Genomic DNA, 144,179 nt, shown 5'->3' with positions numbered 1-144,179 from the left:
TAAAGATGAAATGAATAATTTAGAGGATATAGTGAAACACTGGGTTAATAGTTTACTATTTAAAAATGATAATTTCTCAGATAGAAGAATGGAAAAATCTCAAAATGCTAATATTTTTTTGAGGCAAATATTAACATTGATATCAAATTATGACGAGCTAAATGATACTCTGAAGACAAAAATATATAGTTTACTTAATGAAACAGCCTTAGAGATCACGTGTTATGACAAAAGTTTTTATTTACATAAGCAAGTAGATATACTAATAAATAGAATTAAAGATGTTTTACCAAATAAAGACAAAACATGCAAAAATTTTGAAGTAGCAAACAAATTATTCAATGGAGAATGTAAAAATAATAAAGATTCCAATACTTTACGTTTAAAACTAAATCACGATATAATTAAACGAGTAGTAGCGAATGAACTTTATGATTTCATGCAGAAATTTAATACTGAAATAAGTACAAAACTTATTAAAGAAATAGAATCTGAACTTGTCGGTATTTTAGTAAAATCAATTAATAATAACAGTTACATGAGAAAAGAACTTGCGTCATATTTAAACAGTGTGCAAGAAGTTTTTTTAGACAAATCAAACGATTTTATTAATTCTTTAGTTACACATCTAAAACGAGTAAATATTGTCAAGGAAATATGGAGAAATAATAATAGCATAATGCATAATTTTATCATTTTTCAAAATGAAATTAGTAAAAGTAAAATAGAAAATACGTGTGCTTCTATTCAACATCAGAGTGGAAGTTTAAATGACTACTCAGGCAGTAATATTAAAACCACGCCAGAAAATGATAAGTACATGAAAGAATTGTGTTTTCAAATTAATGAATGGCTAACAAATTTAAAGACGCACATTCCATTAGTCAATGAGAGTATATTTAAACAAGTTGCTGTTAATGATCTCGCAAGCGACATTGTTGATCGTCACAAATATTTAAAATTAAATCCATCCAGTCGTAGATCTGATGAGGATGAGCTTGAGCAATTGAGATACCAAATATTCAAATGGATTAACGGGCTAGTGGGAGAAAACAATACGGACACTATTATAGAACATGCACCGGAGTTGATGCAGAGAATACAAAATATATCTGCTCCTAAATTGGCAATACTGCATCATAATATTAATAAAAATCTTCCTTCTTGCTGCAGAAATGATATTGCGAATACAAATGATAAAACAATTAAAGAATCTGATGACAAAAGATCAATTTCAAATATACTTAGGAATTCGGTCAGTGAGAATGAGGAGTCAAATTATCAATCTATGAAAGAAACAGGGTATAATCAACAAACATCTCATTTTGATAAAAATCAAGTATCAGCTTTACAAGAACCCTGTTGTCCTGGATCTAGCAAAATAATATCCCCATTCCCATCAATAAAACAAATTAATGATGATTATGATGCTTTTCTTAAAAATTGGATAAATAAAATACCTATAACAGATTTAACCCCCGAGGATATTGAAAAAGTAAGAAAAGGTATGTACAATGGAATTTGGACAGCTATTACTAAGCTTAAATGTGACCCAGAAGCTTTAAATAATCTATTTTATTATGAAGACAAATTAGATGATGAACTAGAAGAATTATTGAGTTGCTTACCACAAAATCCTGAACTTTTATCAAAAAAGGATTCATTAAAAACACAGCTAATAGAAAAGACTACAAATACTAATAATTTAATTATATCTATAGCAACACCAGTTAATTTTAGACAGCAACTTGTAGAAAATGTTACGAATAATGTTCGACGCACTATATCCAATAAGCATGATGATAGCAAACAACTTTTTGAAGATCTTCAAATATTAAATCTTGTTGAAAACTATATACTTTGTACAAGATATAAAGAAGAGGATAAAGTAAAGACGAGAGCTTACCGAAATAAATTGTTAAAAGAAGTCGAAGCTTTAGTTGACAATTTGAAGAAAACACACGGAAAACACCTTAAAGAAATGAACACAGACTCGTATGTCAATGATATTTTAAATGCATTACATAAAGTTCCATTACCTAGTGATGAAACGGTAAAAGAAGAAGCTGACGAAATATTATTAGGTCTTGAAATTGAACAATGGTTTTCTAACCTGCCTCTGACGACAAATGACGATTATTTCGAGCAATTAAAAAGAAGAAGATTGAGAGAAGTTCTGGCAAAAAAAATTCGTGAAATGCTAAAGAATTCACCTTTAGATTGCTCGGCGGAACGGGCTCTTAAACATGAGATATCTAGAGTTCTAGAAAAAGTACCTTTACAACAAGGTGAAAGTTTGAATATAAATTTTATGGTAGATGATCTTACAAACAGGATTAAGAATAATAACAATAAGGCAAGAGAACTAAAGGTAAAAAAAGTAGTGGCTTTTCGGGAACAGCCAAACTACTATGAATCAAGTAATAATGACCAGTTTCCTAGAATTCAGTCAAGGTTAGCAAATAATATTTCTGTAACGTCAGGACATCAAAATATGTCCCAAAATATATTTAGTCCACATCTCAATACTAATAATATAATTCATGATGTCCCAACATATCATGAATTCGATAACGAGAGACCAAGCAGTTCTTCCTTTAATATTGAGGAAGATGAAGAACAGTGGTTAACATTACAAGACATCCAAGCGCCTTGTAATCCATGTCCTCGAATAGAGAAATCCATTGTGCTTAATCCTCAGCCTTCACACTTAGAGAATTTGCCACAGAACAGTCAAATTTTTAACTTAAATAAAAGGTCCATTAATGAAGCAGCAATGCCGCATATAGGTTCACCTCATCATACGAGACAAAACGAGCAAAACCAAAGTTTAAGAATAGTTGAAAATATTCCAGCGGAAAATGTTAGAGATGATCAAATTTATCAAGAAGTCGCCGCAAATGTTAATCCTAGTCAACATTTAGTACCATGCATACAAATTAATCAAATTCCGTCAATAATGAATGAAAGTATTGATTCAATCCAACAAGCAGGAATGAATTTACGTAGACTTAACTCTAATGGCAATATTTCTCGAAATGGACAAATAAAACATATTAACCCTACTGGATCACAATATGTAGCACAATCACATGTATCTGTACAAGTGCCATTAAATGATGGTATTGGCTATTTATCTCCAAACCAAGGAGCAAATTGTCAGAACAGGGGGCCTTCTGAGGGTGGTTCCAGTTATGGACAACCACGAGGATATTCCACACCTCAACAAGGTATTCCACATGGATCTCTACCTAGGATTGCGAGGGGGAAAAGGCAAAAACATAGATCCAGAGAAGAATTACGTGAAAGAAAATTAGTACTTGAAGATACAGAAGCGGATACTGATGAAGAACCACTTTGCCCGTGCATAGAATTCTTATGGCCGCACAGAGAAAGACCAATTTGTTCGTGCAAAGAATACGAATTTGATTATCCTTGTTATTATCCAATGCACTACCCTTATCCATTCTTCTACTGATAGGTTATTTTTCTTCTAAATAAAATATATTATTTGGTTCTTTTATTATTTTATTTATATGTACTAAATTTGTTCGATAAAGTAAACAATTTTTTTATTTAAAATTACTTGTTTTAAAATTATTGGAATATACTGCTTGCATATTCAGAAGTATTGTTAATTAACTATGTTAAAACTATATTTTACTTTACAGCAACGTCGTTGTTAGCTAAGGATGCAAATAAATCTCACAGTGATGTGAGTATATTAGCTACTTTTATACGTAATCTGAAAGCATAAAATATCTTAAAGAATTTATCACGAAAAATAACAGTAGTCTCTTCTGTTACAGAAACCTGTGATGGCGACTTCTGAATATCAATTGGAAATGTATAATGATAATCCGGTAGAAATTCCTGCAAAAAATTTACCAATTAATTTCAAATCAGTTCAAACAGCATTCAGTTCCGTAGATTTAGTACCAGAGAATTGTTTTCGTTGCAATAGAACAAGAAAAAGTAAGTCACAAGAGCAACTAAATAAACACGAAATAGATACTATGTTACAAGAAGAGATTTTAGATTGGTTTCAAGACTTTTTTAGCAGTAAAACTAAAGTAGACGCTTGGAGTGTAAAGATAAAAAGATTAGCAGAGAAGTTGACTCTACCTGGAGCTGAAGAAAGATTGAGAAAGAAAATTAGAAAATATTTAAATAAGGTATATAACCAAGTACCTGAATGTAACGATGAGAGAATAGAATTTGGAGAAAAATTGTCCGATGACATAATAAGAAAATTAAAAAATCTACATGTTAAAAGAGGAAAAATGAGACATTCATCCTCTGTAAGAATACTTCGAATTGAAGTTCCAAAGTATTGTGAGCATGTATATATAAAAAACGGTCGATTAAGAGCAATTGTAGATAGTTGGTTGGAGAGTATATCTTTAAGAAAAAGAGATATCTTGGGAAAAGTGGTTAGAAGAGAAGATATGAGAGATACAATAGTTTCAAAACTAAATGTAATAATGCAAAATAAACCTGAATCCGAGAAATTATACAAACATACACTTAAATGGCATGTAATGGAATTTTTGAATAAATTACCAGTTATATTGGCTAATAAAGATAAAGGAGTACATTTAAATCGAATAGCCGAGTCATTGGTACAAAATATAATGAATATAGATAATGAAGAAGTCTTGAATAAAATAAATAATGAAAATAATGAGGAATCGTTTAATTTTATCAGTAATCTGATAAAAGTTGGAGACAAAAATAAAGTTATCAAAGCAGATTTCAGTATTTTCGTAAGAAAAGAAATTAAGAAATTATTGAATAAATATAATTTAAATATTAATGATGAACAAATAGAACACTTCGTTTCAAATTTATTTGTACTTTTAAGGAATGCAGAAGAACTAAGATTACCCAGTGTTGACACTCAAGAGAAAGTTCAAGATTTATTACAAGATGTATTTAGTTTGCCACATTATCAGGCAAAGCAAGGTGCTGATATACTAAAAAGGAAGTTACATACTTTTCTTATAAAGAATAATAAAGATATATCTACTCTTGCTTGTACATCGGCTGGACATACAAATAACCAAAATACATCTCAGAATATCTTGAAAGACGAGGATAATATTAAAGTTAGTGCTAATAAAGAAAGGCTAGATACGGAAACGAATACAAATATCTATAAATACAGAATTATTCAAGAAATAAACGAGTGGCTGACAAAAAACATTGATGTATCAATACAATATGACTCCGATATTCGTGATCAAGTTATTGACCATTTCGCAGACGATATTATTGATAGACATAAATACTTAGAATTAAATCAAATAAATAATAGTATGGAGGATGAATTACAAGAGCTCAAATATCAAATATTTAAGTGGATCAATAAATTTGTTGGTGAAGATAATACTCAAACTATAGAACATGCCTCTGAACTTATGGAAAAGATTAATAATAAATCCATAACTAAATTACTTACACATTCAGTGCATATGGTACCACATACATCAATATGTTATCAAGTGACGTCACATAGTAAACAAAAGATAGAAAAATCTTTACCATACATTGAAAAACTTATTGAAATAATATCTGATTGGTTTTATAATTTACCTAATGATCTCCATTCATCTGAAGATATGAGTATGAGAAATAGTTTTATTAATGATTTGGCGAAAGCGATTGTTGAAGGACTAAAAGGTAAAAGAATATTCGAGGAAGTAATTGATACTGAAGTCAATTCTTGGATAGGTAAAGCTTTGAGAGGAACACCAACAAATACTATAATAGAAACATTGAAAGATCAAATAAAAATTTTACCTTTTATGGAAGAATTAACTGTTCCAGACCACAAAAAAGATAAACAGTGTATAAGAATATACGAAGATATAATCGATGCATGGATGGATTCTTTGTCTATAGAGCCGCGAAAAGAAACATCATTTATTGAAACAAGAAATGAGTCAGTGCATGACTTAGCTGTTAAACTTTGTAAAAAGAAACAAACGCTTGCGCAATTGCCTGTAAATCTTATAACTAATAAATTAGAAGATATGGTTTCAAGTTGGTTAAAAAAAATACCAATAACTTCACGTTTAAATAGAAAAGTATACAGAGACCAATATGCTGCGAATTTAATTAAGCGTATACAAGATTGTAATTTTGGCGAATCTATACAAATTACAGAAACACGAGATAATACAGTTCTTATGAATGAACAATTAGAAACAGCTGTTATAGACTGGCTAAAATCATTATCACTATATCGTGATAGCGACAGTAATGAAAACAATAAACAAGAAAAGATCATGATAGACTTAGCTAAAGAAATAAATACAGTAGTACAAAGAAACATACCTACAGATATTGATCAAATAATAATGCGTTATACAAATGCTCTTTTGATGAATTATCCTCAGAAAAGTAAAGAATATAGCCAATATTGTGCTAATCAACTTCGATTAAAACTAGATAAACTTAACGTGTTCGGTAATTCATCACAGCGGAATAATTTTAATAACGATCTATTAGAAAATAATATCAGAAATTGGATTAACAATTTACCGATTGACCAGGCCAATAAAGATATTATGGGTAGACAAAGAACGATTATTTTAAATTTAAAAAAACTTCACCAAATGGGTGAAGATGAGAAATTGAAAAATGAAATAACCAAGTTTCTAAGCAACTTCGCAAAAAATATGAATAGTGACAATTTTGTGAGTCAACAAGATATACTTTTGCAAATTCTCAGAACTGTACCGGCAGAGAACGTCCAAAGAAAATCTCCACAAAACGTTAATGTTATTCGTAATGCAATTGAAGACTGGAGTAAAAAGTTACCTTTGCAGGCTGAATATTGTCCCACACAGTTGAAAACATTAATAACTCAAATGGCTATAGAAATTAGTCCATTAATAGTACATTCCAATATTGATATATACAATGAAAAGCAAAACCAAATTAAATGCATAATTACAGAATATTTACAAAAGTTTCCGTTAAAACCTGATGTTAAAAACAAACATTTCTTTAAATTTGTGTCTGATCTATGGGAAATTTTAAAAGATTCGACCCTTTGTACGGGAACAAATGCTGGAAATAGTGGGGAGAGTAGAGCAAAAAGTTTACATGAAACAGAACACGTAGTAAATTTTGATAATGACCCAGTAATATACCCTAATTCTAGTAACATAAATCAACAACCAAAAGATGAAAATAAACCAATTGTAAAATTTAAGGGGGATGACATTCTTGAATTTATGGGTACGTCTAAACCAAATGTCAATCAAAAGCCTATAATTGGTACTCCTGGGTCCGAAGGTAGTATAAGAGAATTACTTAAAAGAAGATTAAGTGGTCCAGCTGTATTGGGCATTCCTGATAGGCCACAAAGTCTACGAAATTTTCGTCCAGATATGGCAGGTATTGAGCATATGCCCAAGCGTATGACTTTAAAAGAGGTATATGAATATTTCGATAATATATTTAATGAAAAATGTCAAGAATTACCTATCAAAGCTACGACATCCGATCAAAAAACGTTAGCCGAACTAGGCAAGAGAGGTATGTATAATGGAATTTGGAAAACATTTTTCAAATTAAAATCTGATTCAGAAATTGAGAATGATTATGAGTATTTCGAATTTTTATTTGAAGAACATATTGACAAGATGTTGGATTGTTTGCCGCAAACGTTGGAAATGCAAAGGATTCGAAAACCTTGGAAAAGCAAAGTTTTACTTGAAATTATTAATATGTTAAAATATATACATAGTATTACAGATAAACCATCCTTTAGAACGCAACTTATTAAACATTTTACTAGACGATTTGTAAGGGAACATTTTTTGAAGGAAAGCGATAGACTACATTATTTTGTTGGAAAAATTGTAGACGATTATATTCTTTATATAAAATATACAGAAGAAAACCCAATCAAATCAAATATATACAAGCAACGATTGATGAATAAATTAGAAGAGTTAGTAAAAGAGATTAAAAGAGAACATAATGAACAATTTAGATTTATTAATCAAGCACAATTATGTCGAATTGCTTTTGATACCTTAAAAAGTGTACCTATACCTGACAATGAAACATTGACTGAAGAAGCGAATGAGATACTGCTAAATGAAGAAATCGAAGAATGGTACAGTGCATTACCAGTCAAGCCGCTAGAAAATGAACCGCAGAGAATATTTAGGCGTAAAATGAAAGAACTATTAAGTAAAAAGTTATATGAATTGGAAAAACAAGTAGATCCAGAGGATTTATCTTACGAAAGAAATATGAAACATGAAATATCATACTTTCTGGAGAAGTATGCAGTATTGGAGAGTAATGAAGACTTAAATATAAATGTAATGGTCGAAGAACTTGCCAATAGGCTAAAAAACAAAAGACAACAAAATCATTTAAGTTATGAATCGTTTGATAAAGATAAGCCGGTGAGCTCTACGTTTATTCAAACCGATACTGTCGAACCTTTGGCTGTACTAGTTGACATTCAGCCTGATAATCACAGCGAAATCATTGAGAACAACAATACGCAAATAAAAAATGAAAGTGCAAGAGCAGATAACATTATTTCAAATACTATACAAGAAATTCCCTCAAAAAATCGTCGGCCAGGAGTTTTAGGGACTAGTCAAATAGCTGGGCCCAGTAGACAAGTTTCATTTTTAAATGAACGAAAAGCAAATCGACAAACTTGGTGGGAGTCAGTAGATACTAGTCAGTACACTGATAATCAACGACCATATTCACAACATATTAACGATATTAATCATATTTCAAAAGGACAAGAAATAAACCAGATACAACCATATTCAAGAAACGTCAATTATGCCACACATGTTTCTGATTTAGGTCAAGAGATCAACGATACACAACAATATTCAGGACCTATAAATGACATATCTAATTTTGGACAAGGAATCAACCAATCACAAACTTGTTCAGGACATGTAAATAATGTTAATCACATTTCTAAATTAGGACAAGGACTCATCCAAACACAACCTTGTTTTAGACCTATAAATGAAGTCAAACACATTTCTAATTTAGGACAAGGTATCAACCGGTCACAAACATATTCAGAACATGTAAATAATGTTAGTCGTACTTCAAATTTGAGACAAAATATCAATCGGTATCATTCGCTGAACACTAATAACTTATCAAACTTAAACCAGGGACTTACAAATGCGGGAGCTGCAATAACACACTCTAACGCTCCAAGACTCGGTTTATATGGTATTCAGGTATCAGACACTTCAGGACAAACTATTAGTCAAGGTACTAGTACAGGATTTGCTGGTTCTCAACCTTCAAGAAATGGTAGGACAGTGTCTACTGTGACAGTTGCTAATCAGGCAACACCAGGGAAAGATTTAAATAACGTAGTGGTTGACCAAGAGCAAGGGTATGATGAAGAGGAATTGAGACTTAGGTGCAGATATATGGAGCGTGTTTGGAGATGTGGCCGAAGAGTACCTTGTAGACCTTACGGGAGAAGACGACCTTGTTATCCTATGCCATTTCCTTATGGCTACTTTTATTAATTATTCCATTTTTGTTTCATGTTCAATGCATTGCATGAAATCCCATGTTGCTTGTTATTTTACGTGGTTTACAAAATATGTATTTATTGTATTTTATATGTTTATTAAAGCTACAATTTATATAATTTTTATTGCCTACTTATTTTTGTTCGCAACTTCACAGTTATGGAATTTGGAAATTCGTGTTTATAAATTAGAATATATATCAGATTTTAAGTTATATCTTAAAAAATACAATTGTTAAAACCGCAACCACATCCAGTAGCAATTTTAATATAATGCCGGAACAAAAAATATTGTTTTGTTTTCCATTGGTCTTGGCCCTTCATATATTCTTAAATACCTTTTGTATGTACAGACATACAAGATAGACATAGCGTATATTTAGTACATTATAACAAGTTTAGTTCTGAAGATTACAACGCCATCTAGTGAATGATACTAATATAAGCAGCATAAACGGTTACATTTTGTTAACTTTTTTTTCACTCGAATACAGATGTTTGTGCGTGTGAATTGAACTCACCAAAACTATCTGTAAGTGCTTTAAAAGTACTTAACTATAATAATGACTGAACACCAATAAAAGATTTATTGTATCGTTAAACATAATCTAATAACAATTCCATTTTATTAACGTACACATGTGAACAACAAACAATATTATTTGAAATAAAATCTACTTGGATTTGGACAGTGAATGCCACGACATTTGGAGCAGCGCCACAAATTTTCATAGGACTGGCAAGGCTCCCGTTTAGATTTTCTACTCACAGGTTTTGTTAAAATACGCTCTTGACAACGACACCTGACCTTTTCCTCTTTTCTTATGGTCTTTCTTATAAAAGGTTCGACTATATCTTCAGAAGGTATTTGATAAATCTTACGTCTAGACGAACTATCCCAGAACTCCACAATGTCAGCAAAACGCATAGAGCAATCGAAGTCTTCATCATCAGGAACATTTTTAGATCTTTTCGCTTTACTAGCTTGACTTCTACATTCTTTTGAATGCTGGGCGTTTTCAAATGAGCCATGATGAGCCATATTTTTTTTCTGAAAAGATCTGCTAGTCCCAACTTCAGGACGTTCGGTTGATGATAAATTACGTGAAGCATCAGTTGATTTTAAATTCGGTTGACGAAAGGGCTCACTTAGATCTTTCCTCATACAAACTCGTTTGGGTGTAGGGTCGATAGACACATCAGTTAGGTGAGGTGGTGTTTCTTGAAATGATAAGGGCACCTGTTGGGACTGGTATGAACAAGTTTGCTGCTGTGTGGACACGCAAGGTGCTTTTGGTGAAGGTTGTTGTGTTATGCAAGATGGCGGTAATAAAATACAAGGTCCTGGGGATAGGGATTGGTTTTGGCCCGCAGACCATGACATTTCATGAGGCCTCTGTGAAGCAGATGTACATGATAAACCACTGTTTTGGGTAAAACTACAAGGCAGTTCTGAAAATGACATTTGCGGAAATTTGTACCCCGATCCTTGTGTTGTCGATGTGGTATCCCAAAAATATTCTTTCACAATTATTTGGGGCGAAATTTCAACTTGACTGCCAACCGATTTCATACTGGGTACTTTAGATGAGGTAGTCATTGTTTGCGGTGAGCCATTAGAGATTTTAGGACTACTGTACTGGATTTTCTTGGAATTGTATAATTCAGTACCATTAGGTCTTAGTTCTGTTTGACTCGCAACATCTACAGACAAAGGACTACCAGCTCTATTTGCATCTCTATTACTATTGTTTGCTGAAGGTCCAAACCTTGAAGGTATATGTCTGCCTGATGAAGGTAGATTTCTTTCTCTTATTATATGCATATGGGCTTTGTCTTCTGTACTTAGAGTGGTAGATGGAAAATCATGAGCATAACGAGACAAGTAACTGCCATTGTTAGTTGTTTCTGGGGATTTATCTGATGTTTTGTCATATGAATCTATTGTAGGCTCTTTAAGGTCGTCATCTATTGACTGCTCGGTTAAAGATACACTAAGTTTTCTCGAATGTTTTGTATTTTTTAATCTTGTCATGAATTTCTTGATCATATCTTCAATTTCGTCTTCTTTATCGGAACTTAAAGGTAATTTAATTAACCATTTTTTTATTTCTTTCTGCATTTTATCATCATAGTCTATATCTGGATGTATCTCTTTCTCTTTTTCGATATCATGTAGACATTTTGTTAAAAAATTAACAATTTTACTTTTAAGTAATAGTTTTGGTCCGGAAACTTCTAATAAAGGTAAGTTTTTAACCCAATTATTAACTTCATCCTTGATTTTAACTTGCTCTACTTCAGATTTCATAATTTCATCTTTAGGGATTGGCACTTTATGCAAGGCTTCAAACAGTTCTTGGTTCAATTTTTTTGAGTCAATCGGAGTTGCCGGGTGTCGTTTCAAGTAATCATCACAAAATCTATGTATCTCATTAGCTATTTTATTTTTAAACAGATTTTTTAGTTTCTCGTTATTTGTAGCATAACGTAAGTTGATGTAAGCATCTGCAAGACTCTCTTTTAATGTTTCGAAAGAGGCCTGCTCCTCCGACGAAAGATTTTCTGTAGATGGTAACGTCCTCAATATAGTATCATGAAGTTGTCGTTTATAAGCTTGTCCTGCTAACTTATCTCGAATTATCTTCTGAATTTCTTTTATTTTTACCAATAAACTTCTTTTAATTTCTGGTTTGTTATTCTCTAACTCGTGACTTGGTGGTAAAGTACAAAGTAGATTATCTATTTCATCCTGAAGCATATCTTCATAAAGCACATCGTCATTAAATATTTCAGGATTTAAATTCAATTCACCTATTTTATTAATTAATTTACTAGCAATATATGGCTTTAATGTTTTAATCCTTTCTATATTTTCCGGTGTATTGCCATTAATTTGTAGCTTTTCACACCAGTTTTCTATACTGTCATATAAATAATCAGCTGATTTTTTATGAGAAACTTTATTACTTGCACTACTATCAACTTTACTTATTGAAGATAATTCAGTACTACTTGATGGTGCGGTTTCCAATTGCTTCAGAAGCTGTCCTCCTTTATCAGATATAAATTTTGGATTTTTTTCTACTGTTGTATCTATTGGAAACTTAGCTACATTCTTTTTAATTTCTTCCTTAATAATGGCATCATTTTTACTATATTGTTGCCATAACGGTTTTAAACGTGTCATTAATTCTTTTTTCCACCTATCAAACTCTGACTTATTTGTGGATGTGTCTAGATTATTCAATGGAAGAGAACCAATCAAGTTTTCGTCACTGCTCAATAATGTATTATCAGGGGATCGTACATCCTTATCTGAAATATTACGAAATAACTTGAGATCTTTCAAATAGCGTAAAAGTTGTTCCGCTGTGTTACGAATATAATTTTTATTTGTTTTATGCTCCGGCTCCATAGGAAATGTCTGTAAATGTTTCATTATTACTTTAGTAAGTACTTCATCTGTATTAATATCTGCTTTTAGTACATAAACACATTCAAGAGCATTTTTTAATTCCTTAGCAAGTGTAGAAGCTAAATTTTCTTGAATGCGTTTTTCTTGCGAGTTCCTATTCTGATACAGTGATTGACCCTTTAACCAGTCGAAGATACCACTGAGTAAATTTTCTTCAACAAATTGGCTACTATCTTGTTTCATTATCCAACTAGATTCATCTGTAAATCCTTTGTTTTTCAATTTATTTTTTAATAATTGCGCAACTTTACTCAAGTTTTCTTTATCGACTCTATTTCGTGTTACTTTGCTTAGCCATTTAGAAATTTCATTATCCATGTAACTTTCATTATATCCTTGGCTAAAAACTTGTTTTAATTTTTCAGCTAATTCTTTTATCAATTCCTGGTGTTGTCTACTATCAGTAAGCGTATATAAATTAGACGACATATCTCCAAACCACAAGGAAATCTCATCTTGAAGAGCATCCAAATAATTTGGCATTAATCCCTGTGTTAATTTTGTTTCTTGCCGTTTTCCGATTGGTTTAGCTAGTTGAGGTACAGGAATATTATTTATAAGGCTCATAAGACTGCCAGTTTTCCTTATAATATCTGATAAGTTATTAACATCTAGTATTTTATTTAACCATCTAAATACTTGATACTTAAGGTGTTCCAGTTCTACATCATCAGAAATTTTTGCTTCTGGATTAAGTTGTAAATATTTTTGTTTATCAATTATATCGCCAGCTAAATCTTTCATCATTGTTTCCCAAAATACCTTGTTATTATTTAAACTGATTGGAAGTTTACGGATCCATTTGTTTATAACATTGACGAGGTCAGACATATACTGCTTTTCCACTTGTGATTTTGTTAGTAAAAACTTATTTTCCTGATCATCGTTGTTAATGGAAGAAAAACTAAGTTTAAAAATGTCTTGTTTTGGATTTAATGATCTTTCTATGCTCATAGATTGCTGCGGTGTAGATGTTTTAATACTCTGTAAGCGATTTGTAAGTTGAGTAACTTGTTCTGCTTGGTGCGCTCTCGATATTTCCGGTACACTTTCTAGACATTCAGACCCATCATTCTTTAATGTATTATCTGTTTTTTCTGGTGTTCTTTCTGGATCGGATATGTCACTGATATTTTTAATAACTGGTTCTGTTGTAGTATTGTTTGTGTTTCTGGCTTGTTGACTATTATTATTGATACCGGCTGTCTCTTCGACAAAATCAAAAATATGTCTCTTAGTATTATTTGGATATATTTCTTTTTGCATACGACTAATTTCTGTTGGCGTCAACGATTCTTGACCAACTCTCGATAAAGGCAGAGTAAAATCATAACTTTTAGAACTTAATGTTAGTTCGTTAGCAAGATTAATCAGTCTGTCAGAAATATTATCAATGTCTTTTCTCGATAAATTATCATCTGGTAATATTTGATATAATTGTTCTCTAATACTATTAACATCTCCTCCTCGCATAATTTGATTTTCTAGAATGTTTGATAGATTTGATTCTAATTCACGCTTACTTAGGATATAATTATTATACTCATCGAGTATGTCATTTATTTCTTCTTTTATTGATTGTTTTAGACCATTTTCTGACGATTTTGTATTCGAGAATATGGGACTTTTTTTAAAATACTCAAAGTGTCTAGGAGATTTATTATTAACTTTTTCTATAAAACTATTAGCTAATTTCTTATGTCTTTTTCTAAAGCACCTATTTCAAATCTAGTTGCTTCACTTTCACTGGATTTCACCGAATTTATATTTTTTGTTATTATGTTAGATATTTCATTTTCCATATTCTTCTTTTTACCATTACTAATTTTTGTATTACGTTCATTAACATCTTCAGAAATGTCATTTAAAATTAATTGCTGAATATTATCATCTTGTGTATTAGAATGTTTATGTTGTTTGGGAATAGCTTTGTTTTTATTTTCTAATGTATTTACATTATTGTTACCAGAGACGTTTTCTAAAAAAAGTTGGATTTCATTTAGAATCTTATCTTCAACATTGTCCCCTTCTGTCTGTAATTTAGAAATATTTATAGCCAGCTTTTCGGCCGCTTTTTTATTTTTATCTGTTTTTTCTATTTCTGGAATATTCTTGAGCCAATTCCAAATATCTTCAGTAATTTTTTTCTTATCATTTGGGTTACTTTCAGGCTGTTTTGCTGATGAAGATACTACTGAGGTAACTGATGTTCCAATAATATTTTCTGATAATGTGTCTATAGAATCTTGTTTTTTATTAATATTTAAATCTAACCAATCTTTAATTTCTTCGTGAAATTTTTGTTGAAATATTTCATTATCGATGCCTTGTGATTGTAATTCATGAAGTTTTTTAACACGTTTTTTTGCCAATTTTTTCTTTCTTCGAGATCTGATAATTCTGGAATATTTTTGAGAAAGTCAAAAACTTTATTTTTAAATTCGTTTTCCAAAGAATCAATGCTTTTTTATCTATCGTTTTCTTAACATCATTAACTAGAATATATTTTAGTTTATTCGTAAGCTTATTGGCTAATTCATCAATATACTTATTTTTATTTCCTTCTATTTCAATGGGCAATTGATTAAGAATATCCACAATTTCGCTTTTTAATACATCATCTGAAGGTTTATCCATAGCTACAAATTGTAATCTTTTTGAAAATATGACCCCTAAATTTCTTTTGTCAATAACTTGTCCTTTACTATTTCTTTTAAATTCAATGTTATCAAGCCACTTGAATATTTCATTGTTAAATTTATAATTTTCTTCATTTGATGTACTTTTTGCTATATTATTAGGTGCAGTTTTTATTCGATTATCAGATCTAGTAAGATGAGGTTTTAGATCTAAACTTTGTAATTTGTTGACAAGATCTCTAGCAAACTTCTCTTTAAATTTATTTCGTTCATTCCTGTCCTCAGGGCACCACATTGGAAGACTATCCATACATTTTCCAATCTTACACTTAGCTATATCTTTAAAATCCTCAGTCGATAATTCATCCTTTACCTGGTTCAACGTGCTTATCAATTTGTTTAATACTTCTTCTCTTTTGGCTTTATCTTCTACACTAATATTGGGATAAATTGGTACAGTTTGTGACCATTGATTGATAATTTGCTGTAATTTTTCAAAATCGTCGTCGTGTGATTTATTTAACGTTCGTGTTTCAGGTTGTATATCGGAATATGTTGTTATTGTCGTTTCGCAAGGGCAAGTTTTTGGTTTTTTGCAGTAACACGTTTTCTGAGACGATGAACATATTGGGAGTGTTGTCTGAAATAAAAGAAACGACATTATAAGAACTATAATATCATATTTATTTATTTTACATTTAATTGCACCAAGTAAAAAATTAACAGTAAACCAGAGGGAGACTTCGTACAAAAGTCGATTGCTTGGGTACCTCTGTACCATTCGTGTTTTTACCGTGAAGCAGTTGTGTTTGCATGGCTGTGTTTCGGTTTAAAGAGTGGAATATGGCGTGAATTTACTGGGTACAGAGGAATAACACCTGGCTCCTCAGGAATGGCAACGCATGGGGGGTATCATGGGCGAAACAGTATACTTTGTTATGTCCATGGTACTGCTCATGTCTATAGGCGACGGTTACCACTTTCCATCAGGTGGGCCGTCAGCTTGTTTGCCATTCTACGTTGTATAAAAAAAAATCCTAATCTTTTGGAGGAAACAATAAAGAGTATCTATCTATCTGTCTATATATTATAAATGATGGAGTTCTGAGATAAAATACAATAATACAACTGTCCTTTTAACGAAGCGGTCAAAAGGAGACGGAGCCGTTTCAAAATAATTAAAGATTGTGTCCCACAAGAAAAAACCGACTTCAAATGTGACAGAACCAGTTATTCAGGTCTAAAAACTAACCCTAAATTGAACCCAATTTGATAAATTTTATACGAGACCAATCTGTAAATATATATTTTTTAAATAAAAAAACAATTTTCCAAATCGATGTAAAACTGACGGAGTTATGAAGGTGACAAACATGAGAGAAAAAATAGAACCGACTTGACAACTTCCTTCTGTTTGAAGTCGATTGAAAAGCAACCAATCAATCAATCATTTATTGGCATACACATAGGTACAGTTATAAATTTGACATTGTATGATGTTGTAGAGCGATGTTTCATCATTATTGAGCACGCAAATACTGTTACTACATAATGCCTCTTAAATTATATTTTTTAATACAGTAAAAGCTTATTCACGCTTCCTATATTCGCGACTTAAAAAATTGCGACCCAATTCCAATTCCTATATTCGCGGCTAAAGATTTCTATATTCGCGGATCTAATCGGTACATACTAATAAAAAGGGTTCGATGTCTATTGTAAACGCGTCGGCAGAAGGAGTAATGAAAAAGAAAAACAGACCTTATTACAACTACGTCTAAAATATGTTGTCAAATGTTATTGCCGCTGTATAAGCGGTTCGGCTTTCTATATTCACGGTTTCTGTATTCGCGACATGTTCTCGGAACGTATATACCGTGAATAAAGAACTTTTACTGTGATAACAAATACAATGAGTGTAAATAATACATTATAAAATGAGCAGTTTGAGATGTTAGTGTGGTTGGTAGTTAAAGAATGTAAACTGTAAGGTTTTTAAACCAAAATTTAACCTCGGCAACTTACAGCGTGTTGCGCCTCGCGTTTATTATGGTGCTCCCTCTGGTGGCGACTGTACCGAGTCTGGATTTGAGGGCACACCTGTAATACGGTTTGAAATTTATACTAAGCTTATCTTCATTATCATCAGCTGGTGTCTGCCCACTGCTGGACAAAGCCCCCCCTCATCCTCCTCCTCCTCCCTATAGACTGTCATAAGGAACAGTCCAGATCTACCTGCAGGTTTTCCCTAAAGATTACAGTTAGGGGTTTTTCAAAAAGGGTATATTAAGTTTTCTTCAGGGTTGGCAACGCGCACGTGACATCCCCAGTGTTGCAGGCGTCCATAGGCTACAGTGACCGTTTACCATCAGACTGGCATGCATACAGCTTGTTTGCCTCCTTGGATTCCATCTGAGGGTTATTTAACTTCTGCAATAGATAGAAAAAAAACGTAGACTTCATGTAAAGTCACCTACTTTTATTATTTATATTATTATTTTTATTTTAAATTTACGATATTTCTGCTTAAAACCGGTTTTACAGGTGTACACGGGCCTAAGCCAAATGCATAACTGTGTGCTATGTTTTTTTTGTATAAATGTAATTTGTCTGGTAATCTGTTTGTAATATTATGTTAACCTGTAGATGTACCAGGAACTTCTAGTCCAATTTGCGGAAACTTCCTGACAATTATTGTTATTACTTTTTTCAACTGATTTCGAAAACAAGAAGATTCTTAATTCAATTGTATTTTTTTTTAAGTTTATGACTTCAAACCTCCGTCAGTTGTAAACAGATTTGGAATTTTTTTTTTCTGAAATAATATACTTACAGATTGGTCGCATAGAAATTTTGTTAAAATCAATTCAACAGTTTAGTTTTTGGATTAAAATAACTGGTTTTATCACAAATGATGTCGATTTGTTTGTGGAGCAAATTCACTAACACTTATAATAAATCTGTAGAGAGGTCAATTCTGTACATGAAATATATTTTTAAAATAACTATCAGGCGGTGATCAGTGATCAATACTGATGCCAAAAATGCAATCAGAAAAGTTTTCGTCTGTCTGTATGTTCGTTATAGAAACAAAAACTACTCGACGGATTTTAACGAAACTTGGTACAATTATTCTTCATACTCCCGGGCAGGTTATAGTGTACTTTTCATCACGCCACGATCAATAGGAGCAGAACAGTGAAGGGAAATGTGTCTGTTGCTTCAAAACCACTGAACAGTGAGGAAGGACATAGGCTATTTATTTTACGAAAAACGACGGAAACGCGGACGAAGTCGCGGGCAACAGCTAGTCATTAATAACAGTCTTAAATTTATCAAAAGATAGACCCAAAATATCTTTCGGTATCTTGTTACCTATAACATTCAATGCCCATTCCCATAAAAAAAAAACTTATTAAAACGCTTACTGATCTATCGTTACAGATTTGGCGTATGGTGTCCTTCAAGCACCTGGTCACCTCGTTGAGGTACCTGACTTCAGCGAACTTCGCGTGACGGCGGGGGGAAGCCAACTTCAAATAGTCGTATTTATTGTTTAGCTGGTTGTCTCTATACCTTGAATGAAAATGAAAAAGATAGATCTTTTATTTATGCAACTTAGAATGGCAAACAATCTAATGGCTCACCTGATGGAAAGTGGTAACCGCCGCCTATAGACATGAGCAGTACCGTTACCAAAACAGAGTATACTGTTTCGCCCATGATACTCCTCGTGCGTTGCCATTCCCGAGGACTCAGGTGTTATTCCTCTGTACCCTGTAAATTCACGCCATATCCCACCCTTCAAACTGAAACACAGCCATGCAAACACAACTGCTTCACGGTAGAAACACGAATCGGACAGACTTTCAGAGATATAACTGTGAAAATCTCGATCAATTTGGTGCAGTATTTTTAGTGTGATACCGAAACAAGCACACAGACAGTCAGTCTTATTAAGTCCTCTCATAATACTCGTTATGTTTCTTAAACGTCTTGCCGTGTGGTCCCGGCGTAGAATAGGCCATACCTTTTTTTCCTTTTGGAAAAATCATTCTGTCATTTAGTTTTTAAATTAAAGTATTTGCCACATTTCAAGTTGGTTTTAATGTGGTACACTTACATCTTAATTATTTTGAAGTCTTTGAAAATCATTGTGTCGGCTGAACTTTGCCCTCCCTAATAAAGGGGGGTTTTGGCAGTAATTGCCACGCTTGGCAGGCGGATTAGCAACTGCAGCTAGTCTTTGATAATGTTTTAAGAGGAACGCTGCTACCCATCCCTCGAGGATTAAGCTCCTTTAATCGCCTGCTGCTGCCCATCCCTCGGCCTCGCTTAGTCTCCTCTTACGACACCCACTAGAAAGGAAGGCGTGGCCTCTTCTATGCCGGGAGCACACTGCGACTACATACTATGAACTAACCTTACGTTTTCTTCGTTCAACGGAGATAATATATTTGTCTTCTTAGTTCTGGTCTTCGGCAGACTACTCCTGTCTTCGTTGGTAACAGCATAAACATTCTCTCTGACCTTTATCCGCGTGTAAGTCTGCATGTTCTTGGAGACTTTATCTTTCACATCTGAATGTTGAGGGTTGATTTTGTCGCGGAGTTTATGCATGCTTCGTGTGCGACGGGAAGCTTTTGTGGCTGTGATGAAGAAAGTAGTTTAAAAATAAAGGTTTTTTTATACCACTGAGGTGGCAAACAAGCATACCACCCACGTGTTGGTAAGCGGTTACCGTAGCCTATGAACGCTTGCAATACCAGGGGTATTACGCGCGCGTTCCCGACTCTGAAGAAACCTCTTTATCCCCCTTTTGAAGAACCCTACGCTGTAGTTTCTTAGGAAAACCGCGGCAGGGAGCTCATTCTGTGTTCGAGGGAGAAAACATCTTCTTTTTGATCAACAAAAAAAAATAGCAACTTCAAAGGTGATGAAATTAGTAGAGACGATAGTAAATCTTGTGATCATCATATTAGACGTTAATTGTCCACTGCTGGACATAGAGAATTTCAAAGGTCTTATATACATCTCTTGTTTCAATCTGGTTTTCGCTCTAAGCTGTATAAAAAAAAACTTGAGTACTCCGGGAGTACCGACAGAAGTAAAAAAATTGAATAATTACGTGTTTTTTTTTAATGATCAGAGGTGTCGGTTACGGAACGGTAACAGTGTCGGGAGTTCAACACTTTTTTCCATGCCAAAAAATGCCTAACGCGCCTAAAGAAGTTTTCTCTTTCAAAAATATTAACCATTCTTAGCTTGTGTGTAGGCTAGTAGCTTGCAAACCAGGTCAGACGAGGTGGCCCGGTCGGGAGACAGGCTCGGGTACTTCCGAAGGGAGTGGATAAACGCGTCTGTGTCACGGGAACAGCTGTGCAGTCCTGGACAATTTGTTTTATACAACTTAGAATGGCAAACAAGCTGACGGCCCACCTGATGGAAAGTGGTAACCGTCGCCTATAGACATGAACAGTACCATGCACATAACAGAGTGCGTCATCCATGATATCCCTCACTGAACATACCTCGTTTAGAGGTGAAACACGTGTGTCAAAACATATGCAAACAAAATGGCAGTCGGAGATTGATAGGTAATATGGAAGGTTGTTGAACTTCTGGTAGTAATAGTGGTGGTCCATCTTCGAGTGTTGCCAGTCACACACATACTATACATACATCTATATATGTTTGTATATGATAATATTTATATAATAGTGCGCCACCTACCCTTTGTCTTTTTCTCAATGTCCTCTACCCAAAGGTTGTCTGGAAGAGATTGTTAAGGCCGCCTTTTGTATCACACACATTAATATTTACTGTATTTGTTATTTCTCTTGTTACTTGGTGCAATAAAGTGTATATAAATAAATAAAAATAAAATACTAATGGTAGTGGAATTAAACAAAATAATTCTAAACAAATAACCAGTGATATGGACTTCCGCAAGATAACGCCTAGTTCAGTAAAGTATTTAATAGGTATATACCATGTGCACCACTTAACACACAAATAACAAAAAAAAAAAAAAGAAAGTAAAAATTTACAAAATAAGAAAAATACATAAAAAAACGTAACATATTTTTCCTTTTCGTGTGTTCTTTTATAAGATGTCCAGCATCATTCCCTAAGCTACATAATGCAACTAAAATATACTCAGCTATTTATACTCATCATGTCATGGTCAGTATAGGTAAAACTATTTCTTTGCAACTGTGTTGTTCCCAGCCTGTAGGAGTACTCTCCAGTGTTTTGCCAGCCGACTTCAAAGTTACCTTTATCTGAAAACATTTGAGCAGATTTGAAAAGAAAATGTAATCCATTCAACTCACCAGAGGGAGACTTTGTACAAAAGTCGATTGCTTGGGTACCTCTGTCTCATTCGTGTTTCTACCATGAAGCAGTTGTGTTTGCATGGCTGTGTTTCGGTTTGAAGGGTGGGACATGGCGTGAATTTACAGGGTACAGAGGAATAACATCTGAGTCCTTAGGAATGGCAACGCATGGGGGTACCATGGGCGAAACAGTATACTCTGTTATGTTCATGGTACTGCTCATGTCTATAGACGACGGTTACCATTTTCCATCAGGTGGATCGTCAGCTTGTTTGCCATTCGAAGTTGCATAAAAAAAAAAACTCATGTTTTTTGGAAGCGCATTAGAAAGTATAAAGAATTATAATTCGCCGTGTAGGTATAGTATAGGCTACATCTTCCTTTTCCGTGGGTGTCGTGAAAGACGACTAAAAGACGGCGAAAGATGGGCAGCAGTGTCTCTCTTAAAACTTCTCCAAAAGCCAAACTGCGATTGCCAACGCGCCTGTCAAGCGTGGCAACTATTGGCAAGACCCCCTCCCCCTTTTGGGGGAGACCTATGTTCAGAAGTGGACAATAAATTGAGAAGAGCTTGTACTTTGGGTGTTAGGTAACTGATACTCAACATCCAGAGTATTGTATTGTGCGGGGATCAAATCTACGATCATGGGCAGGTGAAGCAGTAAGTTGAGCCAAATATACAATAATATATCCAAGAACTATTGCAATTAAAACAGCTTTTTTCCAATTAATCGGGTAATAAGTAGGTAAGTATTAAGCTTGCAGGCGGTATCGAGCCCTTAAGTCTAAGGCGAGACTTTGCCTCCGTTTGTGTGTTCTACCGCTTGCATATAGGATCGTGTTCTGAGGAACTGTTTGCAATGATGCCCACAGCCACTTATTTATCATCGCACCGCTCGCTACCAACAAGGAATTCATCCTCACACGTTTAAAAATGGTCACATGTCATGTGTGGTTTCAAAGTAAATTTCTCCCGGGCTGTGAAGTAAACTTCCTGCCGAGTTTTCCCTAGAGACAGTGTGAGATTCTTCAAAACCTTAATAGTTTAACATCAAACGAGCTGTATGCTTGTCTGTCAACTCCTAGCCATAAAAAATAGACTTATAAATGCATACTGACTTCTGAAAGGTGTAGTTTTCTGGAGAGGAAACTCTGGAAGGTGAACGGACGGAGAGGTTGGCTTCAAGCTGCAGTGTGCTAGCTGAAAACAAATGATGTATGATGGTATTTATTGTTGAGTGGCTTTTGTCACAGAGGCCTTAAGTGCCTTTTTGCCGCAGTTCATTTTCAAGACCACAATTGATTTCAGGATTTTGCGGTACTTGACACAATATTCGGTAACATTTTAATCGTCATCATCGTTAACAGTCCACTGCTGAACATAATGTCTATGGGACATCTATGGAACTGATAAGTATATCCTACATATCAGATACAGAAAGAATTTGCCAAATCGGTCTATAAACGATGATGAAGGTAGGAAACATAAAAAAATACAATCTAATTCAGAAGCTCCTACATTTTTGAAGTTGGTTGAAAATGCTGAGTATTAATGGACCATACAGATCCCGACATAGACTAGGTCACCCTTTCCTATACCGTCAGTGTCGTAAGGGGCGAATAAGCGAGCTTATGGTAGAGGGAATGACAGCAGCATTTCTTTTAAAACAACACCAAAAGCCAAACTGCGGTCGCCAATCGTAGCAATTACTATCAAAATTTATGGGTATGTTCAGCAGTGGACAGTTAGCGGCTGAGACAACATACCTGATAACGGGGGGAAAGGGATTGTTAGTAATGGAGACTGAGAATCCTATTGCTAGCAATATACCCAACTAGGTCCACCTAATGGCAGTTCTCCCTGAAAACCATCATGGTTAATCCCTGATGAATTCATCACGATGGGCTAACTGGCCTCTTTTCATTCTCATCTATCACCCTTCACTGGTGCTCCGCCAGCGTCTTCCGTTAGCGCAAGCTGGGATACCATTCCATTTTCACCCATCAAAAAAAAAACATACCTGATAACTGCTAGCATACCGGCCATCGCAGATCTGAGTGCCGGCATGACTCTTGACAGCATCAGTGTTGGTTTCCACTGAAGATCTCGCTTGCGGTAGCCAACAACCTTTGTAAATTATATAGAAAGTTATTTAATTAAACAATTAAAACCAGCTGCTTCAGCAGTTAAATTAGGTCAATATGTTTAAGGATAAGCAAGCTCAAGTGGCAATGGGCTGGTCACATAGCTCGAAGAACCGACAACCGAAGGGGAAGAAACGTTCTTGAGTGGATGGAGTGACGACCTTAAATGCATTGCAGGGAGTCAGTGGATGCAGGTGGCTCAGGACCGTTCCTTATGGCAGTCTATGGGGAGGCTTATGTCCAGCAGTGGACGGATAATGGCTGAAATGATGATGATGATGATGATGAATATGCTTAGCTTTAATTTAATTCTATGTTCGCAACCGCCGGAATGGTTTTTTATTTAATTCATAATCACAACACTAAAGGCATTGCAGGTGTGCTGCCGGCCTTTTAAAAAGGAATATGCTCTTTTCTTGAAGGTTATGTTGTCGTATCGGTTCGAAAATACTGCTGCTGCTAAAAACGCACGGTAGATGGTTGCTAAAGAAAATCAGCAGTTTGCTAAATAGTTTGCTAAAGATGAATAATAGTAACTAAGGAGGAAGGAATTGTTAGTAATATACCCTAACAGGTTGATCTGCATGCCGTTCCTCCTGGAAACCATACTGATTAATTCTTGTTGAATTCTCATAACCGGCCAATGGAAGTGCTTTTATCCTCACCTAGATTTTCTGACTGGTGCTCTGCCAGCGTAAGCCGATAGCGCAGACGCAGGATTACCATTTCATTTTCACCCATCAAAAAACTGGGGGAGGGAAAGGAATTGTTGGTAATAGGATTTAACAGTCCTACTGCTAGCAATATACGGCCCAACAGGCCGATCTTCACGTAGGAACCATGAAATGTGCATATGAAAATCATCGTAGTCAATTCCTGGCAAATTCATCTCCATTGGTGAATTGGCATGACTTCATGACTGGCGGGGCTCCAGTGAGGGATGATAAATGAGGTATCATCCCTCACTGGTGCTTCGCCAGTGTGTACCAATAGTGCAGGCGGGGTTACCAATACATTATCATCTCTTAAAAAGCCCTGATCTTCTTGCCGTATTCTTACTTCATTAGTTAAAAATTGAATAAACAATGTTACGTCTAGCAGTCGCGCGTCTATCAGGTTCGTCGTATCGGCTGTCTACAAGCGTCACAGCCAGGCCAGCATCCTTGAAGCTTGAGACTATGGCCACCATGCCCTCACCACCGCCCTCCATGTTGTCTTAGTTGCGTGGGAGAGGTATATGCTACGGAAGAGATATAGAAAACTAAAAGAAAATTTAAGTTGTATAAAAAAAGTGTTTCAACCGTAAAGTAGTTGTGTTTCCATGGCTGTGTTTCGGTTTGAAGCGTGGGATATGACGTGAATTTACAGGGTACAGAGCAATAACACCTGAGTCCTCAGGAATGGCAACGCATGGGGGGGTATCATGGGCGAAACAATATACTCTGTTATGTCCATGTCCATTGCTCATGTCTATAGGCGAACGAAGAACGCTGGTCCTCATCCTTCGATTATTAAGTTGCCTTAGTCGCCCTCTTACGACAGCCACGGGAAAGAAAGCGGTGGTCCATTCTATGCGGGGACCACGCAGCATTGTTTTAGCCATACTAACGCTCATTTTCAGTAGTCGTAGCACGCAATAACAGATGTCAGGTCGGTAGCAGCCCTGCCAGTCCTCGTGAGGTATGGGCCTAAAACAACGGAGACATAACCACAGTATGAGTGTAGTATGCACTGCTATAAGAATAGGGCATTTTTATGGTGATTCTCTATACACTGTAATCTATAACACTCTTTCATGGTAGTATGGTATTGCGGGTTGGATTATTTTTAATGGGTGATAATGGAATGGTAACCCCACCCGCGCTATCGGTATACACCGGCGGGGCACCAGTGAAGGATGATAGGTGAGAATGAAGTAGATCAGTTAGCCCATCGTGACGAATTCAACAAGAATTGTTCACGATGGTTTCCAGGGTGAACCATGTGGAGTTTGACCTAATAGGGCATTTGCTAGCAATGGGGCTGTCAAACTCCATTGCCAACAATTTCTTTACCCCCTGCGGGTTGGATTGAGACGTCTAACTTTAGGCTGCAGCTGAAAATCAGTGCTTTGCTTTTGAGCAAAACTATCACTGAGCTGTAGCCTATTTGGGGTCACTGCGACACACATGGCGGAAACATATTTTCGTATTTTATCTTTTGTTTTATATTTAAAAAAGTGTAATTAATTTGATTCTATGAACTCATTTGTTAATTTACATGCATCATAAATGGATCAAATAAAGTGTTTAGCTATCTATCTATCTAATTCTCAACTGAGTAATGACTGACAAAATTTAAAAATATAAAAATGATCTTTTATACTACAAAATAAATACAAATACAGGGGGGGGGGGAAGGGATTGTTAGTAATGGGGACTGAGAATCCCATTGGTAGCAATACACCCAACCAGGTCGACCACCTCTCGGTTCCACCTGGAAACTATCATGGTTAATTCCTGATGAATTCATCATGATGGGCTAACTGGCCTGTTTTCATTCTCATCGAACACCTTTCACTGCACTAGCCAGCGTATTCCGTTAGCGCAGGCGGGGCTACCATACCATTTTCATCTAATAAAAAAAAAAAAATACAAATACAGGAAATTAAGACAAAAATGGCGACGCGACACATTAACCTGGTACGTGCAGTGAGTGCTGAATTAACAATTATTAAACATCTTAGTAAACAAACATTTTCCTTACTTAACTGCACGTGTTAGATATTTATTATAATTATATTAATTTTCTTAAACATCTTGTGTCAAAATGTGTACCTACATCTATTAATAAAAATCAGACTAACTACTTTAAATATAATAAAATATTAAAATTGTTATTATACCAAATTTTGTAATGAATTATTCTTGTATTGTATATAAAACACTAATTTATATTTTAATTGATTTTATAATTATTTATTATCATGATACTTAAATAAAAAGTAATGAAATTGTAAGAACACGTGGTCTCACTGGCTCGTTCACTCGAATTCCGCCCTGTAGATATAAAAGATTGTTATTTGGGTGGGGAGACATTTCTTGTCCAACCGTTGAACAGAAGCAGCTGTGTTTGCATGGCTGTGTTTCGGTTTGAAGGGTGGGATATGGCGTTAATTTACTGGGTACAGAGGAATAACACCTGAGTCCTCAGGAACTATGTATTCTGTTATGTCCATGGTACTGCTCATGTCTATAGGCGACGGTTACCACTTTCCATTAGGTGGGCAGCCAGCTTGTTTGCCATTCTAAGTAGTATAAAAAATATATAAAGTTAATATTACGTAGTACCCCACATATCATATTATATATATATATATATATATATATATATATATATATATATATATATATATATATATATATATGATATGTGGGGTACTAAAGATTACTTGAATGACAAGCGTGTTCGACCTTAGTCGATCACGGACGGACTTCATAATGATCGTGTAATTTTAGACATAGTACATTCAAATGTGTGTTTCAACCGTGAAGCAGTTGTTTGCATGGCTGTGTTTCGAAGGGTGAGATATGGCAGGGTACAGAGGAATACTCTTCAGTGGCAACGCATATCATGTCCATGGTACTGCTCATGTCTATAGGCGACGCTTACCACTTTCCATCAGGTGGGCCGTCAGCTTGTTTGCCATTTTAAGTTGTATAAAAAAAAATTAAAATAAATACACATAATGTTAACAGAGATTTAAAAGAGTAACTGTTATTCAACTGTCCGCAAGATGTCTTGTTAAAATGTCTTGCGGATAGTTGTTTGATTAGATCATTATCATCATACCAGCCTTTAACTGTCTACTGCTGATCATAAGCCTCCTTCTTGGAAGGATTTGTCAGTAGTTGCCACGCTTGGCAGGCGAATTGGCAACCGCAGTTAGGCTTTGGAGATGTTTTAAGAGGGACGCTGCTGCCCATCCCTCGCACTCCCTTAGTCGCCTCTTTTGACATGCACGGGAAAGGAAGGGGTGGCCTATTGTATGCCGGGAGCTACACGGCGAGAGGCGTGATGTATGGCAATGAAATTACAGGATACAGGCATAACACCTTAGTCGGAAATGGCAACGCATGAAGGGTATCGTGGGCGACACAATGTGCCCTGTTATGTCCATGGTGCTGCTCATGTTTATAGGCGACGGTTACCATTTTCCATCAGGTGAACTGTCTATTTGTTTGACATTTTAAGTTGCATAAAAAAAATAAAGAAATGTACTAAATAATTTGAAAAGAGTAACTATTGAGTTTCTTGCGGATCCTTCTAAACAAATAACAATATTTCGTAACCAGCAGTAGAATTATAAATAATTTATGATTTAAAAATGCTTGTAAACAAGTCTATTTAATTTAAGCGATTTAATAGCGATTAGTTTAACAACTTGTCAGCAAGGGAGGGCTTTTCTCTGAAAGAGATCTCTTCCAGCCAACCGAGTGCAGTTAGAGAGAAAATAATTTATTTATTTAACTCTTTATTGCACCATAAATAAAAGTATACAGTGACAAGTGAATAATTCAAGTGAAATACAGTAACATAAATACAGATTGAAATATACACATAAAGGTACAAAAGGCAGTCTTATCGCTAGGGCAATCTCTTACAGACAACGTTTGGTTAATGGAGAACATATAGAAGTGGGCAGGTGGCGCAAGAGTGAATTAATAATTTATTTATTTATATACTTTTGTACATTCACTTTTAATATAGATATCAGGTTATGACAAAAATGTAACGAACGCGAATTTATCCCTTAAAAGGATTTCCTCCAATCAACCTTAAGGAACGCGAAAGGACATAGTATCTATAGGATACTAGATCTAGCAGCAGTATTTCCGAGCCGATACGACAACATAACCTCCAAGAAAAGAGCATATTCCTTTATAAAAGGCCGGCAGCACTGCGATGCTGTTGGTGTTGTGGATGATCATGGGCGGCGGTAGTCACTTACTATATTATATATATATATATATATATATATATATAAAAGAAATAATGAAACATATATAACTGTACTTACATTATATACAAATAATTAATACGTAACGAAATTATAAATTAAAAGTAAATAAAAAAAAATTTGCTAATTTTGAATTTTGACATCACCATAATATTTGATGACAACGATGTCAGCGTTATACTTTTTAATTTTTCTAATCTGCTATCAGAGAATAAATTAAAATAGTTTGTTTCAGGCAGTGTCGTCGTGTTGTTTAATTCGCTTCTCGCCCGTAATGCATTTATGGTTTATAAAAGACGGCAATTAATGCAAGCATTACTATTTATACTGCATGGTAATGGAATGGTAACCCCGCCTGCGCTATCGGTATACGCCGGTGAAGCACCAGTGAAGGATGATAGGTGAGGATAAAAAGGCAAGTCAGCTAGCCCACGTGTGATGAATACACCAGGAATTTAGCACGATGGTTTCCAGGGGGGAACACGGGGAAGTCAATCTGATAGGGTATATTGCTAGCAATAGGCCTGGTAGTCCGCATTAGTAACAATCCCTTCCCCCCCTCCTTCTACTTGTAATTAGGAATTTATAATTATTTTTCTTAATGTTTTACTTTCTTAATTATGCAAGATTTGTAATTTCCGCCATCAACTCAAGTGGCTTTAAATTCGCCTTCGCTGGAACTGTCTTATCCTATCTCTTCTTTACACTATTCCTTTCCATCTTTCAACTCCCGAGTACTTCAAAATGTGCTTTGAGTTTCATGTCGATTCTCAGGGTCGTACATTGCGCAGCGCGAGATCCCCTCTTTTAGTAACGCCTATTCATTCTTTTTAACTCTATTCCAATTTTTTCTCAATCCAAGCTATCCGTCTCTGGAACTCCTTACCTCTTTCCATTAGATCAGCTTCTTCTTCTCTTGTCTCGTTCAAGAGGCAGGTAAAATCTCATTACCTATCTCTCTAATTTGCTTTGACGTTCACCACGTGTGATTTACCTTGATCTATTTAATTTATTTATATATTTATGTTTATGTACTATTATTTATATTATATATGTATTTATGTAATTTTGTCTTATTTTTATATAAATGATATTTAGAATAACATGCATTTTATTTGGTTACTTTTTTTGTATTTACCGTGTCTGACTAACGCCATCTACCTTTCTCTCTATACTTATCGACTATTTACGTCAGGTTGTCTATAATTGCTTCTAGCGATAAGGTCGCCTTTTGTATATGAACATTCTGTATAAATACTTATCGTATACATCTCTTTTGTGCATAATTATTATTGTAAAAAAAAAAAAAACTATTAAAATATTACAAATAAAAAAGTAAAAAAAAGATGGCTCCGTAAGGAAGAACCAAGATTAATACGTAGTTTCATTTTATAAAGTTTCCCGGAATAATATTATCCACCTGCGGAGACAAATTAACTTTCTTCTCGGATTATCCAGAAGATTTTGGTCCTCCGAGCCGGATATGTACAAGTAATTAAAAGATGGCTCCGCTCTTCATTCGAAACAAATAAAAAAGTGTTTATTGTTGTTATTTATTAATATTACTATTCCTACTTGTACAACAATTAGTTCATTACCCTAAGGTTGCCTTGAAAAGATTGCTCTCAGCAATAAGACCGCCTCACTGTACTTATACAATTGTATCGTTGTGTTTGTAAATTGTCTTGCTTATTTCCTATATTGTATAATGCAAATAAAGTATACACATTCGTTCGTTCATTCATAAAACATGCAACGCGAAAGTGAATACTGCAATGTTGGTACTTTTTAACCGAGTGTTTTTATTTGCACGGAAGTGTAAGAAATGTTATAGATGCGCTAATTTAGCTTCAAGTCCGGATTTTATCTTACATGTTAAATAAAACTAGAGAGAGTCGTTTGCTTTGGTACCTCTGTCCCATTCGTGTTTTAGCCGTGTAGCAGTGAGGTAAATACAATTGTTGAAAATTTTTAACAAAGTATACATAACTCTGTAATAATTTAATACATAACAAAATACAATAAATGTAATCCTGTTTTTTTCTTTTTATTTATCAATTATTATGGAGACCAGAGGGAGACTTTGTACAAAAGTCGTTTGCTTGGCCACCTCTCAACATTTTGTGTTTCTACCGTGAAGCAGTTGTGTTTGTATGGCTGTGTTTCGGTTTGAAGGGTGGCATTGGCATTGGCATATGGCAGTGAAATTACAGGGTATAAAGGAATAATATCTAAGTCCTCAGGAATGGCTATGCATAAATGGTATCATGGGTGAAACAGTATACTCTTATGTCCACGGTGCTGTTCATGTCTATAAGCGACGGTTATCACTTTTCATAAGGTTGGCCGTCGGCTTGTTTACCATTCTAAGTGGTATGAAAAAAGCATGTAAGAAGGTTCATATGCTTGTAACGTTTTTGTTTAACTTTCTTTAGAAAGTCTGTCCGTTCAAAATTTGCAACTTTATTTTCACTTAGACTTAAAAAAGCAGGAGCTTTTCAATTCGGTTGTATTTAAAAAAAAAAAAAAACATATTGTTACCTTATAACACCATCATTTATAAACCAATTTGGAAATTTTTTTTTTATCTAAAATTATATACGTTCAGATTGGTCTTATAGGAACTGTCAAAATCAGTTTAGTGGTATAGTTTTTAAATCGAAATTACTGGTTTGATCACAAATGTAGTTTATTTTTTAATTTGTGGCACAAAATCTTAAAGTATTAACCACTTGTTTATTAAGCATTCACTTCTACATAACTTGATAATATAATTACTTCGCTCGATTACGCGTGACAAATGTGTTGCGTCGCATTTCAAAATGGCCGGCGATGTGACGGCGCGAGATGGCGCGAAATAAAATCGTGACGTTCTTGACAGGTGACGGTCAATCTTACTTGTTTTACTAATTAATCTATGGTCATCAACATTATCGTAAATTTTGACAGGATATAATTATAAGTTGAGTGTTTAGTGTGAGTTATATTTTTTTTTTATTTTACAGCACAGGGGGCAAACGAGCATGCGGTTCACCTGATGGTAAGTGACTACCGCCGCCCATGATCACCCACAACACTAATGGCATTGCAGGTGTGCTGCCGGCCTTTTAAAAAGGAATATGCTCTTTTCTTGAAGGTTATGTTGTCGTATCGGTTCGGAAATACTGCTGCTGGAAGTTGATTCCAAAGAGTGGTTATATATACAAAGTTTAGTGTCCGGTGAACAGTGGACCCATTTTTTATGCAACTTAGAATGGCAAACAAATGCTTGTGTTATAAAAAAAAAAAGACGAGTGGCACTGACGGAAAGACTGACGGCTTTCCTATATAGTCTGCCTCTAATTGAAATTGATTGATCAATATTTAATAAATTAAATTGACATTGAAACAGATTGACATTGTGTTCTCTTTGAATTTTTATTATTTAATTATAATTCAATTTAAACATTAGAATCAGAACGTCATAAGAAGGTCATTATCAATAAATGCCAATTTTGATCAAGTTATGTTTTTTTTCATCGGCAAGCGGTCTCATGGTCGAGTCTGGTGGTACAGTAAATATTTACCATCATAAAAAAGAAGTATGCTGTTTTCCTGAAGGTTCAATGTCGTATCAATTAAAAATTTGTTAGCATGCCACATGGTACAAATTAGTTATTTTTTTATGTGTGAAAATGATATTATAACGGTAACTCCGCCCGCGCTAATGGGATACGCTGGCACCAGTGAAGGTTGATAGATGAGAATGAAAACAGGCCAGTTAGCCCATCATGATGAATTCATCAGGAATTAACCATGATAGTTTCCAAGGGGAACCGCGAGGAGGTCGACCTGGTTGGGTATATTGCTAGCAATGGGATTCTCAGTCTCCATTACTAACAATCCTTTTCTCCTTAACAAATTAGTTATTATAATATAATAAGTTAGCACATAAGACATGTGACAGCCCTATTGTTACTGTTGTGAGTTAGGTCCAAACGTTTTTTTTTTTTATAGGTGACAATGAAATAAAGACCCCGCCCGCACTATCGGTATATACCGGCGGGTCACCAGTGAAGGATGATAGGTGAGGATGAAGCAGGCCAGTTAGCCCATCGTGACGAATTCAACAAGAATTGTTCACGATGGTTTCCAGTGGGAACCACGTGGAGGTTAACCTGATAGGGTGTATTGCTAGCAATAGGGCTGTCAAACTCCATTGCTAACAAAATTAATTTCGCGAACAGATTTTTTTAATCGAAAATTGCGAAGGAATTCAATATGGCAACACTGGAGGCGATAGATGCGGTAATTGAGAAAAAACGTGAGAACACTGCGGCCTTGTGGTGCAATGGTGTTTATTACCTTGGACGCTGTAGATAACATATTGTAAGTTATTGTTTTAAATCTAATACAATAAATCTAACTGCCGGCTCCGACTTCGCACGGACGTAATAACGAAAACGGAGGGTCTACCATGAAATGTTTTCCGAAATTTCGGAGCCGAACGAAACAGAAATTTAGTGTTAAAATTACATAATACTTACCGTTTGAAAACATTAAAAATATGAAAATATTATTCCTTGGGATTTTTATGGTAGGATTTATGACGAACAATATTTAATTATTGGTCCGATTTTGGTAAAAACAAAAACACGAAATTGAGTCCGAAACTTCGGATTTTCATTTCATGGTAGACCCGCGGAATCGTAACAATGTAAGAAACTGAATAACCGAATGACATACTGTCAATATTTTTACTCTGTCGCTCACTTTCTTCGGCCGTATGGTCCCGGCATAGAATAAACTAAATATAAAATAGACATCCCTTCTTTTTCCGTGGGTGTTGTAAGAGGCGACTAAGGGTACTTAACGATCGAGGGATGGGCAGCAGCATCCCTTTTAAATCATCAGCCTATCAGCCAACTTGTAGTTGCCAACCTACCAGCTAGGAATGGTAACAACTGACAAGGGGCAGGGCTCCATAAGGGGCGTTTTGCTAGTAGTTGCCACGATCGGCAAGCGAATTGGTAACTGTAATTTTTTTATACAACTTTGTATGGCAAACAAGCTGACGGTCCACCTGATGGAAAGTGGTAACCGTCGCCTATAGACATGAGCGGTACCATAGACATAACAGAGTATACTGTTTCGCCCATGATACCCCCCAAGCGTTGCCATTCCTGAGGACTCAGATGTTATTCCTCTGTACCGTGTAAATTCACGCCATATCCCACCCTTCAAACCGAAACAGCCATGCAAACACTTTACGGTTGAAACACGAATGGGACAGAGGTACCTAAGCAAACGACTTTTGTACAAAGTCTCCCTCTGGTTAGGGTTTTGGTAATATTTTAAAATCTGCTGCCCATCCTTGACTTATATATATATATATATATATATACAATTGCAAAGGTTGTCTGAAAGAGATTACTTAGCGATAAAGCCACCTTTTGTATCACTTCTTATTAAAATTCAATGTATTTATTATTAATTATTATTATAAATGGTACAATAAAGAATAAATAAATATTATTCAACCCTAATTTTCTACTTTCAAAACAGCATTATTTATAAAAGTTGACCGTTTAGAATTGGCGGTTAAAATTTAAAAACAAAATGGCGACCGTTAAGCGGATTCAAGCGATCAACTATCAATTTACAGCTCCGCGACCTGTGACCCGTGGTCAGTTGACACGAATAGTTAAATTAACATAAAACAGTTTTGTTAACGGACAACATACAAATTGCGATTAGGCATGGATTTTGTATGATTAATGGACAAAAATTATGGCCTGTAGTAAGGTTTTTTATTCGCTACCGACCTCTTTATCAAACAATTGTGATTTTAAAACCAAACTGTTGAACGAATTTGATAAAATTTACAGGGTAGACTTGAGTCCTCGGGAATGGCAACGTATGGGAAGTATCATGGGCGAAACAGTATACTCTGTTATGTCCACGGTACTGCTCATGTCTATAGGCGACGCTTACCACTTTCCATTAGGTGGGCACACCTGATGGAAAGTGGTAACCGTCGCCTTGTTTGCCATTCTGAGTTGCACAAAAAAATCTATGGAGCTAATCTGTAATATCTTTTCAGATAAAAAAAGGAATTATCTAAATCGGCAAACATATAAAAAAATACAACCGAGTTGAGAGTCTTCTTTTTAAAGTCAAACCAAATAATAAGTACGTAACTAATTATAAATTAATGATAATGGAACGGTAACCCCGCTAGCGCTAGCGAGGCAACATTGAGAGATGACAGGTAAGAATGAAAAGGCAGGTCAGTTAGCCCATCGTGACAAATTCCATAGGAATTAACCACGATTCCAGTGGAAATCTCGTGGAGCTAGCTATAGGGCTATTAGGTCCCTATTACTCCCTCATCTGAGAATCACGTTCAGGGTACGATATGATCGATATAACTGAAAAAGGTAGAACCCATTATAGCCCTGCCGAGGTTTTCCCAAGAGACTACAGCGTTGGGTTCTTCAAAAGGGGAGTAAAGAGGTTTCTTCAAGATCGGCAACGCGCGCGTAATACCTCTGGTATTGCAGGCGTTCATAGGCTACGGTAACCAATTACCATCAGGTGGGCCGTATGCTTGTTTGTTTTGCCACCTCAGTGGTGGCAAAAAAAATCCCATCCAGTCCAGTAGTTATCTTATCTATTATATTCTTACCTTGCTAAAGATTTCAAATAACGAAGTGATTTCATTATAATACCGTTACACGATTATATCTGTCTAGGTATTATTATAATGCTTAGGTTTGCACGAATTGCAATATGCACAAATAATATAGAAACATTCTAACCCGTACGCCGTTGAGATAGCGTTCAAAACACCAACGTTTTTATTCACCACGAAGATAGCCGCATACCAAAGTAGTTTTACGAGCAACAGCTAACTTCACAGCCTTAGTCGACTCCCAAAACTCGCGTACGTAGGTTGTGTCGCGCGCTCGTCGGTTATAAAATAAATTCTATCGTAAAAAAATACACTTCGAAAATCAAACCAGTGTGTTTACAAGTATGGATGTGCATTTAAATTGTGATTTCTATATTCAATACTTAACGAGTTTTAATGACTGAATAAGTGACAAGGCCGTTTATTGTTTAATTTGGACCGTTAAATGTTAACCTATAAAATAAACAAAGCGCACTGCAATGGAGGACGTGTATACAATTAAAGTAAAAAGTAAACCAGATACAAGGAATTTGTATCCATCGGAAAGGAGGTATTCGGCATCAACTGTGTCTGGATTAGCGTGGGTTCACATTGCATTGGCGGCTACGTCACTTCTGCTGGCCTGTTTGGCCATTATAAATCCAAATTCACAACTTAAACTTTCAAACAACATTACTGATGCTAACAAAACGGAATTGTTATTAAATACGACGGAATCGAACGAGAATGCGACGGGAAATATCACGGATGAGTGTAATAATGGTAATAGATATGTTCTCGTGTTAGCACCCACTCTGATTGCGGTGTTCGCTTTGGCGGCCGGTATCACGTCTATACTAGCTTCCGTGAGGTGGTATATAGATCATAATATAACATGGTTGTTTGTTATGTCAGTCATATCGACGGTGGCGTCGTTCACCTCCTTCATAATGATAGTAGCCTGGTTCATAGCGACCGCTGAAGGTGATATGTCCGAGTTTTATAAAGAGAGAATACCGTTTAAAGACTACATTGTTGTTAAACATACGGATGTTATAAACAGAAATGGCTCGCACATGATAGTGTCTTTAAACTCCAATACGGAAGAAACAAATTCCTATTTGTTTACAAAACGTGTGTTATCAATAAATATATTGATTGCAGCCTTTTTAGAGCTACTATGGTCGTTGTTGAGCGTCAAGATATCGTATAAAGGCATGAGAAATAATTATAAAGACGACAGCAACGAGAGACGCGGAAACTGCATATCTGTTGTGACTACGATAAAGGGGAACGACCCTAAGAATATGCCGAGAAACGGCAAACTGATGCCCCCAAAACCTGACTTGATAGAACACTATCCGAGCAAAAAGATCAAAAGGATATTTTTAGCGCAGAGCGACAACGGGTTTTACTTGAAAAATCAGAATAATAAAGCGAAACAAAACACAGAAACTAGTTCGGAATTTTACAAGGAGCGTATGATGAACTTTTTAAACAGATGCGCCTCTCTGGAAATGTCCAATACCGAAATGAGGACTCCCAGCATTCAGTCGGAGGCTGTACTTAATCCTATACCTGAAATAGCTAGTGTCGATATTAATATACAAGAGAATAACACAGAAAACGAAGTGAAAGACTGTATAACACCGGTCAGTTGGGGCGATACTCCCGACCATACTGTTTACAACCAGAACACAATAAATTTCGACAAAATATTCAAGTTCGGTAAGAAAAAGGAGGGGGACAGTGAAAAGCCTAATGAGATAAGTGAAAATACAGAATAGCAATAGCGTGACTGCAGTTTCTTGCTCAATGAATGGACTGGAAAGCGTGTTTTTACACGCAGAACTGCATAAAACTGTTGTTTTATGAAACGACCTTTGAATTATTTGGGTCGATTAATTGGCCGTGCGCTGACTGGCCCTAAATGTGTACAGTCGAACGATTGTGTAAGATCTAACTATTGAATTATATCAATTATAAACTGTGTCTATTGTTTAGAATATTATTTTAATAATAAACGATTTTTTTTACGTGTCATAACTTTATAATTATTTAAAAATATTTATAGCTCTTGGCTAATTTAATTTGTTAATATTAATTTGAGTCAATGAACTGCATTTTAAATTTATGTATTTAAACTTTATTGACCAATAAAATGTGGTACAAAAGGCGGACTTACTGTTTTAGGCATTCTCTACCAGTCAACCTTTAGGATGTGCAGAGATACTCAACGGTGATTTAAAAAAATTAAATTATATTTGAGTATAAGATGGTAAATTAATTATATATATATATATATATATATATATATATACAAATATTAATACAGTATTTATATATTAATACCTTAAATAATATAGATAGTCTCCATACAAATGCTTCGAAAAAGCGGCTCAACATTTTCATACAATTTTGCGTGATAAATAGTTACGAGTGATTCCTTTATAACTTCTATATGTATTTTGTCTTATAAATTTTGCACCTTTTTAATGCGAAAAAAACTCATTTTATTTATTAAATAATTAAATATAGATACATCAAGATATATTGTATGCGTAAGTATATAGAACACTGATAAAACAAACGAGTCAGACAATTTGACAAAAAGTTGACCCGTTTTTGAGGCTCGGGGCTCTATCTATATTATCTAATGTTTTTTTTATAGGTGATAATGGTATGGTAACCCCACCCGCGCTATCGGTATACACCGGCGGGGCACCAGTGAAGGATGATAGGTGAGAATGAAGCAGCAATGCTATTCACTAAAAATCTACCGCAACGCTGCGCCCGCCGACGAGCTCTAGGCTGATCAGCCTTGCGAACGACCGTGGCTACAGCGCTGCGGTAATTGGTATTCACTAACGTGTCAAACCTCATCGACGAACTGTAGGCTGTGATAACTCGAGGCTGTGCGCACGGACGAGATAGGGCTTGCAACAAAAACCGTAAAATGAAACCGATAACTGTAGAAATATAATATTTTATTGACAAATGGAATGTTTTATTCAGTTTAGAATGTTATTTAAATAAATATTATATAAAATATATTTATACATCAAACATTTGATATAATACCCTATTGCCGTATAAACAAATAACACTATACGTAGGTACGTATATTATATTCCTTGTACTTAACATTCCAGAGGCGCACTTTTTGTATTTGTTTATTCTCTTTTAAAAATAATTAATAAAATTAACGTATATAAGTTTGGATGTATCTATCAAATACGTAAGTAAAATGTGCTTTTTATTTACTTGTATTGTTTTTAAGGTTATATTTTTATATAAATGCATATATATGAAACGAGGTATATATATATATATAAAGAATATATATATATATATATATATATATATATATATATATATTTTTATATATATATATATGACACTTATCTCCTTCACAATAGCAGCCTCAACTAGAAAGAGAGTAGTCTCACAAAGATTTGTTGCCACTGAAGAGCACCGAGTAGAGACAGAACAAATTTTGATAGAGAATCAGACAACACTAGTTCATATCTTATAGCTAATGAGTGAGATATGACTAAATTAAAGTCAGCCATTGTACAATTTAATTAAAAAAAAAATTAAAAAAATGTCAAATAATTTTTATTCAATTAAATTTAAAATATTATAAATGGTAATTCTTTATGATTCTACCATCCATTGTGAAGAAGGGGAGAAACATCAATTTTGGTTTTTAAAATACTAATAGATTTTACAATAATACATTTCTAAAAATATACACTGTCAAACATAACAAGAGTTATTGGAATTATTAGTTAAATCAAGTTCATTATTGAAAATATAAGATTAAATTATGTCATTTAATAGTCATTAGTAATTTTGAAATATAAGTTTCCACTTATATAATTTTCAAATAAAAACACAATTACAATAAAATTTTATAATTATAAACTTGTTTCAATTTCAAATAAATAATTTTTAATGAATATTTTTTTAATTTCTTACTCCATACTAGTTATAATATGAATTAATTATAATAATTTTAAATTAAAATATACATTTACAACATAATATAATATTAATTTTAATTCACAGGTAGACAAAAATGTAACAATAAAAAAGTATTTGAAAATAGTTTTAAGATATAAGTATAAAAAGTATAGCTAGCTTATTTTCAGACTACAAAATTTTCTTTTGTGCTTCTTCATTTTGTATAGATGATGTAACTGCATCATATTATCAGCATATCACAAACAATACAGCAATACACTACTATTATTGTGGCTGTCCAAGGGTTTGTCATGCTACTAAATGAGTTTCAAAATCACCTGAAAATAAACAAGTAATGTTAATTATTTTTAATCAGCCACATAGCCAATCCTGAATTTATGTGTGTCATGGTTTTTAAAACTATGATTTTGAAACAGTTTTTTATAATAGTTTCAACTTGAATGCTAAATTTAGTGGTCTAACTTAACAAAAATTAATTGACATGAATTAATAATTTACTACATGTTTAACTAAGTTGGTTTCTTTCTAACATATTAGACATAGTTATTTTTATACAAAACCAGAGGCCACTAAGCTTATGGATCACCTAATGGGAAACGGTTACCATGATCCATGGATATTTGTAACACCAGAAGTATTATTATGCATACTAGAATACTTGTTACACACTATTATTAACTAGCTAGTTGTTCCCTACACAAACATCTGCTGACACAATTAAGCTTGTCTCAATAAAATAAACAAGTGCACACAATCACTGCAAAGTATTCTTTTTCCTGCTTTAAATTTATTTATGTACCTAATACCATCAATTAATAAAATTTAAGTTACAAACCTTCAGCTTTAACAAATCTCTGGAACAGACATACATGGTGACAATTCTTTTTCTAACATATTGATTAATTCTTCAGAAAGTCGGTAATGATGAATATAATCCACATCACATAAAGTTGTTGATTGTCGGCATTTCTTACAATCATTTTCTATTTTTGCTTCTTTCAACAAACGGGTCATTACACATAAACGAGCAGCAATCGTTTTTAAACACAAATTGATAATTTCAATACAATTAATAATCACAGAATTCAAGAAACAAATAAATATATTAGATGAATACTATGCAAACAGCGTAGAAAACAAAGCTTTTGAGTTTGACATAAGAAATCGAGGCTGTCGGCGAAGGCGAGGCTGATTTTTGTTAGTGAATACCAAATACTATGGCAAAATGTCAAATCGCACAGCCTTGAGTAGTTCCCGTTTATGCCGCTCGTCTTTGAGCTCGTCTTTGGGCGCTAGTGTCGCGTCTTAAGAATTAGTGAATACCATTTCAATATTTCATCGCTGCGTCAAGGCTGATGTCTAGGCTGTTTGCTTAGAGAATAGCACTACAGGTCAGTTAGCCCATCGTGACGGATTCAACAAGAATTGTTCACGATGGTTTCTAGGGGGAACTACGTGGAGGGCGACCTAATAAGGTATATTGCTAGCAATGGGGCTGCCGAACTCCATTACTAACAATCCCTTTCCCCCCCTATTATCTAAGGTTACCTACATATAAAAATATACATATACAATATAATGAACTAATGCTTACTTGATTGAGAGAATTAAAAATTAAAAGAATTTAGATCAGTTGTGATGGAAATGTCGTCATACATTAGTAGGTATCAAATTTGAATACTTTCTCTCAATAATGTGGAGCGTTATTTATATATTTTAATATTATTTTCTTAATTATATTCATGGCTACAATAAACTAGATTTCTTTTTCAACCTATTTTAAAAAGAAAGAGATAGATAGATACTCTTTACTGTTTCCTCCAAAAGATTACAATAGTAAACTTATTATAAATATAAACAATTACAAGAAATAATCGCAGTAAGAAAACAATGGGCGACCTTATCGCTAAGAAAAGAGCATATTCCTTTTTAAAAGGCCGGGAGCACACCTGCAATGCCGGTGGTGTTGCGGGTGATCATGGGCGGCGGTAGTCACTTACCACCAGGTGAGCCGCATGCTCGTTTGCCCCCTGTGTTGTAAAAAAAAGAGCGATCTCTTGCAAACAACCTTTGGATGGAGAGGAGTAATTATAAATTCGGTTTTAATTTATTTTATAATTGTAACCTCTAAGCTCCGTCAGTTGTAAACCGATTTGGAAAAATGGTTTTTTTTTTATTTTAAAGGATATATTTACAGATTGGTCCTATAGAAAGTTAATCAAAATCGATCCAGTGGTTTAGTTTTGGAACAAAATAACTAGTTTTGTTTAATTGGTTTAATCGGGTTTTTTTTATGGAACACAATCTTTAATTATTGGCAGCACACCTGCAATGCCGCTGGTGTTGTGGGTGATCATGGGCGGCGGTAGTCACTTACCATCAGGTGAGCCGCATGCTCGTTTGCCTCTTGTGTTGTAAAAAAAAAGTTTTAACACAATAATGGCGTGTTTCTAAATGAACTGACTCGCCCATAAATTTCTATTTCCGTTGACACCCTACAATTTAATTTTATAGGAATCCCAGCCCCACCTACCTGCCGCACCCAGGTAGGGTCGCTATTAGGCGCGGCAAGGGGTGGCTTATGGACATTGCAAAGTCATGGGGTTATGGCATGAAACAATTTAACTAAATGCAAGGTTATCATTTGCCAAATTGATGACAAATGTTTCGGTTTTTTTATACCACTAAGGTGGCAAACAAGCATACGGCCACCTGATGGTAAGCGGTTACCGTAGCCTATGAACGCCTGCAATAGCAGAGGTATTACGCGCGCAATGCCGACCCTGAAGAAACCTCTTTACCCCTTTACCCTTTAAAGAACGCCATGCTGTAGTCTCTTGGGGAAACCTCGGCAGGGAGCTCATTCCATAACCTGAGTGTTCGTGGGAGGAAACATCTCTGAAACCGCGTTGTACGCGACCACTTAGGCTGTAGGGTATGAGGTATTGTATCAGTCATTAATTGTTGTTAAAAAAAAGCTTCCCCCGTAAGGAGGGGTTTTGTCAGTGGTTGCCACGCCTGATAGGTGGGTTGGCATCGAGAAGGAACTGTTAGTAATGGGGATTAGTAGCCCCATTGCTAGCAAATTACCCTGTCAGGTCGACCTCCTCATGGTTCCCTCTGGAAACCATCGTGATTGATTTATTGTTAAATTCGTCACAATGAGCTAACTGACCTGCTTCATCGTCACCTATCATCCTTCACTGGTGCCTCGCCGGTGTATACCAATAGCGCAGACGGGGTTACCATTCTATTATCATTCATTAAAAAAAATGCACGCGTGCGAAGCCGGGACCGGTCGCTAGTATACGTATAAGAGCCACACCCGTCTATGCGTCATTTTGCCGCCATATTTGGTCCTATACCTGCCATAGAATTGAACTACCAGCCGAATAGATAGCTAGCTATCTAGATTTCTTACGCAATGAATCGTGTCTTTAAAATAAGGTCTTCATATTGGCTCCGCTCGCGTGGTAATCGAAATTAGGTACCTATTTCGTAAAATCAATATGATTACCCTGCATCTACACTAATATTATAAAGAGGAAAGATTTGTATTTTTGTGTGTATGTATATAAATAAAATATTGTATAAAAAAAAAGGTCGTCCTGACAAGGTATATTGTTAACAATGGGGTTGGTAGTCCGCGTTACTAACAATCCCTTGCTCCCAGGGCAAAACAATTAAATACATACTAAGACTATTTCGTATATTTGTCGCTGCCGTAGTCAGAAACAGCAATTTTTTTTTATAAACCAGAGGTAAACGAGCTTTTTTTTATACAACTTAGAATGGTAAACAAGCTGACGGCCCACCTGATAGAAAGTGGTAACCGTCGCCTATAGACATGAGCAGTACCGTGGACATAACAGAGTATACTGTTTCGCTCATGATACCCCCCATGCGTTGCCATTCCTGAGGACTCAGGTGTTATTCCTCTGTACCCTGTGAATTCACTGTCATATCCCACCCTTCAAACCGAAACACAGTCATGCAAACACAACTGCTTCACGGTAGAAACACGAATGGGACAGAGGTAACCAAGCAATCGACTTTTGTACAAAGTCTCCCTCTGGTAAGAATCTTCGTGAGGGGGTGTTATAGTGTAAATACTTCTTGGTAGTTAGTTTTTTGTTGTACCTGTGTGTTACTGACTTGTCATTTTTAGTAAAATTGTCTTGCTACTAAAATATCACTCGATTCCTATTATTTGTTGTTCTCTGATATTTAGCGCAAACTCTATATAAGTATAAAAATATCACTACAACGAATTACATAGAAGGAATGATAAAATAAAAACTGTAAGTCATATTGTTGCCAACTTTCTTCTTATGCAAATATAATTAGTAAAAAGAGGACGAAAGATACACCATCAGTTGCTATTTTTCTCAATTCATAGCAGGCTAGTGTATAGAAAATGTTTGATATGTCAATTATTTGTCAATGACAATTTTTACATTACTAGATTATATATTGGACACAGTTTATGTAGAAAGTATGCGAGCAGGTTGTATCTGAACTTGGTAGGGTTATACGGCCGTACAACATTTTCTACACACTAGCCTGCTATGAATTGACAAAAATGTATGTATTTAATTCCTTGTTCTTAGAGTTACGCTAAGTCTATGGTTATTAAATGATAGTAGCGACATCTAGTTGTTCCCATACAAATTAACATGATCGTACTAATGAATGAAAAAAAAACTGTATTTACTGGAAATTTTAACAGAAAATTAAATTAATAATTATTACTGTGTAAATTGATTAGGTAATTATATTGTATTATCAATGAACAGTTGACTTAGAATGTATATTTAATATAATATTAATTAATAATTAAATTAGTCATTTCCCTCGTATATAAAGTTTTATATTTACTTAATCGTAGGCACTCGTTTTATAACGCATTTAGGTATTTATACAATAAGTCCATGCAACGCGAAAGTGTTAAAGTTAATATAAGATTTATTATATATATATATTTATATATATATATATATATATATATATATATATATATATATATATATATATATATATATATATATATATATATATAAAAAATAAAAGGTATTCATGAAACTGAAGTTCTTTCAAGGATTGCCAACTTTAAATAAATAAATATTAATTTTTAAAAGTATTTGGTTTATGTTCTGTGAAATTGAAATAAAAAATTGCTAGCCTATAAAAGTTACTGGGAGGTTGCAGATGGTTTTTTTTAATGGATGATAATGAAATGGTAACCCCGGCTGCGCTATCGGTATACACCGGCGGGGCACCAGTGAAGGATGATAGGTGAGGATGAAGCAGGTCAGTTAGCCCATCGTGACGAATTCAACAAGAAGTGTTCACGATGGTTTCCAGGGGGAACTACGTGGAGGTCGACTTAATAGGGCATATTGCTAGCAATAGAGCTGTCAAACTCCATTGCTAACAATCCCTTTCTCCCCGGGAGGGGATAGTTATGGACTACCAGTCACATTGCTAGTAAATGGGAAGTAGATCTGACAGAGTATCAGGCCCAACTTCCAGGTGTAAACCCTGTCAAGTCCACTTCGACGTGGTCGCCCTTGAAACCATCGTGTTTTCTTTTTTTTTTTACAACGCAGGGGCACACGAGCATGCGGCTCACCTGATGGTAAGTGACTACCGTCGCCCATGATCACCCACAACACCAGCGGCATTGCAGGTGTGCTGCCGGCCATTAATGTCTATCTTTTCTGTCTATCTTTGTAGTTTTGACACAATCGAAGTCAGTTTTTGTGGAATACGATCTTTAATTATTCCCCCCCCCCCCCCCTCGCCATCTTGTTTTTTGAAGAGAATCGGTTACATGATAATTTGAGTTTTCGACGCCGAAGAAACGGCTGCTCACGTAATCCTGGAATGTGAGGCTGTGGCCCGTCAACGTTTAAAAATCCTCGGAACGGTGTGGTCGCTCCGTGAGGCCTGTGAAGAACCCAGGAGGCTTCTGCGCTTCTGGGCGGAGCTAGGTTGGCTGTACTAGCCACGACTCATACGCACAACGGCCCAAATGAGAGGCTAAGCGCGGAAAACAGAGTCTTTCTCACATTCACATACACATTCACACACAATTTGAATTTAAAACATTATTATCAATGTCTTTGCCGACTCTTTGTATATTTGTATGTAGTTATGTAGCTACACAGTTTTAGTCTATTATAAAACCGGTTGTGTGAATTCTAGGAAAAATTGTGATGTTTATTTTGTACACCTAAATGTCAAGGTTATTTTTATTATATTTGACCGACTCCAAAACAAAAGAGGTTTTTACTTCGAATGTATTTTATTTTTTTTATGTTTATTACCTCTTAACAAGGGGTAGGTAATATACAGTAATAGGGGGGAAAGGGATTGTTAGTAATGTAGACTGAGAATTCATTGCTAGCAATATATCTAACCAGCTCGACCTACTAGCGGTTCCACCTGGAAACTATCATGGTTAATTCCTGATGAATTCATCATGATGTGCTAACTGGCCTGTTTTCATTCTCATCTATCACCCTTCACTGGTGCTCCGCCAGCGTATCCCGTTAGCGCAGGCGGGGCTATCATACCATTTTTACCCATCAAAAAAAAAACCTTTTATTTTATAGAATCCCATAGCACACGATTACAAATCAAAAACACTATAAGTTTATTTGTTATTTTGTATTGATGAAAATTTTTCCTTTTTCTACGGAATCTGTTATTTTGGGGTTTTGTAAAATGAATATTTTGTACTATTTACCTACTTGCGTTAGTCCATTTGCAATTCTGTATTGCATTACCGTCCAGCCACTAACCGCACTGCTGCGGTTTTAGAAGCCATTGAACCTGTCGACAATATAACCTTCAAGAAAAGAGCATATTCCTTTTTAAAAGGCCGGCAGCACACCTGCAATGCCGTTAGTGTTTCGGGTGATCATGGGCTGCGGTAGTCATTTACCATCAGGTGAGCCGCATGCTCGTTTGCCCCCTGTGTTGTAAAAAAAACCTCTCGACAAAATATGTAAAAACACGGTCTGATAAACACGTCACCAGTACGTCCAACTTAATTAGATCGTCTGGGGGGAAAGGGATTGTTAGCAATGGAGTTTGATAGCATCATTGCTAACAATGTGCTCTATTAGGTCGACCTCCACGTGGAAACTATCCCCTTGGAAACCATCGTGAACAATTCTTGTTGCATTCGTCACAATGGACTAACGGACCTGCTTCTTCCTCACCTATTATAAAAAAAATTTGGTCGTCTTTACCCTCGTAGGAGTGTTGTTTTTTAATGGATGATAATGGAATGGTAACCCCGCCTGCGCTAACGGTATACGCTGGTGGGGCACCAGTGAGGGGTGATAAGTGAGGATGAAAAGGCAGGTCAGTTAGCCCATCGTGACAGAATGAATAACAACAAGAATTAACCACGATGGTTTCCAGGGGGACCCGCGTGGAGATCGGCAATCCCTTTCCCCCCAATAAAAGGTATTTGGTGGGCATTCTGTTATCTTAAAAAGTTTGGAAACTCTTGATCTAAATGTTCTATGTTTCTTTCTTATGCAACTTAGAATGGCAAACAAGCTGACGGCCCACCTGATGGAAAGTGGTAAGCGTCGGCTATAGACATGAGCAGTACCGTGGACATAACAGAGTATACTGTTTCGCCCATGATACACCCCATGCGTTGCCATTCCTGAGGACTCGGATGTTATTCCTCTGTACCCTGTAAATTCACGCCATATCCCACCCTTCAAACCGAAACACAGCCATGAAAACATAACTGCTTCACGATAGAAACACGAATGGGACAAAGGTACCCAAGCAAACGACTTATAGTCTCCCTCTGGTACGTGTCGCAGTACGATCCCTAAGGTCGCAAATGCACTTAATACTACACAATTGGATAATATTATCACGAATTACAATAATACTTACTGTCCGATGGTGGAGAACACCGGTAACAAATCTGTGTGACGGCGATAAACTCGCCTCCTGTCACGTCGGTTATTTTAAAAATGGGTTCAAATTGGACTCAAGTTCAAAGCGTTACATAACAATGGTGATAACTCGCGCTTGAGAACACAAGAACAATCGTGAGAACTGCTTTGTTTTTTTTTTCTCTACTCAACCGGCAAAGAATGGGTATTTTTAATAGACTTTAAAATAGGAGGGTCTAAATTCGGTTGTGTTTGTTTTTATGTTTGTCACCTCATAACTCTTGTCAGTTGTAAACCGATTTGGAAAAATATTTTTTTATCTGAAAGGACATACTTACAGATTGTTCTCATAGATATTTTATTAAAATCGGTTTAGCAGTTTAGTTTTTAAATCAAAACTAATTTTGTTTAGATAAAAAAAAAATACAAGCGAATTGAGAAGCTTCTTTTTTAAGTCGGTTGATAATAAATGTTACAAACAGGTAAGCACAGTGGGGAAAGGGATTGTTAGCAATGGAGACTGAGAATCCTATTGCTAGCAATATACCCAACCAGGTCGACCTCCTCGCGGTTCCATCTGGAAACTATCATGGTTAATTCCCGATGAATTCATCATGATGTGCTAACTGGCCTGTTTTCATTCTCATCTATCACCCTTCACTGGTGCTCCGCCAGCGTATCCCGTTAGCGCAGACGGGGTTACCATACCATTTTCACGCATCAAAAAAAAATTACAAGCACATCAATTAAGGCTGGACTTCGTTACGCAAAGTCGGAGGTAAAAGACAGTAATAAAAACGGAATAATTATAAAAATATATTTATTATAATATTAATAATTACAAACAAATCCACAGCGAACTTATCGATTAGTAAAAAAATTGTATAAATGTATCTCGGTATATTTTTTTTATACCACTGAGGTGGCAAACAAGCATACGGCCCACCTAATGGTAAGCGGTTACCGTAGCCTATGAACGCCTGCAATACCAGAGGTATTACGCATTGCCGACCCTAAAGAAACCTCTTTACCCCCCTTTTAAAGAACCCCACGCTGTAGTCTCTTGGGAAAACCTCGGCAGGGAGCTCATTCCATAACCTGAATGTTTGTGTGAGAAAACATCTCTGAAACCGCGTTGTACGCGACCATCTAGGCTGTAAGGTATGAGGGTGAACTCCCTGTCGATGGCGAGCCGTACGATGATAGAAAGTGGCCGTGGGCATCATATTGAATAAATCCTCTGAGCACAATCCGTTGTATAAGCGTTGTAAATTATTTATTAATAATGGAACATAAGTCTTACTTCTATTAAAGTTATCATTTACTAGCGCCGCGTCCCGGCTTCGCACGGGTGGACATTTTTACGACATTTTAAAAAGTGGCTATTGTGACATAACGATAATAGTTGGACATATCGTCAGCTTTATGGTAAACTTACGAAACTGTAAAAGATACATTTTACAGGGGAACGTTTCGAAACATTAGAATGCAAATAACTATTGACAGAAGACTACTGTAAACGATCATGCTAACATTTTAGTTTTAAACTCTTGTTTTTTATTGAATGCGCTTAATTAATTATTATTATATTACAAGTATCAGAAATAAATGCATATTCGTTACTTTGCACCGTCATACATGAGAGTTCCCAGGTATTGAGTTATACAGCAGCAAATCTACGAAAGTGGCAGTTTCGTAAGGTGCCAAAGAAAATCATTTATTTTACTATCTGGCAAACTAACGAAAGTGCCACTTTCGTAAATATACCAAGGTATAAATCACGTGTTTTGGAGAAAACTTCAGTTTAAATAACAACGTTAAAGCAATCATTCATGTAAAATAACTAAATTAGGATTGAAAAATTGATAAAATAATTATTGAAATTTTCAAATTAAAGTGTTTATTATAGAAAATACTATAAAAATATGCCAAGTAAGTATACTTTGGGTATATCACAAAAATATGGAGATTCGTGCTACTCGATTTCTTTAACCGTTAGAGATAGACATTTGAAAATAAGCCACAATAAGTAGTATGGCGCAAAATGTAGATTTTTAAAGAAATGTCAAATTTGAAAAAACTGCAGATTCGTAAATTTGCCATAGAGGTGACGATATAGTATCGCCAAGTTTTTTGTAGTCATTGATATTTTCTTCAATATTGTACAACATACTTTTGTTTTATCACCAATAGTTTTTTTCACACCTTGAGTTACGTTACTAAAGTTTTAGTAAGGACCCCTAATGTTTTCTAGCAATAAATATAGCCTATGTTACTCAGGGTGAATGTAGCTTTCTAATGGTGAAAGAATTTTTGAAATCGGCAAAGTAGTTTTTGAGTTTATTAATTACAAACATACATACACACGAAAATACAAATCTTTCCTCTTTATAATATTAGTGTAGATTTTTTACACTTATAGTAAGTTCAGCCGTTAACTGTCCACTGCTGGACTTAAGTTTTCCCCATAAGGGGGTTTGCTAGTAGTCGCCACGCTTGGCTGGCGCGTTGACAACCGCAGTTGGGCTTTTAAACATGTTTTAAGAGAGACGATGCTGCCCATCCCTCGCCCTTTATTTTTTACAGTGCTAAGCAGTATTTTAGTTTATTTATAAATTTTATAATATTATAGACACATTATGTTTTAATGCGATATCTAGCGAATTAATTTACACGTAACTAGATCGAGACAACTCGACTAGTTTTGGGATCAATTCGTGACCCTTATTAATGAGCGGCTGACGCGAGTGCGAGTTTGACTGCGCGTTTCGGCTCTATAATAAAGTTAACGTTAAAAAAAATTTGAAAAATACATTTAGTTCAATAACATTGTACTTTTTTCTTGGAACACACTGTCAAATATACACTAGCTAGCTGTATCCCGTGGCTCCAGCTGTGTATCAATTTACCAGAGGAGGACTTTGTACAATAGTCGTCTTCTTGGGCACCACTGTCCCATTCGTGTTTCTACATTAAAGCAGTTGTATTTGCATGGCTGTTTCGGTTTGAAGGGCGAGATATGGAAGTGAATTTACATAAAACAGAGGAATAACGTGCGTTGCCATTCCTGAGCCCTCAGGAATGGCAACGCATGGGGGGTATCGTGGGCAAAACAGTATACTCTGTTTTGTCCATGGCACTGCTCATATCTATAGGCGACGGCTACCACTTTCCATCAGGTGGACCGTCAGCTTGTTCGCCATTCACGCGTTGCCAGTCCTGAGGACTCAGGTGTTATTCCTCTGTACCCTGTAAATTCATTTATTAATGTAATATATAATCCATACAACCCATGCCTGAATCATCGCCTCATCACTGTACTACCAAAATCATCATTCAATCATCATATTTAATTGTACCTTAAATTGTCCCTTTTCACTACCTTTTGTGAAGAGAAAAAACAAATGATTTATTCATCAGGGAGCTAGCTATACACACACACACACACACACACATATATATATATATATATATATATATATATATATATATATATATATATATATATATATATATATATATATATATATATATATATATATATATATATATATATATATATATATATATATATATATATATAACGATGTGTGATATTAGCTTTATAAATAGCTTAGTAAACTAAAACACTAGGCGAGAGGCTCGTCGGTGAAGTACGGGTGCTCTAGACAGTCGAGCGCGGTGAGTCGTTTCGCTGGGTCGAACATAAGCATACCCTGGAAACAAGAATTATAGTATTTTTTTTTTTATATACAACTTAGAATGGCAAACAAGCTGACGGCCCACCCGATGGTAAGTGGCAACCGTCGCCTATAGACATGAGCAGTACCGTGGACATAACAGAGTATACTGTTTCGCCCATGATGCCCCCCATGCGTTACCATTCCTGAGGACTCAGATGTTATTCCTCTGTACCCTGTAAATTCACGCCATATCCCACCTTTCAAACCGAAACACAGCCATGCAAGCACAGCTGCTTCACGGTAGGAACACGACAAGAGAAATCAATAAAAATGTAAACAAACAAAAACAGGACAGTCTGCTGATGCCCAGTAGAATGTACAAATCAAATATTAATCAATTTTGGGGGATAATGGATGACAATGGAGTGGTAATCCCGTCCCCTCTAACGGTATACGCTGGGGGGAAAGGGATTGTTAGTGATGGAGACTGAGAATCCTATTGCTTGCAATATACCCAACCAGGTCGACCTCCTCGCGGTTCCTCTTAGAAACTATCATGGTTAATTCCTGATGAATTCATCATGACGGGCTAACTGGCCTGTTTTCATTCTCATCTATCACTCTTCACTGGTGCTCCGCCAGCGTATCCCGTTAGCGCAGGCGGGGTTACCATTCCATTTTCACCCATAAAAAAAACGGTATACGCTGGCGGGGCACAAGTGAGGGATGATAGGTGAGGATGAAAAGGCAGGTCAGTTAGCCTATTGTGATGAATAAACCTGGAATTTAGCATGGCGATTTCCAAAGGGGAGCACGTGAAGGTAGACCTAACAGGGTATATAGGGGGGGGGGGGGGAAGGGATTGTTAGTTATGGAGACTGAGAATCCCATTGCTAGCAATATACCCAACCAGGTCGACCTCCTCGCGGTTCGCCCTGGAAACTATCATGGTTAATTCCTGATGAATTCATCATGATAGGCCAACTGGCCTGTTTTCATTCTCATCTATCACCCTTCACTGGTGCTCCGCCAGCGTATCCCGTTAGCGCAGGCAGGGTTACCATACCATTTTCACGCATCAAAAAAAAAAGCAGGGTATATAGCTAGCAATGGGACTACCAGTCCACATTACTAACAATCTCTTCCCCCTCATCAGTGGGCTTGTTATACGACATGATGGTAGTACCTTGAGGAGATCGAGCGCGAGTGGTGGAGCGTGCGGCAGTTGGTCGGCGAGACTGCGAGGCGGGTAGTCCGGGAAGCTGTCCCTCATCACCGCTGCGGTGGCCGGCCACTCCTCGCGCGACGGCCGCCCGAACAGCCTGGGCAATGATGATGATAAAATAACCCTTGACACTTCACAACATCGCCATCTAGTCACCAACTAACAAAAACTTTTAAATGGCTACATGACAATTGACAGAAATAGTAAAATATTTTTCTTTTTGTAAATTCTTGTTTAATATTATAATAATATAGCTGTGTAGGTCCCGGCATAGAATGGGCCACCCCTTCCTGTTCCGTGGGTGTCGTAAGAGGTGATCAAGGGAAGGGCGAGGGATGGACAGCAGCGTCCCTCTTTAAAACATCACTAAAGCCTAACTGCGGTTGCCAAACCGTCTGTCACGAGTGGCAACTACTGGCAAAACCCCCAAGGGGGAGGCTTATGTTCAGCAATGGGATCTCAATTTTTTTTAAAATATTGTAATGTCCATATTACAAGCTGATATTTATTTATTTATTAATTAGTACAAATATGTGTACATGGCGGACTTAATGCTTAAAGCATTCTCTCCCAGTCAATCATAGGGAAGTGGCAGAATACTCGAATGCGGTACTAGTAATTATTGATATACATACATACTAAAATTACATATATAAACGAATAAATATATACGAATAACAAATATACTTACACATATATGACATATACTATATTATACACGAAATTGAGAATAATATAAAGTACTTACTGCTGGGATAAAGTGAAAAAGTGAGCGTGAACGCTTTTTTTGAAAGACGGTTAATGATAATGTAGTTTTCTCTACTAGGAGTAGAGCAGCAAGGGACAGAAATTATTGGAAGGAGTTGGAGGAGGCTTTTGCCACAAGACACTCCGTGCTACGAGATATAATTTGAGGGAAATAATAATACATATAACTTATAATTTTACGATTTTATTAATTAATTCTAGTAAAAAATTAATGTAGTTCTAATATATAATATAATTTAGTGAAAAAAAAAATTATAATGTATACATGCAATATTAATTAAAATCACAAAGCAGAATAAAGGCTGCTTTATCTTTAATGTAATTTTCTATAAATAACATATTTTTTCAAACCGGTCAAGTAGTTTTTGAGTATATCCAAACACACAAAAAAAAATCTTTCCTCTTAAAAGTATAAAGATGAAGTCCAATAAACCAGTACCTGAAGATGCAGTGAAGCTGATCAGAGTCCGAGGCGCCAGGCAGCAAGGCGGTCCTGGTCCTCAGCTGCGCCAGCACCAGCCCGGCTGACCAGACGTCCACCGCTGTGTTGTATGCGGCACCGAGCAGCACCTCGGGCGGCCGGTACCATAGGGTCACCACCTGCGGGGTGAGGGGGAGGGGTAAAATAACATAGTGACGGGAACTAGTGGCCTATAGCTAGCGATTTGAACTCAGGTCCATCTTCACGCCTGAAAACCATAGTGATTAATACCTGATGATGAATTCGCGCTGACCTCATCCTCACCTATCATCCCTCACTTGTGCTTTACAAGTGTATACCGATAGCGCAGGCAGGGCTACCATTCCATTATCATTTCTAAAAAAAAATTAAAAAGTAAACTCGAATTAGTTGATTAGAATTATTTTCTTCAATTCCGCTAACATTAATATGGTTACGACTGGCAACACTTGAAGGGTGACTAATATTTTTATTAAACGAGGCATCTACAGGCAATACAGAGGTGAAACGAGTGTCGCAAAACGTGCGTGGACTGAACAGCGATCGGAGATTGATCACTAATATTGTTAATAAGCTAAAGTTGTGGAAGTTCTGGTAGTAATAGTGACGGTCATACTTCGAGTGTTGCCAGTTACACACATACTAATGGTGGCGGAATGAAACAAAATAAGTCGGTGGATGTCGTAAGAGGCGACTAAGGAGGGCATGAGCAGCAGCGTCCCTCTTAAAACATCTCCAAAGCCTAACTGCGGTTGCTAATTCGTCTGCCAAACGTGGCAACTACTGGCAAAACCCGAAGAGGACGCTTATGTTCAGCAGTGGACAGTTAAAAACTGATATGATGATGATGGACTTCCGCAAATCAGGATGTAGTTCAGTAAAAGAAACTAGATTAAAAACTTAAATTAAATTACTTACAACACTTGTTAACTTCATCTCTGTATCGTATGTCTTGGCCAGCCCGAAGTCAGCTAACTTCACTCTGCCACTGGACGTGACGAGCAGGTTATGGGGCTTCAGGTCTCTGTGGACGATCCGGTGCGAGTGCAGGAAGTCTATGCCTGATAGGATGTCATGGGACATGCTCTGGAAGACATAAATAAAGAGACCGTCAAAATAAGAAGACTTTGTAAGTATATATATTTTTTTATTGAATGATTATCGAATGGTAACCCCGCCTGCGCTATTGTTATACCCTGGTTGGACACCAGTGAGGGATGATAGGTGAGGATAAAGCAGTCCAGTTAGCCCACCATGACAAATTTTATAATAAATAAATCATAATGGTTTCCAAGGGGAACCACGAGGTCAACCTGACAGGGTATATTGCTAGCAATGGAGCTACAAATCTTTGACAGACTGATGGAAAGTGGTAACCGTCGCCTATAGACATGAACAGTACCGTGGACATAACAGAGTATACTGTGTCACCCATGATACCATTCGAAGTATCCGTAAAAAGAAATACTTTTTTTTTTTTTTTTTACAACACAGGGGGCAAACGAGCATGCGGCCCACCTGATGGCAAGTGACTACCGCCGCCCATGATCACCCACAACACCAGCGGCATTGCAGGTGTGCTGCCGGCCTTTTAAAAAGGAATATACTCTTTTCTTGAAGGTTATGTTGTCGTATCGGTTCGGAAATACTGCTGCTGGAAGTTGATTCCAAAGAATGGTTGTGCGTGGAAGAAAGTGCCTTGAAAAACGCACGGTGGAAGACCGCCACTCGTCCAGATGATTGGGATGAAACTTTAGTTTGTGGCGGGTTGTACGGTGGTGAAAATCAGCAGCAGGTATCAATCCGAACAATTCCTCAGAACACTCCCCATGATAAATTCGGTAGAAGATGCACAGAGACGCAACATCTCTGCGCAGTTTCAATGGGTCAAGTCGGACAGTAAGGCGTTGACTATCGATAATTCGAGCCGCCCGACTTTGAATGCGGTCTAACGGAAGGAGTTGGTACTGTGGCGCTCCTGCCCACAGGTGAGAACAGTATTCCATATGCGGCCTGACTTGGGCTTTATATAATTTCAGGCGGTGTTCTGGCATGAAATATCGTCTCACCCTATTGAGCACTCCTAACTTTTTGGAAGCTATCTTAGCCTTCTCCTCCAGATGACCGCAAAACTGGACGTCGCAAGATATATCAACGCCCAGAATTCCTAGACTTGACTTTTTATCAAGGGAAGTGCCCTGAAAGTGAGGAGATACGACAAACGGCGTCTTTTTTGCGGTAAACGCGCAGACTTGTGTCTTTTTGGGGTTAAATTGGACAAGATTTTGTTCACCCCAGATCGAAACTTGATGGAGTGAAGTTTCGATTTCAGACACAAGTCTATTCCGGTACTCATCGGTATGTGCCCGCGAGATCTTTGCATGACCGGTATATAATGTATCTCCTGTACTGTCGTCCGCATAGCAATGAATATTACTTATCTGTAACATATCATTGATATGCAGAAGAAACAGAGACAATACTGACCTGTATCCTATTTTCAGACAACGGGCCTGGTGCTCTCTTGAGGAACGACTCCAAATCCTGTTCCACGTGTTCAAACACGAGGAACAGTACTAACTGCTGGTCGCGGTCCACTGACGGACCACCGTGACACACGTCCAGCAACCTGGAAGAGGGGGGGGAGGGACTGTTAGTAATAAGGATTTGTTCTTTATGATCCAAGATTAATTATTTGTGAAACATGCATAAAATAAGTACATGTACATGTTAACAAAACATGTTTAGCCTACATGTTATACAATTTTTTTTATGCAACTTAGTACAGCAAACAAGCTGACGGCCCACCTGATGGAAAGTGGTACCATCGCCTATACACATGAGCAGTACCATGGACAACAAAGTATATTGTTTGGCCCATGATACCCCACATGCATTGCTATTCCTGAGGACTCAGGTGTTATTCCTCTGTACCATGTAAATTCACACCATATCTCACCCTTCAAACCGAAACACAGCTATGCAAACACAACTGCTTCACAGTAGAAACACGAATGGGACAGAGGTGTCCAAGCAATCGACTTTTGTACAAAGTCTCCCTCTGGTTGCATTTGTCTCTTTTAAATTTGTATGTGGGTATATAAGAATAAAAATCTATAGCATAGAAAAAAAAAACTATCTCACCGCACTATATTGGGATGCCTGTAGGCCTCCAGCTGCCTGAGAAGAGCTATTTCACGGAGTGTGGACAGTGGTATACCATCCTCGGTGATTGGTACCTTTACTTTTTTCATAGCCACCACTTGACCACCGTTGTGGAGGTCTCTGGCTTTGTACACTGTACCGTAGGCACCTAGCAACATATTTTTTTTTATTTTTATTTTTTCCACAAATTTTATGTATATGTATGTATAATTAAAATGGTCTGTAAAACTTGTGGGAGACTGGACCCTAAACTAGATCAGAGATCTGTATCTCAGGAATACAGGAAATGGAAATTTTTTAATTAAAATAGTTAAAGTAGGTAATTTTGAAAATGTTTTTTTTTCTGTAAAATCATACATAATTTCAGACATAATGTACATCTTTTGTTATTTTAATTAATTAATATTGCTAAATTAATCAAAATAATTCTATATACTTTTACAGTTATATAGTGACTACTCACAGCCATCTGAAGTTTATATAAATTTATTGTAAATACTTTATCATTATTTTAAAATTATATTCCGTTGCCATCTACCAAAATTATTGCAAATTACTATAAATAATTAAATAAGATTTGGTTATAGGTAAATATAGTCTTATTGGGCACAATGCCTTTGCCTATGTTTAGGATAAACAAAAAAAAAATATTTGTACACGCATGAGGTTATTAAACCGGCACATGCTAATTATTGCGAATAATTTACACAAATTACCTGTTCCAATCACATTTAACTCTTCATACTTCTTGGGAGTTTGAAATAAACTGCTAACATCGCTCAAAGAAGACACTGCTGATGTATTTTGGCAAGAATCATTAGAGCCAGACATTTTAAAAAAAACAATAATTAAAGTTCACTTTTTACAAGTAATGTATAAGCCTAAGCTAATGAAAATAAAAGTTAAAGAATGTTTGTATGCAAACGTTTTAAATTATAAACTAATAAAAGTAGTTCTAAAATAATAATAAAAAGTGAAACGAAAGAAACAAAACAAAACATAAACAAAACTTTGTTATTTTTTTTTCGCTCACGCATACAAGGTTGCCAGCCGCCAAATCTTATTAATATTGACCCTTAATATTTCGAAAGAAAATTAAGGGTTATGTATTTGTTTTATTTATTTTATTATTTTTCATATTCTTTTGTACTGTAGAATTATAGAATATAAAATATAAATATGATGATTTTTTGATAAAAGACATTACAGCGCCATCTCGAAGAATAGTGGTAAACTAAATTAATTATTTTATACTAGATGGCAGCTTTGATCATATGCATTAACTTTCTATTTGAAAGTAACCATAAATTACAAAAAAAAATCATTTGCGTTATAAATTGTGAAAATAAGAAATGTCTTACAGAGTTGCAAAAGTGAGGAATAATCATACGGGCTCATCCGGGAATTGAACCCGGGACCTCTCGCACCCTAAGCGAGAATCATACGACTAGACCAATGAGCCACGTTCGATTAAATTGAATTTATCGAAAAGATAGCGTTTGCGTTGACGTCATATTAAACTAGAAACTTCATCGGATTTACTTGTATAATTTTGTTGCGTTTCTGAATAAAATGTATTAGTTTATTATAAATATTTCGTTAATTGTGCCTAAATAACTATAAAGTATATAACTTATAGATTTTTCTTTGGTATACCAAATTCATTATTTTTAATAAAAAGAAATCTTAATTCTCTAGTCTCATTCCTTATTTCAGTGTAACCTTTAGAAAAATCAGACAATAGATGTTATATTTTGGAATAAGTACTTACATGAATACGGATGGCATCAAAACAAGAAAATATACCAAAATCACCTTAGGCGTTTAGAAAGTTGACGATGACGCGCGAAAGGAGAAAAAATTACCGCTACATGACACCCTATATCCGTCTCATTCTTCATCATCAAAATTGTATCTCTTGTCTTTATCATACACATTACTTCGGTTGAATTCATTTTGTAACGCCAGTCTTCTACGCCTAGCGTTGCGCGCGCATGTTCGAAACGTAAGATATCCGGAAATAAAGCTTACTTTTTTTCAAATTTCGTATTATTAAATAATAACTTTTTAAAAATAACTCATTTGTCTATGTCAAAATAAATATTTTTTTTAAGTGCGTTTGGTTGACACGTGCGTAATAAAATCTTGTGTGGTGCATGTTGAAATGTGAAAGTTTTACCGTGTAAGATACAGTGTTGGTTTTTTTACAACTTTTATCCTACTTATTTTGTTCTCAACAGCTGTTTTGGCTTTCATTGGACGTGTAAGTATTTAATATTATGCGTTTCGTTTTACCTTTTTGTTTAACTTTTTTTTTTAAAACCTAATTAGTGTTTGTGAACATTGGAAATAATATTTCTACTTAAAAACCTGGTGAAACCAATCACTATGTATCTTGGTATACACATATTGTATGGGATGGATAAAGATATATGCTATTTTTTATCTCACTCGCTAAACATATCCCGATTTCGCGGGTAAAACTTAGTAAGTAATTAGTGCCGCACCTATTCATAGACAAGAATTTTTGAATTGTATTTATTAATTTGTATTTATCTCTTTAAGACTGTTCTGTCGGCGGGCCCCATGCCCGGTAGTACACCTTTAAAAATAGTCAAATAGTTTTAGATTAATAAAACAGTATTATTTACCTGTGAACCAATAAAAGCATTTTTTCTCATCTCAGGTGTATTTGTTTAATGTCAATTAATCAATGAGGTCAAGTAACGCTACGTATGCCCATCATTAGGATGCCTTTATATGTAGTTACATACTACTTTATAGTGGATTCGTGACTCGTCCCGATTTTAAACGGTTTTTGGCAAATAATATATAGCCTCACTAACTCTTAACTCACTGATAATGTAGCTTCAAATACGTAAATTAATTTTAAAATCAGTTTAGTAGTTTTTGGGTTTATCCATTATAAACAAACATGCATAAATTAAAATCTTTCCTTTTTATAATATTAGTCAACTAACTTGATCTAAGCCTTCGGCTGTGCTTGTATCAAACATGCTAACTTGATGTGAAATCAACTTGGAAATATTTTAGACCATTTCGTCGCTTTCCATCAGGTGAGATCGTGATCAATCGCGGGACCCTGCAATAAAAAAAAATATACTGCGTCGATAGTATAAAGAATCATTGGAATCGAATTAGAATCATGTTAGAAATTATTTCCAGGCAAAACTTATTTATTTTTGTGGTCGTTTAAAAGTGGATTTCAGCTCATATTTCATTGGTTTACTAGTTGTTTCCCGTTACTTTGCCTGTTTTTTTTATACAACTTAGAATGGCAAACAAGCTGACGGCCCACCTGATGGAAAGTGGTAACCGTCGCCTATAGACATGAGCAGTACCATGGACATAACAGAGTATACTGTTTCGCCATGCGTTGCCATTCCTGAGGACTCATGTGTTATTCCTCTGTACCCAGTAAATTCACGCCATATCCCACCCTTCAAACCGAAACACAGCCATGTAAACACAACTACTTCACGGTTGAAACATGAATGGGACAGAGGTACCCAAGCAATCGACTTTTGTACAAAGTCTCCCTCTGGTTTGCCTGCTTAAATCAGTATATTGACAGATGCAAAGTAAAAATATCATATTTTCAGAAGAGTGAAATAGAATTTAATAAAAATACAAACAAACCGTTGTTGTCCAGATTATAGGACAATATGTTAACAGTAGATAGTATAAAACAAAAATTGATTGATTAAATACTTTAATTTGTTTATAATTTAATTCAGTCTTCTGTAAAGAATAATAAATACTTACTGTACGCATTTTCGTTTTTTTTTAATACGTTTGTTCCATTGTGGAACAGGCTAAGGTCGGAGACCATGTTGCCTAGTCTTCAATATGATAATTTGTCTGGAATACGCATTCCCGTTACTTCTTGACCATAGACAAATAATTTTAAACTTTTTAAATATAATAAAAGTAAAATACTACTAGGGATAAATATCTACTAAGCTGTACAAGGGCAGGGACTAGTAACCCAAATGGCGGGAAACCGGTCCTTCGTCCCTCGGTCAGTTGGACGCATGCGCATTCCGCGTATTAAGGAGAAGCGCCCGCCATATTATTTTTATTGCCTACTACCTGACCCTGCAAATGTTTTGCCATATAAGTAAATTAATATAATAAATAATAATAAAAAATATGTACATTAAAGATTTTTACAGTACAATAAGTAGATTTTTCCGGATAGGGGCACCCTAATCACCTAGTTTGGTGCGTAGCCTAAGATACTATAAAATAATGCTAAATACGCCAATGCTTTTACTCAGTACCTTATAATAATTTTTTACCAGTATTGTCTGCCAATGTGACAATAGTCACAGATAAACACAAATATGGGCTTTTTCTTCAAGTTTGTATACTTTCGCTTTGTATCAACAGCGTGAAATGCAAAGATCACGGATTGGGTAACGTCTGTAAAAGTGAAACCGATCTGTGAATCGCATATTTATCGAAGAATTATGACAACATCGTTATAACGCCGACGTGACGGGTTAGAATACAATATATTAAAATATACAAAGTTAGAATATTCGTCTTTATCACAAGAAGGTAGTAAAGGCAATTAAAATTATAAATTGCCTGGGTCAAATACAAAATCATCTTTGTTCCAATAAACTTGTTATTGGTTAAAATTATTTTGTTTAATTCCGCTACCATTAGTATACGTAAAGATTGTTCACCACTATTATATATATAAATATATCCATAAACATACACATACTGGGGGGAAAGGGATTGTTAGTAATGGAGAGTGAGAATCCCATTGCTAGCAATATACCCAACCAGGTCGACCTCCTCGCGGTTCTCCCTGCAAACTATCATGGTTAATTCCTGATGAATTTATCATGATGGGCTAACTGGCCTGTTTTCATTCTCACCTATCACCCTTCACTGGTGCTCCGCCAGCGTATCCCGTTAGCGCAGGAGGGGTTACCATATCATTTTCACACATAAAAAAAAACATAATAAATAGCACACACACAACAAAAGAGAATGAAGGAAGAAGATGACGAGAATACACAGGAAAATAGTACTTAAAGGAAGAGATAGTAGGACTTAACAAAAGATTTGAGTCGGCATAATTATGAATGGGCAGGAGTAAGATGTATGCAAGCGTAGTTTTGATGTTGATAAGGAGAAAATTACGAAATTTGTTGTTTTTAAAGTCATCTATTATCAAGTAGAAAGTTGATTCTATTAGACACTAGATGGCGTAATACATAAAAGTGGGAACAAAATTACGCTGTATAAAATTGTGGTGATGTAAAACTTTTTTCTTATGGTAATATGAACAAAGTTGCGGGCTCACCTAGTTGTAAATGTTTATATAATATGCATGTTTTTTTTTAAATATATTGCATACCTATGTAAACATATTAAGTTCATATAATGAAGTACCTTTTTAAAAATACAATTCATTCATGTTGTACTTCCGCTTAAGAAATTGCGTTGTAGTTGAATCCCACAGACAAACCGACCGAACCACTGTAATTATAGTTATTTTAACCGAGATTATATTCGGCTATCTGCCATCACTGTTTATTAACTACCCATGTACAGTTAACGAAGATGTATGTTGTTAGGCCCTTGGCTATTAGTTATTAAAAAAAAAAGTATGAAATTGTTTTGGCGCGTTTATCAATAAGGCCATGCATGATATTTTTAATAGGTATAATGTAGGCATGGGAAATACCCCGTACGGTTATGTTTAATAGACTTTTAAAAGACTTGTAAAAAAAAGGTTTTCATTTCGTCTGTTTTTTCAACCGATTAAAAAAAACGGACGTAACTTAATTCGGTTGTATTTTTTTATATATTTTTAGTTAGTAGTTACCTCATAATTTTCTCAATTGTAAATCGATTTAGAATTTATTTTTTTTTATTTAAAAAGTTATACGTACAGATTGATTCATATAAATTCTTCTCCGTCTAATGTTCTTCCCTCCTTAATATGCCGTTATTGAAGAACCCCATGCTGTAGTCTGTAGGGAAAGCCTTGATCATTCCACAACCCGAGTGTTCGCGGGAGGAAGCGTCTCTGTAACCGCACTGTGCATGACCATTCTAATCCTAAGGTGTGAGGATGGATTCCCCGTCGATTTCGAAGCATTTTTGACAAAGCTTTATATTTGGAGACACTCTATGTATGTAATTTAAGACGGAAATATACCATATTTTATAATGATTGGTTAAACCGTAAGTAGAGAGTAGAGTAAACTTTTTTTTTTAATTGATGATAATGAAATGGTAACCCCGCCTACACTGGCGAGGTACCAGTGAGGGATGATAGGTGAGAATGAAAAGGCAAGTCAGTTAGCCCACCGTGACGAATATACCAGGAATTCAGCACCATGGTTTCCAGGGGGGTCGACTTTATAAGGCATATTGCTAACAACGGGACTGATAATCCGCATTACTAACAATCCCTTCCCCGCCAAGTAGCTAAATGGCAACAAACAAACTCACTTTCACATTTACAATATTAAGTTAGGATTATAAACATCTTTCTTTTGAAAGTCGTTCATAAATAAAGTTACATAATTAGATTTCATAGACTTAACTTTTTTTTTCGCTATCTTAAAAAATTCATTATCATTCAGTTAAGCTCAAGAGAGTTCATAGCTTAGATTATGAATTAGATTATATAGATAGAGTATATCCATACAAATGCTTTTAGAAAATCGGCTTAACTTTTTTATACAATTTTACGTGATAAATAGTTATGAGTGATTCCTTTATAACTTCTATATTTATTTTGTCTTATAAATTCTTAATTTTAATACATAAAAACTCATTTTATTTATTAAATAATTAAATATATGTAGTTACATCAAGATACATTGTGTGCGTAAGTATATAGAACACTGATAAAAAAAATGAGTCGGCTAATTTGACAATTAGCTGACAAAAAATTGACCCGTTTTTGAGGTTCGATGCTCTATCTATGTAATCTTAGATTATGAACTATTTAGTACGTAAGATAGTACGTTATACCAAGTCTATGGTTCAAGGCTACTGTTTACTGAAGTGTGGTACCATTGCATTTATCAGTCAATATTCTCTTCAATATTTAAATCTTGAATCTTTGAATTTTGTTTTCTTTTTTTTTTATATTATTTTATTTTTTTAACACTTTATTGCACCAACTGTTGTATTATCGTATATTAAAACACAGATTGATTCATAGCAAAAGTTTATAAAGTAATCCATTTGTCATAAATGTCACAATAGTTTTTATATATAATTCTTTTAACAACCTCATAAGGAGGTTTGTACTCCTACATTTACTCCCCCTCCATCATTGGAAATGGCTCTAGTACCCGAAACGTACAGGTGGTTTCCTCTTTCGCTCAGAACGCCGCTGCGGTGGTGACTGTATCGATACACCAAGCTCAGGCTCTGCTCGGGAGGTTGATGCGGTGGCCGTTTCTGTAGGCTGTTGTCGCGAACCATCAGGGTGTTGTCTACTGGTGGAAGCTGCAGGCGTAGGTTGTTGCCCCCAATCACCGCTCCAATTGCTCTCGTTAACGTTGCGTTTGTAATAGGTAAAGGGTTTTACTTCCACGTTATCATTTGAACCGTTATTCCTCGGACGCAACTGATCAGAATGTTTGCGTCTATGTATTCCATCCGCCATCTCTACTATATAAGAGTAAGGTCCGTTGCATTTTGTAATTATACCAGGATCAGAGCCTTTGCCGGTTGTTTTATTTACCCATACTTTATCTCCAGGGCTATATGTTGGAGGTACTACCACTTTAGTAGGTCTAAATTGTTGATACAACCTAGCTTTTTCCAGGTTTTCTTTTACGTTTGGTTTTAAAAGATGGAGGGTTGTACGCATGGGTCTTCCGAACATCATTTCATATGGTGAACGGTTAGTCGACCGACGAGGGGTGTTTCTATATCCTCGAAGAAAGCTATATAAACGTTGATACAAGTCAATGCTTCTGTCGCTGGCTAACATTCTTTCTTTAAAAGTGCGCACAGCGCGTTCGGCTAGTCCGTTTGTTTTGGGGTGGTATGGTGTCGTTTTAATATGTGTAATGCCGATCTTCTTACAATAATCGTGGAATTCATCTGACGTGAACTGAGGACCATTATCGGTAACAATATATCGTGGTACGCCGAATGTAGCAAATATGTTATCTAATTTTACTATAGTTGCTTTGGATGTTGATGACTTCATAGGCATGACTTCTAACCACTTTGAATAAGCATCTATGACTATTAGCCACATGTGTCCGTAAATAGGGCCTGCATAATCTATATGCAGTCTGTGCCAAGGCTCTTCTGGTATACCCCACGGATATGCCGGAGGTTTACTGGTGTTATTCCTAGATTGTTGGCAAAGATTACATCTTTTTGAGAAAGCTAGAATATCTCTATCAATATTTTGCCAGTAGACGTGGAGGCGAGCTAATGATTGCATGGCAGTTGTACCATTATGCCCATCATGCAACATTTCTAGGATGGATTGTTTGAGTGTGTTCGGTATACATAACCTCCCATTCCACAAAACGATACCGTCTTCGAAAGACATTTCATTTCTTTTTTCGAAATAAGTATGAAACTCGTTGTTTAGGTCTTTCTTTTCTGGCCAGTGTGATGTTAAATACTGTTTAATTTTATTAAGGGTTCTGTCTTTAGTAGTTTGATTTCTTAACTCTTTTTTCGTTACAGGAATGTTACTGAGTCTCAGATGTAGTAAATGTGCAAAATTGGGTAGTCCAGTTCTCTTTTCTAAAGATGTATCGCTATTGGTCAATGGTAACCTTGATAATGCATCTGCTGGAGTGTTTTCTTTCGCTGATTGGTATTGTATTATATACTCATAACTGTTGAGTATCATCGCCCATCTAAGTAAGCGGTTGCTCGCTATTTTGGGTGTTTCTCTGTTTTGACTGAAGATTCTTTCAAGAGGTTTATGATCAGTAAGTAAGGTGAACTTTCTACCATACAAGTATTGATGGAATTTTGTTACAGCGTATACTATTCCAAGCGCTTCTCTATCTATGGTAGAATATCGTTTCTCGATATCCGATAGTGTTCTCGATGCATATGCTACTGGCTTCATTACGTTATTTATCTTGTGGAATAGCACTGCGCCCACACCTTTGTCTGAAGCATCACTACTCACATAGATGGGTTCATTGCCGTTATAATGAGTGAGAGTGTCACTGGATGTTAGAATGTTTTTTAATTCATTTACTATGTTTGTATCATCTTCAGTCCACACCCATCTTTCATTCTTTTTTAAGTGTCTGTAAAGTGGGGCGCATCGCATGTGTAAATTATCTATAAAACGCCCATAATAGGTTATCGAACCTAAGAAGGCACGAAGTTCGGTTGTATTAGTCGGAAGGGGCATTTTCTTTATGGCTTCGATTCTTTCTGTTGTTGGATGTAAACCATGTCTGTCAATTTTATGACCCAAAAATGTTACGCTGTCCTGTAACCAAGCACATTTACTTATTTGGCTCTTTAGGCCTAAATCCTGTAATCTTTGTAATACTGCTCTCACCCGAGTTAAATGCTCTTGTAGGTCACCTGCTGTTATTAATATATCATCCAAATAACAAACTACTCCATCTAGGCCGCTGAGTATATGATGCATTGTTCGTTGAAAAACAGCTGGTGCAAATGAGATTCCAAAGGGTAAACGTTTATAACGGAAATATCCTTTATGAGTTACGATGGTTAAATACTTTCTCGAGTTCGGATGTATTAACAGTTGTAAATAGGCATCTTTTAAATCAATTTTTGTAAAAAGTTGTCCTCCTGACAATTTAGAAGTTATTTCCTCAAATCTTGGTAAAGGATAATCATCTATTTGTACATGCTGGTTAATTGTTACTTTGAAATCGGCACATATACGAACGTTTCCGTTTGCCTTTATAGCAATGACGATGGGTGATGCCCATTCTATGGGGGTTGCCATTGTATCAACAGGTTCCAAAACCCCCTCATCTACTAATCTCTTGAGTTCAGTGTTCACCTGTTCGCGTAATGCAAGAGGCACAGGACGTGGTCGGAATGCTTTTGGTTGAACACCGTCTGGAATATGGATTTTGGCATAATGATCTTTTATTGTTCCGAGTTTGCCATCGAAAACTATTTTAAAATCACTGAAAATAGCTGCTATTTCAGTGTTATATTTTGTATACTCTGTATCGTTCGTTACTGCTGTAGGTTCTTTTATATTACAAAGTCTGGCACCCGGTGGCATTGGCAATTTAAATTTAATACACCAGTTTAATCCAAAAAGCGGAATGTCATTTTGTTGAGTAACATAAGCTGTCAATATTTTCTCCGCATTAAAGGCTTTGACTTTTATAGGACACATTCCTAATGTTTCAATTTGTACATCTGTGTAAGCAATCAGATTTTTACATTTTTGCAATTTGGGACACCTATGGCCTTCCATAGTTTTACACCAATTACAGAATGTACTGCTCCTGGATCATACAGCATTTCCACATTTTTATTGTTAAGTAGAGTTGGAATCATGATTTTACTGACTTTGTTATAAAGGCTAATGGCATATGTCTGAACACTTTCATTATCAGAATTTTCGTTTTCATTGTTGTTTTGTTGTTCTATATGACTATTTGTGGCTATAAGTCTAGTATTTCTAAATTTTTTTATTTTGAGCCGTCCACTAGTTATACAAACTGAAGAGAAATGATTTTGTTTCCCGCAGGCGCTACATCGTTTGCCTCTTGCGGGACAGTCGTTCATATTTCTGTGAAAGTCTCTGCCACAGAATATACATTTTGTGTTATTATTGGTTTCATTTGTTTTTTGATAATTTCTTGTTTTCAATTTATTGATGTTTTATGGGTCCGTATTTGTTTGAAAACTATTCGATAGACGTTGCGTTTGGATCTCTGCTTGTTCTAATTTATTAGCCGTAGCTATAATGTCAGTAAGCTTTGCACTATTTGTTGGATGTTGTTTGATAAGTTCTTGTTGCCACATTGTGTTGTTAATTCCTATTGCCAGTTGATCTCTAATGCGTTCCTCTAAGGTATTTCCGAATTCACAGTATCCAGCTAGTGAACGAAGTTCTAAGATAAACTGTGAAATAGTTTCATTAGTTTGCCGGTATCTGGTAGCGAAGGTTACTCTTTCTGAAAGAACATATGTTTTCTTTCCGTAATATTCGTTTAATACATCTTTGAGTTCTGTATATGTTTTTGTTGTTACTGGTATAGGCCGAAAATAGTCCACTAATACCTTGAAGGCGGCTGGTCCGATCCGTGAGAGAAATATTTTTTTACGTTTGTTTTCTGTTTCTTCGCCATCAAGTCCATGAAGTTGTAATTCGATCTCAAATCGTTGGATGTAATAATCCCAATCTTCATTTTTATTGTTAAATATATCGAATTGAAATTTTTCGAACGACATCTCGTCGCCAGAAATGTTGTATTATCGTATATTAAAACACAGATTGATTCATAGCAAAAGTTTATAAAGTAATCCATTTGTCATAAATGTCACAATAGTTTTTATATATAATTCTTTTAACAACCTCATAAGGTAACAGTATTTGTTGAACAATTTTCAATACGTATAGTGTAGTACAAAAGGTGGTTTTATTGCTAAGCAATCTCTTCCAGACAACCTTATTTTATTATTTTACTTGTAATCGATAATTTAAAAAATAATTTGAATAACCGATTATAACGATTCTTTTCTATTGAAAAGATTTGATTTTTTTGTATGTTTGATAAACTTAAAAACCAATTTTAAAAATTCTCTCACCTATCTTCAAATTATCTTTATTCAAATAAACACAAGAATATAAAATAATACCAGAGGGAGACTTTGTACAAAAGACGATTGCTTGGGTACCTCTGTCCCATTCGTGTTTCAACCGTGAAGCAGTTGTAGGATATGGCGTGAATTTACTGGGTAGGGCGGAATAACACCTGAGTCTTCAGGAATGGCAACGCATGCGGGGTATCATGGACGAAACAGTATACTCTGTTATGTCTATGGTACTGCTTATGTTTATAGGCGACGGTTACCACTTTCCATCAGGTGGGTCGTCAGCTTGTTTGCCATTCTAAGTTGTATAAAAAAAAACTTGTCTACAAGCACTTTTAAATCGTTATTTGTTTTAAATTTATCGCAGCGTTCGGAAAATTGTTATCTGTTGAGAAGAGTCCGCTAGAAACTCAACAGTTACTCTTTTAAATCTCTGTTAACATTATGTGTATTTATTTAAATGTACTATGTCTAAAATTACATGGTCGTTGGCAGCCCGTGCATGATCGACTAACACCATGCACGCTTGTCATTCGAGTAACCTTTCAGAGTGTAATAGGCTTTGTTCAATAAGTGTTTTTTAATAACAGTTTTAAAGTTATTAAAATGTAAATCTAAAGTTTTCTTTGGTACCTTTATATTAAGCTACAGCTACATTATCAATAAGTGACATGGGCTATATCAGGGGGTACGGTTGTGTCCCGGCCAAGCCAGCACTGGCGCTTCGTGAAAAGATTGATATCATTTTTCGAAGCGATTCAAGGCAGTTTGGACTCCCCTGTAACTTCGTTTTTTTAATGGATGATAATGGAATGGTAACCCCACCTGCGCTATCGGTATACACTAGCGGAGCACCAGTGAAGGATGATAGGTGAGGATGAAAAAACAGGTCAATTAGCCCGTCGTGATGAATTCACTTAGAATTCAGCACGATGGTTTCCAGGGGGGGACCACGTGGAGGTCGACCTTTTTGGGCACATTGCTAACAATAAGACTGGTAGTCCGTATTATTAATAACCCCCGTCCCCTGTAACATCGTTGGTCTTACAAATTTTCAATTAACTACAAAAAGAAGGAGATTCTGAATTCGGTTGAATTTTTTATGTTTATAACCTCATAACTCCGTCAGTTGTAAACCGATTTGGAAAAATATTTTCTCATATGAAAGGATATACTTATATAAAGACTGGTCTCATAGAAATATTATTAATATCGATTCAGTAATTTAGTATCTAAAAAGATCAAAATAACTGGTTTACTTACGATTGAAGTCGGTTCTTTTAGGACACAACCTATTATGTAGCAAAACAACTGTGTTACGAGACTTGGCATTCTTTTTACATTTTATGTTTTTGATATGTTTTTATTTACATAGAACCGTCTGAAGTCAGAGCGAATCCACAAAAATCAAATGGCTGTACAAGCCCGCATCTTAGCCTGACGTTTAAAAAGTGAAATCGCCACAGATAAGTAATTTCAAAATACTAAACTCGGCCGCGTGACTGTTAGTACAGACTATAAATACAGTGCATCCGCAATGTTAGAATTTACTTCCACTTTAAGTCACTTTCATGTTTTTATTAAAGATAGCAATGTTTTTAAGGAAATCGTTAAAGTGGAAAGTTTTTAATTCTATTCATTCTGTATTTGTCTTGTCTCTTTTATTACATAATATTTGTACAAAAGTCGATTGCTTGGGTACCTCTGTCCCATTCGTGTTTCAACCGTGAAGCAGTTGTGTTTGCATGGCTGTGTTTCGGTTTGAAGGGTGGGATATGGCGTGAATTTACTGGGTACAGAGCAATAACACCTGAGTCCTCAGGAATGGCTACGCATGGGGAGTATCATGGGCGAAACAGTATACTCTGTTATGTCCATGGTACTGCTCATGTGTATAGGCGACGGTTACCACTTTCCATCAGGTGGACCGTCAGCTTGTTTGCTATTCTAAGTTGTATAAAAAATATTGTTCTATCGGTTTTAACAATATGGTAGTGCTCAATTCTTTTTTTTTATGTTTATTACCTCATAACTCCGTCAGTTGTAAACCGATTTGCAAAATACTTTTTTTTTTTATCTAAAAGGATATATTTACAAATTAGTATCATAGAAGTTTTATCAAGTTCTGTTGAAGGGTTTAGTTTTTATTTAAATGAAAAAGTCTTTTTTTCTGAAATACAATCTTAATTTGTTTTGTTATTTGTTTAGAATTATTTTGTTTAATTCCGCTACCATTAGTATGTTTGTTTGCGTCTGGCAACACTAAAGATTGGCCGTCACTATTACCATCATAGTTACTACTGTTTTGTTTTTTTTTTTTATTTATAGTTTTTTGGTAGTAATAGTGGCTTGAACCCTTCGACTCAGTGCAACGACGAGCTATGAGAATTGTCGATGATCCCATGCTTGCAAGCGGTATCGAACCCTTATGTCTTAGGAGAGATTTTGCCTCACTCTGCGTGTTCTACTGCCTGTACAACGGATTGTGTTCAGAGGAATTATTCAATATAATGCCTACGGCCACTTTCTATCGTACGGCTCGCCATCGACAGGGAGTTCACCCTCATACCTTACAGCCCAAGTGGTCGCGTACAACGCGGTTTCAGAGATGTTTTCTCCCACGAACACTTAGGTTATGTAATGAGCTCCCTGCCGAGGTTTTCCCAAGAGACTACAGCATGGGGTTTTTCAAAAGGGGGGTAAAGAGGTTTCTTCAGGGTAGGCAACGCGCGCGTAATACCTCTGGTATTGCAGGCGTTCATAGGCTATGGTAATCGTTTACCATCAGATGGGCCGTATGCTTGTTTGCCATCTCAGTGGTATAAAAAAAAATAGTGACGGTCAATTTTAGGGTGTTGGCAGTCGCGGAGATGTTTTAAGAAGGACGCTGCTGCCTATCCCTCGCTCGCCCTTAATCGGCTCTTACGACACCCACGGGAAAGGAAAAAGTGGCTTATTCTATGCCGGGACCACATTCTACGCCGGGACCACAATCTATGCCGGGACCGTACGGCGAACGGCAATAAATATACTTTAGAGAAAACTTTCTACGCCAAATAATTGACGAGTATGTTCTATAAATCGCTAAGAAATAAAACGACCATTACCGCTACTAGGTTATTCGCATTCCCCAGCGGGACAGGTTACCAATAAACAAATTGAATCGTGGCGCCGAGGATGCTTTATGAATATTAACACGGCGGCGGGCGATAAGAAACCGTTGGCGGCAACGAACCTATAAAAAACGACAGAATCTAGGTGAGGCACTTGTAGTTTTGGTCGAAACCAGTCTATACAACATGGAAAACACGCAATAATTGATTTTTCTTTATACAACTTACAACGGAAAACAAGCTGACGGCTCACCTGATGAAAAGTGATAACCGTCGTATATAGACATGAGCAGTACCATGGACATAACAGAGTATACTGTTTCGCCCATGATACCACCCATGCGTTGCCATTCCTATGGATTCAGGTGTTATTCCTCTGTACCCAGTAAATTCACGCCATATCCCACCCTTCAAACCGAAACACAGCCATGCAAACACAACTGCTTCACGGTAGAAACACGAATGGGACAGAGGTACCCAAGCAATCGACATGTTCACAAAGTCGATAAATTATCTACTATTCTCATTTTTATATATGTATAATATAAGGGGAAAAATGTAAGGACACTTGATACGACACGACGAACTTATGAACATTATAATAGAAGGTAAGATAGAAGGAAGGAGGGGGAGAGGGAGACCGAGACATAGTTACATCAGGCAGATGCAAGGAAGGAGTCGGTGTCGTGTCGTATCAAGAGGTGGAGAGACTCGCTGCAAATCGTAGTGAGTGGCAAGAGCTCCACCGACAAGAGTGCACCTCTTAAATAGGATAGATAGATAGACAATATAATATAATTATATATTGCAAAAAATTTGTATATATTAGTGTTTGTTTAATTGCATTTAAATGAGATGGAAAAAGTCCATGACCCATACAAATTCTATTATTGTATTGTATTGTAAAATCTTTATTGTACATAATTCATACGGAATACATCAAAAGATTTAATATACAATGGCGGACTTATCCCGTAAAGGGATCTCTTACAGTCAACCTTTGAGACGCTGAAACAAAACTGTAGAATGTACAATGGTAATAACCGTACAGCTAAAGATAAACTAAATAATACCCAGTAAGAAATTGAATATATAATACTATAAAAACAGCTCTTTATACCTACGTATGTAAATAATAAAAGTAAATGAATAATAAATATAACATTAATACATAAGTAATTAAAAACATACACACAAATACATACATATATATATATATATATATATATATATATATATATATATATATATATATATATATATATATATATATATATATATATTATTATACATCTGTTAATTGTTGTGAGAAACGTAGCTACTTTGAAACGGGTCATACGAGTAAACGAAAAAAAAATGCAACCGAATCGAAAGCCTTTCTTTTTGAAGTCGGTTGATAAGAAAACATATAACAGTGGACATAGTGAATGATTTAAATGGTGATGAAATAAGTATGTTAACCAGCGGGAGACTTTGTACAAAAGTCATTTACTTGGCCACATCTGTCCTATTCGTGTTTCTACCGTAAAACAGTTGTGTTTGCATGGCTGTGTTTCGGTTTGAAGGGTGGGATATGGCGTGAATTTACAGGGTACAGAGGAATAACACCTGAGTCCTCAGGAATGACAACGCATGGGGGTAACATGGACGAAACAGTATACTCGTACTCTGTTATGTCCACGGTACTGCTCATGTTTATAGGCGACGGTTACCACTTTCCATCAGGTGGGCCGTCAGCTTGTTTGCCATTCTAAGTTGTATAAAAAAAAAAAACATATAACAGTGGACAGCGAACGATTGAAATGGTGATGAAATAAATATGTTGTTTACGATGGAACCGGCTCCGGTTTGAATCGGCAGCGCTATGTGGGATGTGGGTCGCGCGAGGCCACCTGCCGGCGGACGGGCGGACCGTTACACGCGGATCTTATTGCTATTAGCTAATTTCTTATTCATCAACAGTTGGTTGGAGTTGCGTGCTTGGTTCTTTTCAACCGACTTCAAAAATGGAGACTCAATTTGGTCGTGTTTTTTTTTTTGTTACCTCATATACATATTTACATAGTGCAGTGACCGTTTACCATCAGACGGGCTTGTTTGCTTTATGTTTATACCTTCGTGGTATAAAAAAATCGTAGTTGTAAATTAAATCCTATGGGAAACAAGTACCATAACACCATTTCACCAGGGAAAAAGTGGTTGTGAAAAATCGGGTATTAACAGCTTCAATGTTTTTTTAGACTACTGAGGTGGCAAAAAAACCATACGGCCCACCTGATGGTAAGCGGTTACCGTAGCCTATGAACGCCTGCAATACCAGAGGTATTACGCGCGCGTTGCCGACCCTGAAGAAACCTCTATCCCCCCTTTTGAAGAACCTCATGCTGTAGTCTCTTGGGGAAACCTCGGCAGGGAGCAACTTCCATAATCTGAGTGTTCATGAGAAAAAACATCTGTGAAACCGCGTTGTACGCGACCATCTAGGCTGTAAGGTATGAGGGTGAACTCCCTGTTGATGGCGAGCCGTACGATGATAGAAAGTGGCCGTGGGCATCATATTGAACAATGCCTCTGACCACAAACTGACTGAAAAGTCGATCTGATAAGGCAAATTGTGGAAATATGCGCCATCAGTACGATCTTCACGCGGTTCCCCTTAGAAACCATACCACCATTGTACGACTTGTCACCATGGGCAAACTGACTCGCCTTTGTCCCTCACTGGTGCCCCGCCAGTGTATACTGATATGGGTGATTGTTAGTAATGGGATCTAACTGCCCCATTACTACTAAAGCATTACTAGCAATACATAGCAATATCGGGTCGACCTCCACGCGGTTCCCCCTGGAAACCATCGTAGTAAACTCTAGTGCAATTTGTCATGATGGGCTAACTGACCTGCTTTCATCGTCACCTATCATCCCTCACTGGTGCCCCGCCAGCGTATACCGTTAGCGCAGGTGGAGTGACCATATCATTATAACCCATTTAAAAAAAAAGTGTATACCGATAGCACAGACGGGGTTATTACTACATTATCACCCATAAAAAACCCATTTCGCCACGCGACAATCGGATCTTTCAAATGTCACTTACGCGATGGTATGACGCACGCAACAGTTGCGCAACTGTCTTGCGACTGCCTGCATCCTGTTGTGAATCATTGTGAATCTGTCGATGGTACGTTACTATGTGACATAGATTGTGGATAAAGAGGTCAGTTATAGATCATTTTAATAGAATTTAATGAAAAAAATAAAGTTTTGTTGAAATTATAACAGGAACACACTCTGTTGAGGTTTTATTTAAATTACTTTTTTAAAATAGAATTTTTTACTGTTGATTTATGTATTTATTTAAACTTTAATGCACAGTAAAATTCTATGTACATTTGGCGGACTTAACACAGGACGGTGTTTTCTACCAGTCAACCATTGGGCGAACAGAGAAATAAGTAGGCGGCGCATTATTGAATAGAGGAAATATAAAGCAATACTTGATATATTCATATAATATAAACATACACGTAGTACATTAAATAAATAAATAAATACATACAATAAATACATAAAACATTACTATATAAAACAATTAACTGTAAAAGAAGAGCAAATAGTAATCTATGACTCAAACAGAGTAACCAGTAATATTAAGTTTAAAGGGAAAGTGACCTTTCTAAGAAATAGCAAAAAAAAAACACTTTTCTGTCAATTTATATTTTTTTTTAGTTTCGTTTAACCCTTAGAACAAGTAATTACAAATCTTTGCTTCATGCCAATAGGGAAAGCAAAGGACTCTGTCCATACAGCCCGTGTCTATTGCCAATATTTTTTTTATATTAATAGGGAATGTCATTAGAATATTACATATACTTACTAGAAAAGTATAATACATCTATTTATCAGTGTTTTCTATTTTTATTTCTGTTATCCAACGCATCTTTCACACTCTCTAAATGTAATCAGTGACAAATCAAAACGTGCAATCGATTGGTCGATGCTTGATCCGAGGGCCCGCCATGAAATATTTTCCGAAATTTCGGGGACGAACGAAACAGAAATTTGATGTTAAAATTACATAATACATGTCATTTGAAGTTATTAAAAATGTTAAAATATCGTTCCTCTGGACTATTATATGATAGGATTTATGATGAACGAAATGTTAAGCTCCATTTACTGGGTCGATTTCGGTACGAACAAAAACACGAAATTGAGCGCGAAAATTCGGAATTTCATTTCATGATAGACCACCTGTACTACTGTTGGACATCATCGGACTGGCTTATGGTCGAGTCAGTTATTTGTTTACAAGTTTGTCACCTCATAACTTCGTTACTTTTAAATCGATTAGAAAAAAGAAATTATCTAAAAGGATATATAGATAGATAGATAGATACTCTTTATTGTTTCCTCCATAAGATTACAATAGTAAACTTATTATAAATATAAACAATTACAAGAAATAATCACAATGAGAAAACAATGGGCGACCTTATCGCTAAGAGCGATCTCTTCCAGGCAACCTTCGGATGGAGAGGAGTAATTATAAACAGTTTGGTGGGAGGCACGATGAAAAATTTTGTTAGTTCTAAATATATAAGGTTTTTCCCAAGAGACTACAGGCATGGAGTTCTTCAAAAAAGGGATAAAGATGTTTCTTCAGGATCAGCAACACGTGTAATGCCCCTGGTATTGCAGGCGTACATAGGCTACGGTAACCGCTTACCATCAGGTGGGCCGTATGCTTGTTTGCCACCTCGGTGGTTTAAAATAAATATTTAATAGTAATGTAGATAGATAAATTTGTAACAATGTAATTAAATACAACAGACCACCGAGCCATTGGACCGTGTATGTGTGTATGGTGCGTGAGTACTGTTGTATAATTAACGGTACAAAAAAATATGGTATTCATAATTGTACTGTTGTGGTTGGAAACGTTATATACAACTGTTTGAATGTTTTTTTTTTGATGGGTGAAAATGGTATGGTGACCCCGCATGCGCTAACGGGATACGCTGGCGGAGCACCAGTGAAGGGTGATAGGTGAGAATGAAAACAGGCAGTTAGCCCATCATGATGAATTCATCAGGAATTAACCGTGATAGTTTCCAGGGAGAACCGCGAGGAGGTCGACCTGGTTGGGTATATTGCTAGCAATGGGATTCTCAGTCTCCATTACTAACAATCCCTTTCCCCCCACTGTTTGGATGTTAGGCATGGTTAGTGCAAGTACCGTTCCGATATCTATATGTTGGGTTGCTCTGGACACTGATGGCGGGGAAAAGGTCGTTACATTTTTTTCTAAGTTAGAATGGCAAACAAGCTGACGGCCCACCTGATAGAAAGTGGTAACCGTCGCCTATAGACATGAGCAGTACCGTGGACATAACAGAGTATACTGTTTCGTCCATAATACCCCCCATGCGTTGCCATTCCCGAGGACTCGGATGTTATTCCTCTGTACCCTGTAAATTCACGCCATATCCCACCCTTCAAACCGAAACACAGCCATGCAAACACAACTGCGTCACGGTAGAAACACGAATGGGACAGAGGTGGCCAAGCAAACGACTTTTGTACAAAGTCTCCCTCTGGTAAACATACTTACGTATCTGTCACGCCTGTCTCCCAAAAGTCGACACTTACTTCAATATTAATCCATTTTTATCAATACTTCTGCCGTTAACTGTCCACTGCTGAACATAAGCCTATAAGGGGTAGTCTTGCCAGTCGTTGCCACGCTTGGCAAGCGGGTTGGCAACCGCAGTTAGGCTTTTAGAGATATTTTAAAACGGACCCTGCTGCCCATACCTTGCCTTCCCTTAGTCGCCTCTTACGACACCCACGGGAAAGGTGTATGGCTCTTTGACGCGATATTATTTATTCTTTATTGCCCAATAAAACTTTGTACAAGTGGAGAGCTTAATGCCATATGGCATTCTATACGGACGAGGTATGTATAAACCGATTTGAAAAATTCTTTTTTAAAGAAGTTAAATAAAAAACGAAACGTTTATGGTCACTTTTATACTTTATCCGAACAGTAAGTGCTTTATATTATTCTCAATTTCGTGTATAATATAGTATATGTCATATATGTGTAAGTATATTTGTTATTTATATATATTTATTCGTTTGTATATATGTAATTTTAGTATGTATATATATCAATAATTACTAGTACCGCATTCGAGTATTCTGACACTTCTCTACGGTTGACTGGGAGAGAATGCTTCTAGCATCAAGTCCGCCATGTACACTGACATGTATTAATGAAAAAATAAAAATAAAAAAATATCTTTTTATCTTTGATTACACACATAAATATTATCAAAATCGATTTAGTTGTTTAATTTAAATAATTATAAATAAACTGGTTTTGCCACGACTGAAGCCTTTTTTTTTGTGGAACACAATGTTATTTCGAGGTCGGTGGAAAACGCATCCAGTGTACCGATACGCCAGTGCCGAGGTGTTTATTAAGTATTCTAGCTGCGCCGGCGCAGCGCTTGACCACATCGTGTTCCGCTATACAAGCGTTGGTATTCCGGCCAGTGTGTTTGACCATTGTATGTACGTATTTGTTGATTTGCGCTACTAAATGAAAAATAATATTTATATAAGTTTAGGAGTCTCTTAATTCGGTTATATATATATATATATTTTCTCTTTATATTTTATGTATATATATTATATGTTATATATATATATATTATCTCATAACACCGTCAGTTCTAAAGAGTTTTGGAAATTTCTTTTTTTTTTTTATCTGAAAGGATGTACTTACAGATTGGTGATATAGAAGTTTTATCAACATTAATTTAGTAGTTTAGTTTTTACATCAAAATAATTGGTTTTGTCACAATTGTGACCATCTGGACGAGTGACGGTCTTTCACTCTTTAGAATTAAGTTCCAGCAGCAGTATTTCCGAACCGATACGACATCATAACGTTCAAGAAAAGAGCATATTCCTTTTTAAAAGGTCGGCAGCAGACCTGCAATGCCGTTGGTGTTGTGGGTGATCATGGGCGGCGGTAGTCACTTACTATCAGGTGAACCGCATAATCGTTTGCTGTATCCTGTTGTAAAAAAAGTTGTAGTTGTTTTTTTTTTGTACTACACTAATTATTTTTAAAATCGACAAGGTCACGACAATGTAAATTGGCCTAAATTTGTGTGACTGTCTGAGCAAACATTGCATCGAGTCGCGCCGGTGTAATTGGGGACAGAAAGTGAGAGTGACTCAAACATAATCCTTCCTATAGGTTTCCTTTTGCTCTATGCTTACGAATATAATTTATTGTTTTTTTTTTTTACAACACAGGGGGCAATCGGGCATGCGGCTCACCTGATGGTAAGTGACTACTGCCGCCCATGGTCACCCACAACACCAGCGGCATTGCAGGTGTGCTGCCGGCCTTTTAAATGGGAATATGCTCTTTTCTTGAAGGTTATGTTGTCGTATCGGTTCGGAAATTGTAATTGTTTATATTTATAATAAGTTTACTATTGTAATCTTTTGGAGGAAACAATAAAGAGTATCTATCTATCTATCCTAACTAGCTTTTGCTCGCGACTTCTTCCACGTGAATAGGATATATTCACTAACCAGGATACAAAGTAACCTATTTTCTCCATCATCCCATACAGTAGCTATTCGTATATTTCAAATTTCATAGTGATTGGTTTAACTGTTCAATCGGGGTAGGGGTGGGGGGGGGGGAAGAAATTGTTAGCAATGAGGTGTAATGGCCCCATTGCTAGCAGTGCACCCTATTAGGTCGACCTCCACGCGGTACCCACTGGAAACCCTCGTGGTTAAATTTTGTGGATTTTGTCATGATGGGCTAACTGACCTGCTTTCATCGTCACCCATCGCCTCTCACTGGTGTCCCGCCAGCGTATACCGATAGCGTAGGCGGAGTTACCATTATTATTATACCATTACCAATTGACTTATTGAAAAGTGTTTTTACACGATAAAAGAATTTGTAAGTCTGAATGGCAGATTAGACTAAGAATGCACTTTACGTAATAATATTAATAATATGACATGTACAATTTTAATGCTTTATCACTATAATATCGACTATTTTTAAATGTTGACATAATTAACTAATTCAATGTAACAATTAATATGTATTTAGAATAATTATTTGGACATACGTAATGGATAAATTTTTACTTAACATGTGCTAAGACAAAATTTGCATGCCTTTAGATAAGGCGAAATGTGTAGCTCAGTTACCATTTAAGACCTTTGTACCACATTTCGAGCAAATAAATTATTCTTATTCTTATTTCTTATTATCAGCCATTAAAAAATCCATCGCCTGTATACATTAATACCACCTTGCACGTCATAGAATACTCTGTAATACAAATGGTTGGGACTTCTCCCTAGAAACCATCGTGCTGAATTCCAGCTGTATTCTATTAACTTATTATTCTGCTAACAACCAGGCATTTAGACCCCCATTACGAACAATCCCCTTTCCCCCTTACAGGCGATGGTTACCACTTGCCATGAGGTGGGTCGACCACTTGTTTGCCATCCTATCCCATAAAAAAAGAAAACCTTATCTTTATATGTAAAAGACTGTTGAAAAAGAGTTGTAGCTCATAAATATATATAAAAAAAAAGAAAAAAAACTAATAAACCTATTTCTTTGTTTCAGGTAAAATAGTAAAGAAAATGTGATCATCCAACGGGACAAATTATTATAAAACCCATATCAATTTAAAAGTGCTGTTTTAAAAATATGTGAAGTGAACGCACGAATGGACAACAGTGTATTGTCAATTTTGACACTACAAGATGGCCGCTGGTGGGACAAAATGGCGGTCGAGGTACCGCCTTGGCGCGGTGCTTTTCGCGATGTTATTTCAAGTTGTTAACGGTGAGTTCTTTGTAGTTATCGATATTTTCTTCAATATTGTAGAACATACTTTTGTTCTATCGCCAATAGTTTCCGCAGCGCACGCGACCAAAGATATTTTATAGCATTTTTTTTACACCTTGAGTTACGTTACTACAGTTTCAGTAAGGATCCCTAATCTTTTCTGGCAATAAATATAGCCTATGTTATTCTGGGTGAATGTAGCTTTCTAATGGTGGAAGAATTTTTTAAAAAGTAGTTTTTGTGTTTATTGATTACAAACATACATACACACAGAAATACAAATCTTTCCTTTTTCTAATATAAGTGTAGATAAATAATTAAACAAACAGAGCAATCAGATTGTCCCGAACAAAGAAACATTGTTCACGTAATTATTCGGGACATACCAGATGAGTTGGTCTACGATTGTTTTTTTACACTGTGGTGTTATGGATGTCACTACTGCATTACTGGGGGGAAAGGGATTGTTAGCAATGGAGTTTGACAGCCCCATTGCTAGCAGTATGCCCTATTAGGTCGACCTCCACGTGGTTAATCCTGGAAACCATCGTGAACAATTCTTGTTGAATTCGTCACGATGGGCCAACTGACCTGTTTAATCCTCACCTATTATCCTGCACTGGTGCCTTGCCAGTGTATACCGATAGCGTGGGCGGGGTTACCATTCCGTTATCACATATTAAAAAAAAAAACTACTGCATTACTCATTACCAATAGGCAAACCGACCACGTACATGCATATTAGTGCTTATATAATTGGGTAAAAGCGTACGATTCATTGCGCAAGCGCAGTGCAAGAAAGTCGCATGTCATTTTAGTGATACCGCATAATCATAATATACATAAGTACTAACGTGACTCGAATGTAGATTTTTTTAATGTATGATAATAGAATGGTAACCCCGCCGGCGCTATCGGTATACGCTGGAGGGGCACCAGTGAGGGGTGATAGGTGAGGGTGAAGTCTGTCAGTATACTCTGTTATGTGCACGGTACTGCTCATGTCTATAGGCGACGGTTACCACTTTCCATCAGGTGGGCCGTCAGCTTGTTTGCCATTCTAAGTTGCATTAAAAAAAAAGTTAGTCCATCATGACAAAGTCCGTGAGGAGGTCGAAGGGTTTATTGCTATCAATGGGAATGCCTATTATTATCGATCCCTTTTATCCCCCCCCCCCCCCTTTCAAAATATCGATATGAATGTCTAGTACGTAACGTACATAAAATAAAGGATCTTGAATCGTTCGTAGTAACATACCATTCCCGATTTTTTTTATACAACTTAGAATAGCAAACAAGCTGACGGCCCACCTGATGGAAAGTGGTAACCGTCGCCTATAGGCATGAGCAGTACCGTGGACATAACAGAGTATACTGTTTCGCCCATAATACCTCCCATGCGTTGCCATTCCTGAGGACTCAGGTGTTATTCCTCTGTACCCAGTAAATTCACGCCATATCCCACCCCTTTAAATCGAAACACAGCCATGCAAACACGACTGCTTCACGGTAGAAACACGAATGGGACAGAGGTACCCAAGCAATCGACTTTTATACAAAGTCTCCCTCTGGTGATTGTTTAAATGTGACGATTAAGAGATTTTACACTGTGATCACCCCCCCCCCCCTTCCTTTTCCGTGAGTGTCGTAAGAGGCGACTAAGGGAACTTAATGTCCGAGAGAGCAACGTACCTCTTTAAATATCACCAAAGCTTACTACTACCTAAATATTATTTAAGCTACTAGCAAAACCCCTCCATGGGGGAGGCTTATGTACAGCAGTGAACAGTTAACCGCTGATATGGATGATGATGATTAATTTAGTCGCTGTTGAGTCGCTTTTTTTTTACAAAAATCCATCTTAAATTTGTCTGTACAAAAAATAAAATAGAAAACTTAAACTGTTCCACGAAATTGTCCATGCCAAAATGTGCTTTGAACCGAATCACGCGTTCAAGGACAGGTCGTTGGCATAAGTCTTAACTGGTTTGAAACATCTAAAGGCAATTATTACATTGTAATTTTTTTTTTATACAACTTAGAATGGCAAACAAGCTGACGGCCCACCTGATGGAAAGTGGTAACCGTCGCCTATACACATGAGCAGTACCGTGTATATAACAGAGTATACTGTTTCGCCTATGATACCCCCCATGCGTTGCCATTCCTGTGGACTCAGGTGTTATTCCTCTGTACCCAGTAAATTCACGCCATATCCCCACCCTTCAAACCGAAACACGGCCATGCAAACACAACTGCTTCACGGTAGAAACACGAATGCGACAGAGGTACCCAAGCAATCGACTTTTGTACAAAGTATTATGATCATAGATTACAAAATAATAGCTCATTAGTAGATCTATAAGATTATTTTTCATAAAAAATATCCTATATAAATTCCCTACGGTTGACTGGGAGAGAATGCTTTTAGCATTAAGTCCGCCATGTACACATATATGTACTAATGAATAAATAAATAAAAAAACAAACTTTAATTATGACAAAATTTGTTATTTTGATTTAAAAACGATTATATATATATATATATATATATATATATATATATATATATATATATATATATATATATATATAGTGTGTAGTTTCGTTGTTATAATTCTCTATATTTTTTTTAACCCCTGTGTAGGTGTAGTCGCATATTTCTGTAGAATAAAGTTATATAGGTTAATTCCCACAAAAATCGATTTCAATTGTGGGAAAACCAGTTATTTTAAATTAAAAACTAAACTACAGAATTGATTTTGATAAAATTTTCTGTGGGTTCAATCTGGAAGTATATCCTTTCAGATAAAAAAACAATTTTCCAAATCAGTTTACAACTGACGGAGTTATGAGGTGACAAACATAAAAAAACAAACACATTATTATATTATTGTTATTTACCTGTTTTAACCAACTTGAAGAAGGAAGACGTTTTTAATTTGTCTAATTTTTTTTTTTTTTATAGCGAACTAAACAGCGACTGATTTCACGAGCGCTATGACGCTCGTGGCACTTTTAGTTGCAATGCGCACGAGCGAGATGGCGCTCGTCGGCACTCAAAGGGTTAAAACATCTCTGAAGCCTAACTGCGGTTGCCAATCCGCCTGCCAAGCGTGCAGCTACTGGCAAAACCCCCAAGGGGGAGGCTTATGTTCAGCAGTGGACAGTTAAAGGCTGACATGGTGATTAAACCGCATGCATTCAAGTTTACAGTTTGTTTACTAACTGCTTACTAGTTAGTGATAGTGTACTTGTAAAACGAAAGCAGACTCGACTGTCGTGATATCGAGAGAAAGTGGCGATCGAATCTGAACGTAAGACGTTTGGGTGCCGGAGATAAGACTAGTTCTGTACGCTGGCTCTGTTACTATTATTAATATATTTCAACCGTCAACTGTCCGCTGCTTTCCCATAAGGTTAATTTTGTTAGTTGCCACGCTTAGCAGGCGGGTTGGCAATCGTAGTTTTTATTTCTAAATGGGTGAAAATAGAATGATAACCCCACCCGCGCTATTGGTATACACCGGCAGGGCACCAGTGAAGGATGCTAGGTGAAGATTATGTAGGTCAGTTAGCCCATCGTGACGAATTCAACAAGAATTGTTCACGATGGTTTCCAGGGGGAACCACGTGGAAGTCGACCTAACAAGGCATATTGCTAGCAATGGGGCTGTCAAACTCCAAGGCTAATAATCCCTTTCCGCCCTAATAGAATCAAGCTGTAGATATATTCGCACATGGGCTCAGCTAAGCCGTTGCACGTCGACCCATTGGAATCTTTTATGTTTCCCCCTGCCTTATACCATAATTTCATAGACCCTATGTGTTACCCTAACGATATCCCGCAGTTTAAAATACCTGTAGTCCCCTGGCTCCGGATAAGCCGTTCCCAGTAGACTCATACGCATGCTTGCCAACGAATCGCAGTTGCACATTAAGTGTTCCATGGATTCCGATTTCTCCCCGCACAGTCTGCACAGTGCATCCGAAGATAGACCCATCAATTGTAGATTAACAAATTGACATATTAAAATTTAAAAAAACAATTACCGACTTCAAAAAAGGAGCGGTGTTATATTTTATTAGACTGTTGTATGTTTATATTTGATACTCTGTCATTCATGACCCATTTTTTTTTATACAATTTAGAATAGTCAAAAGTTTGATAGGATATATTGGTGTCGTAGACATTTGATGGGAAGTGGTAACAGTCGCCTATAGACATGAGCAGTACCATGTACATAACAGAGTATACTGTTTCGCCCATGATACCCCCCTTATGCGTTGCCATTCCTGAGGACTCAAGTGTTATTCCTCTGTACCCAGTAAACTCACGCCATATCCCACCCTTCAAACCGAAACACAGCCACGCAAACACAACTGCTTCACGGTAGAAACACGAATGTGACAGAGGTACCCAAGCAATCGACTTTTGTACAAAGTCTCCCTCTGGTTAACTCAATTTTATAATCACTAGAACTGGTTTTGTCGATTGAAGCTGGCATTTTCTTTTAGTTGGTATTAAATCTTCCTGTTAGGAGATTTACTTCTATTATTGATTGACAATTAATCGATTATGTTCCAGCAACCATTCGCTAACGTATTACAAAACGATTTCCACGTAACATTCGCGGTGCTCACGCTCAGTTACAGTGGAACATAACGGACAGACCTACATACAGACCGCGCCCATACTAGCTAACTTCGACGGACATTAAAAAGTAGCGTCTTATAGACTGGATCGATAGAACTTTTTTTAGGGTTTCGTACCTTCTAAGGGGGAAAACAGAGAACCCTTATAGAATTACTTCGTTGTCCGTCCGTTCGTCTGTCAAGACCCTTTTTCTTAGGAACGCGTTAAGGTATAAAGTTGAAATTAATATCATATACACAGGTCTGCAAGCTTTTGAAGCAGTGAAAAAATCAAGCTTCTAAATCGACGCGATCAAAAGATACAGCCGTTTATGTTACATTTACATCGCATATTTTGACATTTGCAAAGGGAATCAAAACCTATAGGGTACTTCCCGTTGATCTAGTAAATAATGGTAGTTAATTTGGCAAGAAGCAATGTCATGTAGCACAAGTAAAGGGGAAAATCTGAAAACTGTAAATTTGTAATTATTTCACCAAAAAAAATATACTTGAATATTTTACACGGAACCCACGTTGCGCGAGTCCGACTCGCACTTGACCGGCTTTTTTGTTTGTTACCTCATAACTTCGTCACTTATAAATCGACATGGAAAAATCTTTTTTCAACTGACCTAAAAAAAAGTACTAAATACTTAAAGATAGCGCAGATGGGGTTACCATACCATTATCAAGCATAAAAAAAAAACTACACAATCGGTACTTGACGCGATGTGAAAGCCTTAACAGGTGAATAGTAGCTACATACCTGCTTCTTTACTGCCGACGTTTCCACGTGGATTGCACCACGTCGTGCTCGAGACAGGACAAATAAAGAAGTAATAAAGAATAAAGAAGTAATAAAGAATAAAAAAGTAGTTTTTAAAGAGAAAAAGTACCTACATACCTGTTACATAGCGTCAAGTCCTAATTATGTTTTTTTATACAACTTAGAATGGCAAACAAGTTGACGGTCCACCTGATGTAAAGTGGTAACCGTCGCCTATAGACATGAGCAGTACCGTGGATATAACAGAGTATACTGTTTCGCCCATGATACCCCCATGCGTTTCCATTCCTGAGGACTCAGGTGTTATTCCTCTGTACCCAGTAAATTCACGCCATATCCCACCCTTCAAACCGAAACACAAACACAACTGCTTCGCGGTAAAAACATGTATGGGACAGAGGTGGCCAAGCAAATGACTTGAACAAAATCTCCCTCTGGTGTGTTTAAAATCTGAATTTATTCTGTAATTAGACAATAATCGAAACTTTTTTCTTCAAATTCTCCACTCGAGCTGCGTTGCCCAACTGTGATGGACAGGTAGACGGCAGTATGCGCAGGCGCCGCGCTCACATACCGTAACCGCTCACCACAAGACACACTGTTACGTTGAATTGTATTTCTCTCATTTATTTTTGTTACTTCCAGTCTAATGATTCTTGTGATTGGAATGACAAGTCAAAAGTATAGACATGGTGTTCAGTAGACGCGGAACAGCCAGATGGATATACAGGATTTTTTTATAATAATAATATATTCTTTATTGTACACAAAACATACTGTTAATCACAATTCATTATAAACATAATGTACAAAGGCGAGCTTATCTCTAATAAGAGATATATATTATTATGTGACTCAAAATTAACACAAATATGGTAAAACCAAAATACTCAGTACTTCTTAAAAGCCAATTGAACTGCAAACCCAAAGTCAAATAAAGATAAATAATATACCTATCCAAAATGTTAGGAACTTTATGTACTTGGGAAGTATAATCACAGAAGACGCTAGGTGCACATTGGACATTAAAACTAGAATAACGGTCGCAAAACAAGCCTATGACGACAAAAAAACATATATTTACATCAAAAATATCCAAAATAATCCTTAAGAAATTTATAAATAACTTATATTTGGAGCATAGCATTATATGGGTGCGAAACATGGACAATGACGCAGAAGGAAAGAAAGATGCTTGAGGCATTCGAAATGTGGACATGGAGGAGAATGGAAAGGATAAGCTGGACAGAAAAATTAACGAACGAGGAAACGAGGAAGTCCTAAAACGATTGAACGAGAAGAGAACATTGGTTGAAATAATAAAGAATAGAAGAGGCAAAATGCTGGGCCACCTTATACGACATGACGATTTTTTTAAGAGCACAGTAGAAGGAAAGATAGAGGGCAAAAGAGGAAGAGGAAGACCTAGGAATAACTACATGGGACAGATAAAGGAAACACTAGGCGTCATGTCGTATAGGGAGATAAAGGATATGGCCTGGGATAGAGCTGGCTGGAGGAAGATGCATGAGTTAGTTGCACCGACAAGTGGAAGCTCTTAAATGAAAAGAGAATATATTATAGTAACCAGAACGGGTGTTAGTTGAACCGAAACGTAGAATTTTAGTACATTTAAATAAATATATATGTATTTATAATATTTATCTATATTAATTTATATAATAATATTTAAAATAGTAACTTAAGTGCTCTTCTCAACCAGAAAATTTTGTACAAATGTCGTTTGCTTGGGCACCTCTGTCCTATTCGTGTTTCAACCGTGAAGCAGTTGTGTTTGCATGACTGTGTTTCGGTTTGAAGGGTGGGATACGAGTATAGCCTGAGGACTCAGGTGTTATTCCTCTGTACCCTGTAGATTCACCTACAGGGTACAGAGGATTAACTCAGGAATAACACCTGAGTTTTCAGGAAAAGCATCTTAAATAATTGAGCGGCTAAAAATGAAGTTTGATAGGCGGATAGATACCCACGGGAAAGGAAGGGGTGGCCTATTCTATGCCGGGACCACACGGCTATTTATAAACGTGATTGTTACGGCAAAAATAAAACAGTTTCTGACTAGTACCGTTTGAGAAATTATCAAAATACCTTTTAAGAATGACTTAGTTATGCGGTCGAATTTTTAACCACAATTGTGGTACTAAAAAGAAATTAGGAATTGTAGTTTCAATAATAATCATCTAAATCTCTTGGGGGAGGTTTACCAATAGTTGTCACGCTTGGCAGGCGAATTGGCAACCGCAGTTGGACTTTGGAGATGTTTTATAACGCTGCTGCCCATCCCTCGATCAAGTATCAATGATATAATTGGACAATTAGACAAACTTAAACTTAATGAAGTCCGATTATAATTTTATGAGCGTTGATCTGAAATATTTTTGCTTAGCAATGTGCAATACTGCCACGAACTGGTGAAGGGCAGTATTATTCATTTATTTAACTCTTCATTGCAGGGGGGAAAGGGATTGTTAGCAATGGAGTTTGACTGCCCCATTGCTAGCAATATGCCCTATTAGGTCGACCTCCACGTGGTTCCCCCTGGAAACCATCGTGAACAATTCACGTTGAATTTGTCACGATGGGCTAACTGGCCTGCTTCATCCTCACCTATCATCCTTCACTGGTGCCCCGCCAGCGTATCCCGATAGCGCAGGCGGGGTTACCATTCCATTATCACCCATTAAAAAAAAAAAACTCTTTATTGCACCAGAAACGTGAAAATATACAATGACATATAAACAATTCAACTGAAATACTACTGTATTTCAATTGAGCATGAAGTACAGATTAAATTTTCCTTATTTATTTTTTTTTTTTTTTGTAAATAAAGCGTACTAAATAGGTAATCGCACTCATAGTCCCCATGATACAGGTCTGGCCTAGTTTGAGATTTTCTCGTTGAATATAAATTGTAAAAATTGTAAATTGTACCTTATGTAACTGTCTCTTTCTTGAATAAATATTATTATATTATATATATATATATATATATATATATATATATATATATATATATATATATATATATATATATATATATATATATATATATATATATATATATATATATATATATATATATATATATATATAGATAATTATTTTGATTTTTATAATTACTTTTAACAATATGGTCTACTTATGTGTTCTTTGTATATTGGAATAGCCAGCGGCCGAGTGTGTGGGCCAGAATACCGTAACACAGGGTATCCTAGTACGGACTCCGTCTACTTCCAATGCCAGTCTATATATATATATATATATATATATATATATATATATATATATATATATATATATATATATATATATATATATTCGATTTTGTAAAATATATAAATGAAGTGCCATTAAAAAAATATTAAAGATTATTATTAAAAAAGTTAGTAGGTGTCTTATGGGAATGGACATAAGATATCGAAAGATATTTTCGATGTGCCTTTTAATAAATTTGAAAATGTTATCAAAAAACACTTATTGAACAAAGCCTATTACACTCTGAAAGGTTACTCGAATGACAAGCGTGCATGGTGTTAGTCGATCATGCACATGCTTTTAACGACCATGTAATGTTAGACATAGTACATTTAAATAAATACACGTAATGTTAACAGAGATTTAAAAGAGTAACTGTTGAGTCTCTCGCGGACTCTTCACAACAGATAACGGCCTTCCGAACGCTGCAGTAGATTAAAAAAAAATTACGATTTAAAAGTGATTGAAAACAAGTCTATTTGGATAAAGATGTTTGGAAATAGAATTTGAATTAATTCGAATTTTTTTTTAGTATCGGGGCTTACTTAAAATTTATATTGTTTTTTTTTTTTTAACAATCTTCCTATGACTTTAGTTCCTCGTACGTCGCGTAAAGATAATTGCCAGTTACAATTGTACCCACCAACCGTTACATTATCTACTAGTGAAAGTGCATTGCGAGCCGTCTGTCTGTCTGTACCATTGAGACGTACTTATGTCACTGTTTCGAAATGTCCTTTGTCTGTTTAATGGGGTGTAATTTTTTTTTAATAAAAAAAAGAACGGTAGCACGTATTTGTTAATAATATAGTTTGGTCGTGCAAAGGTAGAGTTTTTGGAATGCATGATAATGGAATGGTAGCCCCGCCTGCGCTAACGGGTTACGCTGGCGGAGCACCAGTGAAGGGTGATAGATGAGAATGAAAACAGGCCAGTTAGCCCATCATGATGAATTCATCAGGAATTAACCATGATAGTTTCCAAGGGGAACCGCGAGGAGGTCGACCTGGTTGGGTATATTGCTAGCAATGGGATTTTCAGTCTCCTATACTAACAATCCCTTTCCTTTCCCTTTTATTAGAACCAAATCCTTTCCCTTTTAGTAAATGATATGGTATTGTGTTTAAATAATTTAATCTTACAACTTTATGACCTCCATGCTCCAATTAGAAGTAAAAAAATTACGACTCGGTCTACGCCTTGGCTTACTGATAACGTAAAATATGTAATGAAATTACGGAATGAAGCCCATAATAAATATCGCAACTCTAAACTAGAATGTGACAAAACTTATTATAAGGAACTTAAACGTCACACCACTATTGCATTATCTTGCGAAAAAAAGGCATATTATGATCAGCATATCAATAATAACATAAATAATCCAAAAAAATTATGGCAAAATCTTAAATAAGATATCTTACCAGATGCTAAGAACTTTGAAATTCCATCAACATTTAACAACCCTGATGAAATGAATAAAACTTTTCTCGACGTTCCTGGTACGCATAGTGTTACCATATCTCAGTTAACTTACTATGAATTTAATAGATTTAGCTCAAATACTTTTAGTCTTAAGCCTGTTAGTCGGGATATTGTTCTAAAAATTATCACTGAATTAAAATCAAATGCGCAGGGAAATGATAGCATTAGCCGTGACATGTTACACCTCACGCTACCATATTCTTTAGACGCAATCACGACAATAATCAATGAATCAATACTAAGTAGTACCTTTCCAGAGATATGGCAGATGGCTATTGTGCGTCCGATTCCTAAAACCAATAATCCTACTGAAATTAAAGACCTTAGACCCATAAGTATACTACCATCTTTATCTAAAATTTTGGAAAGAGTAGTATACTTACAAGTGATGGAGTATTTAGAGGCAAATAGCATATTACCTGACTTGCAATCTGGTTTTAGGAAAAACCGTAGCACCTCTACAGCTTTATCAGACGTGGTAGGCAATATTTTAGAAGCAAGAGATGATGGTAAAGGAACTTTGTTGGCTCTTTTGGATTGTTCTCGGGCATTTGATTCAATTAACGTACAACTGCTTATATCTAAATTATCTTATTATGGTTTTGATATAAAAACAATTCAGTGGTTTAATAGCTATTTTTCAAACCGAAGTCAAATTGTAGAAATTAGAAAGGAAGATGGGTCGTTTCTTTCGTCTCACCCTCTTTCGGTATCTAGAGGTGTTCCACAAGGATCGATTTTAGGACCTTTATTGTTTATTATATATATCGCCGATATCATCAGTTGTATTCATCACTGCAAATATCACATATATGCTGATGATTTGCAGCTGTTTATATCTTGTGAACCCAAAGATACGACAGAAGCTATACAGAAACTTAATGAAGATCTTAAAAGAATTACTACATGGGCGGAAAATAATACATTAGCACTAAATCCGATAAAATCCAAATTTATGATTCTAGGAAACAAAAAGCAAATTAGTAAAATCGCATTGACGAAACCGATTGTAAAAATAATGAATGAAACGATTCATCAGGTGGACTCGGCACGAAATTTGGGACTCATTATAGACCCAGAGCTACGCTTTGAAAATCATGTTAATGATGTTGTACGACAGTGTTTTTATAGACTAAAAGTTTTATATAAATTACGCGAATATTTGTCAATAGAATTACGAAAAAGACTAGTTGACTCGCTCATTCTATCGAAATTAAATTATGGGGACGTTGTATACGGTCCTTGTCTCTTAAAAAGAACGGAACGCTTAATTCAGCGCGTCCAAAATGCTTGTGCGAGATTTTGTTTTGATATACCATGTAGGAGTCACATCACACCTTTCTTGAACGAAAATAATATGATCAAAATGTCCGCCAGGAGAAAGCTTCATTTTGCTACTTTACTCTTCGGAGTAATTGCTACTGGCCAACCACGCTACTTGCACGAAAAACTGTCGTGGAGGCAAAACTATCACAAGTATGTTGTTCGTCCAATTGTGAATGTATTCAGCATTCCAAGATATAGGACGGCTGCTTTCAGGGGCAGTTTCAAATACGCTGCCACTCGCTGTTGGAATGATCTTCCTCCACCAATTCGAAACCTGAGAAATGTACATACGTTTAAGAGTAATCTAAAAAAATATTATCTACACCAACAAAAAGCCAATTAAATTGCTGGTCTCTGTCCGGGATCTTCCTTACCAGAGACTTTCTAATGAGTATCCTATTAGGTGCAGCTAGGAGTTCTATGATACATATATGAACAGTTATTTCACTTTAATATAATACACAATCAATAATATATTTTTTATTATTATCTAATTACTGGTTGCTATTGATTACATTATTGACATATTGCATATTGCAAGAGGAGCATATTGCAACTCAAGGAGGTAAGTACTTACCTAGTTTTTGTGGTCCTCGATTGAATGTGGGGATGATTCAACTATATTCGATATTTAGTTTCTTTAGCGTCTGTAGTATTACTACGTAAAAGGAAAATACTTATTCTATACGTATTTTATGTTTTTCGTGTGATTATTATTATTCAACATTGACAACGTCACAATTTATCATTCAATATATACCCACTACAAATTTATTATATTTATTTTATTTTTATTTTTTACACAATACACTTTAAGCACACCACTGTGTTGGTCAAGTTTTCAAACATTATTGTTATTATTAGGACCCCGCGGGTTGGCGAGGCGCGTGCTGAAAATCAGCGCTGTAGTGTCCCTGACACTACAGCATAATGCTGAGCACGCGCCTCATTTTGCAGGTATTGCGACGCACGCACACACACACTCATTTTTGATGAAATTGTTATAATACGAATCGTTTTATTTTTCTTTTTTAATTTTATATATATATATATATTTTTTTATAAATATTTTTTTGTGTTATTTCTTTATTATAATTCTTAATATATGGATTTTTTTTTTAACCCCTGTGTGGGTGCCGTCGCATATTTCTTGTAAAATAAAGCTTTTTCTTTCTTTCTTTCTTTCTTTCTTTCCCCCCAGTATATAGATTTTGCAACCAATATATATATTTATATATATTACCTATTCTTGGCCGTGTGGTCCCGGCCTTAAATAGGCCTTCCTTTCCCGTGGGTGTCGTAAGAGGCGACTAAGGGAGGGCAAGGGATGGGCAGCAGCGTCCCTCTTAAAATATATGTAAAGCTTAACTGCGGTTGCCAACTTGTCTGCCAAGTGTGGCAGCTACTGGCAAAACCTCCCAAAGGAGAGACTTCAGGTTCAGCAGTGGACAGTTAAAGGCCGATATGATGATGAATTCTCATGGAAATTTAGTTCATATTTGTTCTTAGAATAAAGGTGTTTCTTAGTGAAATGAAATAGACATTTTAATATTAGAGCAATATAGGGTATATTGCTAGCAATGAGGCTACTAGTCCATGGTATTTTGCAGCGGAACAGTTTTTTTGTCCAAGACATTCAAAATATTCCGGTCACGGAAACGAGGTCGCGGGTAAAGATTAGTGAAAAAATACATACAAATCGGGAGACTTTTTTGAAGTCGGCATAAAGAATGTTATATGTACCAATCATTATCGTCTTGCCAACAATAGAAACATAATAGTATAAGATTTTGAAATTGTCACAAAACAGACTTCGTATTTGTGAATGTGCAATACACAGTCTAGAGAACAATGGACGAACGGACGGACAGACGAATCGTAACCTATTATTATTACTAGTTTTTTTTATCTGCACGTCTGTCCTGCTAACCGGGATATTTATTTATTTATTTAACTCTTTATTGCACCAAACACGTAAAAATATACATTGACATATAAACAATTCAAGTGAAATACAGTAGCGTGGAGTACAGGTTACAATATACATATAAAGGTACAAAAGGCGGTCTTATTGCCGGGGCGATCTCTTACAGACAATCTTTGGTTAAAGGAGAACAGATAGAAGTGGGCAGGTGGCGCAAGAGTGAATTAATATTTTTTGCGTATAATGTACAAAAACAATAAATACATATTACTTATTAGACTACTTATTATAACAAATAATATATTTTTTAATGGATGATAATGGAATGGTAACCCCGCCTGCGCTAACGGTATACGCTGGCGGGGCACCAGTGAAGGATGATAGGTGACAATAAAAGTAGGCCAGTTAGCCCATCGTGACGAATTCCACTAGAATTAACCACGATGGTTTCCAGGGGGAACCGCGTGAAGGTCGACGTGACAGGGTGTATTGCTAGCAATAGGTCAGTTAGTCCCCAACAATCCCTTTCCCCCCACAAATAATGTACTAACAAATGATGTATTAATAGTTGTAGCACTTCAGCTACTCGCTAACGACATGGTTTCTCACTGTATTGTAAATGCATTATTTATTTTTATATATATATTCTTTATTGCACTTGTAAGTTACATATAAAATAATGTATTTATAAATGTTGTGAGCAAGCGTGGACTTATCTCTGACAGAGATCTCTTCCAGTCAACCGAGTACAGTAAGAAAGCATGTCGTTAGCGGGCAGCTGAAGTGCTACAACTATTAATACATAAACAAATATACAGTTAAATAAAATATTAAAATATATAATAAAATATTACATAAATACATACACTGTAAATGCATATGATACCTACCTACTTATATAATAAATGTTAAAATAAATGAATATACTACTTACATTAGAAATTTCCTTTAATGATTTTAAGATTTAAGAGTTAAATTAATTATTAATAATAATAATAATAAAGTTTATTCTCTTCACAATACCAGTTGTACATCTATTATATTCTAATACATTTATTTTTGGAGGTTACATAATTTAATGTATTGTGAAGAACTGGTGTCTGAAGTAGGATAAACCTGTGTTACAGATCACCAGGTCCTCACCCCACGGTGTTGGCACTATATTACAATTTGTTCTGGTTATGAATATAATAACAACATTAATACATATACACATACATACACACATAGACACACACATACATATACATATATATATACATACATACACATATACATACATACACACACACACACACACATACATACACATATATAGTTAAGGTTATACAACCGATATATCCTACACACACTTACACAATATACATTATTTTAATAATATTTTCATAAGTTGTAATTTAATACGTAACCTTCAGTAATTTCTCCGTGTCATCGTACGTCAGACTCAATAACCATGTTTAATAAAGGTAATTATTATATACACATACACATATTGTTTATGGACCGGGATAAAAAAAAGCCTATGTCTTTCTCCATCTCACATAATACGTGTACCTATATCCAATTTTGTATTGACAATTGGTTATGTCATTAAGGCGCTATAATTTAACAAACAAACTCACTTTCACATTTATAATATTAGAATAACATTCCGTTGTTTATTGATTTGTGTGTGTTCACGATAGAGGTCGCTTTTTTTTCGAAGCAATATATTGTACTAGATTATCAGTGCAGTAGAATCTCGGTTATCCGAACATCGATTAACCGAATATTCGATTATCCGGACAATACAGGACCAATCGGATACATACATACATATATATCTGTCACGCCTGTCTCCCGTTAGGGTAGGCAGAAACAATGGAACGCCAAGTGCTTCGATTCAAACAAACCTCTTTCGCTTCTTCCACATTCATCAATCGGATCTCATACAGTTTTTACAAATGAAAGGGCATCTGCGACTTGGACTTGAATGAAAAGATTTGATTCATCACGTGAAAGATTAATAACTAATTATTTTTAACCAAAATTTTAAATTACATAGATTTTATGTAATCTTTTATCTTTATAGCTCGTAATTTTTTTAATATCGTATTGTCTAAATGACGTATGTAAAAATTATTACATAATAAAAATAAAATATTAAAACTCAATTATTGTTTGATTTAACTTCGTAACCGGTTATCCGGATTTCCGATTATACGGAATATTTCTGGTTTTATTTGTTCCGGATAATCGAGTTTCTACTATACACATATTGCTTAAAAAGTCCAAAAATTTCATAATCTTTCCTTAGAGTTCAGTATACATTGTTTAATTATTTGTTAAGTTAACAAAACTAGCTCTAGTTACAAATAATTTGATAGTTACTAATATCTCATAATACTTATCGTTGTTTTGATATAAATTAAAAATTTATGTACTATATGTGTATTATTATTTCAGTATCTTACAATAATTATGTCCCATATTTTTCACCACCACTACCCGTCATACGCTTTCTGTTCTCACCTAATGGTTAGCCGGTAGAGAATGCCATATGGCATAAAGCTCGCTACTTGTACAAAGTTTTATTGTGCAATAAAGAATATATAAATAAATATACATTAAACAGAATATAACTGATCAGTTTAATATTTTCTCATTCCAGGTTATGAAGAACTATACACGATATCCCAGTTATCACCAAAGTCGGCTTCAGACCCTCGTCTCCCTGGCCTAGTACTCCAAACAAGTCAAACAGAAAATTTATCATTCAGCATAGAACCAAGTGCAAGGTACGATGCCGTTGAAGAAGAACCCGAAGATATAATACGCAATGAAGAACAAGAGAACCACATAATTGTAGCCAGATCCGCTGACCCTGACCGGGAGACCAGGTCTGTTAACATTGATGAAATACCATCATCAAACAATGAGATTGATAACGATCTAGAATTACACCATAAGAGAAAATACTACGAGATACATCCGACGAAAACCATAGACTTTATTAGGAGCAGGGATGATGATATTATCATGTCATCTGATGGTTTCGGTGATAGATTAGAGTTTAGGTTTCCGGGGGAAGCCAAAAGGGTCCCGGTGGCGCGAGCGCTGAACGCACCGGGACCCAGGATCAGGCCTACTGCAGTTCAGCCGATATTTGCGACGGCAACCTATAAAGAACAAGGCAGACAGAATACAGAAATCCAGAATATCATCACGGGCATAGTAAAACTGCTTAACGGGAATGTAAATGTTCAAGCCAACTCTCAACTTCTCAACGGTAGACCTAGCAGGCCAATGGCTTCTAGAATCAACAATCGTGGTCCACCTCGCATATCTGATGTACCACCTATTCCTGACTTCGACAAGCCAGTTACTCCAGTAGCGCACGCGTACCATCCAACGAAGACGCCACCACCGTATCCATTCGATAGACCTCCTCATCATGGTGTCAATTTACCTGAGCAAATTGTTCCACCGATGAATCACAGGCCAGGGTTGTACAGGCCTATGCCACCTTGGCAGAGGCCACGGCCTCGACCTCCAACAAGAAGGCCCAACCCTGGTCTGCCTATGTATAAACCTTCTTTACCACCCCTACCTCTAGATCTTCCTGAAGCAGAAGATACGAAGCCAGAGGCAGAAGTAATAGCAAATGAAAACGAAAATAATTCAGAGAATAACATTCATCACGACGAAACTAATACTAGTCAAGAAGATGATAAGGTAACTCCTTCTAACAATGAAGAAGAATTAGAGAAGGAAGAGGAAGAGAAATTAACAACTGTTTCTGATAAAACAACATCTACATCAACAACAACTACAACCACATCCACCACTACAGAGTTAACAACTAGTTCTACCACAACAGAGAAAACTACGACAGAGAAACTCACAACAAAAAGACCTATTGTGAAATCAACGGAAAAACCGAAAGAAAAAATAACAGAAAAACCAATAGAGAAAACAACGGAAAGAGCATCAGAAAAGTCAACGACTAGTACGACAACCACAACTACAACAGAGAGGTCGAAAACTGAAAAGCCCATCAAAATAGAGAAGGAGAAGAAAAAGGATCCTCCAATAGACAAAGGTAAACTTGAAAAAGAGAAATATAAAATTAACGAAGAAAAAGCGCAGAATAAAACCAAAAATGAGACAACTACAGAGGGTTACATACAGCCTTCTATATCTGAGAGTAAAACGACCACGGCGTCGTCTAATACTGCTCCAACACCCACAGAAGGTCTTATTGTCCACGCGCCAATCGTCAATGAATCATCAACTGCCAGTAATGATATAAGACCTTCATCAATCAATTCTCAACCATTGCCATGTAAGTATATTTTCAATTTTTTTTTATATCACTGAGTTGGCAAACAAGCATACGGCCTATACCGTATACCGTAGCCTATGAACGTTTGTAATAATAAAGGCATTACACGCGCATAGCTGACCAGAAAGAAATCTTTTTACCCCTTTTTTAAAGAATCCCAAGCTGTAGTCTCTTGAAAAACCAACAGGGAGTTCATTATATTTTTTTTATGCAACTTAGAATGCCAAACAAGCTGATAGCCCACCTGATGGAATGTGGTGACATAACAGAGTGTTATGTCCGGAGGACACAGGTGTTATTCCTTTGTACCCTGTAAATTCACTGTCATATCCCACCCTTCAAACCGAAACACAGTTATGCAAACACAATTTGCTTCGCAGTAGAAACACGAATGCGATAGAGGTGCCCAAGCGAACGACTTTTGTACAAAGTTTCCCTGTGGTACAAACGTAATACTAGATGTTTTGTGCGACTTTAACTGGATGGATCACTACATAAAGTATCCTGTGTATTAAATTAGAATAGGATATACGCGTGTATCTTACTTTTTAATCCGTTAGTTGAGTAACAAAGGTGGGATATGGCGTGAATTTACGGGGTACAGAGGAATAACACCCGAGTCCTCAGGAATGACAACGTATGGGGGGTATCATGGGCGAAACAGTAAACTCTGTTATGTGCATGGTACTGCTCATGTCTATAGGCGACGGTTACCACTTTCCATCAGGTGGGCCGTCAGCTTGTTTGCTATTCTAAGTTGTATAAAAAAAAAAACAATCAAAATTTCTGTACCTTTCTTCTGATCCAAAAATATGTTCTCAATTCGGTTGTAATTTTCGATTACCTCATAACTCTTGATTCGTAAGACTTATTAAGAGATTATACTTTTAAGTTAGTCACATAGACATTTGATCAAAAAGTTTAGTTTTTAAAACAAAAATAACTTATTTTGACACGATTGAAGTTAATATACCAGAGGGAGACTTTGTGCAAAAGTCGATTGCTTGGGTACCTCTGTTCCATTCGTGTTTCTATCGTGAAGCAGTTGTGTTTGCATGGCTGTGTTTCGGTTTGAAGGGTGAGATGTGGCGTAAATTTACAGGGTACAGAGGAATAACATCTGAGTCCTCAGGAATGGCAACGCATGGAGGGTATCATGGGCGTAACAGTATACTCTGTTATGTCCATGGTACTGCTCATGTCTATAGGCGACGGTTACCACTTTCCATCAGGTGAGCCGTCAGCTTGTTTGCCATTCTAAGTTGTATAAAAAAAATGTATATATAACTATTTGTGTTAAATTATGTTACATATTTTCCATTCCAGCATCACAAGGCATCCCTTACCATCCGTACAGACCTCGTCCCGGTATTGTCCTGGACGATCCAGACTTCAAACCTCATGGGAGTAGGTACAGCAGACCGGAAGCATCAGTCATCACCGCTCAGGAGACTAGGCTGCCGCCTGGCTATGGGGAAATATTCGATGTGACTGTCTCTGCTATTCAAGGTCCTGGAGAAAAGGGAGCATCAGGTGAGTTTTTTTTACAACACAGGGGGCGAATGAGCATTCGGCTCACCTGATGGTAAGTGACTACCACCGCCCATGATCACTTACAGTACCAGAGGCATTGCAGGTGTGCTGCCGGCCTTTTAAAAAGGAATATGCTCTTTTCTTGAAGGTTATGATGTCGTATCGGTTCGGAAATACTGCTGCTGGAAGTTGATTCCACTCCGTAACTGTAAGAGTAACTGTAAATTGCTGTTATGTATTATTAAGAGATGATATTCAGAGCTATCTTTGCAATTGTGCTTCTGTATGAAGAATCGGATACAGCCGTAAAATTCAAAGGTACGAAGGCACACACATCAGTCTGTGGGGAAAGGGATTGTTAGTGATAAAGTCCACTAGCCCCATTGCTAGCAATATACCCTATCAAGCCGAACTCCACGTGATTCCTCCCGGAAACTATCATAGTTAATTCTTGTTGAATTCGGCACTATGGACTAACTGACCTACTTTCATCCTCACCTATTCTCTCACTGATGCTTCGCCAGTATATATCAAAAGCGCAGACGAAGTTATCATTCTACTTCCACCCATGAAGAACATACTAGTCTACGAGTCTAGAAGTATCACTTACGTCACAGAGATGTCCACGATGCTGTTGGTGTCTATAGACGACGATCACTTTCCATTAGATGGGCATTCCAAGCTGTATAGAAAGCCAGCTGCTTGGAGGCCAAAATATATTAATAAAGGTATCGATGCAGACAACTTTATGCAGATTCCTTTTGTATAATTAGTTTTTCTCGTTTTCAAACGAGGATTTCAGTAGTAGGAAAATTATTGCGTGTGCGCATTTAAACAGACTACTTTTAAACTGTGCATTAAACTACCTAAAATATACACCAGTTTTTAAGTTTATCATACAATATCACATTATGTTAGCTGTTGACTGTCCGCTGTTAAACGTAAGCCTTTTCAATAAGGGGAGTGAAAAATAATAAAGAGTTATAATTCATTCCAGTTCACATCGAGAACGTCAACTTATCTGGACACGGGGAGCACGATGACATCATCGTGTCAGCGTCTGGGGAGCAGGGCTTCGTGTCCATCGATGGTAAGAGGACTTACCTGAACCTCTTCGACACCTCCACCGTTCCAGTCAGCATCAGACCGACGCACGTGCAGAATCTGCCGCAATCTGGTAAGAGCTCCATTGATTTACTATTTCTTTTAAATAAATCTTAGAATGGCTAATAGACTGACGGCCTACTTGATGGAGAGCGATGACTGTCGCCTTTAGACATGAACAGCACCATATATGTGACAGAGTACTCTGTAATATCCATGGTGTCTCTCATGTGTTGCCATTCTTGAGGACTATGTTGTTACGTCTTCGTACCATATAATTTCACTACCATACTTTCAAACCCAAATACAGCCATGCAAGTACAGCTGCTTCATGTCAGAGACACGAATGGGGTAGAAGTATCCAAGCAAACGATTTTTGTACAGAGTCTCCCTCTGGTAAACGACGATAATTTACTTGGATTATCTCCAAGTTTCGACTACGTTCTTTCGACACCGGCCATTGTCACGAGCAAACTGATGTGGCTTCCTCCGCTTGCAAGACAGAAGTTTTCTATAAACCATAAAACATGCAACTTAATGGTCGAGTAATGGGCAGCAGCGTCCCTCTTGAAACTTTATCATCATCACGAATTAGATCGAGATATCCTTCCAGACGACTTCTGTACGAAGTCATCCTCTAGAGCTTCAGCTTGTTCAGTAAATACTATACAAAATAATAAACGACATAACCCTTAGAATTAAAGGGGAAAGATTGTTAGTAATGCGAATTACCAGCCCCATTGCTAGCAATATACCCTGTTAGGTCGACTTCTTCGCGCTTGCCCATGTGAACAATAGTGCTGAATTCCAAGTGTATTTATCATGATTGACCAAGTGACCTGCCCTTTCATTTTCACCTATCACCCCTCACTGGAGTCCTGTCAGCGTTTACCAGAGGGAGACTTTGTACAAAAGTCGATTGCTCGGGTACCTCTGTCTCATTCGTGTTTCAACTGTGAAGCAGTTGTGTTTGCATGGTTATGTTTCAGTTTGAAGGGTGGGATATGACGTGAATTTACTGGGTACAGAGGAATAACACATGAGTCCTCAAAAATGGCAACGTGTGGGGGTATCATGGGCGAAACAGTATACTCTGTTATGTCCATGGTACTGCTCATGTCTATAGGCGACGGTTATCACTTTCCATCAGGTGGGCCGTCAGCTTGTTTGCCATTCAAAGTTCTATAAAAAAATACCGTAAGCGCGGGCGAGATTACCATTTCGTTATCATTCATTAAAAATGCCCTTGGAACTAAGATCTTCTTCCTTTCTGAAGCCTATTGAAAATATCCGATCATTTCAGTGCCTCCGCTAGCTGCACCACCGCTGGGGCCGGCCATCGGTACAGGGGTGGCGATACCAACAGATGACGTCCCCCAGCCGCCGCCACCGCCACGTAGGCAGCACCAGCCTCAGCACCAAGTACACAGGCCGCAGCAGACTTACAGGAGACCGCAGCCGACTGTCAGGTCAGTATTAATAAAGTAATTTATTTATTACATCCACTGGGTGAGCCTTACAGTCTTCCAATACGCTCACCCAGGAAAGCATGAGTACAATAACATATAAAAAGGTATATTACACCAAAAATAACAAAAATAATATAAAAAGATTTAACTCAAACAAAAAACGTCTGAACACAAATACTCTGTGGTCACTCGACGAAACTCCAGCAAGTTGGAGGCAAATACATCCGATTGCGGATACTGGCTCAAAATATCATTGAGTAGTTTCAATGCAAGAGATAGGGGAGCCTGCTTAGCCAACCTTAATATATGTAATTTTAGTATGTATGTATATCAATAATTACTAGTACCGCGTTCGAGTATTATGCCACTTCCCTACGGTTGACTGGGAGAGAATGCTTCTAGCATTAAGTCCACCATGTACACATATTTGTACTAATGAATAAATAAATAAATATCTAATCTTTATGGCAGGAGGAAAGGAATTGTTAGTAAGGAATACCAGCTCCATTACTTTGAATGAGCCCTGTTTTTAATGGATGATAATGGAATGGTCACCCCTCCTGTGCTATTGGTATACGCTGGTAAGGCACTAGTGAGGGATGATAGGTGAGGAAAAAAGCAAGTCAGTTGGCACATCGTGATGAGTTCATCTAAAATTAATTACGATTTTTCTTTATGCAACTTAGAATGGCAAACAAGCTGACGGCCCACCTGATGAAAAGTGGTAACCGTCGCCTATAGACATGAGCAGTACCGTGGACATAACAGAGTATACTGTTTCGCCCATGATACCCCCCATGCGTTGCCATTCCTGAGGACTCAGGTGTTATTCCTCTGTACCCAGTAAATTCACGCTATATCCCACCCTTCAAACCGAAACACAGCCATGCAAACACAACTGCTTCACGGTTGAAACACGACAATTAAAATATATTTCTTCACAGAATCGACACATGCATCGTGGGCGATGATTCCACATGCGATCAAACACAAAACGAGATGTGCAGGACTGAACTTGGTATGTACTTTTATTTATTCATTTATTTATTCATTCATTCATTCATTCATTCATCCATCCATCCATTCATCCATTCATTCATTCATTCATTCTCTCATTCATTCATTCATTCATTCACCCATTCATTTATTCATTCATTCATTCACTCATTCATTCATTCTATCATTCATTCATTCATTCATTTATTTATAGGATCACTAACATAAGATACAGCGAAACATTTCAATAGAATACACTAGTGGATTTTTTTATGGGTGAAGATGGATTGGCAACCTCACCCGCGCTATCGGTATACACCGGCGGGATACCTATGAAGGATGGTAGGTGAGGATGAAGCAGGTCAGTTAGCCCATCGTGACGAATATAACAAGAAATGTTCACGATGGTTTCCAGGGGGATGGTTTCCACGTGGAGGTCGACCTAATAGGGCATATTGCTAGCAATATGGCTGTCAAACTCCATTGCTAACAATCCCTTTCCCCCTGGCATATACTGTTAAACATAGTTTCTCCCATAAGGGGGGTTTTGCCAGTAGTTGGCATACTTGGCAGGCGGGTTAGTAACCTCAGTTTTGCCTTCCACCATAAGTTCCCTTAGTCGCCTCTTACGACACCCACGGCAAGGAAGGGGTGGCCTATTCTATGCCGGAACCTACATTGCGATATGTGACGCCATATTGTCTGTATGTAGGTATATCGAGCTGCCAATGCCGGCCGGGGTATGCACGTCGTGTCCACCGGGATCCATGTCGGCGTGTCGTCGCCTTGCTCCTCAACCTGAGGGTCGACAGGCTCTACGACAGGAAGGTGAGTAATTAACAGTTTTATACTTCACTAGTTCTATCTCGTGACTTCGCCCGTGGTCGTAATGCTGAAAAACTTTCTACAAGAAATGAGCTTTCAAATGTAAAATTATTTTTTGAAATACGGCAGGCAGTTCTAAATAACTGGTTTTCCAACAATTTTTTGTTTTGATGGGTCAAAATGGTATGGTAGCCCCGCCTGCGCTAACGTAATACGCTGGCGGAGCACCAGTGAAGTGTGATAGATGAGAATGAAAACAGGCCAGTTAGCCCATCATGATGAATTCATCAGGAATTAACCGTGATAGTTTCCAGGGGGGACCCCGAGGTGGTCGACATGGTTGGGTATATTGCTAGCAATAGGATTCTCAGTCTCCATTAATAACAATCCCTTTCCCCCCCGTTTTCCAACAATTAAATTAAGTGTTTTTTTATGGTATAAAATCTAGTGGTTGACATTTTGAGTAATATAAAAAAAATGTGATAATGGATGAAATAATATCATAATTGCCTATGTTGCATATATGTACATGTACGTATATACACTACATATTTACATTTATTTATATCACACTACACATACACCCACGCATACATTTAACCCTCTTTACAATTGGTGACCATGAATTTGTATTACTTAATCATTGCTGTCAATATCTGAACTGTAGCAACATGCATTTTAATTATTTTATATATCTATTAACCTAACTTTATGGACACTCACTATTATACATGGTTTCTTTCATACATGTGCTTATATTGCTTGCATACACCCACTCTAACTCGCCTGCCTCGCTTTGGAATCAAAATTTATGTTTGTATAAATAAAATCCGTTATTGGCTGTATTCATAAGAGACTTAGCATGTAAGTTATTTTTTAAGAGCTGTGGATTTTTGTATAAAATGAAATTAAAAAAAAAAATAAAAAAAAATGTTTTACAGGTGTCATGGGACGCGAAGCTGGCGGACAAAGAGTCCGATTCCTACCAACAATTGAGCTACGAAGCGATAAGAGCGGTTAGTAGATATATCATGGTCAACATATTTTAGCCTTTAGCTGTCCACTGCTGAACGTAAGCCTCCCGCTTGGGGGAGTTTTGCCTGTAGTTGCCACGCTTGGCAACCGGGATAAAAACTGCACGATAGAAACACGAATGGGACAGAGGTGTCCAAGCAAACCACTTTTGTACAGTCTGGTGAATATAAGCTTCCCCCATAAATGTGGGTTTTGCCAGTCATTGCCACGCTTGGCAGCCGGGTTGGCAACCGTATTTAGGCTAAGTGCTATAAAAAAAAGTTAGGCTTTTGGTGGTGTTTTAAGAGGGATGTTCGTGCTCATCCCTCTACTATTAAGCTCCCTTAGTCGTCTCTTACAACACCTACGGTAAAGAAAGCGTGGCTTATCCTATGTCGGAATCATTTGGGAAATTCATATATAAATATATTCAATTAATTATCCGTTAATAAGCCAATATATAGTTATTCATATTGTAACTAATATATATAGATACTGCTACTATATATAAGGAAATCGATCGATCTATTATGTATTTATTTATTTATATTTATTCGCATGTAAGCCATTAATAATAATATAATAAGCCAATATATAGTTATTCATATTGTAACTAATATATATAGATACTGCTACTATATATAAGGAAATCGGTCGATCTATTATGTATTTATTTATTTATATTTATTTGATGTATATAATTATCGTTCACAGATCGACTCCGCCTTCTCAATGACCCCGTTCTCTGATGACTTCGTCAGCGGCACGGTGAACTCGGTGCACCGCGGTGATGAACACAATCAGGGCGTATTTGTGAATTACACCATCTTGGTAAGTGATCAATGATTTTAAAACTATAAACAGCTGCAGTGACCAGGTCGATATTAATTTTTCTCAAACATGCTTGGATACGTGAGCATCATTTTGACAATCTTCTTCGAGAGAAATCATAATTGCCGTACTGGCCAGATACATGCGGGCAGCGGCCGGCAAAAGTTGTATAAAAATTCATATCTGTCCTGTAATTTAAAAATGGAATGACCTTTTACTTCGAAACATGGCTACCAACGAGGTAACTAAAAAAAACGTTTTATTTAAATTTCGAACTGGCTTGCAAATAGAAAGCTGTTTATGTAAAAAAAAAAAAAGGAACATTATGGCGCGTGAAAAATTATTATTGTTCATTATTCGTCATTGAACTTAAAAAGTAAAATTATGTTTTTGATTTCCGCGCATTGTTTGAGAAAAGTACTATACAAGCTTTGGCCACAACTAGGCATTGATGAACTCACGTATGTGTGCCTCGGCTACGCCTCGGCCCACATTTGCACATTCGTCCATCAATGCCTCAGTTGCTGGCCGCTGCAGTAATGTACTATAAATACGCAGTATGTATCTACTGCGTGCACATGTTTATCGAATAAATTGATCTTTATCCTATTAAATAAAATTATAGTATCAAAATAAAACGAAAATTAAAATACCTCTATATTACATAACCGATATTCAATGAATAAAATAAATAAATATCAGTTATCAGTCCAATATATAGGTATTTATGTTATTCTCAATTTCGTGTATAATATAGTATATGTCATATATGTGTAAGTATATTTGTTATTCATATATATTTATTCGTGTATATATATGTAATTTTAGTATGTATGTATATCAATAATTAGTAGTACCGCATTCGAGTATTCTGACACTTGCCTATGGTTGACTGTACTGACGCTGTAAGTCCGCCATGTACACATATATGTACTAATGAATAAATAAATAAATTAATATTGTAACATTGTTGTTATACATATAGATATTGCTGTATTATTCATACTTACCTGTGTCATATTTTTATGTATAATTGGTGTGTACGATAAAGTGTTTAATAAATAAATATATATATAAATATATAGTCTAATAAATAAGTTTTTTTTTATACAACTTAGAATGGCAAACAAGCTGACGGCCCACCTGATGGAAAGTGGTAACCGTCGCCTATAGACATGAGCAGTACCGTGGACATAACAAAGTATACTGTTTCGCCCATGATACCACCCATGCGTTGCCATTCCTGAGGACTCAGGTGTTATTCCTCTGTACCCTGTAAATTCACGCCATATCCCACCCTTCAAACCGAAACACAGCCATGCAAACACAACTGCTTCACGGTTGAAACACGAATGGGACAGAGGTGGCCAAGCAATCGACTTTTGTACAATGTCTCCCTAGGGTAAATCAATTATTAGTCTAATTGCTGCACCTTACCCACCTCTAGCTGGCTCAGCTAATCAAATATATAGCACGTTTATTTAAAAACAAATTTATACAAAAAATATATACAGATACAAGAAACACCGGAGAGTCAACGAGCACCGATCGCGACGGACATACAAAAACACATCCTGGGCGTGATCAGACGAAGGTCCAACAATGTAGGCACCTCAGCGCTGTGGGTGGACACGCCCGCCGGCAGCGTGCTGCCGCTCAAAGGTAACTCTTTTCTATCGTCCTACACTGCGTTGACCTGTACGTGATCGCCACTCAAGAACCTCTCTTCCCCATCGGTTGTCGGTTCTTCGAGCCATGTGACCAGGCCATTGCCACTTCAGCTTGCTTATCCTTCGGGCTAAGTCGGTTACTTTGGTTCCTTTGCGGATATCCTCGTTTCGGATTCTATTATTTGTTTTATTATAATTTATTTACACTCGTAGTCTTTTTTTAATGGGTGAAAATGGAATGGTGGAGTTACCACTATCGGTATACGCTGGCGGGGCACCAGCGAGGGATAATAGGTGAGGATAAAGCCAGGTCAGTCGGCCCGTTGTGAAGAATTCGACAAGAATTAACCACGATGGTTTCCAGGGGAAACCGTGTCGAGGTCGCCCTGATCATTGCTAGCAATACACCCTGTATTGCTAGCAATGGGGCGGTTCCAAACCATTACTAACAATCCCTTTCCCCCTTGCACTCGTAGTTAACAGTTTTTTTTTTTATGAATTATTACATTTGTCGCCAGATCTGGACGAGTGTGCCTCCCCGGACCTCAATGACTGTCATCAGCTAGCGACTTGTACCAACACGTGGGGTGGATTCACGTAAGAGATTTTATTTTTCTAACTGAAACGTAGGTGATACCAGTACCACTCCGATATATATATATATATATATTTATATATATTGGGTTTCAGTGAGCATTGATGGCGGAAGAAATTCATCACCTGTTTCGACAGCGTCCTTATCAGTTTGGATATGGTGTTCCATCCACCCGAAAAAAATCTCTACATCTCCCTACAAAGGGCTACCTTATTAAATACTTGCGGAATAGTCAAATTCTTAAATATAGATGAGGATGAAGTAGCCACCCGTCATACACAAGCGTAACCTTCCATACAAACATACACAGTGTACTCACTTGGTCACTTTTTTTTATTCAACTTAGAATGGTAAACAAGCTGATGGAAAGTGGTAACCGTCGCCTATAGACATGAGCAGTACCGTGGACATAATAGAGTATACTGTTACCATGATACCCCCCATGCGTTGCCATTCCTGAGGACTCAGTTGTTATTCCTCTGTACCCAGTAAATTCACGCCATATCCCACCCTTCAAACCGAAACACAGCCATGCAAACACAACTGCTTCACGGTTGAAACACGAATGGAACAGAGGTACACAAGCAAACGACTTTTGTACAAAGTCTCCACCTATGTGATAAGTCGTGAATCAGTGGTCATGACGCTAATACGGTCATAATGCATGATAAAAATGTTGCATGCCAAGCTGGCTGAATGTTAAGGCTACACAAAATATACCAAAGGGAGACTTTGTACAAAAAGTTGATTGGTGATAATGGAATGGTGACCCCACCCGCGCTATCGGTATACACCGGCGGGGCACCACTGAAAGATGATAGACGAGGATGAAGCAGGTCAGTTAGCCCATCGTGACGAATTCAACAAGAATTGTTCACGATGGTTTCCAGGGGGAACGACGTGGAGGTCGACCTAATAGGGCATATTGCTAGCAATGGGGCTGTCAAACTCCATTGCTAACAATTCCTTTCCCCCTAATCGCCCAGTTAGACAGAAATTATACCTAATAAATATTTTTAGCTTTTTTTTTTAAATTTATTTGTTAAATTTGTCACCGATATCTATTCGTAGCATTGCATTTAAATGGCCCGGAGCAAGAGGTTTGAAATCGTTTCGAGTCCATTTTTTAATTGACCCCCCCCCCCCCTTTAATTATCAAATTGCCCCCCTGTGGGGCGTGGGCGCCATGTTGGGTAACACCAATGTAACGTGGTGGTAATGTGTTGATGGGCGTGCAGCTGCGCGTGCCCGGACACGACGCTGGACGTGGCCGGGCCGCGCGCGGGCCGCCAGTGCCTCGCCTGCACGGCCTCGCACTGCAGCGAGCGCGGCGTGTGCCGCTACCAGCACGGCCAGCCCTACTGCAGGTCGGTACTGTTAATTATAAACTGGTCGAATAACAATGAAATAGTAACTCCACTCGCGCTAACGGTATACGCCGGCGGGGCACCAGTGAAGGATGACAGGTGACGATGAAAAGGCAGGTCAGTTGGCCTATCACGATGTGGTTTTTTTTAATGGATGATAATGGAATGGTGACCCCACCCGCGCTATCGGTATACACCGGCGGGGCACCAGTGAGAGGTGATAGGTGAGGATGAAGCAGGTCAGTTAGCCCGTCGTGACGAATTCAACGAGAATTGTTCACGATGGTTTCCAGGGGGAACTACGGGGAAGTCGACCTAATAAGGCATATTGCTAGCAATGGGGCTGTCAAACTCCATTGCTAACAATCCCTTTCCCCTCCAATCACGATGTATTTACTTGGGATAGAATTTGCTTTGAAAATTTTTTCTTTATTCCTTATTGTATACAAAAGGTTATTGGAATGTAAAAACAAACATAATAGTGGCACAAAGGCGAGCTTATCTCCAATAGAGATTTCTTCTAGCAAACCCAATATTTTTCTTCTCTGTTAATCTGATTTTCTTCTGAAAATTAATTTGTATGATATTTAATGTGTGAGAAATGTGAGATCGATCTGTAAGTAACCTCACAGATCGATCTCAAGTTTCTGTCCATTAACCTAGTTAATAAATCAAAGGAATTGGTTTTTCCAAGAGACTACAGCATGGGGTTCTTCAAGAGGGGGGTAAAGAGGTTTCTTCAGGGTCGGCAACGCGCGTGTAATGCCTCTGGTATTGCAGGCGTTCATAGGCTACGGTAACCGCTTACCATCAGGTGGGCCGTATGCTTGTTTGTCACCTCAGTGGTATGAAAAAAAGGACAGTTTTTTTTATAGAACGCAATTTTAAATCATGACTCATTGGTTTTTTTTTATTGGTGAAATAAATCAAGGTGATATAATTCATGTTCAAAATTAAAGGAAAAATGGTTAAAAAAAAAATTTGACAGCTATGTTTTGTTTTTTGCAATGGACATTAAAAAGGTATCCAGACACGATCAACTTAATGTGAACTTGTTCTTTTATATAATTTTTGGGCATACAATGTTATGATGGAAATTTCCACCATTATGCAAAGAAGGGCTAAGAAGTCACCAGAGGGAGACTTTGTACAAAAGTCGATTGCTTGACTACCTCTGTCCCATTCGTGGTTCAACCGTGAAGCAGCTGTGTTTGCATGGCTGTGTTTCGGTTTGAAGGGTGGGATATGATAGTGAATTTACAGGGTACACAGGAATAACACCTGAGTCCACAGGAATGGCAACGCATGGGGGGTATCATGGGCGAAACAGTATACTCTGTTATGTCCACGGTACTGCTCATGTCTATAGGCGACGGTTACCACTTTACATCAGGTGGGCCGACAGCTTGTTTGTCATTCTAAGTTGTATAAAAAAAATTAAAAAAAGTCTTTTAAAAAATATACAATATTTAAATGTCGAATACTTGTCCAATGCAGCTGCTCATCAGGATACTATGGTAGCACATGCGAGGTGGACGGCGAGGTAGTTGGCGTTGCTGTGGGTGCTTCGCTGGCCGCTGCCCTAGTTATTGCATTAACGCTGGCTGCATTACTCTCTTGGAGGTATATTTCATAATAGTTTTTATTTTATTTATGCCGGCAGCACACCTGCAATGCCGGTGGTGTTGTGGGTGATCATGGGCGGCGGTGGTCACTTACCATCAGGTGAGCCGCATGCCCGTTTGCCCCATGTGTTGTAAAAAAAAAAGAAACCGGCTTCTTGTTCTCTGTTTCTTACAGGTGTATTTCAGAAGTTATTTTATGCATCATTTATGTAAGTATGTATCTATATAATACAATTTTATCTTTGGCTGTCAATTTTGTCATACAGGGTTACACTCTGGGTTTGTTGTACGCGTCCGTGTAGCCTAACTTCAGGCTGCAGTTGAAAATCAGTGCTTTGCTTTTAAGCAAAACTATCACTGAGCTGTAGCCTATGTGGGTCACTGCGACGCACATGGCGGAAACACCAGAGGGAGACTTTGTACAAAAGTCGATTGTTTGGGTACCTCTGTCCAATTCGTGTTTCTACCGTGAAGCAGTTGTGTTTGCATGGCTGTGTTTCGGTTTGAAGGATGGGATATGGCGTGAATTTACAGGGTACAGAGGAATAACACCTGAGTCCTCAGGAATGGCAACGCATGGGGGTATCATGGGCGAAACGGTATACTCTGTTATGTCCATAGTACTGCTCATGTGTATAGGCGACGGTTACCACTTTCCATCAGGTGGGCCGTCAACTTGTTTGCCATTCTAAGTTGTATAAAAAAAAATGTAGGAAATGTTATTGCTAGCAATCTCTACACGGTTCTGTTGGGTCCGGACCATCTCTACCATCTAATCGAATTTCCTCCCCGCCTATCAATATTTTATTTGAAAGAAAAATGGGGAACGCAGTTATTAAATTCGGCCACTTTATTTACAGCCGAAAATGGTCCCGAGAGCAAAAAGCTGCCGGCATGGGTTCGCCCGTATTCAGCTACATGGCAGCCAACACTATAAAGACCCCACCTGTGGGACAGCCGCCTTATCAGGTGAGAATTTATCAACAACTTTGTATGAAGTCGTTTGCTTGGACACCTCTGTCCCATTCGTGTTTCTACCGTGACGCAGTTGTGTTTGCATGGCTGTGTTTCGGTTTGAAGGGTGGGATATGACTTGAATTTACAGGGTACAGAGGAATAACACCTGAGTCCTCAGGAATGGCAACGCATGGGGGGTATCATTGGCGAAACAGTATACTCTGTTATGTCCACGGTACTACTCATGTCTGTAGACGACGGTTACCACTTTCCATCAGGTGGGCGGTCAGCTTGTTTGCCAGTCTAAGTTGTATAAAAAAATATATATTTTAATGCAATAAGTACCGGTTTAACTTAAATATAATTAGATCGTTAATACTCGACTAGTTTCGGTATCATTTCGTGATCATTAATCATGAGCGGCTGCTGTGTTGACTTATCAAAAAGTCAGTGGCAATAACATGGTAGGCCAAGAGGAAGACTACGAAGACCAGCCGATCATACCCGAAGAGTTCCGAACGCCGTCTTTCTTATCTGTGACGATGCCGCAAACGCTTACAGCGGACCGAGACAAGCAGTCAGCCTCGCGTCACTACCGCTCATGATTAAAGATAACGAATTGGTCCCGAAACTAGTCGAGCTTTCCCGATATAATTACACGTAAGTTAAACCGGTAGTTATTGTTACATAAAAATTTTAACCAGGTTAGTTAATTGAACTGATTAATTTAACTGTTTTTTAATAAACTACCGTTTGTCTTATCAGGTATCGATCGAGGAGAGGATGCGGTGGGCTCAAATAGCTGAAGCGATGGCGCAAAGCAACCATTATGCTGTGAGTACTTAATTTTTTTTTTTATGTGTGAAAATGGTATGGTAACCCCGCCTGCGCTAACGGTATACGCTGGCGGAGCACCATTGAAGGGTGATAGATGAGAATGAAAACAGGCCAGTTAGCGCATCATGATGAATTCATCAGGAATTAACCATGATAGTTGCCAGGGGGAACAGCGTGGAGGTCGACCTGGTTAGGTATATTGCTAGCAATGGGATTCTCAGTCTCCATTACTAACAATCCCTTTCCCCCCAGTACTTAATATTAGGAGAGAATGGAATGGAACGAGATGGGATGGGATAAAAGGGAATGAAATATCTTATTTGCTTTGAATGAGTGATACAGAGTTTTCATTTAATTAGTAGACAGGTCCGTAAATAGCTAATGTTAAGCACGCAAATTATATGACTTCGTGTTTCAACCGTGAAGCAGTTGTGTTTGCATGGCTGTGTTTCGGTTTGAAGGGTGGGATATGGCGTGAATGAACAAGGTACAGAGGAATAACACCTGAGTCCTCAGGAATGGCAACGCATGGGGGGTATCGTGGGCGAAACAGTATACTCTGTTGTGTCCACGGTACTGCTCATGTCTATAGGCGACGGTTACCACTTCCCATCAGGTGGGCCGTCAGCTTGTTTGCCATTCTAAGTTGTATAAAAAAAAAATGCAGAGTGTGTTTACTTTAACATTAAAAAATTCTGATGTATTAACCTGTATTCGAGCGAATAAAGTTGTCATACATTCATTTATTGTTATTATTATTATTATTATTTTCAGCACTTGCAACAACCCGAAGCCACGATGGCGACTCGTCCATCGTCAGCGATGTTTGGAGGGTACCCCACACTGCCCCCGGTGCCATTACCAAGGTGAATATTTGTTTTAAATTAGTATTTACCGAGTGTCCATATTTTTTTTTACAACACAGAAGGTAAACGTGTATGTGGCTCACCTGATGGTAAGTGACTACCGCCGCCCATGATCACCCGTATCGGTCGGACATCTATTTTCGAATCCAATCCATATTAGTTTTTGTGTAACAGGCTTTTAACATATTTGTTATTGTACCAATATATAGTTATTGTTATATATTAACTAATATATACATATATATATATATATATATATATATATATATATATATATATATATATATATATATATATATTGCTATATATTATCTACTTAGTCTATATACTTATCTATTAGTTTTTAATCATGTTTTTTTTTATTTAGACTCCCTATTAATAGTAATAAAGTTTCTTTTTTTATGCAACTTAGAATGGCAAACAAGCTGACGGCCCACCTGATGGAAAGTGGTAACCGTCGCCTATTGACATGAGAAAGTTATAACCGTCGCCTACAGACATGAGCAGTACCGTGGACATAACAGAGTGTACTGTGTCGCCCATGATACCCCCAAGTGTCGTCAGTCTCGAAGACTAAAGTGTACCTCTGTACCCCTAATTTTACTTATGTTTCGTGTATAGCGAATCAGCCAGGGCTGTCAACTTATTTGCTATTTTATGTTGCATAAAAAAAATCTAGTGTGAGAGTTAATAACCCTATAATATTACAGGATGGGCATGCATGGTGGACACCATAACGGGACACTGAACACGGTCGCATCACGCGCTAACACCGCAGCTTCCCACCATAACTTATATGGTAAATACTTAGCTTATATACATACGAGTGTCCCCATACAAATGCTTCGAGAAAAACGGCTCAACTTTTTCATACAATTTTGCGTGATAAATAGTTACGAGTGATTCCTTTATAATTTCTATATTTACTTTGTCTTATAATTTCTGCATCGTTTAATGTGCAAACACTCATTTTAATGTATTAAATAATTAAATATAGACACGTCAAGATACATTGTGTGCGTAAGTATATAAAACACTGATACAACAAACGAGTCAGCTAATTTGACAATTAGCTGACAAACAGTTGAGCCGTTTTTGAGGCTCGATGCTCTATCTATGTAATCTAAGGGTAAGTACTTACCACCTTAGACATAAAAAATAGATACAGATAAAAAAATTGTCTTCAAATCTGTTTAAAACTGACAAAATTATGATGTAAAAAATACAGCCGAATTGAAAATCTTCTTTTTTTTTCTTTTTTTTTTGTACAACTTAGAATGGCAAACAAGCTGAGGGCCCACCTGATGGAAAGTGGTAACCGTCGCCTATAGACATGAGCAGTACCATGCACATAACAGAGTATACTGTTTCGCCCATGATACCCCCCATGCGTTGCCATTCCTGAGGACTCAGGTGTTATTCCTCTGCACCCTGTAAATTATATTATATTCTTATAAATGTATTTTTTTATATAAAAACATGTATAAAGTTCATGAATGTGTACATCAGTCAATTGTGTAGCGTCTGTTGAATAAGCTATACATAGTTTAAAACTAGATGGCGCTCTGTAATATTCCCATGATATATTTATAATATTATAATGGTTGTCCAGGCTACACGAATCACATGGCGACAGAGTCCACCAGCTCGGAAGCCTCCAGCCACGTCCAGGAGCGGGCAGATTTGCTCGTACCCAGACCGAAATCTAGGGCAAGAAGCATGCATGTAAGTTAGATAAATTTGTTTGATTGTTACCCATACAAGCACGCTTGCACCCATACAAGCACACTTGCATCCATACAAGCACACTTGCATCCATACAAGCAGGCTTGCACCCATACAAGCACACTTGCATCCATACAAGCAGGCTTGCACCCATACAAGCACACTTGCATCCATACAAGCAGGCTTGCACCCATACAAGCACGCTTACACACATACAAGCACGTTTGCATCCATCAAGCACACTTGCACCCATACAAGCGCACTTGCATCCATACAAGCAGGCTTGCACCCATACAAGCACGCTTGCACCCATTCAAGCACGCTTCCATACAAGCACCCATAAAATCTCCAATGTTTGTCACGTTTTGTCTCGATTAAAATCGCTTATAATAATTCGAACAAAATATATTTCTTTTCATAACAATATTGTATTATCAACAGAATCAAACGGGCATCTACTACGACGTAGATTACGAGAACGCACCAGAAGCTATCTACGGCACCAAAGGCATACCTCTATCTACGTACACAGTGAGTCGGGGCCCGCCATTTTACCGCGCGTAGTATTTGTAAGTATCGGTGGCCAATTACGCGGAAAAATTTGTAACTTGTTTCTTTTTTATTCTTGGCATAGTTTAGAAAAAAAATTGGCATATCTAATTGTAGACATAAAAAATATTAAATAAATAATGGATTATTATTATTAAGCAAAAAAAAAAAACAATTACTAAAACAAAAAAGACATGATATTAATTGACAATACTTACTTTTTTTTGTTCTATTTTTAAACATAGATTAAGAACGTTTCTAAATTACTAAATTCACAGACTAAGGACAATACCTGAGGTCCATTTTCTACGACTAAATGCAATAAAAGGCTTGTTAACTAAATATGCCAAGTATAAAAATATTTGAAAACATAAAGTATGTTTAACTTTTATTTGCGGGTATCTAGTATCGCCTTCTATGTATAAGTAAGTTTTATAAACTCGTGTTTTATAAACTCTTGTTTCGCAATCGAAACCGCAGGAAACAGCTAGTTAAGCCTTCGTACAATAAGACTGCTATCAACGATTTGTTTTACTATAATGTGATTGTAGATTTCTATTTATATAAAATTAGTATATAAGTAGTTAGTCGTATTTAGTCATATTTAAATTAGATTTAGAAAAAAAAAAGAAATAATATTTTATATATATAAAAACATAGGGTGAAATCGAAATAACCTTTGAAGGGAGTGTTCTAAACATTAAAAAAAATGGTTGAAAAACGACTGTAAAGTTTTTGTCGTTTTTCAATCGTTTTCGTTTTTCATTTTCATCCTTTAATATGTTTTTTCATAGAATTATAATATAATATTTAAAAAGAAAACCTGTACATTATTTTAAAATTTTATTTTATAAGTACCTACTTAGTTAAGTAGAAAATAAAAAAATCAATAAAACCTTTTTTAATTATTTTTAATATTTAAGTGAAATCATTTAGTAATTAATAAAATTAAAAAGAAAATCTCTTTTTTTTTATTTTACCAAAACTGTTTAAAAATAAATTTAGGTTTTAGTTACAAATATTAATAAATAAACAAATAATTTATTTACTTGATAGAGAATTAAAATGGTAAAAATTAGACATTCAATTTTGCTTATGAATACAGTGTACAACGCTACAAGTTAACAGCGGTATTTTACGGAACTAATGGTATTAAAGGAATAATATACCTTTTTTTTAATCTATGGTTATTTCGCGCCAATTTTCACTTGTTACACTCGAACATTAATGTCAATTAGTTTAGTTACATGAAATAGAAAATGACGTTTTAAAGTTTTTTTTTTACGCACTTTTAATTGTATGTAAATATTTTATTTTTATATATTAAGAGATTTATTTGTAAGCAAGCACCTAAGTATATTTTTATTTTCCGGCCATCGATACGTAATTTTTGTTTGTTTTTTTTTTAATAGACTGATATTATTTTTTTAAATAATCCAGTGAATACAGCTTAGTTGTATTGTTGAAATAATTTTAAAAAGTTTTTCGAACACATGCTTTATTATTTTTTTTTTTGTTTGTAATATAATTATAATTATTAATAATACGTAACATATTATAAATTTAAAACAATCCTATGTGGAAATTTTGAGTATATTGTAGGAAGTTAACAATTTTCGCGGTATTTTTTGCTCTATTTTTTTTTATTATTATTGATTTCATATGAGAAACGCAAAGGGTCTCTGTCCATACAGCCGATTGTAGTTCACATGACATAATAATAACCATAATTAAAAAGTTTTGTTTTTAAATACATATTAGATACCTATAATCCCTCATTATTTATTATATTCAGAGGAGTGGGTAAAAAGCTGTGTATTTGTATTAACTTAGTCATAATTTTTAAGAAGAAAAAAAAACGCATTTATTATGTGTATTTTTGTTAATATGACAACAATTATTATCATTTATGGTAGTTACAGTTTAACAAAGTATATCTTATTGTATTTATTTAAATTTTTTAATAAACATTTTAAAAATACAGGTAATTTCCTTTTATTAATTTACTCACTCTTTTTTTATACAACTTAGAATGACAAACAAGCTGACGGCCCACCTGATGGAAAGTGGTAGCCGTCGCCTATAGATATGAGCAGTGCCATAGACATAACAGTGTATACTGTTTCGCCCATGATACCCCCCATGCGTTGCCATTCCTGAGGACTCAGGTGTTATTCCTCTGTACCCTGTAAATTCGCGCCATATCCCACCCTTCAAACCGAAACACAGCCATGCAAACACAACTGCTTCACGGTTGAAACACGAATGAAATACTATAGTACAAACATATTATATTTTGTTTATGTAATAAGAAAAGATTGGATATTAAGCTAGAGTTTGTCGCCATGTGTGCCCTATCATAGAATAGGCCACCCCTTCCTTTCCCGTGGGTGTCGTAAGAGGCAACTAAGGGAGGGCGAAGAGTGGGCAGCAGCGTCCCTCTTAAAACATCACTGAAAGCCTAACTGCGGTTGCCAACCCGCCTGCCAAGCGTGGCAACAACTGCCAAAACTCAAGCCTCCCTCATTAGGGGTTATGGAGGAGTCTTATGTCCAGCAGTGGACAGTTAACGGCTGTTATTGTTATTATTAATAATAATAATGGGGATTAACATCTCTATTTCTAACAATCTCTTTTCCCCCCAAAATTCACCGCTTGCAAATTCTCTTAATTTCAGTCAAATCCTCTTAAAGGCAAAACTCCCCTTATGGGCAAGGCTTATGTCCAACAGTGGATATTAATTGTCCATCGAAATAATAATAAAATTAAAAGATATATCTGTGTGAGAGAGAGATAGAGTTTTTTTTATGTATGAAAATGGAATAGTAAATCCGCCTGGTTACATTGATGGGCCACCAGTGACTGATGATAGGTGAGCATGAAATCAGATCAGTTGGCCCATCGTGACGAATTCAACAAGAATAAGTCGCGATGGTTTTTAAGAGGGAGCACGTGGAGATGATCCTTATAAGGAGACAAACGGTATGTCTCGGGGGGAAAGGGATTGTTAGTGATGGAGACTGAGAATCCCATTGCTAGCAATATACCCAACCAGGTCGACTTCCTCGCGGTCCCCCCTGGCAACTATCATGGTTAATTCCTGGTGAATTCATCATGATGGGCTAACTGGCCTGTTTTCATTCTCATCTATCACCCTTTACTGGTGCTCCGCCAGTGTATCCCGTTAGCGCCGGCGGGGTTACCATTCCATTTCCACCCATTAAAAAAAAAGAAAACGGTTTGTATCCATTATTTTTTTTTTATTTTAACATCTGGCACACAAAGGATTTGAAAAAAGGAAATGAAAAAAACAAAACAAAATTGCACATAAAATAATTTATTGTTATAAAATAAATGCACGTCACAAAATATGGGTGTTGCCATTATCATAGATAATTCGCCCATATTTATTTTGTTCAGTCAATAAAAAAACTCCTATAAATAGTGCATCGGCCAGACGTAAATACTAACGGTTTGTTAAATTAAACTAAACTGTGTTAAATTCACAAATTTAGAGTCTAATATGTTTATTTTGTGTTAAATAATTTTAACAGTGCTAAAAGGAAAATTAAATGAAATTTTACAAACGAACAAGAAAGAAAATAAAAAAATCTCCATTTACTTCTGACAAAAGCATTAATAAAGAATTTATTAATACATTTTATAAACAGTAAAAAAAATTAAAAAAATATAACAAAAAAAAAACACCTTTACATCTGGCGACCTTTACATTTAGTCTATGGAATTAAAATTAACAATAAATAGAATTTAAAAAAAATGTACAAAACAAAAAAAAAACTTTACCTCCGGCTAAGGCATTAAATAAATTAGCTTTTTCTAATGTTAAATACTATTTGAGACTCATATTTAACGAAGTAATGTTACACTTAGCGTCTAAAGAGGCGAGTTACACGTAATCAACTGTAAAGATACGTTACCTTTACCACCAGCATGACCGAATTAAAAAAAAAAGTTTAAACATTGACAGATTTTCTCAAATAACAATTATTCAGTACATTGTAACTAAATCTATAACCAAATTCATTGACATCGTCCGTTACTAAGTTGTCGCTGTGGAAGTGTACGTATAGAGGTCCAGGCGGTGTTGCTGTAAACAAAAAAAAAACAAATGTCAATAAAAAAATTATACCTTTTTTTTTAATTTATTTAAACCAAAGGTTGTCTGTAAGAGATTGCCCTAGCGATGAGACCGCCTTTTGTACCTTTATGTGTATATTTCAATTTGTATTTATGTTATTGTATTGCAATTGAATTATTCACTTGTCATTGTATATTTTTATTTATAGTGCAATAAATAGATAAATAAATAAATAATAAATAATTTGCCGTCTACTCCCGGCATAGAATAGATCACCGCTTACTTTCTCACGAGTGTCGTAAGTGGCGACTAAGGGAGGTCGTGTGATGGGCAGCAGCGTCCGCTTTAAAACATCTCCAAAGCCAAAAATCTTCATAGGAAGCTTATGTTTAGCATTAGACAGTTAAAAGCTGACATGATAATGATGTTAATGATGAACGTAGTGATTACTTGCTCTATATTTAGAGCTTTTTTTTTATACAACTTAGAATGGCAAACAAGCTGACGGCCCACCTGATGGAAAGTGGTAACCGTCGCCTATAGACATGAGCAGTACCGTGGACATAACAGAGTATACTGTTTCGCCCATGATACCCGCCATGCGTTGCCATTCCTAAGGATTCAGGTGTTGAATTTGACGTGAACAACTTTTAAGCTCTATACTACTCCAGCTCTCACTACTAGCTTTTTTGCTGAAATTTGGCAACTTCAAAGTTCATCATCATCATTTCAGCCATTCGTCCACTGCTGGACATAGACCTACCCATATACTGCAATAAGGAACGATCCTGAGCCACCTGCATGCACTGACTCCACTTGCATTTGAGGTCGCTCTATCTAGCGTGGGTTGTTCTACACTGCATTTTCCCGTACGGTGTCGCCACTCAAAAATCTTTCTTTCCCATCGGTTGTCGGTTCTTCGAGTCATGCGATCAGTCCTTTTACCACTTTATCTTACTTATCCTTCGTCAAAATTAAAGGAATGGAGGAACCTCGGAATTACTTGTCAATATTTGAAAATCCATTCTTGTAAACTATCTTTTCGCCTCCTACTTCGTACGCATGGATCACAGAAGTAGAAAGACCAATGCTATAGACATCTTCCAGATGGATATCAGGATGAAACATGCATCTGATTTTAAGATAGACCTTCAGGGACTATGCCGTTGAAAACTACATCCAGTTTGAAGCAGTAGTTTTTGGGTAATGCATTTCGGAATGCTAAGAAGAACGAAAAACTTAGCTTTTTTCAAACAAAACTAATAAAAAATGTGTATTGAAGAAAAAAAATCCTTACAAGCTATAATCTGGTTCGAAGCGCTGCTTCCACAGAACTTGGAGCCTCGGAGTCCGTCGGCTGTTTCGGACTCTGGGATGAAGAGGTAGTCTTCCGACTGCGGTGTACCCTGCGTGACTGGATTGATCTGACAGTCTGTGTCCAGGTAGAGATTGTCTTCCGAACGGTACGCCATCTCAAAGCTGGCTGCTGTTAATCTAGAAGAAGAAAGAAGAAAAATACATTTTATGTTTGTAAAAAGCTGACGGCCCACTTGATAGAAAGTGGTAACCGTTGTCTATAGACATGAGCAGTACCGTGGACATAACAGAGTATACTGTTTCGCACATGATACCCCCCATGCGTTGCCATTCCTGAAGACTCAGGTGTTATTCCTCTGTGCCCAGTAAATTCACGCCATATCCCACCCTTCAAACCGAAACACAGCCATGCAAACACAACTGCTTCACGGTTGAAACACGAATGGTATAATAATATTTGAGTCATAATCTTAATTTTTCATTTTTCTAATTGAACTGTCAAACCTTAAAATCATTCAACTAAATTTCTATTGTAGGTAGTATATTCATTTATTTTAACGTCTATTGTATAAGTAGGTAGGTATTATATTTATTTATAGTATATGTATTTATGTAATATTTTATTATGTATCTTAATATTTTATTTAACTGTATATTTGTTTATGTACACTAAATATTAACAGTTGTAGCACTTCAGCTGCCCGCTAACGACATGGTTTCCAACTGTATCGGGTTGACTGGAAAAGATCTCTGTCAGAGATAAGTTCACCCTTGCTCACAATATTTATAAATGCATTAACAATGTAATTTACAAGTGCAATAAAGAATATAATATAATATAAGAATGATGCACTTACTTGACACCACAAACATCAGGCGTTCTTTTGAAGCAAGCAGCATAAGCCAAGTTGGCGATGTAGGGTCCACTTCCTCGGTTGTAATTGAAGGACTCGAATGCACCTGACCGGTCAGGGTAGTACTGCAGGCAGCCAGGTGGAGCTGATGGTAGACATAAAAATTAGAGGAGGTTATAAAGGTACTATATTTTTTTAATGGATGATAATGGAATGGTAACCCCGTCTGTGCTAACGGTATTTGCTGGCGGGGCACCAGTGAGGGATCACAGGTGATGATACAGTTAGGTTAGTTGATCCCTCGTAACAAATTCACCAGGAATTAACCATAATGGTGTTCAGGAATTACTAGACGTGGCACATACGTGGCAACTTTAATTTTATATAAATAACTTAGGATGGCAAACAAGCTGACGACCCACCTGGTGGAAAGTGGTAACCGTCGACTATAGACATGAGCACTGTTCATGTCTATAGGCGACGATTACCAATTTCCATCGTGGACATAACAGAATACACGTTGATCCCAATTGTATCTCTCATAAGTTGCCATTCTTGAGCATTTTTATGTAACTTAGAACAGCAAACAAGCTGACGGCCCACCTGATGGAAAGTGGTAACCGTCGCCTATAGACATGACCAGCACCGTGAACACCTATAGTACCGTTAATGAATTAATCATTTCTCATAAATTAATTTTATTACGTTAAATATATGTTACGAAAGCAGAAGCAGTACCAACCAATTAAATATTCATCTCTGTCAGCAGACGATGTAAGGGGAGTCGCTGGCAATGACGAGGTAATAGCTTCAAAGAGTCCGTCTCGGTATTTTCTGAAAGAGAAAATCACTCATAGATTTGTGCCTTCGATAATTCATTGATGATTACTCCGAGACAGTAGTTAAGGTAAGATAATGGCCGTGTGGTCCCGGCATAGGATAGCCCACCCCTTCCTTTCCCGTGGGTGTCGTAAGAGTCGACTAAAGGAGGGCGAGGGATGGGCAGCAGCGTCCCTCTTAAAACTTCTCCAAAGCCTAACTGCGGTTGCCAAACCGTCTGCCAAGCGTGGCAACTACTTTCAACAGTGGACAGTTAAAGGCAAATGTGACTTTTGACGCCAGTAACATCAAGATAGCTTTTTTTTCTGATACTTAGACTGAAAAACAAGCCATCGTTCAAGCCGAACAAGGAATGGATCCAAGGTCCACGTGATGGAAAATTGTAACTGTATTGAAAACTTGGACATGTGTGTATGTATGTAGACATGGGCTGTGCTATGGACAGCATAATTGTCAACCCTGAAGAGTCGACTCTCCAGTTGACTTGAACAGATATGATTTTTGTCATAAAATTGAAACTGTACCATATGGACGACGGTCGAAGAGAATAACACATATTTTACCCAATGGTAAATTAATAAGGGGGTAAATATTTACCCTAATGTGTTGAAGCACTCCAACTGAGTGACCTTGATCTTCCATGTGGCTTGTGGCAGGTTGGGCTGGGTGTTGCGATCAGCTATCTTGAAGTTGATACGGATGGACCGGCTGTTTGTGGATGCATTCACACGTACGTATACTGGAAACAGAAAAAAAAATATTGTAAAATCATTTAAGACACCCGAGAGTTAGGGGGGCGGGAAAGGATTGTTAGTAATGTAGACTAAGAATCCCATTGCTAGCAATATACCCAACCAGGTCGACCTCCTCGCGGTTCCCTCTGGAAACTATCATGGTTAATTCCTGATGAATTCATCATGATGGGCTAACTGGCCTGTTTTCATTCTCATCTATCACCCTTCACTGGTGCCCCGCCAGCGTATCCCGTTAGCGCAGGCGAGGTTACCATACCATTTTCACCCATAAAAAAAAAACCCGAGAGTTAGGGTTCTATTTCGGGAAGAAGAAGAAGAGGTAAGGAAACGATTAATTTTAAGGTTCTTTTTTATATTACTTAGAATGGAAAACAAGTTAAAGACCCATCTAATGGAATGTAATGACAGTCAGCTATAGACTTGAATATCGAACACCGGCGATTTATGTCTATAGCACAATGTCTATGGTACTACCATACGCTTTACCATATACTACCATGTGTGTTTCTGTTCCTGGGGATTCTGGGGTTATGCTTCCATACCGTATAATTTTACTGGTATACTTCAACTTTCAAACTGAAATACAACCATGTAAACACAGCCCTTTCATGGTAGAAACACAAGTGGGAGAGAGATATACGACTAGACGACTTTTGTATATAGTCTCCCTCTGGTAAGCAATTTGCTTACCAGATGGAATGGAGTATTTCTTAACGTTTTTGACTGTTTAATTCGAGAGCCTAAGTAGATTCTGGTAATTTGGATCGGCGACGTAATTTCTGGTGGAAAATGAGGCTTGCTCGAATACAAAATACTCGCTGTAACCCGCAGTTTTGTCCACTTCAATCAGAATAAAAAGTAATCTACGAGTTTATAATGTACGTACTAAATTTCATTTTAATTCGTTCAAAACTTTAAGTGGGATTAAGTAACAAACATCCTAATATCTCCAGGCCTTCACATTTATAAAATCAGTAAATTGTTTTATACAACTTAGAATGGCAAACAGACTGACGGCCCACCTGATGGAAAGTGGTAACCGTCGCCTATAGACATGAGCAGTACCATGGACATAACAGAGTATACTGTTTCGTCCATGATACTCCCCACGCGTCGCCATTCCTGAGGACTCAGGTGTTATTCCTCTGTACCCTGTAAATTCAGATTCTGATAACTCAGATCTTACAATGCTGTCCATTGTTGTCACCGCACAGCGCTGGTAAGAAGTCAGAGTTGGCTTGCAGGTTAGTGACTTGGAAGATGTCATTTCTGCACGTATAACCAGGGCGTTGGGTCACGTTTTCAACAGGTTCGATCTAAAAAATTATTAATATTTTATTATTAGGTACATGATGGCACTATAGAAATGAAAGCCTATTTTAAACGAGTGTTAAATATGAAAGTGCATGGATGTAAAGGAAGGGGGCGACTGAAGAAAAGGTGGATGGACTGTGTGAGAAATGATATGCATAAAAGCGGAGTGAGTCCGGAAATGAGAACTGATAGGGATTTATGGAAGAAGAAGACTTAAAAAGGAGTGAGCCTGGAAATGACAGCTGACATGGATTTATGAAAGACCATAGAAAGAAAGAAGATCAAGGCAATGTTGTTGATGATAGGTGTATCAAACAAGGTTTCTGAATACTTAACCTATTTCCAAAACCTAATAGCTAACTTAAGACCTTTATATCAGAAGAAGAAAGAGTTGGAGTATCGTTTCTACTGATCATGGATTAAGGTACAATTTACTATTACCTGGGTGTAATTCGAACAAATTTTGTGTGATGACGGAGCAACAGTACATAATGGCATTACACTATTTATTTTCCAAGATCTCGTTAGAGGCAACTAAGATAACAAACCAGCAAAGGATTAGGATTGTTTGAAGTAAAACTTCAGATGGCTTGGTGTACCAAGTCACTAGACCAGCATGGGATTTATATGCTAAATCTTATTGAGAGAATCTCGTGCAAAGCGATGAAGAGTTAAAAGATTTTTAAGGAAAAGTAAGTAACGGAAGGACTTTAAGCATCATTTTTTATCATTACACATGTGGTGTAGACGTGGGCTTGATGATATTTATATATAGATTCAGAAGGAGTGAGATAAAGAAAGATTTAGTACGAGATTGTATAATTAATAATATTTACAGTAAATACATCCAGATATAATAAGTCGCGATACAAAATATAGTTCGGTAAAATTGCTAAGACAAAAAGATTGTCAAGAACGTCACTGTTTATTACTCTGCAACTACATAGGTTTTAAAGAGGTTGGTAGCCTACACACATAAACGGTTCATATGATGGAAAGTGATAGCTATCGGTTATAGACATGTACAGCGCAGACTCATATAAAATACATAATAGAATATGATGAACGTTGCCCATTAGCATCACAAATATTACCTTCATGCCTTTGCTGCTTCCAAATGTTATTCAACCTGCGAAATAGGGTTTAAATTGGCAAACATTGTAATAGTAACAAAAGAAATAGAACTAACAGTGGTGGGCGGTGCCAGGTTGAAGGTTTCGAAGTCGATCCGCATCTGGCAGACGTTGTTGTTGTTAATCTCCACGTTGTAGGAGCACTCGAGGCCTGACGACTCCTTGTTGAGCGGCGGGTTGATGAAGACAGCGACCTTCGTGTTGGTTCTCACGTCGCATGCGTTCACTATCAGAGCAAAGATATTATCCTTAATTATAAAGTCTCTTGTAAAAGTTTAGAGGTAAGTATTAGAGGTATCGTAATTGGAGTTAGTTATGCAAAAAAAGAGAAAGGAAGGAGCCATTCGATGCTGGAACAACACAACCTCTTCCTTTTTCGTAAGTATCCTAAGAGATAACTAAGGGAACTTAATAGTCAAGGTATAGTCAATAACGTTCGTCTTAAAACATCACCAAGGGCATAACTGCGGTCGCCAACCTGCATGCCAAGCGTGGTATCTATTGGCAAAACCCATCTAATGAGCAAGGCTTTGTACAGCAGTGGAGAGTTAACGGCTGGTATGATGCAAAAAAAAACAGCCACATTATCCGAGATGAATACAAAAAATAGCATTTTTCTGTTTTCTGCATAACTAGCTTTCGATTGATTAAAGATTTGTTTAAAAAGTATAAAACCTTCGCTCTAGGGTACTTATCAGGTAAAGGAACCGAGCATAAAGTCCTTTCCTTACACATAGCTCTTATTTGTTTGGTTTTCATAATTCGTCTAACGCTTGTAGACGCCTGTTCCAGGAAATCTTGTTTCTTCCTTCTTAGGGGGCGATTCTTAGAAGGATAGAGAATGTTGTATCTGGTCATAATATGTCAGTCTCGTCCTCTCCTAGCACTTATATCGTCACAGTCGTAGAATACTGACGGATCTATATAATGTAATCTTTGTCAGATTCGTCAGTATTCTACGACTATAACGATATGATATCGCTTTCGCTTTTCACTGGTCTGCTTTTTTTTACCTAATATTCTTACTACATGCTCGAAACAATGTGGCATCTTCTTATTTAAAATATTTTTTTATTTCTTATATTGTACAATTTGGAATAACATGATATAACAAATTCTTTAGTACCCACAAAATACGGATTTGGATAAAAGTAGATGGCTAGGTTACATCCTAAATTATTGTATGGGATACATTATGTATTCATTTATGTGGGCAAAGCTGCGGGAAGTAGCTAGTATAGAATATGGAGACAAAATGAGCAATTACAAAACGCGAGCTTATTGCCAAAAGCAATCTCTTACAGACAACTTTACAGAATATAGTGGGTAAAGAAGCTGACGATCTATATCATTGAAAGTGGTCTGTGGATGTCACAGAATACACTGTGACGCCCAAATATAAAACTTTACTGGTCTTCCAACAAGATTGTCTGACTAGTTATACTTACAAGAGCAGCAAGTAGCGAAGACTCCGCAAAAGCCGATAGCCTTCCCACCCTGGGTGTTACACTGGTTCCTGGACAGACAGACTCCGCCGGTGCTCCTGTCCGATCCCAGACACGGCTCGCCGCTCCCCACAGTGAAGATGCTCCCTGGAGCTTGACGGATTGCTGTATAATATTATAATTATACCATTTTAGAGTAAAGAACCTCAAATTTGTTGCAGGCACTCGATGAATGCAGGTGACGCTCTTGATTTATTACAGCGCACTCTAGAGACTAAACAGAACTTGTACTGTAATTATTAGGCAATTATTTCTAGTTGTGTGTGAGTATCACCTTTTGACCTTTCCAGGGTAATGAGTTACCCTTGAGAGATTGATGACTACCTTAGACGTCGACTTTAAGTGCTTCCCGGAGCACGGAGTGACTATTATTTTAAAAGACATTGGGTCTTGGGTGGATTGAGACATGAATTTGAATTTTCAAATCCGTTCCAGCCTCGGACCGATGATTTGGTTCAGGCCAAGATTTTATCTTGGGATCATTGTTAACAACAAACCTTATAAGGTCGACTTCCACGTGATCCTCTGTGGAAACCTTCGTCGCGATGGGCCAACTGGCCTTTTTTTATACAACTTAGAATGGCAAACAAGCTGACGGCCCACCTTATGGAAAGTGGTAACCGTCGCCTATAGACATGAGCAATATCATGGACATAACAGAGTATACTGTTTCGCCCATGATACCCTCCATGCGTTGCCATTCTTGAGGACTCTGGTGTTATTCCTCTGTACCCTGTAAATTCACTGTTAATCCTGTAAATTAATTGCTTTCATCCTTATTTACCACCCCTTTTTGGTGTCCTGTCAGCGTATATCGACAGCCCAGGCGGGGTTACCATTCCATCATCATCCCTATTAAAAGTCCAGTGCGTTTCTCAGCAACATGACGTCTATGACTCAAATAAGATGTCATTTCTAAATTATTTCAGGATCAGTGACTGAAAATCGACGTCAGTACGACAAATAATTGTTACTTGAGTTGCCAGTTACATCACAGAAGGAATATTTACAGTTGCGAACTTCCTCAACAACTTTTTAAAAATATAAATACTACTGTACACGAATGGGGGCAAATGTAATGGATACACACAATGCATTTTATTCATATTTCTTTTTATTATTATTTTTAATAAGGAATTTCGCGACTGACTCTTGGCCACAACAGAATATCAGTGTTTAGCTCTTTTGAGGGCAAAGCAATAAACTGAGTTGTGACCATTTTGTGTTACTACGGCACATGCATGAAAAAAAGAAATTGTTGTTTTATATATTTTGCTTTATGTTTTTTTTTTGTTGCTTATTTTTCGTTTTTCATTCTTTTATCTCTTTTACTGTGTATTGTGTGTGTATGTTTGTATTGTAATTTGTGTGCTGTAAGTAATGTAAATAAATTATCTATCTATCTGTCTACACAATAATCGATACTCACTTCTACTTAATAAGTTAGATGCGGCCCCGTATTGGACGGTGATCACAAGCAGAAAAAGATGACATATCGTATTCAACGCCATCTTGTGTCCAAAATCTGTAACAAACAAACATAACTTCAAAGTTTTGTGACAAATTCTTTTTTTTTTTTATAAATTCTATTCAATGACGTGGTGAGGTGGAGGGTAAATGCCTAGGAAAAAAACAACTTAATATTTTAGGGGGGAAAGGGATTGTTAGCAATGGAGTTCTACAAGCCAATTGCTAACAATATGCCCTATAAGGTCGACCTTCACGTGACTCCCCCTGGAAACCATCGTGAACAATTCTTGTTGAATTCGTCACGATGGGCTAACTGATCTGATTCATCCTCACCTATCATCAGTCACTGGTGCCCCGCCGGTGTATACCGATAGCGCAGGCGAGGTTGATATTCTATTTTCTCATATTTTTTTTTGATGGGTGAAATGGTATGGTAACCCCGCCTGCGCTAACGGGATACGCTGGCGGAGCACCAGTGAAGGGTGATAGATGAGAATGAAAACAGGCCAGTTAGCCCATCGTGATGAATTCATTCAAAGAATTAACCATGATAGTTTCCAGGGGGAACCGCGAGGAGGTTGACCTGGTTGGGTATATTGCTAGCAATAGGATTCTCAGTCTACATTACTAACAATCCCTTTCCCCCCTATTTTCACATATTAAAAACACAATGATCGGAATCTCAACCGTCTGAGATGTTGTTCCAGTCTAGTTGGGATAAAACCGTTCATTGACATTATTTTTGTTTCTAGAAAATACACATCTCCCCTCTTAAGGAGAGGAGATGGCAAACTAACCCCCAGCAGAAGCACAGTCGGCCGGGGTTCAGGGCCCCAGCGAGAGAGACCGGCGTACAATGCGGGCAGTATCTAAGAGCACCGCTTTCTGCATCTTTCCCGGGAGTGATCCGCCTCGGAATCCCAACCGTCCGAGATGTTGTTCCAGACTGGTTGGGATAAGACCGTTCACCGACAAAGCGATTGGAATGATTTATTTTTATTATTATTATTATAAATGATTAAAAACAAATTATGTACAGTGCCATCCAGATTCGAACTTGCGACCTCTGCCGTATAAATCTGGACAAACTAACGGGAAAACGGTCTAGCTATAAAAACTTAACGGTCAAACGGCCAGCTTATTGCACCGTTAAGTTAGGACGGCGTTATCGATCACAAACCTGTTTCTAGATGGAGTCAATAAATGTTTGATCTATGAAGAGGTTCACGTTTAGATGTGGACATTTAAAATTTTTATTATTATACGACTTTTATTATTTACCAGATCGAGACTTTGTACAAAAGTCGTTTGCTTGGTCACCTCTGTCCCATTCGTGTTTCTACCGTGACGCAGTTGTGTTTGCATGGCTGTGTTTCGGTTCGAAGGGTGGGATATGGCGTGAATTTACTGGGTACAGAGGAATAACACTTGAGTCCTCGGGAATGGCAACGCATGGGGGATATCATGGGCGAAACAGTATACTCTGTTATGTCCATGGTACTGCTCATGTCTATAGGCGACGGTTACCACTTTCCATCAGGTGGGCCGTCAGCTTGTTTGCCATTCTAAGTTGTATAAAAAAAAAACTTGGAACGGTGAACAAGCTGACGGCCCACCTGATGGTGAATGCATGATAAAAGAATGGTAGTTTTTTTTTAATGGGTGAAGATGGAATGCTACCCTCGCCTGCGGTATCGGTATATGCTGGCGGGACACCAGTGAAAGGTGACAGGTGTGAATGAAGATAGATCAGTTGGCTCATAGTGACCAATTGAACAAGACGTAATTACTATGGTTTCTAGGGGGAACCGCGTGGAAATCACTTTTCCTTTCTCGTGGGTGTATTGCTAAGAAATCAGGCGGGCAGACGTCCCTACTTAAAACATTCCGGTTGGTTTCTGGTGAATTTATCACGATGGGTTAACTGGCCTTACACTGTTTTGATACTTTCTTTCAAATTGGGAATTTAATGTAAAAAAATATAAAATATAAAACAAAATAAATATAGAAGTTATAAAGGAATCAGAGGGAGACTGTACAAAAGTCGATTGCTTGGACACCTCTGTCACATTCGTGTTTCCACCGTGAAGCAATTGTGTATGCATGGCTGCGTTTCGGTTTGAAGGGTGGAACATGGCAGTAAATTTACAGGGTACAGAGGAATAACACCTGAGTCCTCGGGAATGGCAACGCATGGGGCGTAATCATGGGCGAAACAGTATACTCTGTTATGTCCATGGTACTGCTCATGTCTATACGCGACGGTTACCACTTTCCATCAGGTGGGCCGTCAGCTTGTTTGCCATTCTAAGTTGCATAAGAAAAAAAGTCACTCATAACTATTTATCACGCAAAATTGTATGAAAAAGTTGTCACTTTTTTCTCGAAGCACTTTCGTATAGATGTCTCTATCTGTATAATGCAAGAATAAACCATTTGGATACATTACTTTTTAAATAACCATCTTAAATAACTGCTAATTTAATCATGCCCATACACGCCCCTAAAGAGAAATGTGTTAATTATATCCACAGATTTATAATTACATCATATTTTATTTATGATATTACCAAAGCAATGGGAAATAACCGCTTATTATAATGGTTATGAAGGCCCTAAGCCACATTGCTCCCAAATAGTTAAGTTCAATAGTTAGCGAACGTTGAACTCGACCGGTTTCAAAACAAACTAATATGTATATGGTAATGGGAATTACTATGTAAATACCGCGGATGTACGTTAGATAAAAATTAAAATTTGATAATTAATCGAACATTAGTCCGTCCTGGTTTCGCGTTATTTATTTCTATCTTATATATAAAATTCTCGTGTCGCGGTGTTTGTTACCAAACTCCTCCGAAACGGCTTTACCGATTTTTATGAAATTTTGTGTGCGTATCGGGTAGGTCTGAGAATCGGCCAACATCTATTTTTCATACCCCTCAATAATAAGGGTGTCCCTCCCCAAAATTTTTTTTTTATTTTTTTTACAAATCTTTTCATTTTTATTTTATTTTGATTTAGCATAAAAAATACATATAACCTCAAGTTTTCACCCTTTTACGATCAACCCCGATTTTTATATGCCGCAATAGGGGTTGCAAGATGGCAATCGAATGTAATAATTGTAGTATGATAAATTTTCATGTATAGTTCTAGAAATAATGTATATGGTAAAACAACTCTACTATTATAATAATACTGTTAATATTTAACTAAATTAGTTGTTATCTTACAGAAGTCCATCTCACTGGTTATTTGATTAGTACCATAGATAGATAGACAGACAACCTTTATTACCAATATTAAGAAAATAAAAAATTAAAACAACAAAAAGAAAAAAAAAGACAATTAATGTTGCTGGTTGCTGGAGCCGCCTCGGCTGTTGCTATATACCATATGTACAGCTCCAGCGAGATGTACCTATATAGCGGTGATTTTCAGGCGGCCCCTTAACTCCTTTACCTTTAGCATGCGTGCTGGTCGCCAATACCTATTCCTCGGATGGGAGACTCAACACGCTTAACAACAAATACATAAAACATTACAACAAATACATAAAACATTACAACAAATACATAAAACATTACAACAAATACATAAAACATTACAACAAATACATAAAACATTACAACCAAAACTGAAAAGAACAAACTCTGAATAAATTATCGCACTTCACAATGACAGCATCATAAAAAAAGAATAAAAAAAAAAGAACGTGAAGCGTCAGTTTCTCAGCTGTTTTGAATTTGTTTCTCCAATAAGACTTTTTTAAGTTTATTTTTTAAAGTGATTTGGAACATTTTAACATTAGTACCTATCTATTATTTTGTTTATTTCCTAAACAAATTAATTCTAATCAAATAACTAAAATGTTTGTTACTCTTTCACGCAAAAACTACTGAATGGATAAGATTAAAATTCTGATATTAGTAATAGCAGAACGATGACCCCGCCTGCGCTATCGGTATACACTGGTGGGGCACCAGTGAGGGACGATAGGTGAGGATGTAAGCAGGTCAGTTAGCCCATCGTGACGAATTCAACGATAAATTAGTCACGATAGTTTCCAGGGGGAACCGCGTGGAAGTCGACCAGATAATATATAAAATAGGGATTAATTGAACCGATTTTTATAATATTTCTATGAAACCAATCAACCAAACCAAGGATAAGCAAGCTGAAGTAGCCATAGGCTGGTTACATAGCTGGAAGAACTGACAACCGATGGGGAAGAAAGGTTCTTGAGTGACGATCACGAGGTAAACACAGTGTAGGACGACCCCGACTAGATAGAGTAACAACCTCAAATGCATTGCAGGGAGTCAGTGGATGCAGGTGGCTCAGGACCGTTCTTTATGTCAGTCTATGAGGGAGGCTTATGTCCAGCAGTAAACGGATAATGGGCTGGAATGATGATGACGAAACCAACCTGTAAGTATATCCTTTCAGATAAAAAAAGAATTTTCGAAATCGGTTTACAACCGACGGAGTTATGAGGTAATAAACATAAAAAAAAAGTACAAGCGAATTGATAACCGACTTTTCTTGGAGTCACTACAAAAGGTACAACGCAAACTAAAGAAGTCGCCCATTGATCGTTCAAAAGAGAGATAAATCAATACACTCCCACGTATGTCTGTCTCTATTTTACCGTTATATGGAAATTTGTTCATAACTGTATTTGCATACCATTATGTATGTACCTAATTAACACACACCGGGGGAAAGGGATTGTTAGTAATGGAGACTGAGAATCCTATTGCTAGCAATATACCCAACCAGGTCGACCTCCTCGCGGTTCCCCCTGGAAACTATCATGGTTAATTCCTGATGAATTTATCGTGATGGGCCAACTGGCCTGTTTTCATTCTCATCTATCACCCATCACTGGTGCTCCGCCAGCGTATCCCGTTAGCGCGGGCGGGGTTACCATACCATTTTCACCCATCAAAAAAAATTAACACACACCTATGATTATTTTTGGGTCCCCTCAATTCAAGTTATACGTATTATAATATTATTATTGAACGAGGGCTTTTTCAGGGTCTGTGACACTAGGGGAGGGAAAGGGATTGTTAGCAATGGAGTTTGACAGCCCCATTGTTAGCAATTTGCCCTATTAAGTCGATTTCCACGTGGTCTGGAAACATCGTTAACAATTCTTGTTGAATTCGTCACGATAGGCTAGCTGACCTGCTTTCATCCTCACCTATCATCCTTCGCTGGTGCCCCGTAAGTGTATACCGATAGCGCGGGTGGGGTTACTATTCCATAATCATCCATTAAAAAGAAAATCTGTATGTAAACTTAAAAACAAAGAATTACATAGAAGAAATGATAAAATAAAAACTGTAAATCAAACGGTTGCCTCCTTTCTTCTTATGCAAATATAATTAGTAAAAAGAGGACGAAAGATACACCATCAGTTGCTATTTTTCTCAATTCATAGCAAGATAGTGTATAGAAAATGTTTGATATATCAAATATATTTGACAATAAATTTTAGATTACTAGATTATATATTGGACACAGTTTATGTAGAAACTATGCGAGCAGGTTATATCTGAACTTGGTAGGGTTATACGGCCGTGTAACATTTTCTATACACTAGCCTGTTATGAATTGACAATTTTATCACTATATACTGTAATACAGAGTATCTATAAAACATCTCGTTCTTTATCGGTGCGTTCACAACAGATGTCGCTTATTTCGTTTAGAAAAAAACAAAATTAAAAACACATCTCGACATTGTTGTAAAAATCTAAAACTACATCTTTAGTTCTGACTCAGTATTGTCTGTCTTACAGTCAATAACTTTGCCTTGAACTTCACTTAAAATTTTAGATTTATTACCCCGTAAAGCTGTCCCATTGTCTATGGTTCGTATGTGGGAATAGAACGGGATACCGTGTATTGGACAATACATTAAATCTGTCGTACAAACATACTTACAGACGACCAGTTGATTTTAATGTATACATATTGCATACAAAAGTATTGGCCAATATTAACGACTGTAGTTCCGATGTGTTGTATAACGGAATCTGTTCCTAAGATTTTTTTTATACCACTGAGATGGCAATCAAGCATACGGCCTTCCTGATGGTAAGTGGTTTTTTTTATGTGTGAAAATGGTATGGTAACCCCGCCTGCGCTAACGGGATACGCTGGCGGAGCACCAGTGAAGGGTGATAGATGAGAATGAAAACAGACCAGTTAGCCTATCATGATGAATTCATCAGGAATTAACCATGATAGTTTCCAGGGGAATCCGCGAGGATGTCGACCTGGTTGGGTATATTGCTAGCAATGGGATACTCAGTACAATCCCTTTCCCTCCGATGGTAAGCGGTTACCGTAGCCTATGAACGCCTGCAATACCAGGGGTATTGCGCGCGCATTGCCGACCCTAAAGAAACCTCTTTACCCCCCTTTTGACATGCTGTAGTCTCTTGGAAAAATCTCTGTTGCTAAAACTAGTTTATTTATTTATTTTTTAACTTAAAACCAACAGGGAGAAATGTTTTTTTGTAACGTTATTTTGAAAAATAAGAATGATACACAATTCTTATGGTTTGAAGTCAGCGACCAAACCCAGCTTTGCACGAGTAGACATACATAGAACATATAAAAAAAAAGTTTCAGCCAATTCAGTGATGTGGTTATTTTATAGCATTTTATATGTGATTCTTTAAATTGATATAACATTTTTATTTTTATCTTTTTAATTGGTGATAATGGAATGGTAACCCCACCCGCGCTATCGGTATACATCGGTGGGACACCAGTAAAGGATGATAGGTGAGGATGAAGCAGGTCAGTTAGCCCATCGTGACGAATTCAACAAGAATTGTTCACGATGGTTTCCAGGGGGAATTACGTGGAGGTCGACCTTTTAGCGCATATTGCTAGCAATGGGGCTGGCAAACTCCATTACTAACAATCCCTTTCCCCCCAACTTTATTTATGAACCGATTGAAATAAAACAAACACTAAATGTCAAGTGGAATAAACCGCAATACATTAGCGAAAACTACATTTAAATAGGTTAAGCTATTTCTGAGACAAGAGTGCACAAACAGACAAGAATTCTAATAATAAATGTTTCGGATTCTATTGCGTACATAAAGTCCTCCTATAATAGTCTTTCTTATATATCTTCCATGTACAGACAGCGACCAGTTACGATTTTATTATATGTATTAATATTAGATTACATAGATAGAGAATCGAGCCTAAAAAACGGGTCAACTGTTTGTCAGCTAATTGTCAAATTATCTGACTCGTTTGTTGTATCAGTGTTCTATATACTTACGCACACAATGTATCTTGACGTGTCTATATTTAATTATTTAATACATTAAAATGAGTGTTTACACATTAAACGATGCAGAAATTATAAGACAAAATAAATATAGAAGTTATAAAGGAATCACTCGTAACTATTTATCACGCAAAATTGTATGAAAAAGTTGAGCCGCTTTTCTCGAAGCATTTGTATAGAGACGCTCTATCCTATATAAGCTAAGGTATTAATCTATACTTATAATAAATCTGTAGAGAGGTCAATTCTGTACATGAAATATATTTCCAAAATAAATATCAGGCGGTGATTAGTGATCGATACTGATGCTAAAATAGCAATTAGTAAAATTTTTGTCCGTCTCTCTGTATGTTCGTTATAGAAACAAAAACTACTCGACAGATTTTAACGAAACTTGGTACAATTATTCTTCATACTCCTGGGCAGGTTATAGTATGATTTTCATCACGCTACGATCAATAGGAGCAGATCAGTGAAGGGAAATATGTCTGTTACATCAAAACCACTGAACCGCGAGGAAGGACATAGGCTCCTTATTTTACGAAAAACGACGGAAACGCGGACGAAATCGCGAGCAACAGCTAGTTGTCAAATATATTTGACATATCAAACATTTTCTATACACTAGCCTGCTATGAATTGAGAAAAATAGCAACTGATGGTGTATCTTTCGTCCTCTTTTTACTAATTATATTTGCATAAGAAGAAAGGAGGCAACAATATGATTTACAGTTTTTATTTTATCATTCCCTTTATGTAATTCCTTGTTTTTAGGTTTTGATCCGTTTTTGACACTTGATAGATACTCTTTATTGTTTCCTCCAGAAGATTACAATAGTAAACTTATTATAAATATAAACAATTACAAGAAATAATCACAGTGAGAAAACAATGGGCGACCTTATCGCTAAGAGCGATCTCTTCCAGGCAACCTTTGGATGAAGAGGAGTAATTATAAACAATTTGGTGGGAGGCACGATGAAAAATTATGTCATTCTATCTATATTTTCTAAGTGTGTAGGTATCTGTCATATCTTCCTACATATTCATTATAAAAAATTAAGTTCACAGAACCCGTTTAAATAACTGTCCCACAGACGGACGGAGAGATTTTTCGAGATATTAGAATCTTGATTGGTATGTACACGTCTGTTGGAAAATTCCATGTAGCAAGAATTTTTTTCTTTTTAATGATTGATAACGGAATCGTAGCTAAGCCTGCCCAACGGGGAAACTACTGGGTTTTTTATTATACAACTTAGAATGACAAACAAGCTAGCACCTGATGGAAAGTGGTAACCATCATAGACATGAGTAGTACCGTGGACATAACAGAGTATACTGTTTCGCCCATGATGCCCCCCATGCGTTGCCATTCCTGAGGACTCGGGTGTTATTCCTCTGTACCCTGTAATTTCACTGCCATATCCCACCCTTCAAATCGAAACACAGCCATGCAAAAACTACTTTACGGTTGAAACACGAATGGGACAGAGGTGGCCAAGCAAACGACTTTTGTACAAAGTCTCCCTCTGTTAAAACTTCCCTTCTGAGGAAGGCTTTTTTTAATGAGAGCACCAGTGAGGAATGATAGATGAGAATGAAAAAAAAACAGGTCAGTCAACTCATCGTAATAAATACACTTGGAATTCAGCACAATGGTTTCCAGAGGGGACCACGGATAGGTCGACCTGGTTGGGTATATTACTAGTAATCACTTCCTTCCAAAAAAAATGCGACACTGAGGAAGGCTTTCCTTAGTGTCGCATTTTTTTTTATATTTAAAATTTGGCGCCACTTATCCTTTTAATTTTTTAATAATACAAACGTAGAACAAGTAATGACTAAGTTATAAGAGATGGCACTGCACTATTATTAATAAAATTGAAATTAGAATCTGTGTAACTATCGAGACTAATTAAAACAATAAAATAATATTATTGTATAACCAATCTGGACACTGTCATGCTAACAGTATTAGTCCAAATTTCGGAAACAAAAATTTCGATTCTCCAGTAATAAAGTGACTTATGTTTCGACCCGAGTTTCACCGGATTTTTTTTTTGTTATTTTATTTAATTTCATATCTACGATCTTTTAAACCTAACAATTTTGATTTTAATATATTAAATTTTAATGGAACAATTGTATTAATTAATTAAAATTTCAATAGAACTCAACGAGAATGTAATCAATTTTTTATTAGAAAATATTATTTTATAGTTTTTAAATTGTTTTAATGGGTTGGTATTACGTCATCACAGAAGCACTCTCTAAATGTAATTAGAGGCGATCTCATTCCTAAAAACTAAATCAATTTTTTTTTTAATATATTGGCAATGACAAATCTATTTTAACTATTACATTGATTCTTCATTTTTTTTTATTGTGAATTTAACACAAAAGAAGGAGGCTACACAGTTCAATAGTAAAAATAGGTTTATAATATTTTTTTATAAATAAGGGAATACGTTAAATAATTGATGTTTTATTTGTCCTAGTGTTGGACATAAGCAAACAGTCTTATGGTCGGCTCCTTAGATTATGAAGTATAAAGCACGTTATACTAGTCTATGGTCGAATCGATTAATCGTTTGTTTATATTTTAATTAAGTCCTAAGAACAAGGAATTACATAAAGGGAATGATAAAATAAAAACTGTAAATCATATTGTCGCCTCCTTTCTTCTTATGCAAATATAATTAGTAAAAAGAGGACGAAAGATACACCACCAGTTGCTATTTTTTTCAATTCATAGCAGGCTAGTGTTTAGAAAATGTTTGATGTGTCAATTATTTGTCAATGACAAATGTTACATTACTAGATTATATATTGGACACAGTTTATGTAGAAAGTATGCAAGCGGGTTGTATCTGAATTTGGTAGGGTTATAAGGCCGTATAACATTTTCTGTACACTAGCCTGCTATGAATCGACAATTTTATCACTCCTCCTATGTAATTCCTTGTTCTTAGGTTAGAAGTCCTATTTTAACTGTCTACAAATAATAAAGCACTGTACTCACATGCGTCCCAGGTTGTAGTTGCCGATGAAGTGTTGTAATCGTTTGTAAACGGCCTTATATAGCACTCACCTTGGCAATGACCGTAAGTTAGGCAGAGAGCTCGGGGCATAAAAACACCGCTATGTCACGACGCGTTTAAGATTATTATCCCGTGGCTTTGTTCGCGTGAATCAATATAATGTATTAAGTTAGGATATCACTTACCCATGTATTTTTTGTTGAAATATATTTAATAGTTGTTGCGTGAAAGAGTAATAAACAACGATCCATCCATCCTTACAAGCTTTCGCATTTATGATATTAAGAAGGATTCGTTTCCAGAAAGAGTCGGGCGTCTTAAAAAGACGCATTAAAAACGTACTTTCAAAGATATCTTAAAAGTTAAGCAGCGTTAAAACATCACCGAAACCAAACTGTGGTTGCCAGCCCTCCTGCCAAGCGTGGCAGCTACTGGCAAAACCTCTCTTATGAGGGAAGCTATATTTAGCAGTAGACAGTAACGGCTGGTACTTCAAACTATTAGAATTTTAAAACGTGTACAAATAAATGTTGCCGGCTCTCTGACTATATCATTTGCATAATACATAATTTTTTTTGTAAACTTTCCTATTTAAAAAAAAAAAGCTTTTCATTCAACTTTTTCTAACGAAATATTATATTTACTAATTAATTAAAGCTATAATTTTGTTTCTGTCAAATTCTTCAAATTCTTTTGTAAAAAAGCCGGTTAAGCGCGAGTCGGACTCACGCAACGAGGATTCCGTACAAAATCATGGAGTTTATTTATTTTATGAAATTTGGCGTGAATTTACTGGGTACAGAGGAATAACACCCGAGTCCTCGGGAATGGCAACGCATGGGGGGTATCGTGGGCGAAACAGTATACTCTGTTATGTCCATGATACTGCTCATGTCTATAGGCGACGGTTACCACTTTCCATCAGGTGGGCCGTCAGCTTGTTTGCCATTCTTTCTTTCTTTACTTGTGCTACATAACATTACTTCTTGCCAAATTTCATGATTCTAGATCAACGGGAAGTACCCTATAGGTTTCGATTCCCTTTGCGAATGTCAAAATATGCGATGTAAATGTAACAAAAACGGCCGTATCTTTTGATCGCATCGATTTAGAAGCTTGATTTTTTCACTGCTTCAAGAGATTACAGACCTGAGCATATGATATTAATTTCAACTTAATACCTTCACGCGTTACTAAGAAAAAGGGTCTTGACAGACGAACGGATGGACGGACAACGAAGTGATCCTATAAGGGTTCCGTTTTACGTTTATAGGTACGGAACCCTAAAAAATAATAGATTGTTCCAAAAAAACTGTCTCCAATTCTGGTAAAACCAGTTATTTTAATTGAAAAACTAAATTACTGAACCGATTTTGATAAAATTTCTACGGGACCAATTTGGAAGTATATCCTTTCAGATGAAAAAGGAATTTTCCAAATCGGTTTACAACTGACGGAGTTAGTATAGGATAGTTAGTAATGGGGAGGATAGTCCCCATTGCTATCAATACACCCTATCAGGTCGAACTCCACGCGGTTCCTCCTGAAAACTATCGTGACTAATTTATCGTTGAATTCGTCACGATGGGCTAACTGACCTGCTTACATCCTCACCTATCATCCCTCACTGGTGCCCGCCGGTGTATACCGATAGCACGGGCGGGGTTACCATTCCATTATCATCCATTAAAACTGATGGAATTAGAAGGTAACAGACATGAAAACGAATAAAATACAACCGATTTTTTTATGCAATTTGCAAACAAGCTGACGGCCCACCTGATGGAAAGTGGTAACCGTCGCCTATAGACATGAGCAGTACCATACATATAACAGAGTATACTGTTTCGCCCATGATACCCCCATGCGTTGTCATTCCTGAGGACTCAGGTGTTATTCCTCCGTACCCAGTAAATTCACACCATATCCCACCCTTCAAACCGAAACACAGCCATGCAAACACAACTGCTTCACGGCAGAAACATGAATGGGACAGAGGTACCCAAGCAAACACTTGTACAAAGTCTCCCTCTGGTAAAGAGCCTCCATCTTTTTGAAGCCAGTTGATAATTTCGAAGACACTTTATAAAAATTATTTCAATATTTCCGTACATGTTACTCAATTAGCATTCCAAACGCTGCTGACAGACGGACAGACGGACAGAATTATTATTAGTAGCGTGCATCTTGCATAGATCTGTTAATTGCATCTTGAATGGGTCAGTTATGTACAGTTACCTGGAAAAATATTTGTTTAGGTTTAAAACATTATTTTGGTTACAACAGACAATTTGCATGAAAACAAGCTTTTTTTTACAACACAGGGGGCAAACGAGCATGCGGCTCACCTGATGGTAAGTGACTACCGCCGCCCATGGTCACCCACAACACCAGCGGCATTGCAGGTGTGCTGCCGGCCTTTTAAAAAGGAATATGCTCTTTTCTTGAAGGTTATGATGTCGTATCGGTTCGGTAATACTGCTGCTGGAAGTTGATTCCAAAGAGTGGTTGTGCGTGGGAGAGAGTGCCGTGAAAAACGCACGGTGGAGGACCGTCACTCGTCCAGATGATTTGGGATGAATCTTAAAAATACATAGTATTCTATTAAAAAAAAAACAATCATGAAAATCGGTTTTAATAGTTCGTTAAAATTAAGATTGTGGCGCACAAAAGAAAACCGACATCAATTCCAGTTAAACTACATGGTTACTTTGATTTAAAAACTAAACTACCAACTGGCCTAATTTTTTATTAATTTTTGTATTGGACCAATTTTTATGAGACTTCTCCGAATCGACTCACAACCGACGGAATTATGATATCATAAATATATACCCGTTTGCCAAGCGTGGCAACTACTGGCCAAAACCCCTCTCCTTATGGGGAGACCTATGTACAGTAGGGTTATACCCAAAAATTGTTTTTTTTTATACAACTTAGAATGGCAAACAAGCTGACGGCCCACCTGATGGAAAGTAGTAACCGTCGCCTATAGACATGAGCAATACCATGGATATAACAGAGTATACTGTTTCGCCCATGATACCCCCCATGCGTTACCATTCCTGAGGACTCAGGTGTTATTCCTCTGTACCCTGTAAATTCGTAAAGCATGGAAAGGTCGTAGTGTCACAGGTTTTCCTGGTTGAAAAAGCCCGTCTCTCAATAATAATAACAATGTACAGTAGTGGACAGTTAACGGCCGATATAATGATGATGATTATGAAGGTGATGATGATGATGATGATGATGAAATTTAAAGAAAAATAAACAATCGAATTGACAGATTCCTTCTTTTTTTAAAAAAAAAAAAAAAAAAACAGTCGCACAGCGTGTTCAGGAATTTGTTGTTTTATATATTTTGCTTTTTGTTTGTTTTTTTGTTGCTTTTTTTTTATTTTTTCATTCTTTTATCTTGTAAAGGTTGTCTGTAAGAGATCGCCCTAGCGATAGGACCGCCTTTTGTACCTTTATATGTATATATTTCAATCTGTATTTACGTTACTGTATTTCACTTGAATTATTCACTTGTCATTGTATATTTTTATTTATGGTGCAATAAAGAGTTAAATAAATAAATAAATAAATATCTCTTTTACTGTGTATTTATTATGTGTATGTTCGTATTGTTATTTGTGTGCTGTAAGTAATGTAAATAAATTATCTATCTATCTGTCTACGTCTCAAATGAGCGTACGCTACCTTTTTTTTAACTCCGACATCTCTCCAACTGTACATTAATACGTTATACAACTGACGAAATCAAATCAAACACGCAAGTGCAACGCCCTCTATCGACGAGTTTACACGCCAAAAGTGTTTATACAATTCGAGAAGGTCCAACGACACATCTAGTAGACGTGAAGTAGGGACTTGTTATTAGAGATGGCTCGAATGTAATGTAAACCGCGGTATATCCGTGTCAGTTTTTTTTTTAATG

At 36.7% G+C, this 144,179-nt stretch overlaps 8 protein-coding genes and 1 non-coding gene across 10 annotated transcripts; 2 read left to right on the top strand and 7 right to left on the bottom strand.

Moving 5' to 3' along the window:
- Nucleotides 1-10,154: 10,154 nt before the first annotated feature.
- On the bottom strand, nt 10,155-14,699 carry LOC128202094 (uncharacterized). Its single transcript, XM_052901150.1, has one exon. The coding sequence runs from the start codon at nt 14,502-14,504 to the stop codon at nt 10,212-10,214; it is 4,293 nt and encodes a 1,430-aa protein (XP_052757110.1). The 5' UTR covers nt 14,505-14,699; the 3' UTR covers nt 10,155-10,211.
- A 683-nt stretch (nt 14,700-15,382) lies between these two features.
- LOC113515307 (uncharacterized) lies at nt 15,383-21,167 on the bottom strand. Its single transcript, XM_052901123.1, has 5 exons — nt 20,926-21,167; nt 20,094-20,319; nt 19,099-19,246; nt 17,696-17,770; nt 15,383-16,310 (listed from the first exon to the last, which is right to left on the bottom strand). Exons 2-5 carry the CDS (start codon nt 20,288-20,290, stop codon nt 15,384-15,386), a joined length of 1,347 nt encoding a protein of 448 aa, XP_052757083.1. The 5' UTR covers nt 20,291-20,319; nt 20,926-21,167; the 3' UTR covers nt 15,383.
- Nucleotides 21,168-21,829: 662 nt separating this feature from the next.
- On the bottom strand, nt 21,830-32,413 carry LOC128202080 (uncharacterized). Its single transcript, XM_052901068.1, has 6 exons — nt 31,694-32,413; nt 25,763-25,841; nt 25,246-25,393; nt 24,030-24,136; nt 23,128-23,209; nt 21,830-21,954 (listed from the first exon to the last, which is right to left on the bottom strand). Exons 3-6 carry the CDS (start codon nt 25,361-25,363, stop codon nt 21,830-21,832), a joined length of 432 nt encoding a protein of 143 aa, XP_052757028.1. The 5' UTR covers nt 25,364-25,393; nt 25,763-25,841; nt 31,694-32,413.
- Nucleotides 32,414-36,071: 3,658 nt separating this feature from the next.
- Nucleotides 36,072-37,984, top strand: LOC113513732 (uncharacterized). Its single transcript, XM_026897714.3, has one exon. The coding sequence runs from the start codon at nt 36,305-36,307 to the stop codon at nt 37,589-37,591; it is 1,287 nt and encodes a 428-aa protein (XP_026753515.1). The 5' UTR covers nt 36,072-36,304; the 3' UTR covers nt 37,592-37,984.
- Nucleotides 37,985-51,278: 13,294 nt separating this feature from the next.
- LOC113522138 (cyclin-dependent kinase 6) lies at nt 51,279-58,043 on the bottom strand. Its single transcript, XM_052901132.1, has 7 exons — nt 57,740-58,043; nt 57,003-57,171; nt 56,346-56,487; nt 54,777-54,944; nt 53,838-53,998; nt 52,592-52,727; nt 51,279-51,438 (listed from the first exon to the last, which is right to left on the bottom strand). The coding sequence occupies exons 1-7, from the start codon at nt 57,852-57,854 to the stop codon at nt 51,352-51,354; spliced, it is 978 nt and encodes a 325-aa protein (XP_052757092.1). The 5' UTR covers nt 57,855-58,043; the 3' UTR covers nt 51,279-51,351.
- A 370-nt stretch (nt 58,044-58,413) lies between these two features.
- Nucleotides 58,414-58,485, bottom strand: Trnap-agg (transfer RNA proline (anticodon AGG)). The gene has a single exon. It is a non-coding gene; the product is annotated as a tRNA-Pro (tRNA).
- A 504-nt stretch (nt 58,486-58,989) lies between these two features.
- Nucleotides 58,990-118,559, top strand: LOC113517977 (uncharacterized). Of its 2 annotated transcripts, none has more exons than XM_052901090.1 (20): nt 58,990-59,286; nt 80,631-80,852; nt 96,942-98,615; nt 99,942-100,148; nt 101,146-101,325; nt 102,556-102,721; nt 103,666-103,739; nt 104,430-104,545; nt 105,484-105,558; nt 106,271-106,387; nt 107,902-108,049; nt 108,576-108,654; nt 109,891-110,019; nt 111,517-111,642; nt 112,505-112,613; nt 113,367-113,435; nt 114,213-114,304; nt 115,015-115,103; nt 115,917-116,029; nt 116,471-118,559. In XM_052901090.1, exons 2-20 carry the CDS (start codon nt 80,771-80,773, stop codon nt 116,591-116,593), a joined length of 3,768 nt encoding a protein of 1,255 aa, XP_052757050.1. In that variant the 5' UTR covers nt 58,990-59,286; nt 80,631-80,770; the 3' UTR covers nt 116,594-118,559. The 2 variants fall into 2 exon arrangements, with proteins under 2 accessions (XP_052757050.1, XP_052757051.1); XM_052901091.1 differs by lacking the exon at nt 58,990-59,286 and adding an exon at nt 78,424-78,519.
- On the bottom strand, nt 64,372-67,485 carry LOC113512674 (uncharacterized protein K02A2.6-like). Its single transcript, XM_026896594.2, has one exon. The coding sequence runs from the start codon at nt 67,483-67,485 to the stop codon at nt 64,372-64,374; it is 3,114 nt and encodes a 1,037-aa protein (XP_026752395.2).
- Nucleotides 118,560-119,939: 1,380 nt separating the features above from the next.
- Nucleotides 119,940-140,240, bottom strand: LOC113514795 (uncharacterized). Its single transcript, XM_052901107.1, has 10 exons — nt 140,221-140,240; nt 129,825-129,920; nt 128,339-128,500; nt 126,947-127,116; nt 125,630-125,759; nt 124,286-124,427; nt 123,591-123,682; nt 122,852-122,993; nt 121,975-122,171; nt 119,940-120,686 (listed from the first exon to the last, which is right to left on the bottom strand). The coding sequence occupies exons 2-10, from the start codon at nt 129,904-129,906 to the stop codon at nt 120,553-120,555; spliced, it is 1,251 nt and encodes a 416-aa protein (XP_052757067.1). The 5' UTR covers nt 129,907-129,920; nt 140,221-140,240; the 3' UTR covers nt 119,940-120,552.
- Nucleotides 140,241-144,179: the final 3,939 nt, after the last annotated feature.

Source organism: Galleria mellonella, unplaced genomic scaffold, assembly GCF_026898425.1.
Source record: "Galleria mellonella isolate WM207_F2 unplaced genomic scaffold, CSIRO_AGI_GalMel_v1 utg746, whole genome shotgun sequence".
Lineage (NCBI taxonomy): Eukaryota > Metazoa > Arthropoda > Insecta > Lepidoptera > Pyralidae > Galleria > Galleria mellonella.
Note: the sequence above shows the minus strand (reverse complement) of the source record. Positions and strands in the feature narration are given on the sequence as shown.

Bases quoted from the DNA above. Each gene is read 5' to 3' on its own strand.
- LOC128202094 (XM_052901150.1), bottom strand. From the start codon at position 14,504: ATGCGAGGAGGAGATGTTAATAGTATTAGAGAACAATTATATCAAATA.
- LOC113515307 (XM_052901123.1), bottom strand. From the start codon at position 20,290: ATGCATAAACTCCGCGACAAAATCAACCCTCAACATTCAGATGTGAAA. The intron at 19,247-20,093 runs GTTAGTTCATAG...TTTTCATTCAAG, and splicing joins TTGAACGAAGAAAACGTAAG to GTATAGAGACAACCAGCTAA. The intron at 16,311-17,695 runs GTAAGTTGCCGA...CTTTTATTTCAG, and splicing joins AACGCGAGGCGCAACACGCT to ACAACACTCCCAATATGTTC.
- LOC128202080 (XM_052901068.1), bottom strand. From the start codon at position 25,363: ATGGAGGGCGGTGGTGAGGGCATGGTGGCCATAGTCTCAAGCTTCAAG. The intron at 23,210-24,029 runs GTATGTTTTTTT...ATTTGTTTTCAG, and splicing joins GGTATGCTAGCAGTTATCAG to CTAGCACACTGCAGCTTGAA. The intron at 21,955-23,127 runs GTCAGTATGCAT...AAATGTTTTCAG, and splicing joins GAAAACTACACCTTTCAGAA to ATAAAGGTAACTTTGAAGTC.
- LOC113513732 (XM_026897714.3), top strand. From the start codon at position 36,305: ATGGAGGACGTGTATACAATTAAAGTAAAAAGTAAACCAGATACAAGG.
- LOC113522138 (XM_052901132.1), bottom strand. From the start codon at position 57,854: ATGTCTGGCTCTAATGATTCTTGCCAAAATACATCAGCAGTGTCTTCT. The intron at 54,945-56,345 runs GTCAGTATTGTC...TATGTCTTCCAG, and splicing joins TGTCTGAAAATAGGATACAG to AGCATGTCCCATGACATCCT. The intron at 53,999-54,776 runs GTAAGTAATTTA...CTCACCCCGCAG, and splicing joins AGATGAAGTTAACAAGTGTT to GTGGTGACCCTATGGTACCG.
- LOC113512674 (XM_026896594.2), bottom strand. From the start codon at position 67,485: ATGGAAGGCCATAGGTGTCCCAAATTGCAAAAATGTAAAAATCTGATT.
- LOC113517977 (XM_052901090.1), top strand. From the start codon at position 80,771: ATGGCCGCTGGTGGGACAAAATGGCGGTCGAGGTACCGCCTTGGCGCG. The intron at 102,722-103,665 runs GTCAGTATTAAT...ATTTCTTCACAG, and splicing joins AGACCGCAGCCGACTGTCAG to AATCGACACATGCATCGTGG. The intron at 108,050-108,575 runs GTAACTCTTTTC...ATTTGTCGCCAG, and splicing joins CAGCGTGCTGCCGCTCAAAG to ATCTGGACGAGTGTGCCTCC.
- LOC113514795 (XM_052901107.1), bottom strand. From the start codon at position 129,906: ATGGCGTTGAATACGATATGTCATCTTTTTCTGCTTGTGATCACCGTC. The intron at 127,117-128,338 runs GTAAGTATAACT...TTGCTCTGATAG, and splicing joins CTTCGCTACTTGCTGCTCTT to TGAACGCATGCGACGTGAGA. The intron at 125,760-126,946 runs GTTAGTTCTATT...ATAATTTTTTAG, and splicing joins ACCTGGCACCGCCCACCACT to ATCGAACCTGTTGAAAACGT.